The sequence below is a fragment of the Halichoeres trimaculatus genome, unplaced genomic scaffold (assembly GCF_033239565.1).
Source record: "Halichoeres trimaculatus isolate MK-OKI-2021-1 unplaced genomic scaffold, fHalTri1.1 fHalTri1_scaffold_15, whole genome shotgun sequence".
In the NCBI taxonomy this organism is placed as follows: Eukaryota; Metazoa; Chordata; class Actinopteri; order Labriformes; family Labridae; genus Halichoeres; species Halichoeres trimaculatus.
The window spans coordinates 18,258,517-18,384,963 of record NW_027437193.1 but is presented as its reverse complement, the minus strand read 5'-3'; the positions used below and the strand labels follow the sequence as shown (position 1 = coordinate 18,384,963).

Below are 126,447 nucleotides of genomic sequence, written 5' to 3'. Positions count from 1 at the left end.
ACACACAGTGGAGTGCAACCAGTGCCCCCCCTCCCTTAACTTATACCTGTTTAGCTGCTCGTTGACAAAAGTATCCATCAGCCAATCACATGGCAGCCAGTGCGTTTAGTCATGTAGGCAAGATGAAGATGACAGGCTAAAGTTCAATCTAACTTGTGGTTGTTAGCCTGAGTGTTTGACAAACTGTTGATCTCCTGAGATTTTCACACATAATCATGTCTAGGGTTTACACAGAACAGTCCGAAAAATAGAGAACATCAAGTGAGCAACATTTCCAAATGCCTTGATGATACCAGAGGTCAAAGGTCAGAGGAGAATGGATGGACTGGTTACAGCAAAGCAGTTGTGATCCAAATAGGGCATACTATTTTGACCAGAGCAGCTAATTTCAGTTCAGCATTAATGGGAGCTATGAAAGTTTGACCCTTTAAAGGATCCTGCCCCTGAATCTGAAAACCGCTGAGATGATTTTCAAAATAAAAGAAGGAAACACATAAAATAAAACACAGGGGCATTAAATAGCCTGGAGACACAATAACAAGTCAGTACTGAACAATTCAGCGATTACATTATGTGCCTAGATTTCTTTTCAGCTGCAATAACTATTTTCACAAAGGCATACAATAATTTCCCTTGACAATCCGGCTGCGGTTTAACCTGCAATAAAGCATCTTCCTTCAAGCTGAGAACACAACACTGATACAATTTCAACCATTTTGAGCTAAACACAAGGCACTTGTGCTCTGAAAAAGGATGAAAAAAGATGAGTGAGGAAGGCCCTACCTTGTCAATTGATAAGTTTAGTAGCCTACCATATAGCTCCTGGCGGGACAAGTAAGGACACCAACTGGCAAATAGTTCTCATAACGGTGATGCACCACCGAGTCTTGAAGAGGTCTCAGACCCTTTTTACCTCTCTAGAATGCTGCGCTCTACTCAGGGTGAGTTAGAAAATGATAAGACTCAAACATGGAAAGCATTTTTAGAGAACCTTTGTTGTGATTTTGTGGTATATAAGTTAGGATTAATGGATTAATATGTGGGCAGTGAGATCAAGCACACTACTGGAGTTATTAGATGGGCTCCCCCCGTCATTGGTGTTCCTTTAAGCTGCTACTCCTTGAGTGAGGCTAACAGTTAGCTCTGGTGTCCAATGGTAACTCCCCTCTGTGCCAGCTCTCACTGGCATTCATATATACAGGCAGAACACCTCAATATAGCAACTCAACACACCCAGAGTCTGTACATGCCAGCTCCAGTAGGTTAGAACACTGATACAACTTCCCTACCACACAACTCTGTGGTGGATTGCACCATCTTAAACACAGGGAAAAGATATGTAGCTAGGCGCCGCCCTGTTGGCTATTGCTGCCTTTTGCAGCAGCTCTCTCTTCTTTGTCCGTTTTTTGTCTCTTTTTCGTAATCTTTGTATTTGGAGTGGATCATTACTTTGTATGGCTCATTTGTTGGTCATGGACACCAAACTTTTTGTGGCTTCAGTGATATTTTTACTGCTTTTTCTCCTGTGTTTGTCTGGAGATCCTACGTGTAACCATGGCTGCATTTTTTACATGTGAACTCAGCTGTTAGCAGCCTGTAACACGTCAATGCTAACTGGTGCAAGGCCTGATGATTTCCCACAAGCTGAGGAGAAGGAGGTTAAGTCGAAGTGCTTGTTCTCAGGTGTGGGCTAAGAAGTGATGACATAGACCTGTCCTTCCACCCATCATTATTGGGAACATAAGATCAATCTCCAATAAGATGGACAGGCTAGCCATGCTAACCCAGCAAGGAGGGAATACCAGAGGGCAGTGTAGCATCATGCTATTCACAGACATGGCTAACGGAGCTAACATCACACACCAACACCACATTGGACGAGCTTCACCTGCTGCTTAGCAGACAGGATCCAGGAGACAGAGATGGAGCATGACTGAAGAAGCTCAGTCCTGGACCCTGTGGAGGTGGAGGCTGGCTAAACTGGAGAATGATGAACAAGCTGTCATCATCTATTTTCTTATGGACCTTTTTGAACTTTCTATACACTTTCTTACTTTTGTTTTCTTGATTGCTGCTGTGACTTCAATTTTGTTGTACTTGTTACAATGACAATAAAGTTCTTTTTCATTCTATTCTATTTTAAGAAGAAAACTAGGAAGGCAAGGCCAAGACAAGGAGTAACATCCCCCCAAAATGTTGTTAAAAAGATGTTGGAAAACATAAAATGTCAAAACTGGCCAAAAATGTGACAAGACGCTGAGCCCAAACGTGATAACTTTTTTGTCCAAAATGTAGCAACTTATTACATTTTGGGTTTTATTACATTTTCTTATTAAATTTCAGGCTGAGCATTTTTGTTACATTATTGACCAGTTATCAGGTTAGGTTCTATAACCTTTTCTTTTTTCTTTTTTTTTCTCGGTACATTTTAGGTCATTACAAATCAAGCTCTAACAGAGCTCGGCTCTATCTAAGCCCCACTCACTAATGCTTTATGAGTGAGACAGAAATTGAAGGAGGTTGCATGTTCTGTGTTATTTTTGTCAAGGCCCCCAACCCTTGCTTATACAGACATAATCTGCCTTTTTGGCAACCAGCAACATAATGATACTGTTTCTCACCACCTGACAGATAATAGTCCTATTAAAACTCTTTGCTCTGTTTGTGGCCTCTACCAGCAATTAAGTCGCATGTCAGACTGTTCGCTGATGCTCTGCTCTGTTCTCCCGCCTGTGGCAAACTGTATATCTACTACCAGAAATGAGAGAGACCCAAATCAATAAATTTGTGTGCTGGACAGCTTAATAATGAGCTGAAACTCAGCATTCAGCTCCATAAAACTGAGGGGAGCTGCAGATTAAGGTCATAACTCTCTGCAGGTTCAACACAGAGAGTGAGCCATTCACATTGTCACATGTTGCAGTAGTTTGCACATGTTGTCAACACTCAGAGGTAATGAAAAATCAGAGCTTTTATTCCCAGAGGTGAGCTAGGTGCAGAGCTAGATCAAAAGCAGCTTGTATAAGGTTTAATAATGAGGGTAGAGAAAAGGCATGGTTAAGACTGGAGTCTTCAAAACACTCAGTCAAAGGTAAAGATGATAATCTGCTAATGTAAGCACTCACAATGTCTTTGTTCTGCTGTTTTATCCATGACTAGGAAGCACACATATTCACATATTACTGTCCCTGCCCAGACTTAGCAGCGTTTTAGCATTATTCAGCTAATTGTTCTGCTTTTCTAATCTGCAACTCTGCTTTCATTGCTCAGAAAAATGCAAGTAGTTGCTAAAATGGAAAATTATTTCACATTCAGTTTCAAAGAGACTGTACAGGTGGCTCTGAAACTTCACACCCATGTAGCTCTGTGTCTGCCAGATGTGTAAGTTGGCAGAGCTCTGAGAAAAACAGCTTTAGAAATGCCATGAGGTGATCGCATGTCTGATGTTCTGGTTTGTAGTTTGTTGGCATTGATACTACTCTACTTTTTCATGGTCATGGGCTCCATAAACAGTGTGAGTGAGAAAATCGTTGTCTTGTGAAGTGAACTGATCGTTTAATGTTCTGTTTGTGCTTTTACTTCTCTATCCAGACACAGTCATGGACAAAGAGTGCAGACGCACACTCTTCCACACAGATAACAAGGTGCTAACAATCAGGGCAGAGGTGTCTCTCTCCTCCTGGATATCCCTTGATGCCTTTTCATCTGTGATTTCTCTGGAAGTCCATTACTATTGCAGACGGGTATCGTGCTTCTGCACCACAATCAATACTCCTCCATTAAGGTGATGAACGGTCCGTTTCCCCAACCTTCTGGAGTCAAGACAAATTCTCAGGAACCACTGATCCAAATCAGTCAATGTGAGCATGACAGCACAACACCCAGGCAGTGTGAAGGGTAAAGAGAGTTTCTGACCGGGAAAAGTCTGAACAACTCTTCACTCCTCTCTGCTGGACATCTCCTGTGTAATACATGCTGTCTTTTACCTGAACAAGCGTCAGCCCAGACACCGACATTCATTAATCAAACAAAAGGTGAAGGATGTGGACTACTCTTTTATCTCCCTGAGGGTGAAAACTATCTTCCACAATTTGTTCCAGGTAGCCAGGCAGTCATACTTTTTAGTCCTGTTCTTTTTATTTCTTAATGATGAATACAGTTAATAAGGCTTCCCCTCTGAATATTCACATATTAAAGTCTGTGAACAAATGCTGGTATCCAAAAGCAAGAAGATAATGTAAAATGGTTAAAAAAAAAAAGTTAATGTGTGGGGAACAAAAGTGCTGTTTTTAAATGTTGTCCCTTTCTAATACCAGAGATGTAGAGGTTCTTTATTTTCACTGGTTTTTAGATTCAAGGAAGATACACAGCCCCTGACAGAGAACATATCTCAGTAAACATTGTTATTCTTGGTTATAAGCTGACGAAAACACTCAGTGTTCCATCGATTTAATTCAAATAACAAATGCAGCATCACCGCTCAGGAAAAAAGGAATTAGCTCGCTAATTTTCATAGAGATGGACATGTTATAAAGCCAAAACAAAGACAGTCCATTTTAATACTATGAAGTTTGTGCTTTTAGATCACTCCAAAAACTATTTTCATTCAATTTTACAGCTGACATGTTGTACTATCCTGTGTGGTAGAAATAAAAATGCAGAGAGGCAAAACAATCCCAGGCTGTCTGAAAGGCTCACAGCTGAAGGTTTAACACAGCCAGAGTGTTGTGTGATGTTCATGCAAAGTTCAGATTTTCGTGACAGCTTCAACGCACAGCAACATTAAAAAAAGAAACATGTCCTCTCAAAGTTGCACCCTGTCAGAGTAACTGGGTGTATATTAATAAGGAAAGCACAGCTCCATCTCTTCCTGTACTGAGATGTGAAGCCCAAAGACCACTTTGTTGGGTTTTGACACATTGAGCAGAAGAGGGTCAGGCTGGTGCAGCAGCAGGGCTGACATCACAGCCCCTTACTTCACCAAAACACACATTTAACTCCCAGATAAATGTCAAAGATCACTGCAGTCAGTTGAATCTATGATTGCATTGTTGTGCAGCAGACACTTATGGTTGTGGAAAGTTTAAAGAGGGGTTATTATGCTTCCTATATTTCAAACATGGATACTGGTCACTATTTTAGATGTTCAGACTACATTTGTGCAGATTTTCAAACCTCTACATGTTCATATGTTGTAGAAATCTCTGAATTTGTCAGTGTATCAAAATGCTACGCTCTAAAAAACAACACAAGATTTTCAGACTTGCTGAGAATTATGTGCTCGTCACATAAGGATCTTTTAACTGGCTCATGACAAATTAGAGGGGTGGGTCTTAAAGGTCTGCATATAGAACCGCCCCTTGGCTGACCAATCAGAGGGAAGGGGACTTGTGGAGCAGTGGGTCTTAAAGACACAGCAGCTAAAGCAAAGTGTTTCTGAGGCTGAAATTAGGGCTTTCTACAACACCAGTGCACAAAAAATAGGGATTTTTATGAGCTGCAAATCATTTAAAGTTACAGGGACACCAAAAGGAAAGGGCATGAACACTAAAAAGCACGAAACCCCTTCTTTAATTAGTCTTGTATTTATTTTTTTTGTGATGCTTTTCTCATGTTCCTTCTCTGTGTGCTTTGTCAACAGATCTGTCAATCAATCATCCTTTTGCATCAAAAATCACTATTTTAAAAACAATTGTTGAAAAAATTCAGCACAACTTGGATTAATGCTGTAGATGCATTGTTGAGGATTCATAAGGCCTGAGAAGCCTGCAACTTGTGCAGAAGCCAGAGCAAGGGCTAACCTTTGCCCCTTTGACAACTTTAGCCTGACTGTCAACTTGGGAAGATAACTCCATTCTACCAGGACTGATAGATTTAGTGCTCTCAGCTGTTCTTGACCAATATCTGCTCACTCAGAGACCCGAAAATATACAGAAACTCAGGGACAGAAAGTCTGTTGTCCATAGAGGGACTGTATGCACACATTTAGAAACTCACCCGGGGGGATAAAAGGCAGGGACTGAACACTAGTTTTTGGGGTTTTGACCTTTGGACCTCATTGTGTCGACTCCTTATTCAAATTTGCTTGCTTTGAATAAAGTGTTGGACTGAAGCTGCCTGATCTCATCTCCTTCTTGAACTCTGTGTCGTCTTCAAGTCAGCGTTAGGACTATACACCACAAAGTTAGTAAGCAGTTAGTCAGGAGTGATCCGCCTTCAAGGAAAGATACGTCAGCGTATTTTGTTTGTTTAGTCGAGCCGCATTCTGTCTGTTACAATAAAAGAGATGAACTTCATGACCTACACTGTCACAGACATTATGGAGAGCTTTGGGAGTTCTAGCTTTGCTGCTATTCTTTCCATGTTCTGTATACCCTATAAACAGTAAAATGTATTTAAAGAGAGAAACGATTTTTTCTGGTAAAAACAGATGCATACCGTCTTCTTTCTAGTTATGCCATTCAAGTTTGGACTTTGTGAGTTCTTAATTGTAGAGAAGAAAAAGACAAAAATGTGTTTTTGAAACTGTTTTCAGTGTAAGAAAGGAAATTTTAGCTAAACACTAGGACAGATTGTAATCAGGGTTTTTTTGTGGCTTGGGGAGTTCACTGAAGCTTCAACAAAAGTTAATTATTTTGACTAATTGTTCATTAGTCTAACAAATGACAAAAAACACAACAAGAATTAAAAAGGACAGAGAGTTTTGCTAATTAGCTCTGTGAGGATGCTCAGCCAGGAACACTCACATTATAGATTTAATCTGACTGCTGCTCTTTAGGTTGATCCTGGACTGCATGCTGCAGTTTTTCCAGATAGCACAATGCAAACACCCCTCCTGGCAAACGCTCCAGAGTAAAAAGGAGGAAGCTGGGCCGAAGGAGTTAAAGCTTTGCCAGCAGCAGCAGCAGTGTCGTGTATGAAGTATTAGTTTAGCATGGATGACTGAGAAAAGGGTCACATTTAAATGGACTGCCTCATTGTGCTGTGATTGGTGTGTTACTGATTCACTGTGCAATGATGATTCACTCAGCAGGATGTCGACTGATTACATCTGTGTCCTTCATGAACTTCTGCAAAGTTTATGCTAGCATACATAGTCGATTGTGCTAGGCTTGCATCTGAACTAATTTGAATTCAACTGAATCTAAATTAAATGAAATGAAATTATTTATTAGTTATAAGAAGGCAACACAATTTTCTAAAGAGAGGTGTTAAGCTATCCCATATTTTAGACATGGATGTAAAGTAAAAATGCTGGATATTCATACTGACTGTGTACAAATTTTCAAACCTCTATATATTCATATGTTGCATAAATTTCCATATATGTTCAAGAACTGATTAAAATGTTTCATTCCAAAAATAGCACATGATCTTCAAGAGACTTGTTGATGAGGTCATTGCATAAGGATTTCCAGACTTGTTCATGACACATTGAATGAGTGGGCCTCAAACACTAAGGCCTGTCCCTAACAAGCTTTCAGATGGCTGGCCAATCAGAGGGAAGGGGTTTTTGGAGCTGGGAGCTTTAAAGAGACGTCAGCTAAAGCAAAATGTTTCAGACAGAGGCTAAATAAGGGCTTTCCAAAATACCAGTGTGAGAAAAATGGGGATTTCTTTAAACTTTATATCATGTAAAGCTACCATAGGGGTACCAGGGGAACATGAGAAAGCCTAAAAAGCATAATACCCCATCTTTAAGGCAAGATACCTCACTCTCTACATTCTTACTATTATTTGTAAAAGTAAACCAAGTTTTAACATATACAAGATAAAATGACACTAAAAAATAAAATGTAAAAAACATAGAAGCTAGGATATTACAGAACTACAGGCATGTTTGCTCTGTATGAGAAATCAGCATGATAAATAAACAAAACAAAACTAGAAAAGAACTCGGAGAGCACAGACCTCCACCAAGCATATTGTGATTGTCACCAACACTTTAGTCCTACTTTAATGTTATACTCCCTTTCAGCAGACTGTCTGCTACAATTTGGTGTTAGTTGCAGGTTTGTACGATAATTTGTGACCTGACAGTGTTGAAAATTATGATGCATATTTCATATTCTGGATCTTAGTATCCAGAAAATTGCCAGGGTCTGGATTGTACTTTTACATCTTTCAGAAATTATCGTGACCTTGTCTTTCATTGTTGTGCAAAGCAATACAACCATCTATCATGGAGTTATACACACATATGGTGAAAACGGCCCTATCTCACAATGATAAAGAATCCTTTGAAAAGAATATCCTGAATCGAGACGTTGATCCGTATCACCTCCAAAATTCAATCACTTTTTCCTTATCCCATTTTGAACATTACCTGAAAATTTCATTAAGATCTATTGGTTACTTTTTGAGTTATGTTGTTCACAGACAAACAAACCCTTCCAAAAACATAACCCTTTTGGTAGAGGTACAAAAAAAGTACTACAGTGATTTCCCATTTATGCTTAAGTGTCTACACGGCATTAACTTCTTCTTTGTTGATTAAAAACAAAGGGATTCCAATCTGCAGATGGTAAACACGTGCTATGGATCTGTAATGTCATATTCATCATCGTCTGTGCTTCCCTTAGCTCAGATATACCATCAGAAACTCAGCAGGGACACTCATGTGCATGCGTACCCTGTGAATCCATTAGTATGCTAACATTTGGTAATTAGCAAACCCAGAGGACAGTCTGGGCTCGTGGGAATGTGTGTCAATAGTGGTTTGTTCATTAGGATTCATCCTCTGGGTGCAGTGTAGGTCACTAGAAAAAAAAATCCAGGGCAATCCATGCAGTCCGGGTGTTTTTTGTGATATTTCATGCAGGACCAAAACCAACAGGCTGAAATATTGCGATCCCAAGGGCCGTGTGGCTTGAATGGTTCAATATGTTCATGGTCAGTTCCCAGAGCTCAGGGTCATGACTGTAAATATCTCGCTCAGTCAGAACAAAGTGAAAGATTAAAAACATTTACAGTGATTTAGCAAGGTGGATTCTTGGTGTGGAGAATATTGTGTGGAGTTTGCATACACACACAAATGAGGTGACAAGGACACAAAGCACAAATAATTGATTCTGGCATCAGTTTTACCCCTGACACGTCAAAAAGCCAGTGAGATTAAGGATTTTGGAGTGGGTGATCAGATTACAAGGGTATCCAGTGCCTCTCCAGCATTTCTTGCCCGCATGGATTTTGCTATAGATTTTTCTCCCTAAAACATTTTAAGCTATTGTTCAGAAACATAGATTTTAATCACTCGTGGCTCATTACATCCTCCCCCTGTGTCTTCCTGAAGCGATTATGTGTGTGTTCAAATGTCAGTGTTTCTCCTGTTTGTCTCATTTCACAAGATCCACCCACACAAACCTCTGCGTCTCCTTTCTGTTTTCACTACGAAGGAACCATAGAGATTAAAAGAAAAAAGATGGACAACGCAACTGGGTCCTAAATTTGAAGCAAAACTGTTTCCAGCTCTTTTACTGATTTGATGCAGTATGAGTCAACCAAGTTTACAGATGAAAAGTGAGTGAAACATAAAATTAACCAACACCTCTAATATTGATATAACTTGATTAATAAAACCATGACTGATGACACTGATGATGAACTGGGGGCTGCTGTAACTCTGTGTTACATTAGCAGTGTTTTGTCACAGCTGGTCTGTGATCTGTTTTGATCATCCCCAAAACTTCTGACCTCACCTGATTTGTGTATGCATTGACAATTTATCATTAACATGCAAAATAAAAAGATGTTATTCTTTCCTGAAGTACTTGATCTACTTGAAGCCAATATGAGATGCCCATCTGTCTGTGTTTGCCCCGCCCTGCATGCTCTGAGTTTGTGACTGAAGGGAGCAGAGCTGCAAGCGTCTGTGTTTGATGAACAAAACAAGTGAAAACAAGACAAAGAACTGCATTTTGCTGCACAAAGAGGGGTGATCATCTTCTGGGCTCTTCCATTTAACACCACTGGCAGCAATGTGATACCAGCCTGCATAAAAGCGTTTTCCTAATATCTCATTCATATGGATGAAGGAATGAGACACAGCTTCTCTATTTACTGATAGAAACACATTCTGCTCTGTGTTGGTCCTGTCTTCCCTTGCTGATTATACACAAAGCCTAACTCCACAAACACTGCAGCCCCAGTGAGAGAGGAAACAATGATTACAGTAAAAGTCTCGAAATGTGAGCTGAGCTGGATTATGAGGGCATATTTTAGTACAGGGACACCTCAAGATGTTAGAATATGTGGTGGTGTGTTTGTGTAAGGCTGTACAATGAGAGGAGCTGGAGGTGAGTCAGTGGTTTTGTCAGAGTTGATGAGAGGATGCTAGGATAGAAAACATGTTGAAAAAGGCACCCCCGCCCTCAGCCTTCAGGTTTCTGACGACTCCAGCTACCTTGACCCTTTTTGACCCTCTCTCCACCCATCCTACCACAATGACCCTCAAGCGTATTCCAAATGAAGTACACCTCAGCCTGAACAATAACATATTATTGTTATAGAAAGCTCAGTCAGAGGTTGGCTCTGCTGCCTAGAGGTGTGAATAGTTTCCTGTCTTTGTGTCTGAACCCTGTGATTGACTGTCAAACTGGTGCCCTGTCCCCCCATGTGTCAGCTGGGATTGGTTTGGACCCCTGTGTGACCTTCAGCGGTAGGCAGGTGTAGCTGATGATGGATGGATTTATGACACAGAATAGAAAATGAATTGTAGCAGCTGGAACCTTACGGTGTTCACTACCTTAGTTTGATAAATGACTTCAACAATTAATCTGTGTTTCCAATTAATTAATATGTCAATCAAAGTTTTGTTTTGGCCTGAGAGAACTACTTTAAAGTATTCCTGTCTCTTTCAGTTGCAGAGCTTTATTGAATTGCAATGCAGAAATGACTGCGTGCACCCTGAGCTCCCCCTGAAGTAACACTTGAGCTTAAACTTAAAATATTGACCTGCTCTAAAACAGTGTGTTAACACCACAGCTTGCCTTGTACTGCTTTGCATTTTGCATGGCCATATGGAGCGAACAGATTGATCAATGGCAGCCTGACGTCAGGATGAAGGATTGATTAGTTTAATCTCCAGCTAGTGTCAGATGATCTGAATAACAATAACAGCCGCTCTCACCCTCTCCACAGTTCTATTAATGAAGGAGTAAAACCGTATTTTTCACACTGTGGAGTTGTTGTATAATAACACTGGTAGAAGTGAAGGGCTGACATCTTGCAGGCTGTGACCCTGAGAGGAGCTTGTATTTCATATCAGGCATGGGTTTCACAGAACTGGGGTCACCTTTCAAACTAAATGCAACAATGGTCCTACAAGCAGGAAAATTGCTTCCTGTCAAAAAAGCAACTCTAGTTTAGGAGATGCCCTTCAGGCTCTCCTGACACAGACTGCACCACTCCACCACAGTGCTGCTTTAGGAGCACTATAGACTGTTTACTAGTATAACCATCAACAGTTATAGCCACACAGCTATCCTCCGTCTGCTACTGTTAGAGGAGCATGAAAATTCAGCAACTAATCAACTCAAGGGGCCGGTTTGTGTGTCTTGTTATTCCCTATCAGCTCAAAAGAGGACAGTCCTGCCTGATGTGATCCTTAAACTGATAGTAGACTTGTGTAAATGGAAAAACTTCAGCTTGACACCACTGAGTAACAAGAAGTTGGGTCTGAGTTTTTCAACAAGCCATAGACATATGGCCATGTCCTTCTGGGACCTATGATGGATTGTTGGCAGCGAGATACTGTGGCTCAGCAGGAATATGGACTGCAGGAACATGGACTTATCCAAAGGGATGTCTTTGTCTGCCTCTCTGATGAAGCATGTCAGGCATTTTGAGTGTAAAGTTATTAAAAAGGATGAAAATCTTCCTGGGGTTATTAATCAGTTCAAAGTAGAAGATTAACCCTATTTCAAAGTGCAAAGACCTGTCGTTCTTCAAGTGTCCACTAGAGGCTGGTTCAAAAGGCCAGGGTAACTCTTATAGAGCCCTTTACTGCTTGTAAACAGTTGCAGAAGTACTGCAGGGCACAGAGGTTTGTCAAGCTTTGCAAGCAGGTTCACCACCAAAAACTGACATTTTTACCTTAAAAAAAATACAAAACACTTTGGAGAGTAGTATTAAAAATGAAGTATAAGAATAACTGGTAGAACAAATTTTTACATCTTTTAAAGCCTAGAATAAAAAGTGTTCTGTAAAACAGGTAGTTGTTCATGTCTGCAGACTGAGTAAAATTAATACAGTGTGTGTGCACACACTCTACTGGCAACTTTAAAGAACTGCAAAAGTCAGCCTTGAGGATTTAACAACAGACGGTACAACGGTGTTCAGAAAACAGAGGCAGAACAGTTTGGGCTGAGCTACACATCAGAACAAAATCCAGAGAACAGTTGGATAAAGAAGAAATAATGCAGCGAAACAGCAAAATAGTTGTACAATGATGACCAGTCCTTTTTTAACACCCTCTGGTCAAGTAGTTTGGCATCTTCAGGTACCATCTCGGTCTGGAAGGACTTGGTGTGAGAAATGGCTGCACAGCTGCAAGGCACCGAACCACCGACTGCTCAGGTAGCTGCTCTGTGTGTCGCCACCTCCCTGAGATCTCTCCACCACTGTATGTTCAAAGGAACCTGTTTGTGGGGGTGTATTTCAAAAGTGTGTGTGTTGCATGTTTAATAACAAAGCAAGAAAAAATGGAGCAACGCCTGCAAGCTAGATGTGGCAATGTGGGCCACAATAAACATGCCCCATATTGCTGTATCTAGCTTGCACTAATGCACTTATATATCCTACGTGAGTAACCACTAGGCTTTACAAGCTTTTCAAGCTTTTCAAGCCCAACAACATGACAGTGTTGGCATGTTTTGTGCTGATGACAAGGTATTTGACATAATTCAGGTATACCCCATGTTAATTTTGAGTGCTCAAATAAAAATTATGTAAGGTTGGGCGTTGTTCTCACGGTCTTTTATCGACCACCAGCTTATCCCTTGCCTTTTTTTTAATCCTTTTTTTTTAAAGAGTATCTCAGCAAGTTTTTGGCTTCATCCACTGTGTAACATCATTTCTGTCATAGGAGATTTTAATGATGAAATCTGAAGTCATCATCAATCTATGTTTTTTATTTATTTATATATTGTATTTTTTCTTCTTCTTTTTTTTTATACTTAAAGGGGGTATATTCAGATCAAGACACAACCCACCACAGAGAGAGGAGCACTAATTGGCTGTGTATGTGAAAACAACACAGTATGAGGTGCAGTTATTGATGTAGCCAACTTGTTTTAGTGACCATGAAGACACTGTGTTGTTTTAAAAGCACGTCTCTTCAAAATGATCTTAACTCCCTGAGAGTGCAGGTTTTTTTTATGGAAATAAGAAGCTTTTTACACCCTCTTTCATTGTATTGTTTGCTCATATGTATGTCCTCATGAAACAGTCAGCTCAGTGGCATGCACAGACTGTTTGAAGGACAAGGGCAAAAACACTTTAGGGTGCATTTTGGATCCTAAGAGGCTGCTTTTGGGTGCATTCAGGGCGCCACCCTGTTGGTTATGGCTGCCTTTTGCAGCAGGTCTCTCTTCTTTTTCCGTTTCTTGTAATCTTTTAATCTCTTTTTCATAACCTTTGCATTTGGAGTGGGTCATTACTTTGTATGGTTAATTTGTTGGTCATGGACACCAAACTTTTTGTGGCTTCAGCGATATTTTTATACTTTTTCTCCTGTGTTTGTCTGGAGATCCTACATGTAACCATGGTTGCTTTGTTTACATGTGAACTCAGCTATTAGCAGCCTGTAATACGTCAATGCTAACTGGTGCAAGGCCTGATGATTTCCCACAAGCTGAGGAGAAGGAGGTGAGGACGATGTGCTGGTTCTCAGGTGTGAGCCAAGAAGTGACGACTTGGACCTGTCCTTCCATCCATCGCTATTGGAAATGTAACGATCTATCTTCAATAAGATGGACGAGCTAGCTGTGCTAACCCAGCAACAGAGGGAATACCAGTGGGCAGAGTAGCATCATGCTATTCACAGACATGGCTAACGGAGCTAACATCAGACACCAACGCCACATTGGAAGAGCTTCACCTGCTGTGAGCGGACACGATCCAGGAGACAGAGACTGAACAGACTGCTGAAGAAGCTCAGTCCTGGACCATGTGGAGGTGGAGGCTGGCTGAACAGGAGAATGATGGACAAGCTGTCATCATATGTTTTCTTATGGACCTTTTTGCACTTTCTATACTCTTTCTTACTTTTGTTTTCTTGATTGCTGCTGTGACTTTAATTTGGTTGTACTTGTTATAATGACAATATAGTTCTACTCTATTCTATTCTATTCTATTCTACTCTATTCTATTCCAACAGCTGATTGTTGGGGTTCGTACAGGGTCCTTGCTGACCCCAGGGTCAGACTGAGGCCCTAATAAAGGCTATTCACGTTCATGCTGCTGTTTGCAGATATCACTCGACTGTAAATCAGGATCTATACAGTCTATTTTTGCCACAAAATGCAGCATGAATATTCATCTCCCTCTGTCAGTGACTATCACCACAGTCAGACTGACATTTCTCCTTGACCACCACTTTGGTTTCTGACAAGGTGTCTGGAATACTGCTTCACCGAAAGCACAATTTTCAGGAAACATTGCATCTTAGAGAGAAAATGTTGATGTATTTGCTGAGATCTAGATGTTCTACAGAACACAGTGCAAAACGTACCACGAGTATAAACCCCATAATTCCTAAGCTCAGAGTAAATGTTCTTGTGTTGCAGTAAGGCTTTTTACACTGACAGCTTAAACTCAGATTCTGCACCTGTAAGTTGCATTTTTCCATTTTGTAGAAAAGAAGGTCCTTTAGATGTACCAGACACCGCAGGCTCTAAGAATAACCACAGTTTGCTTCCACCTACACTGTTCAACTGAAATCAACATTTTATCAACCAGATGCAACAAACAGAGCTTTAGACTCACAAAGTTTTCCTGCATGTTGTCTGGTTACTTAAGAGCTTTTTTGTCCTTAAAATTTTTTTTTCAAATAACCTTAGTTCCACATGATAATGACTACATCTTATTAACATTGAATTGCTCAGTAAGTTGATCGCTGCATGCTTGTTAAGCATCATTATGTATGCAGGACCTTTGGAAGACCTCATTCTGTATCTCATCTTACATTACCCATGCATGAAATGTACAATTATTGTTTTCCTGTATGTGTGTTTCGTGTTGCTGTTTCTTTACCCTGGAAACAAAATAAAATTTACATTAGTATCTAACCCTCTCCTGTTTTATTGCTGTCCCCTGTTCTATTTCATATTGTAATTGTGTGCATGTGTGCGTGTGTGTGTGTGTGTGTGTGTGCGTGCGTGCGCGCACCTGTGTATGTGTGTGTGTGTGTGTGTGTGTGTGTGTGTGTGTGTGTGTGTGTGTGTGTGTGTTTTTGTATGTGTGTGTGTGTGTGTGGTGCTAGAGCTACAATTCATTGTGCAATCCTGTATTACAATAAAGCTGAGCCATGAACCTTGAACTCTGAAAACAATTACAATATTGTCCTTCACACTGAGAGAAGCTCATAAATCTAACAGCCTATCATCCATTGTGATATAAGATTTAGTCGCTTTATCGTCGCCATGTTTGTACTTTAGGATATTCTTCATGCAAGCATTGCCTTGATTCAGTGCCATGATTCTAAAGCAGTTTTAAAAGCTGCAGCCATGCTGCCCTCTCCTGCTTCCACGCAGTAATGTGATTATTCCACTGGTGCTGTCTGATGCCAGACACTTACCACAGACAGCCACAAGGCTGCATGGTGGTGCATGGTTAGAGCTGCTGCCTTACAGCAAGAGGGTCATCATTTTGTATCCTGGTTGAGGCCTTTCTGTGTTGAGCTTGCACATTCTCCCCCGTGCATGTGTGGGATCTCTTCCTGCACTCCGGCTTCCTCCCACAGTCCAAAGACATGCTCATCAGGTTAATTGGTTTTTCTAAATTGCACATAGGTGTGAGTAAGCCCATAAAAGCAGAAGAAAATGGATAGGTGGATGGATGTGCATTGGTTTGAACTTCCCTGAATCAGTTGCGAGACAAATGACAAATAACACAATTCATACCAAAGCCTAGGGGCTGCACGGTGGCGCAACAGTTAGCACTGCAGCCTCACAGTAAGAAGGTCACCGGTTTGGCCAGTGGGCCTTTCTGTATGGAGTTTGCACGTTCTCCCCCGTGCATGCGTGGGTTCTCTCTGGGTCCTCTGGCTTCCTCCCACAGTCCAACAACGTGCTCATTAGGTTAATTGATCACTCTAAATTGAACGAAGGTTTAGAAAATCCTCCCCTTTATGGGCCTCACAGTGCCATAGGAAGAGGGGTGGAGGCTGTACAAAATGGAAGAGGTCAAAATATGCAGAACTGGTGGGAGAGTGTAGGGAAGGCGGATGGAGCGTTGAGCTCTATCTGATGGAGGTAGAGGCTAGAGGTTCTGTTGGAGCCACAATACAGATACTCAAAGACAAGGCGGCACAAGGCAACCAGGGAGCTGTCAGGGAAGGCAGAGAAAAAAAGTTTCTGGCTACGGCTGAGAAGACTTAATGAGACATGGAGAGTGAGAGACTGCCGAAGATGGTTAGCTGTTGGGAGTGTTAGTGAAATGTCCCTGTTTGATCCCCCTTCACCAGATGGTCTTCTGGGTTAAAGGGCGAAACATCTATGAGCAGTGGTCCCTTGCCAATGACCCTTCAGCTAACTGGAACATGCACCAGTGGAGGTGTGGCAGGCCCAGGGCCATGCAGTAAAAACTCTTGCAAACGAGAACATCACAGCTGTTTTTGGATAAAACGGTGTTAAAAAAAAAATCTCACTCATTTTGGAAATTACTTTCAAATTGACATTTATCTATATGCTAAACTTCTCTCTGAGATGTTCCTGCTCAGCTTTTACTCCTTTTAGATCATGAATGGTGGGAAAGGAAAGGCTACTCAAGATTGTCTCCAATCACTTCTGTCCCTGCAGCTCCATCTAGTGGAGAGTCAGAAGGGAAACAGTTTGAAGTCCACGGACAAACTCAGACTATTTATAGGTTACAGAGCCTGCACTACAGTAGAAGATGCATGTATATTTAACTGGTCTATAAATTGTCACTAGAAATCCCTCCTATGCAGCACAAAACACACAGTGTGTAATCACTGAAAAATCATGAATAACACACTTCTGACAATATCATATTAACTTGAACTGAATGTCTCATCATGTTATACAGTGGTTAAGTACACAGCTGTAAGAAATGAAAATTTCCTGTCCTGAGTCATTAGGAGTAGATTCCACTTCATAAATCCATTAGTTTGACTTTTTTTCATAGCTGAGCTACACAGAGAATGAGTCACTTTAAAATGTCCTCCCACCCATTCTTCTGATATAATTTTGAATGTAATTCTGTTGTTTAGTTGTTTTGTCTCTGTTGGTATAAATTTGAACATGTCTAGACAGTCTGCTCTGGCTCTGTCCTACAATGCTTCATATTACCATAAGCTTTTAACGTTGCTTAGTGAAGACAAAGACAGCCTTGGATATTAACTGCACTTTGAAGCCAGACTAGTACGTCTGAACAGTAGGTGCTGAGGCTGCAACAGGAAATTACTTTCAGTGACGCAGTTTTTATCCGTTTCCCTTGGATTCCTTAAGTTTAGTCAATGAAAGACATGTAAACAGCTGGTTGAATGAGGGGGAGCCTAAGGCAGATAGAACACACCCTTCCCTTTCATGAACGTACATGTAGTAGCGAGAGCAGCAGCAAAAATGCTTTTGGTTCAAGTACCTTATTTCTTGCCTGGCACACTCTGTTATCTCCCCATAACATGTCATTTTTTAATATCATGGCACTTGTAAGTTCTTCTGAATTAAGGGTATGGCTTACTTCACTGACAGGCAGGCGCATTGTAGCTGTCTGCAAAGAGGCTAGAGGCCCACCTGAACTTAAGCTCTTTAACACATTGTTTCTCAAACATACTGAAGTTGAAGCAGCTTTTTTAATACGGCAGCTTTTTTAATACGGCATCTGTTGACAATGGGCTTCAAAACTCTGCCTCAGAAACTGATGGGTGATGTCACAGAGACTAGTGACAGTCGTTGCAACAGACACGTCCAACAAGTTGCCTACACCGGTCAGTTAAATTATTGCTCATGCAAATATTATCCCTGTTTCCACACACAGTCTATCTGTCTCACCTCTGATAGGGAAAATAAGGTCACACTCAATAGTCAGGTGAACTTTAACAGCTCTAAGAAAAAAATCAGACTTTTTGATAATGATTCTTTTTGGATTTGCAAGTCATGAAGAGGCATTGATACCACTTTTGGTGATTTGTTATCCTGCACCGGTCAATTTTCCTGTTGCTTCATTTGGCTCAGCAGCAGGTTTGAAGTGGAAATGTTTAATGCCTTTGTTCGCATTAACATTTACCATTTACCATCTGCTGCTGAGAAAATCAAATGAAGCAATAGGGAAATGAACCAGAACAGTATGCTACCTTCTGAAATTTGGCTACAGTTAAGCACAGAAACTACAAGTGGTATAAAAAACAGCATTGTTTGAAACAGCAGCAGTGGCAGCAGTAGCTTAATCCGCAGGGTTTTGGCTTTGTAAATGAAGGGTTGCTGGTTCAAGTCCCACCAAGATTGGGAATGGGCTAATAGCTGGAAAGGTGTTTCCTGAGCATCCTCGAGAGGTGCCCAAAGGCAAGGCACCATAACCCCCAACTGCTCAGCATCTGGTAAGTGAAATTTGACATAGAAAATTTGTCCAAGACTTTTGTTGAAAGGACGTCCTTTGGACGACTTCTCTTTGTGCAGTAGGACAAAAACAAATCCTTAGTCATGCAATTACTAAAAAACACAGAATAAGTATGTTTTTTATACCAATTTGTAATCTTTTTTTTATATTTGAAAAAAAAGAAAACTTTTTTTTTTCATGCCGTAAGAACAAAAACAATGAAGGGAAAAGTCTTGACAGAGGCTTTCACAATTCATGCCACAGAGGGTTAAACACTGTACACTTTGTGTTGAGTACAAGACTGAAACTATTGAAACCATCATAAAAAAGGCCACTGCAACACTCTGATCTTTAAAATAGATTTTATTTACCATTTTGTAATTCAACAGTTTACGATATACAGCGGACAGGACTAAGACATTTCAATGGATTTTGGCCCTAGAGGTTGAAGAACAAGAACAGACATGGTTAGATAGATAGACAGATAGATATGAATACCAAAACAACTGTGTTTCTCTTTTCTTACTTGTGCTTTTCCTCCCCTCTTCTCCCATGATAACAGATTACATTGGCATAATAACAACACAGCATTTGTCCACTGACACTGGGACATTTATATATATTTATATATGTTTTTCTTTTTCAAAATTGAAGTGTGAATTATTACTTTCATAGTATATTTGTTTTCCTGTTTCCTGTAAAAATAAACAAATGATTTCTTTAAAGTGCTGAGACGTGAGATTATGCTTCTAGGAGCAGTAGTAAGAGAATGGAGAGGTAATGTTCTGCGATTTACGAAGAGCCACAGAAACACAATGAATCACAGTTTTTGTTTTTTAGTACAGTAGAGCAGTTTTGCTGTGAATTTTTGTAGGAAATGATCTGAGTCTTCATTTAGTTTTTCAACATTAATTACTTTTTGCAAAACGTTTTAGTATGCATTTGTAGCAAGCCTTAATTTTATCAGGTCCAACATTCTCTATGACTTTTTTTTTCAATTTTATGTAAAGGACCAACTTTCTCTGTTCATAGTCAAATTTTGTCGACAAACTTTATTAGTAATAAAATACTGACCTTGTCTGAATCATATATGACTCATTTGCTCAAAGCATCACAAAGTGATGTCATACTCAATGTTATGCATGAGAGCTGCATGAAACAGAAATGGTGAGATAGTGGATCCTGATGCTAACTCAGTGTTGGTTGCAGAAAATTTTGGTGTTTTTCCTTTCGCTTGTTTTTTGAACAGGTGGTATCAACGTGCTGACAGAAAATGCCAAACTGTTCAGGTAAAGGGCCACACGTATATTAAAGGTAAACAGCGATGTATGACTGCAATGTGTGAAAATAGAGCTTGAAGTCCATGAAATACTGTTTGATAAAAAGCATTGTTGTGTAGCCGCTATCTACACCAGAGCTCACAGTAAAAACTAACCATTCTTCTGTAGTTCAAGTTTTTGATCCAAAGCTTTTGTTTGGAAATGTTTATAATATTAGCTGACTTCATCATATTTTTTTTTTCCTAGGAATACATGCCCATAAACAAAGAAAGTAGTCATTGAACATGGATAAACAATGATTAAAATCTGAAGATAAAATATGTAGTTTTCTTTCTCTTCTTTTAGTAAAAAATGTTTCTTTTTTTCTTAAAAGATAGACTGTATATTATTAGCAGAATAGGACTTGGCTAGTTCTGAGAGATTAGAGGTACACTGACATCAATACTGACACTACTCCTGCGCTACATGCAGGCTCAGCAGTAAGACCTAATCCACTACACATAGAGTACACAATACACCTGACACTTGTCTACATTACACTACGAGAAAAATGACAAATCAAAAACAAAATGAAACAATACCCGCCCTCCCTCGACCCGCAAAAACACATGTACCCACCCCGAAAAATAAAAGCAAAGGTAAACACACACAAACACTCAGTCCAATTATATATTTTTACATAACTGTACAAAGGGAGGAAGAGCTGTTGGGCGAGCAGAGATGGTGAGGGTTGGGATGTACAGAGAGATAGCATGATGGCAGAGCTTTACCAACTACAGCATGAACACATGAGACAGGCATCACAAACAGAAAACAATCTGAGCTTTTCACTGAGAATAACACGCTGTTTTCAGGACATGAAACTGTACTTTTAAAACCCACCGACCCTTAGATTCAAAACTCTATGTTCAGGAAGCAATGCAATAACTTTAGATTAGTACATGATGTACAAAGTGTGATCATGAATCAATTCATAGAGCACCTGGTTTTGCAGTACCTTAATCACAAATAAATGCTACTACAGAAATGTATAATGATTGGTGTTAATATTGTGTTACTGAAAACAGGCCCAGCAAATCACGCCCTCCAGTCTCCACCTGTTTTAAAATCTAGCGTACTTTATCCAAAATCTGACCAAATATATCTTGTTTCAAACCTCTTTAGAAACGTGTGCTTTTTTCAAACTGCTCACTGTGCTTCTCATGACTACTTTACTCCATTTCAGCTGCTGTACGTAGCAGGAGCCTTTAGTCAGGTCAGTTTGTCAACATTAAACAATTGAAGCCACAGACCACCATGTTTCTGTCAGGCTTTTTGTAATTCACTTCACAGATACACCACCATTGTGCCTTTACTACCCTGAGTGTCAGCATCACTCCATTGTGTGGAAGAAAAGAGCAACTGCACCTTAAAGTTAAACTCACTGTGCTCTTCATTGAACACGACAGTGGGGAACAGAAGTTACAAAAGAAGAGCATATGTTAAAATTATTTCTAAAATTGTGCTTAAATATACAGATTTAAAAATAGTTATGTATTAAAAGCCTGACAGCGGGGAAACATCACGGTTTAAAAACTCACAACTTTGGGAAATAAGCTAGCTTGCCTTCAGATAACACTGAAAAGAGAAGATTGGCACCACACTTTTGTCTGTAGCTAACGTAAAGCAAGGCTAGCAGCTGGTTAGCTTCACATGTGGCGCAAAGAAACCAGCCGGGTTCTGCTAAACAGTTAATACATATAACCTGCAAGACCATTGCTAGCTTAGCTTAACTGAAAGCCTCAAAACAGATGACCGCATCAGTTAGCCTGACTCTGTCCCACTCCCACCAGAAGCTGCATAGCCTAGCTTAGCAAGGCATAAGGACTGGTATTCGGGAAAGTCAACCACTAGGGCTCTGTAATGCAGTGCTTAATCGGTTAATCTTGTATCAGTCGGTAAGCTTAGCTTAGCATAAAGTCAGGAAATGGTAAAACAGCTGGCCAAGGTATGGCAACAATAAAATCAGCCCACCTTCTGCCACCAAAGTTATCTAAGACTAGCCGAAAGGCTGCCGGCAGGTGATGTGTGCCAGGTACACAAAATTAAACCAGATCGGCCCCTTGGTTGTTTGTGAGCCTTGCAGGTGCTGGCATGTTTCACGTGAGAAGCATCAAACTTCTTTCTTGAGTTTATTGTGAAGTTAGCTAACCAGGCGCTGTCTCAGTCTTCTTATTCTCCCAACACAGCAATATCAGTCCTACACTCTCTGAGACGAACTAATACTGTAGCAAGAATACTACCTAAAATATTAGACGGCAATTTTGTCCTCGGATGAATTTACAGTCAGGTTTTATTGATTTCATGTATCCTGTGAATATGTTCTTTGCTCATACTGTTTCCATAGCCCTCTGGCTCTGTGTTTCATTGATGTTTGTCAGCTCAGAAACAAAGAAATACTGAAACTAAGAAGTAAGGAAACATCGCAGCCAAACCTGATGCAATCCCCCAAAAGTCCCCCCAGTCTGTGAAGCTAGCGGCATCTTTCTTCCACCTGAGCAGACAAAGTAACGTGATCACACACAGCTGTCTAGCTGACAAAAAAAACTCTCTTCATGTTTTTGTTCTGTATTTAGACTGCCAAAACACTGCTACAAATGTCCTGGATGTTCTCCAGTCAGACACTTGTGAGACACCCAACACTGCATGCTAAAAAGCCCCTCTCTGTCCTGTCACACCTCCCAACACAACAGCAACAAGTCAAGTCACAGATGAGGAATGGTAAACATGGTTAATCATGATTCTGTAGTTTTTATATTTTGTACAAAATAAACATATGCTGTCTTTATAATTATTTACTAAGTTACTTTACAATAATGAGAGGTAAAAAGGAGAATTATACTGAGAGAACAATACTATACAGCTACATTTAAACTACATAATTCACTTAGATCAATTCTTCTTCTGGAAACAAGCTGCATCTCTCTGCTTCCTGTTTCTCCACCAGTCACAGCACAGCTCAGCTCAGAGCTTGAAATATATGCCTGTAAATACATTAAAGGTTCCACTGACTGACTCCAAACCAGTCTGAGATAAACAGTATAAATGTTACCAAAAACATGTGCAGGACTCAGGTAACTCAGGTAATGTTTTTGGTAACATGCCTTTTTGGGGCAGATTGCTACGACCCACGGGAGACACGGACTACAAAAACACCCACGATCCTTTCACCTGATACTTCCCTCCTTCAACCATGTCCCTAGATGCATTTCACTCAAAAGAATGCCTGGAAGACTTAAGAAGAGATGGCACTTCTATGTGCAGAGATGCATCTGCCTGCTTTGTGTTGCTGCGTCTAGGTTTTTAGAGAAGGTTTGGTGGTTTCAGTCCCTACATTTGTAACAGGCCACCTGCTGAGACAAGGTTTCCACAGGCAAGGAACGACATCAAACCTCACAGTTTCACTTCTCTTGGACCCTGAGAAATGGGCACCGGGATCTCTTCTGTCACAAGACAGCAAACACATGCTTTGTGTGTATTGTGTGAATGCAGAGGAAGATGGTACAGTACATGTAACTGACATTTCTCTGTTTTTAAAATTTAAGCAGCTTCAGTGGAAAAAAAAGTTACAAATGTATGAGATTTCCACAGATGATCGGCCCCAAGTGTCAGACACCATCTCAGGTGTTTGTTAAATATTTGTGCTCTGTCGAACGATTTAAAGAAGGAAGCAGCATAAAAAAACAACAACAGGCTTAGTCTTAAGCTGAGATCAACTATGGTTGAGGTCACTGTGTGCTGTAAAATGTACAATAGTGTGAGTGTATGAGTGTGAATGAGTTTATCCGCCTCTTTCTCTGGCCTATTTCCACCTTACAGCATAATTGAACTGTAAACGGCCAGTGAAGGCGCAGTTTAACAGCACCATACATAATCACAAGTCTCCAGCTGTCAGTCACTGCTGCTAGAATTGTACCGATTTCAAACACACCCAGCCAACAGAATAAAGGAGAACAGTGTGTGTCTCTATGATGCTGCATGCACAAAACGAACACGTGCAGCGTCACAATCTACTGTACCTCTAACTGCATATGAAGATGACATGTACAAGTTTACAAAAAGGAAAGGAAAAACAAACTGCATTATTAAATTATGTGTAACAAATTAACAACCCACCCACACACACACACTGACACGCACACAAATCTTTTGGATGATGACCAATTTTTTTCTTCCTTTCGTATTTTTTTCTTCGTTTATCAAGAGACAACACACAGATAGACAGAAGAGGTTAGGATAGATATAATAAGCCCTTACAATATGTAAAGGTCTCCAGCGAATGGGATCTCCCCCACAGAGGACTGTGGGAAAGTGGGGAAAGGATGGAGGAGAAGGAAGGGGGAGAAAAGGAGATGGTGGCGCTGACAGAGCAGAGTGCCTGTGTCTATGCGCTGGGGTTGGGGTTGTTGTGTGTGTTGGTGGAGCCGTTGCTTCCCTGGATGGTGAGGCTGATCTCATCCTTCTTCTCCTTGTCTTTCTCCTTCTCCTTCTCTTCCTCCTTCTGCTCTTCCTTCAGCTCCTCCTTCTCCTTGAGAGGACGAGCCTCCACTGTGTCTTCAGAGGCCATTGGGGCGTAGCGGCCTGTTCGGTGCTCTTGCAGGGCAGGGCCCCACTTTGGATGCGACTTGCAGGCGTTCTTCAACCGCTGAGACGGAGAAAGACAGGATGACAAATTAGTCAGACAAATACACCAGTTTTATTTATCATTTCATGTTATAATTTCAGAAGCCATGAAACAAATGAGCACATTTTTATTTTTTTAACAGGGGACTGGGGAAGATTAAAGAGCAATAAAACATGCTTTCCAATTAATTGGGATTTTTTGTGTGTTCCTTTTCTTGCTAGACAGATAAAAATGAAGTTAACAGACAAGGCACCACAAAGATACACTCTGATATCACATAACTAGGTGATTTCAGCTCAGCTCAGCATGCCATTAAGAGGAACCTAGAACCCAGAAATATTTGGAGACTTGTCTGTGCTGCATGGAAGGTCAAAGTTTAGCTTCACAGCAAGAAGGTTCCAGTTTCTGGTTTAAATCCCTCGATAAGTGCTGGACTCTTACTCCAAAGTTTGCACGTTGTCCCTGGGTTCCTTTTCTGGTAATTCAGCTTTCCCCCCAAAGTCCAAAAACCTGCTCCTTTAGCCAGGTTTTCACCAAGCAGTTCAGTTTGGTTTGTCTCGGAACAGAGCACATTTTGTGGCGTTTCCAATGACTAAGGTCTTATGTTGATTAACTCCATAGGGATGAGAGGGAGTTTGTCTGGTTAGCCTGCTGAAATCATCTAATGTAAAATAGATTAATGTATATGTGCACTTATCTAACTTCACAATTCACTTTTTTTTAACAAAAGATGAGATTTTAGAATATTTGAATAGCTGTAAATGACAACTAACTAAATAATTTAAGTACTCTTATCTCATCTTAAAGAATGTATTTTTTTCCATTATTCAACAGGCATAACTACCAGATAGTTTCTGTGGGGCATCTGAAAGCTGTTTGCTTTTTGTAATCCAACAACAAAATAATAACATGACAAAGCATCAGTAGGTAAAACAGGTGTGGCACTGTGAGATTCAGAACTGGAGAGAAAAACACAGACTTCTCTAGCATCAAAGAGTTGAGGAGCTTCTACAAAGAAAAACAGGATAAAAAAAAAACGTGAAAACGTAAAACTAAAATAATTTTACGGATCATATCCAGTCGTATATTATATCTAACTACAAAAACTTTGAATGGCCATTAAATGGATCTCTATTTCCTTATGAATGCAGAGGGATTAGGGTATTTGAATAATAAATAATAGTTTAGTCAGGAACACTCTCGACATAAATTGAACCATTTATTGCCAAATGGATACAACTTACAGCTCTGCTTTTCAGAGTACTCCCTGGGTTAACTTGGCAGCCTGCTTGAGCTTTCCAGGGAGTGCATGGCGAAACCCCATACGTACATACAGATTAGAAGGATGCATACATATCAATAGGATACATACAGAGTCTTAATAGGAGGAGGCTGGGGTGGAGGAGGGATTTTTAAGACAGCAGCAGCTGGGTAGCAAAAAAGGTTGCAGGGATGAGACAGAGTGATGATGTGATTTAAATATGCCGCCTTGTTGTTAGACACACGCTGTGATTGGTTGAGAGGGGTTAGAGATTGAACATTAGCCTGTCAGCTGATCACAGCTGGGCGTATGACTTCCGTGTCCTGCATGAACTTACGCTAACTCCATTTATGGATTAGTTTCTGGAGGTTTGTGTATTTCTCTTTTCCACTATTGCTGGGTGTTTATGTATTGATTTTATGTACAGTATTGTAAGGAGAACTCTGACATACTCTCTATGTAAAGTGTCTTCCGATGTCATACAGTGATATAGTGCTACATGGACAGACTGATCTATAATAAGTTTATAAGCATTAAGGGGGTAGCTGTCATTTAAGCTAACAATGTACGATGAAGTAATTAAAAAAAAAAAAATTCAATGCAGAAACAGCAGTGTGTTACCTCTCTGAAAGTGGCTCCTGGGGATCTGGAAATCTTATACAGGGCATAGATGGGTATGCAGACCACTGAGGACAGAGCCATGGAAAAGCCAATAGCCAGAGACCAGCCAGGGTACACATAGTCGTTGTAGGTGATGGGCTTGTACTGGATCACTGTGAAGATCAGGATGAACTGCAATGACACAAAAAAGGTAATGAACGCACAAGGGGTTTACCGTCTACTGCTTCTATCTGCTGGGCCACAAAGAGAGGGACTTTTATTAAACACAGGGTGAAAAAATACTGTAATAAGAGTTCAAAAACACAAAAATCCATACCTGTGCGCCCAAAAAGCTTTTCTATAATAGGTGTCCCACAATACCATTCATAATAAATCACAAGTGTACACCATGAGAACTCACATCAAGTTAATATCAGCTCCCCAAACTGTACAATAACTGTACAGAAATGCACTAAACCAGTAACTGTGCAAGTGAACTCTCTGCAGACCGCAGCACACAGCAGTGTGTTTTATATTATAAATTGCTGGTAATTATGATTGTAAGTCATGAGTGTTCCTGCCAGTGAGCTGGGTCACAGTTCCAGCTGAGGTCCTGCAGAGTGAGGCATTAATCTGTGTCATGAAATGAACCAAGAACAAAAGTGTCTGAAATCTGACCAGTAATCCACAACAACACATTTCTTGGTTGGCCCAGCAGCTTAGTGTGCTAATGCTGCTGCCTGCTTGGGAAATACCATTGATAGCAGCTGCATGTGTCCATTTCCCAAACAGAAAGATTTGTTTTTAGAGTTTTGTGCTGGAAACTAACTGTAGCCAAAGAGATTAGATCTGATTGCTGCTCAAATGTAGGTCATGTTTCAAGCAATGTGTCAGAGGAAAGTTTAGAGCCTCGTCAATCAACGTGTGGTTTGTTTCCAGCAGCAATCAAATCTTAAAACATGTTAATTTATCCGCAGACAGGAGCAGCTCGGTAACATTTTGATTATGGGTTTAATAACTGTGACTGCTGTCCTACATAAGCAGCTGTGTGAGTGTGTGTTCACTTACAGAGATAATGACAGGGGAGATGAATCTCCAGCACACTTTGAAGAAGAGAGGAGGAGGGAAGCCCAGCATCATCTCAACGTCTTTGAAGTAGTTCCTGTGGCCTGCAATAAAAACAAAAGGTATTACTCAGGTACAAAACATTTAAAAAGTCACATGAAGGCAGATTATGAAAGTACAGTCAAACTTTGGACAGTCTACTTGCTTGACGTATAAAATTGTTGTTACCTGATTATTATTTGAATGATCATGAAGGCATCTAGTTGTCTTTCTCCTTTCTAATCTTTTAATAATAAATTTGGTGCCTCATATGTACAGGCCTCAATGGTTACCTTTAATATTTTAGGAACATTGCAACATGATGGACAGATATGAACTGTGCATCATTTCCCCACAATCTGCTCCTTCTTGGGGCTTAATGAACAAAACATAGCACTGTTGTGATCTACAAGACAAAGGATGCTCGTTGACTTTGTCAGATCTGTGCATTTTGCACTTGCTTTCACATTTCATTGTGCAGATGAGCTGTCAGTATCTCCATTCTCTGCTGTGCAGTGTTGTTTTTTCTTGTTTTAATGAAGTTGAACTGAACAGAAAAGGGACCTTTTGATTAATGAAGTGGTCAAAATCATTAGATGATTTAGCATATTTAAGTTTCATTCTATATTTCAGTTTTGTTGAATTTGCTGTTAAAATACTCATAAAATGATGAAATAGCTCAAGTCTGGAACTCAACCCCATCCAGCAAACATGGCTGAGTTTTAAAGTTTTAAAGACAGATATATAGTACATTCAAAGGAAAATCTTCGCTGGAGTTACAGCAGGCACAGAATAACATTTGTTTTGAAGTTCTAAGAAAATAAATTGACACTTTTCTGAAACACGTGATGCTGTAGTTACTGCAAAATGTGGACAAACCAAACACCAAAGATAAAAGTTGATCAAAACAGTGGGACTCACTCCATCTGATATTTGTTGTTAACAAAAGTTAGGATGATGTTAACCTCAAAAGCCAATTGTCAATCTGACAGTCCGCCTTCTCTCTCACTACAAGAAAAAAAATCCCACCAATTTATTTTTTTTAATTCCAGTAAAAAGATTGAACCCAAACACATTGTGTCCATGAAGATCCATGGATTATTCTCATCTACAAAGGCTGTTTGCTCTTGCTTAAATTGTCTGCAGTCAGTGATCTAATCACCTTAGAGCAGGGTTTGGATCCTTCTTTCTCAAGGAAATACACTGACGGTAAAAGCCCAGATCACCTTCACTGTCAGTCAGCGGTACACTGGTGCCACAAAGTCACAAGAGGTTTTAACGTCCTTCTCAAACTCTCCTTTTCACAGTTGGCATTGAATATTACACATTTTTCAGCAGTTTCATAATGTTATCAATTACCTTTAAAAAAAAAAAAAAAGGTCAGTGCTGAAAGTAAATATAAAAGAAAATCTGTTTTTATTTGGATCCAGTGTCTTTAATAAATAGATTGTTTACCATCTCAGATTAAATATTTACAAGTCTGTCTTCTGTCTATCCATGCTCCATTTTATCTCTTCTGCTGCTTGCACACATTTGCATTGTTTTGTGTTTCAACAGTGTTAAAATGTGTAGCCTCAAAAGCAAAACTGTTAATCCGGCCCTGTAGCTGCTTCAGTGTGCTGAGTTTGCACAAAAGTTTAACACAATCACATTCTGAAAAAAGTCTGCAGGCAGCACTGTGAGCAGAACTGCTTGTGGATACAACCCATCCTTCCACACTCCCTCAGATGATTTGTTTCTCTTACCGTAAATGTACATGATGCAGATGCACATGATGCAGGAGATGATAACCAGAGAGAAACTAGCAGCATAGTTGTCCATCAGCAGCAACCAGTAAATCCCAGCCTGCTCGTAGAAAACAGAGCCAGTTAACAAATCTGCATCCCACCTACAGGAAACAAGCTGCATTCAGAGACGTGTTCTTCATGTGTCTGAGGCTTACCTGTGTTGTTAGTGGGACTCCCAGTAAGAATCCTACTATAGCCACTGACAGTGTGACGACAGTTTTGTTCCTCATGATCCAGTCTGTGCCGATCTCATCGACAATGGCTGTCACCAGAGTCTCCAGCAGACAGAACTACGAGAGCAGGGGCAAAAGGATGGATTTTATTCAAAGAGAAAAAAATAATCCTCAGTGATGAAAATAAAAGGGAAAACAGAATGCATAACACAAATAAAGCACTACTGCATGTATAGGCTGATGCATTATGACAATAGCTATGGTACATTGCTGCTATTGGTTACTAGGCCCCGCCCTGTTGGCTATGGCTGCCTGTTGCAGCAGCTCTCTCTTCCCTGTCCGTTTCTTGTAATTTTTCATCTCTTTTTCATCATCTTTGTATTTGGAGTGGGTCATTACTTTGTTTGGTCATTTGTTGGTCATAGACATCAAACTGGTTGTGTCTTCAGTGATATTTTTACTATTTTTTCTCCTGTGTTTGTCTTAAGATCCTACATGTAACCATGGCCGCATTGTTTACATGTGAAATCAGCTGTTAGCGGCCTGTAGCATGTCAATGCTAACTGGTGCAAGGCCGGATGTTTCCCCACAAGGTGAGGAGAAGGGGGTGAGGATGACATGCTGCTTCTCAGGTGTGAGCTAAGAAGTGACGACACTGACCTGTACCTCCATTCATTCTTATTGGGAACGTAAGATCTATCTCCAATAAGATGGACAAGTTAGCCATGCTAACCCAGAAACAGAGGGAATGCCAGAACGCAAGATAGCATCATGCTATACACAGACATGGCTAACAGAGCTAACACCAGACACTAATGCCACATTGGAAGAGCTTCACTTGCTGTGAGCAGACAGAATATAGGATAGTGAGTCTGAACAGACTGCTGAAGCAGCTCAGTCCTGGACCATGTGGAGGTGGAGGCTCTCTCATTATCTCTCATTATCAAGAGAGATAATGTGTTCTCTGTTTAACTGAAGCACATTTGGTCGTGAGCCAGACTTACCAATATGAGGGAATCTTGTAGCATTAACACTGATTTATATTCTAGCTGATAAATGATCATTTTAATGTCAGCTTGGAGTGTTTAATTTGAAATCACACACATTGGGATGCCTGTTCATCCTCCTGCCTCTTTTCTGCATCACTTTACACTCTCACCCTGTTTCATGTGATACTTCATGGAATTTTGAAGTTGATCAGGTATCTTTTGCTGAACAAACATTTACAAAACTAAGACAAAACATCTGGTAGCCGTGGCGATAATCAATTAAACCTGGATAATTGGACTTTGTGTGATACTGGATTCAAGTTACAGAAACAGTGAAGAGTCAGTGGTAGTCCATTCAACAATGACTGATTAATATTTTGAATGAGGAACGGATACTTAACTCTCAGACTCATACCTTTATTGTGGGGCACAATCATCTAAAAGCACACTGATACACTGATGCAACTTAAATTCCAGTTTTGACATGCGTATAATGAGTTTGATTTGATTCTCCAGCCTCACCTGAGTCCCCAGGCCCAGCAGGATGAGCATGAAGAAGAAGAGCAGGGACCAGAGCGGTGAGATGGGGAGCAGGGTGAGGGCTTCTGGGTAAGCCACAAAGGCCAGGCCGGGGCCGTGGTCGGCCACCTCAGACACGGGGACGTTCAGGTTGTGTGCCATGAAGCCCAGGATGGAGAAAATGACAAAACCCGCATACACACTGGTCGCACAGTTGGTTATGCTGATGATGATGCTGTCTCTGTATGGTGGAGAGAAAGGAAAAACATTGTGTGGTTGAGTAAAAATTATCCAGCTCTACAAAAACAGAAAGAGACAGATGTGCAGCTTGAATGCACAGAATCAGGAGTTATTGTTGTTCAAATCACTCTATTTAAAAGTTCATGAAGTGATTCATAAAAAGACTAAGACCTAAATTATTGACCAAGGTTAAGTACACATCCAACAACGTTCTTAAAGTCAAATTTCTAATTCTGTTTTTGTGTTTTCTGCACATCACCCTCAAAGCAGTTACTGAGATAACACTTTGTTCTGATGTTTGTTTACTCATTTTGCCTCTTTGTGTCTTTTGGTTCAAGATGTACCTTCTTTATTCACACATCAGGCACAAATTTTAAGTAAACCGTTTAGTTTAAGATAACCCAGTACATAAATACTATTAATTATTATTGATACTAATTTTTAATACTAACATTTTTACATCACTGTTGTCAGGTTTTCCAAGACATTAAGCATCGTTGAAGAAAATATTTTTTTACAAGGAAAAAAAAAAAACCTGATTTAATAAAACTCTGAGTTCCATCCAAAAACCAAAGGTGATGGATATCTACATCAAATTATTAGACAATAATTTTTATAGCAATTGTTAATACAAAAAAAATGAGTCTGTATTTCTCTACTATGCACAACTCCTCTGGGCAGGTTTAGAAATATACTGACAGTTTGTGCTCTGAACAAGTGCACACCCTGTAATGAGCCATTTTAAAAAACAGAGAGTTGTTTATTCAGGACATGTATTCATGATTAAATTTATTTTCCAATTGAAAAAAGATCAGAGACAAATATTGTTTTAACTGGAAAGCTTTTAAAAACAGCAGATCTGAGCTGTCTTTACGTAAAGACGACTCATGAAGATGAAAAATCAAAATTTCAGTTTGCCCTCTTTAAGGATGCAAAGCAGAATGCTCAGATTCTTTCCCTTGAAGCTTGTTGTCCTTGTTCTGAGCAGCACCTATTTCAGCTGCGTGCTGCTAGAGATGGGAAAAAAAAAATCATTTTCATCTTTCCTCTCTCGGACTCAATCTTTGACTCAGATTCACCAGGGGAGTTGTGTGGTTGCATGAAGCTTTGTTTCCTCACATTTCCTGATTCCTGTGTTATCACAGAGGATGTCTTTGATGACTTTGATTTCAGTCTGTCTCTTATCTCCTCGCAGAAAAAAAAAAAAAAAAAACAGGCACCTGATCAGTCCTCCTCTCTCTGCACTTCTACATGTGCACCGATTGGTGGTGTTACAGGAGAGCAGAGTGCGGCTCCACGGGGACCAAGCTGCAGAACACAAGCTGATTAGGCCTCCGTGCAGCTGCGAGCGCAGATAGCAAAACCTCAAGCTCTTGGCAGAGGAACAAATTATATCTTCAACCTTCTTCCTCGCCCCCTCCACCTCTTCACCACCTCCCTCTGTCAGCATGTGTGGACAAGCTCGGGAGAGCAAATGACATCTTTTCCTATCCTTATCTCCTCTCCTGTCCCCTTTCCTTCATTGTAACCTTCTCCACAGCTTCTTCTCTGCCCCAACTTATTGTTACTTCTTCCCCCTGTCTGTGAACCTGAGGCCTCCTGACCATCTCCCCGCCTTATTTACCCATCAGCCTCTGAGCCCAACTTTTGAGGGGGGGACCTTGTAGTCTCGGCAATCTGAACCCACTACCTCTTACAGGTTGTCTAGTCATTGTTTTTGAAGAATCCTTTTCTTTTTGTCGCCTCCGCATCTCCTTGTTGGGTCACTAATTCTGCCTAGCAACTGCTCATCTCACACAGGCAGAAACAGGCTGTACATGCTGCAGCGCAGTGATAATTTTAGGTTACACTCAAAAACCTCCAACTGATGCAATCTTAATGCCATAACAACAGTTTAAAGAAGGGTCTGCTTCTCTTGAGATATTAGCAAAAAAAAATGTCAATACTGATGTATTGATTACTGGAAGACCAGAGGTTTAATCTAATCTTAATGTGTTTTTCAAGTTTTTAGTCATAAACCATTTTTGGCTTGACAAAATCTGAAGTCTGTAAACAGTTTTTCTCCTCCTTTCGAGTGTTTCTGCTGATTTCTCTGTGAAATAATACTTCATTTATTTAAGAAAAGCCTCAAGCACCTTGCAGAGTTAGATGCCTGATAATTATGACCTTTAGTCTGCAACCTTTTGGTGCAGTTTCACACAATTAGTGGAAGAAAAGTAGCATTAGAATGACAGGCTCTGGTTTATTTACTCTTCCTAAAGTTTCCACTAATTGCCTGGAAAACCCAAAAGTGACAGCAGGAGTCCTGGGAGACAGAATCAGCACATAACCCTAAATAAATGTGAATTAATATTTAAGAATTAAATACAAAACTGACACAACAGTTCAGCTAGGTACCATTATGGCAATAGATGAGTTTATGTTGATCTCCTCCTGCTACACATTTACTGCATAAATATGAGAGAGGCAATGAATTGTAAATATCTGCAAGAAAGACCATAAAACATACTCAAATCCCAGAATGCATAGCTCTGCCTTTCAAAGCCTTTAGTCTGGAGGACTAACCTGAAGCAGTTGTTGTGGAACTTGTTATATGAAGCCATCGTGATGAGTCCGCCCCAGGCACAGCCCAGAGAGTAAAAGATCTGCGATGCTGCATCTCCCCACACCTTAGAAACACACATGCATGCAGTCAGAAGCAGAAAAAAGAAGAAAGACAGAAAATATGCATTTCCTCTTAATGAAACAGCCTGTTTGTGTGACTGAATACCTTTGCATCCAGGACCTTCTGCCACTGTGGAGTCAGATAGTACTTGATGCCATTTATGGCTCCATCCAGGGTGATGCCGCGGATGAACAAGATGGTCAGAACCACGTACGGGAAGGTGGCTGTGAAATACACCACCTGAACACAAAGACATGAATGACAGATGAAAACTGGGTATTTGTTTGCTTCTGTGTGTGACATGTTGAAGTTTGACACATAGCAGTCTGAACATGATGTTTCTGCATGTGCTGTGTCAGTGTGTGTGTGTTTGTTTGTGTGTCTCTGTCTGCCGTCTGAAGCTGACCTTTCCAGAGGATTTAACGCCCCGGATGAGACAGAGGAAGACAACAACCCAGGACACAGCCAGGCAGCCCAGGATGGGGAGACGGACCTCTCCGAAGTTCCCGATATCGTCAGAGATGTTTAACACGTAGTGTCTGAAAAAGAGAGGCAGGCAGCATGAATTTTAGACTTATAATTTTCTTCTCGCAACAGAGACTGAAAAACTGACACTTCACTTTTCTTCATTACAGCTCTGCTTGGCAAACTATACTTTCTGTAGGGCCTCTTAATCATCTCTCTGTCAGCACTAAAGAAGTGTCTTAAACAGACTTGTGTAGTGTTTTTACCCCGGCTCATATTTCTCAATCACAGACTGAAGAGAAGAGTGTAGCATCAAAGAAATCAGATCCACAGAGATGAGAGACAATACCCAGGAAATTGCTGCATTGTTTGCTCTGATTTGCCATTTAAAGTTAATTTTGTTGTGGTAATTAAATGACATGATATCAAGGTTGTAAATATTATCGCCGTGTAGTTTTACAATCTGGAATCATCTCAGCTGCCTCAGGAGAGTTTCTCTTCAGATGATTAGAGAATTGTCAGGATGATGAGACAAAAGAGGATGAATGGATTCTTCAACAATGTGGCTTATTGTTGAAGCTCTGCTGGTTTTAAAGGGTCTGTTTTAATCAGGATTACAGGAGAAGCTATCTGAGCATCCTCTCTGGAATAAATACCTGAGGCTGTACAATAAGCTGCTGGCCTGAAGTAGAGACACAAACACCTGTCTGAGAATGGATACCCCCCCAGAGATAACAGATTTTAAATGAACAGATAGGAAATGGTTTTGAAGCAACAGCTCACATTGTGACAGTGTGCTCTTGTGATGGTTCCAGTTAGATCAGTACAATGACATCAATCACATCCTGACACTGAAAGAGGTTTTCCCATTCCTTCAAAGCTGGATGTGTGGGATTTTCTCCATTTTATTCATTTGTAACGCTGATATTTTCTGGATTTTATCTGGAGGTCACTCCATTATCAAGCTGATTATCAGTCTGCTCGGCTGCAGGTTTGTCTGTCGCTCACCACAGTCTCACATCTGTCCCAACAGCAACTGCACTGCTATTTAAACTGAGAAATCTGAGTACTTAAACAACTGATAAATGATGAGAGAAAGATTTTTGATTTTTACTGTAGATACATAATAGTTCCAGATATCAGTCTGATTAACTACTAATATCTGTTATCTGTATCTGCATTTGAATCAGTGTCTGACCTGAAAAAACAATATGAGAGGACCCCTAATACCATCAGTGGGCAAACTGACTATTTGACACAAATATGCTAACGCTCTGAATGTAAAACTGATGACAGAGTTTAATTAAGAACTCTCCATACACTAAACCCATTGAGATAATAAATACAAGTTTTATGCAAATGTTATTAGTAGAGCAGTTTGCACTGAGCTGTAGATTAATATTTAATCCAGAATAATAGCCACTGCTGCTTCACTGTATCCTATCCTTCATGTAGTTAATTAAACAGTGTAAACAGCAGAACTGATGCATGTTGCATATCTGAGTATAATGTTGCACTCTGACAAGAATTAGTCATGTATGACCTCCAACTTAAACAAGACCATGAAACTTCCGCCTGTGCTTCTGTGCTCTTCTGTATTAGTTTTGGTTAGCAGTGAGTGTTTTTAAAGTTAATTCTTATTTCTGTCTTCTGGTTTACTCTGCCATCCTTCACCCAGCTGATCATCTTTCATGCCAAGATGTGTAACTTAAAGGACAGGATAAGTAACATCTGTTCTCACCTGACAAAAAAATTCCAAGTGTGTAACGGCACTTACTTCAACACTGAAACTCATTGTATTTTCACCCTTATGCCACAAAAAACTTTGTCTAACACTTCCAAATATCATAGTCAGGTTACCTGCTGTGGCCACAAAGTTTGACCCAAATTCCGAAAGCCTTTATAAATACAATCTTAAAATTTGGCTAAAACGCCATCTCATGTTGTAGCGTCCTAGTATTATCTGGCTCTTGAACAGCTACAGCAGCAAGGGTGAGGTAAGGCAAGTTTAGAGAAACATTTTCTCAAGTTGATGCTGCAGGCTAATATTTTGTTAGTTTGTAACTGTTTCAGAGGTAACTGGAAAAAGCTCAAAAACTTTACACTATTGATTTCTACAATCAGCTCAGGCTATAGATATAGCTGAACCTAAATTTAAATATATATATATATATATATATATATATATATATATATATATATATATATATATATATATATATATATATATATATATATATATATATATATATATATATATATATACACATATCTTTCTCTCCTTACCAAAACTTAACTCTGAACCAATAAAAGGATATTTAACCACCTAGCTGAAAGACTTGACGGGTCTTGTGCGTAATGGTATTATAATCTCTTTGTAGCACATTCACCTGGGAACCTCCTAAGAGACTTCACATGGCTTTTTTTAAAGCTCAAAAATGTCACCATTAAGTTAACACCTCAGCCTTGTCTCTAATCAAACAGCAATGTGGGAATCATGTACATGCAATCACTGGTGATTTGACACAAGTGAATAATATACATTTCTGCATCCTGCAAACATACTCATGTAATTGTGGTTATTTGTGCTTCCTTTGAGAGAAAATAAAATGTCTGCCAGTGACTTACTTCCAGTACTCTTCACTAGGACTGGTCCTCTTGGTGCGGTTCACCACCTCAGCCACGCCTGCTACCAGGCTCGTCGTAGCATTAGCCAGGCTTGCGTTGAGCTTTGAGGTTTCCAGAACCCCGCTGCAGTCCGGTGTGTTCCACGGGTTGTTGCAGTATGTCCACGGCAGCAGGTTTGTCATGGACATGAAGAAGTAATAGAAGGCGATGCAGATGACTACGTTATAATAGATTCCAATGTAGGTGGACACTACCATCATGCCGTAGCCCACACCTGAGGAGAAGACAGAGGAGAGAAGATGAAGAACAAAAGACTTTTTAATTTTTTTTTGTTGTTAATTATTATTATTATTATTATTATTATTATTATTATTATTATTATTATTATTATCATTATTATTCTCCATTTAGGTAAATTTGCTCACTTGGTATTTTATTTTTTTTCTTTCCTTCCTTTTTCTTTTTTTTTTGTGCTGTTTGGATTCATGTATTTTGGTTGTTTGTTAAGGGATGATGACAGGTGGGTGGGTGGACGGGTGGGATCCCATGTTATTAATTATGTTCAGCTGCCTAAAGTGATGTCTGTCAGCATGTCCTGGTTATTCTTCTCCTTCCTTTTTTTTAATGTACCTGGCAACATTTGTGCTTCTCTGGCAACAAACCAGCATACCTGACATGAATTTACCTGAAAACTCCTACTTACAGCTGTATTAGAAAACATAATAAAAAGATTTGAAACAGAAAACAAGAGTGCTGCATCCTTTAGAACAGAGGTTAAGACAGATTTATGTTTGGACTCTTTAGGGCTGTTTGTGTTCAAAATTTGTTTGTTTCTGTGTTGTGCTACTTCTCTTGAGATCATTAATAAAAAGAAAATCACAAAAGCAAGAATAAAACCAAATCCTATCAAATCAGAGTCCCTGTAACGCAAGGAGTTTCCCTCATGAGAAAGCAATATCTGTACGTGATCTGTGCGAGCACATCAACTCACTAACACTGACCTTTGAACATGGGGCTGATCTTCCACACTCCCAGACAGCCCTGGCTGGCAAACTGACCAAAGGACAGCTCGAGGAAGAAGAGAGGGATGCCACAGAACACCAGCATGATGAAGTATGGTAACATGAAGGCACCTGGACGAGAGAAACAGCAGAACAGAAGTCATTACTTGATCTCTTTTTAGAGTGTATTCTACAGAAACACTGTGTTAAAATGAACAGCAAAGAAAGAAAATTAGGAACTTTTTCAGTTTGTTTGACTTTCTTTTTTTTTATCATAGCAGTCATTTAAAGTTACTCCCGTGTTACCCCAGCATCACAGAGAAACCTTAAAGGATTGTACAAAGATATTCTGCTGTCTGACAAAGATGATAAATGTGCTGCGCTTTAATGAGCAGAACTGCAACATAGAGTCATTTATTTACACTGCACTTGCTGACTTGACAGGCTGAGAATGAGGCAGCACTGTGCAAAGTTATGAACTCTGTGTAAAGCTATACGGGGTACTTCATTTGTAAGCATGAAAAATACATTTTACATTTCAAAGACAGGAAGTGCAATTATAAATGTTCACACAGAGCTACTGTATGATGCAAAATAAAAAAAACACAGAAAACAAAACACTATATCACAGGTATATTTGTTGTTGTATGAGTTGGATTAAATCCCTCACAGGATTTTAAAGCAGAAAAACACACACACACACACAAAAAAAAAAACAGAAACCACAAAGATAAACCTCATCTGCTCTGGTACCGTCCCCTGAGTGAGCAGAGAGGTCACTGCATGTGCAGCTGAGTCCGTTCAACAGAGCAGCAACTCTCAGGTGGTTCAGACTGGACCAGAAACCAGACAGAACTCTATGGGGAGCGTCTGTGTGTGTGTTAGCACTCATGTGTGTGTGTGTTATGCGAACTAGGTCTGTGCGACCAGCTGATACTGTACAATACCAAGACCTTATCACTGTGTGCGAGCTGCTGGTGAAGCTCAGCTCTCCTGTGTCTGAGGTAACATATGGTCCACATTTACAGAGCCCCTCTACAGAGATGTAGGTCCTCTACATGCTTAACACTAACACAAATATTTGCAATGTAAACGTACAAAGTAGGACACAAGCCTGGAAAAATGTAAGTCACTAAACCATCGGACCTTGACCAAACTAAGCCCATTCCTTCCTACTGTTCAAGCATTTTGAGTAAAACTACTGACGTAATATTAAACAAGAGAGCCTAGGGATTCAACATGTCAATGAGCTCTGAATACAGACGTTACACAGACACAACAGAGGCAGCAGCTGGATGTGTTTTGTGCTCCTGTGATGACAGCATTCACACTTTCATAGACAATGATGCAAAAAAAAGATCCTGACAAAGATGCTAATGAAGTGTGAGCTGTTCATTCAGAGCAACCCGAGGTGAACAGCTGTGGAGAGTAAAAACCTGTTTATTAGAAAAAAAAGCAAATACGTATAGCAAAAACTAAAGTTCAGGAGTTTGTGTAAGAAGTCAAAAGCAGGGTTAAATGATGGGAATAAAACAGAATACAGTAGAGATGGCTGAAACATTAATGAATGAGTGATACAATGGTTGGGGAGTGGTGAAAGTGAAAGCATGGGAAAACTAGTTGTTGGTTTTTGTTTCAAATAAATTATCTGCTCTTCTTCAGGAAATGGGTGAAGATTTTTAAACAATACACCAAGTAAATATCTATCCATGGTTGTGTGAAGTAAGGAAACAGAAGCTGTTAAAATTATTTCCATTGACAGTCCTGGAGAGAGCAAACCTGGAACCAAAGTGGAAAGTGTTGTTGATGCCTTCTGGATGCAATCATCATACACTAAGTTAAAAGGCAACACAAGGAAAAGAAGATGCTACATGTTTGTTTCTTGTATGGACTGACATGATCATGTGACCATTCAGACTTAATCATGTCTGAAATCAACTTTTTCTTTCATTTGAAAGTTTGACTCCCCTCATTTCACCTCACGCATGTGACATTTAAATTACTGCTTCTGTTCTGTTCTGAGCACTGATATAAATAAATAGAAAGCTTCATCTTTAACCGTGATCTCCAGTACACAGCTGTTGCCAAGCAACTGTTTCACTGATTAGTGGGGTCTTTTGTCGGCTGAGATGTTTCTTATATTTAAGAAGAGAAACAGAATTTAGAGGGTCACTGGTTTAAAATCAGCTTGGTATACATGACATGAAGTGCTTGGTAAACTTCCCTATATTCCATATGCTGTCACTACTACTGTCACTACAGCATTTGGAGGTAGTTTTGGCAGTTGGCAGGTGCCAGGTCCTGCTGGGAAATGATATCAGTAGCTCCACTAGGACTAAAACTGTACGATACAAAGTTAAAAAGCTGAAAGTAAAAGTGCAGTAAAAAAGAAGATAAATAATTAGGTTTAGACACATAAAAAGATGAATATATATTGAACTAAAAGTTAGGATTTAGAAAGATGAAGATCCAAACATAGTTAGATAAATAGATAGATAACTAAAAGTAAAACTCAGTAAAAGGCCACACTAAAAAGGTAAGTTTTAAGTTTGCTTTTAAAAATGTTAAATTGTTTGTGTTTCTTCTTAGCCCTGGTAGGACTCTTCACGATGTTGTCTCTGGTTCAGCGGTGGCTTAATATCAAGTGAGCCTCTCAAGATGTCCTCTGTGACTCTTGATGTTAACACCAACCACAGTCCATCCCATGTTAAATCAATCTTCCTTAACAATCATCTCGAGGCTGCAGTAATCCTTGTTGCTTGTGCACCTCTCTCCATTCAACTCCCCATTTAGATGCTTCTGTAAATATGAATGTACTAAGTTAGTCTGCACTCTGTGAACAGCCAGTCTTTTTAAGCAATGACCCTTCATGGCTTACTGTCTTTGTGGAGGATCTCAATGATTGTCTTCTGGCATAGGTAATTATCAAAATTAAAACAAGAAACACTCGACACATTCTACTTCATGCAAAGCTAATTTAGTTACAAATTCATTTCATTTCATTTTCCTGGATAATTGAAGGAAATTATTGAGTTTTTACAAAATGTTCCAGCTCTGAGCTGCATGTGTGTTAAATGCTGCTGTCGCTCATTGTTTCAGAGCTCATTCCTGCAGGCTGTGTTCTGTAGTTGGCTTTTGTGAGGCCTATTGGGACTTCATTTGCCAGTGAACCAATCTATGGATATGTCAGAAACATTGCTGTGAAATTCTTATCACCACATGTCTGTTTGAACCTTTTTGTATTTATGTGTGAGCTGCTCCTGAAGTGAGTACATGATTAAACTCTAATTTAAAGATACACTTTGTTCTTATCAGTTTTACACAAGACAAACATTCTAATGTGATACAGCATGAATCCTCTACCATAAAATCCAAAACACTGTAAAAGCACCTCAACATCTGGATGTCTGGTAGATGACTTGTAGGCTTCAGCTATGTTAGAGTTAGGTGTTTTATTTATATATAATAATTTCCAAAGATGCAAGAATTAACACATCACCTGCGGTACAATGTGTTTATAAATAGTGTATGAACAGACAAAGATTGTCTCTCAATGTCATCTCCCTTCAGTGCCATTGCCCAGTGCTAAAAATTAGGGATAGACCAATTATCAGCCAGGCCGATTATCAGGGCCAATATTCGGAATTTTGGGGCATATCGGCATCGGCCTTTGTTTTAATCCAAGGGCCGATAATGCTAATGTCAATGGAAAATTCCATTGACAGGTTAACGCAGTTAGCATCGGGACTATCTTACTCTCTATTGGCTTATTTTAACTCCCGCAGACACAAAAAGCAGTCCTCTCATAAATACCCACAGACATCCAGGAGCTGCTTGTTGATGTTTCTCTGCACAGAGTTTCCCCCTGTCTACATTATGGAAGCCCTAGATGGCCAGAACATTCAAAATCAGTCATGTAAAACCAAACAGAAGATGAGTTCAACTGCATTACATGCCTGTAAAAGGCAGCACAAACTCTATTCTGTCCAGTTTTATTGCAGTTACATTGACATTTTGGGAAACTTAATTTACTGTGGAAAACTTTAGCTATTTATTTTTTCAAGTTTTCATTTATCTTTATAAAACATGCTGCCAAGCCTGGGAGCAGTTTAATAAACATATGCTTGAAGGAATGCAGTTAGTGTTGGAGTTTGTATTGTTCAAAATTTTTACGCCAACATTTTCACTTTGACTGCAAATAAATATCGGCTTCAAATATCAGTTATCGGCCTCTAATAATCAGTATCGGTATCGGCCACCAAAAATCCATATCAGTCTATCTCTACTAAAAATGTCCAAAAGTGATTCAGTAGCCACGTATTCATGGACCCAAATATTCCGCTTGCATTCAGTTTATTTGCTCAAACAGAAAGAATTTAACCTTTGTATACACCTCATTCTAAAATAAAAGTGCCAATCCTGGACTTCAATCGGCTTCACAGGGGTGGAATATTCCTTTCCCCAAACCGATTGAGGTGACAACTATCCACTGAAATGGAAAGTTGTCAGGGTGCGTTCTTTCAGGCCATGCTCAGATATGACGTAAGATGCAACTGGAGACGTTCCTCAATTTGTTTACGTATGTTGACATTTGTTTGCGCATGCCCCATTGACTATCTGTCTGATTATAGCGGCGCATGTAGACCAGAGATTGGAATATTCCTTTCCATGTATACTATTGTTTTTGGAAAAGTCATCCAGAAAGATTCCATTCGGAAAGACGAAAAACTATTCATGTAACCATGGCTAGTGTAAAGGAACCTTGTCCCTTTGTTAGGATATTTACCTCCTCCATTTCTGTAGCAGAGGTAGGGAAACCTCCAGACGTTGCCCAGGCCCACAGCATAGCCCACGCTGGTGAGGACAAACTCAATCTGGTTGCCCCAGTTCCCTCTCCGGGAGTTTTCATCCTTCTTCACTGGCTCGCCTGGAACTGCTCCGTTCTACGACAGAGACAGAGGAAAGAGAGGGGGAGTGAGGTGAGTTCAGGTGACAGGAAAGCAAATGTGTCTTTGAGATAATGCTGCTGCAGCAGGTCCAACGACTGCACTTGGCACATTAAAACACACCCCTTTCAACCACACAAGTCAGGGATGCAGGCTTTAAAAGAGGAAAGCATCCTTGAAGGCTATATTTCTGCTATTTGGCCAAAACTGATTCTGAATCCTGGTGTTTATGAAGTATTCTACCCATTGTGACATAGCAGGGTGGTAAATAATGAAGAGGATTATAAATACACAACACTCACACTCACAGATATTGAATATCTTCTGCTAATTACAATCTCCTCTACCATCAAGTGCAGCATAAGGTGGGAGCGCTGGAGCAGACGGGATGTAAAGTGAAATCAGCGCCTTAAGTGCAGCCGATAAGCATTTGGTCTTGTCGTCCTGATTTGGAGCTTCTCCTCTCCTCTGCTCCCCTCCCTCCATCACTCCATCTGCTGGCATCAGATGGTCCCTCTCTCCTGACCTCCTCTGTAACCTCAGCTGGGCCTATCTCTCTGTCTGTCCGTGTTTTTATGGGCACACACGAACACACTCGTGATCTAGCAGAAACATAAAAACTGCTCATTCTGATCTTTGGACACTTTTTTGTAAACAGTATGTGGGGGGTAAATATTGACAACATGACTCATTGCTTTTTTTCTTTTTAAATAATAATTATAATAATAATAATTAACAAACTCTAATGGAGTATTGATCTCTGCTGTTTTCTTTATCCTGGCAGTTAAACAAGAAAAACATGAAAGCAAGGTTAGTACATTAGACAAATCCAAAGGTGTTTAGTGGGTAATCCTACAGCTCTTCAGCAGCAAAAGAGCTCAAACTTTTGTTGTAAAGTCTTTGGGAACTTACTGAGCGGCCTGATAACTTGAAAAATGAAAACCTAAAAGTAACAAGTAAATTTGCTTAAGATGAAGACACAATGAACCTGATGTCAGCAAAGTTGCATAAGAAAATAAAATGTGTTAATATAAGATTTGAAGGATTTTTTTTTTGATAAATAATAACACCCTGAACAGAAATGCTAGACACCAGGCTGATGATAATAAGAATGGTTGTAGCATTTGATAATATTTCAACATGGAGCTGAGCACAAAAGCTCTCAGAAGAAGCAGAAATGTGTCTGAAAGGGATAACTGAGTTATCTGGCTTCACTGGCAGGTAATGATGGGTATGTTATGCGTACCTATCAGATTAATGTGTTTCTTCATGATCTTATCCTCAGGAAGCATGAATATGAGGTGAAAAGGGCAAAGAACCTCAGCTAACTCCCTAATGACAAATCCAAACTGAGGTTAAGCAACCTGACTTATAGTTCTAAAACATTATAGTCTAGGGCTGGGTATTGCTAGGAACCTCGTGATTAAATTGAATTTTGATTAATAGATTGCAATTCGATTGGATTTGATATTGATTCAAATGCTTGGATTATCAATTTCTATACCACATGTGGACATATGTGGTATGTCACCTCACCTTTTGGAGCAATGGAACAACATGAAACAAACATCGGACTTTAAAGACAAAGGATCTGGCTTTATGCTTCTGCTACTGCTTTGGCTGCTGTTTTTTTTTTTTGTTATTTGGTCTCTCGTGGCCCTCGTCCACACAATGCAAATAACATGCACACTCCCTCCATTTGCCAGGAGATGAGTTGATTCAGAGGATTTGCTCAATCGATATTGAATTGGGCAAGGCAATATTTTGATGCATCGATTCATCAATATTTTTACCCACCCCTACTATAGTCAGAACTGCTGCTATAAAGGCATAAGTCCCCATCCAGTGATTGTCTAGAGAAACACAATACACAACATAATCAAAAAGAAACCAAAATATGAAAAGTGTCTTTTGTTTTTAAGTGCAGACAATTAAAAACATTGTTCAGACACTTTGACTAATTCATTACCCAGGGATGGGTAATGAATTAGGTACTTTTGAAGATACCAACCGTGCACTGATTCACAAAAAAAAAATCAAAAGGTACCATGTTAAGGTACCTAAATGCATCCATGTACCCATGAGGGAGTGAAAGTATAGTCAATTTTCCATGCTGGACATGAACACAGCACTATAAGATTATATATTGAATACTTAATATATTAAATTGAAAAAAAAAAAAAAAAGTAAACTGATATTTTTTACCACATAAACACAAAAAAATTGGTACTGTTGAGTATCGATAACGATTGTCAGGTACCAGGCACCTGTACCGTATCATTTCACATGTTAAATCTCTAGATGTAAGTAAAAGTGTGATTTGTAGGTTTTAGAGCCATGTATCATGAAAAAGTCATCAGTGATTGATGGTTTTCGTTGTGGAAAAACAAAAATCTGCTTTTTAATCTTTGGACTACTCCCTGTATGAATACGAAGACAGCACTCTGGTTCTGTCCTTTATGACTTCATGGTGTCTTGTAAACCTGTGCTCACTAAACACAGCTGAATGCATGGCACAGTAATGAAAAACTTCACTCATTCATTCATGCTGAGTGTGTTATCTGTGTGTTGCAGAGCCGGGTTTTCAGAGGCTCAATGATTAAATAGACTTGCGTTTTCAATTAGAGAAGCTTCCTGTTGGACAAAAATAACCAAAGTGGTCATGAAAACACTTTTTATGAGCAAAGAAATCTGTGCTCTACATACTCTTCACATTCAAAAAAACACTAACTGTCACTGCAGGGTGTTATTTATGCTTGTGCACAACTAAAAGTTCACAGCACGATATGCTTCGTCAACTCTTTGCAACTTTTTTGTGAACAACTTTTTGCAGCAGATTTTTATGTTGGGGCAGTAATATTTTGTTCTAATTTTCTGAGATGACAGCAGGACACTAGGTCCCTGGGAATGTGGCTTGTTCAGACTCAAGCACACGCACACACCCACACACAGAGCAGTATCCCTCCCAGATGAACATGCTCCTTCCGACACAGAGAGATCGCAATCTTGTTCATCAGCAAAAATATCCACAACAACTGAAAACAACGTCCACATTTTGGCCCCACAGTGCTGTAGTTCAGCTCTGAGGCAGCGCCAAGCGTGACTAATAAGAGAGAAAAATATTGAACAGCAAAACAGCAACAAACAGAAAACAAACAAACTATATTTCCCCAAAAGTTCCACTTTGTCTTGAGTCTGGCTGTGCTTACGTGTCAGGAGGGCAAAACAAAGAGCACTTCTCCGACAACCCTGACCTTTGTGAGGAGGAGTGGAGGCTGCTGGTGGGACACACAGGAAGATCAGAAAACATACACGTGTTGTTGGTGAGAAGATGCTCAGGGTGAAGCCCTGATCACAGCGGTGTGTGAGGAAAAACCCCCGGCAGAGAGCCCGCCAATCACAGCGGGTCCCCATAGCAGCCACTACGTCTGGAGTTGACTTTGGAAGGAATAGGGAGCGAAAGACACAGAGGCAGAGTGCAGCTGTGTGTGTGTCTGTGTGTGTCTGTGTGTCTGTGTTCTTGTTGTCTGTACATCTTGTACATCTGACTTCACTATCAGCAACCAGGTGTGTGCTTTTCTAAAGGTACACACACACACACACACACGCATGCATAGACACGCAGGCTGACAGCTCAGCTTGGGTCTATCACCTGACAAACAGAATGGAGAGAGAAAAGTGCGGAGGGCAACGACCCCTGAATCTCTGGTGTTCACTTTCCAAACCTCAGACTGACATGTTGGAGGCATGAATATACTGTCCACTCTGTGTTTGAGCTCAGTGGTGGAGTGAGAGAATGCAAAATAAAGAAGAAACAGAAGGACATTTAATGAATTTTAAAATTTAAAGAATTTTAGTGGTTAAGAATCACCTTTCAGTCTTTGCTGAATTTCCTCTGTCACTACTCATCATGAGTATTTGTGTAAAGACACGCAATCTGCATTTATAAAAAAAACATAATTTTTCATTAAAAACCTCAATTTCAACTACAAATTAAACATTTATCCTAGTTAATGTGAATACTTTCCTTATGTCTTTTGAGTTAATAAAATCGTCTAAACTGTTTAACAAACTCGTCAACAAACTTCACTGCAGAATGACCTTCTGCTTTTGATTGGGTGTTGGCCAGATGTGACATTTTTTATTGAAACTACAATCTGTCAAATCAGTAATTAGTTAACTAATGGCAATTTAATTGCCAGCTGTTTCAAGAATCAATCAATGAATGACCTCAACTTTAATAATTCTATGGGGGGCGTAGGTAGTGAAGCATTAGTTGTACAACTGATGGAACTGAATGATAAAATGAAAGAACAAGAGAAACGAGAAGTTCCTATTGCCTGATTTGAATCAGCAACATTACAGCTTATAGTTTGGGTACTGATTTGGTCAAAGCAAAGACTGTATGATATAAAGACCTTGTGTCCATGACGTCACCCATCTATTTTGGAAACGCTGACTAACCTTGCTTTGTTTAAGTCTGAATGGGGTAAAGAGCCTCTTTGCAGTGAGCTTCAGGGTGCCCATCTGACTGTGAGTCAAGTCAGCCATGCCCTTACATAGGCAGAACTCATTGGTCTATTATCTTTGAAATTACTATTCATGAAAAATTCACCTTCCATGTAGGGATGGGTATCAATAACCAGTTTAAGTAATAACCAGATAGAAGCAGCACAGATGGACTGGCGGTTTAGGTCTTGCCCCATTAGGTTTGCCCTCAAGTGGGTGGCCCTGGTACGAATCCAGTCTTTGACCTGTTCCCTGCATGTAGCTCTCCCCTCTACTCTATCCACTGTCCTATCCTCTCTAATCAAAGGCGTATGAATATTACATATTGTATATTATCAATACCTGTCCCTATTCCATACAGTATGTGCTGACAGAGAAATAAACTTTTAATACCCATCAGTTTTTTTAATCAGGCTACAAAAATATTTATTTTGGGTGTAAATATTGTTATTTTTTTGAATGGGTGTTTGTGGTTTCAGGTTTTTCTGCAGCCAGCCCCAAGTGGATGCTCAAAGAACTGCAGTTTTAAACGCTCCTGCATAGGCTTTATTTCTAACTGCCAGAGTTTTGCCCCTTGGGTCTAAGTTTGAAAATTCTTTTAAACTCTTTGGGTTGCAGTGGGTCCACTCCTAGTCAGAGGTTTTAGGATTTAGATCCTGGCTCCTGCAGACCACATGTGGAAGTGATCTTTGGCAAGACACTGCACCCAAGTTACCATGTTACAGCTTCATTAAGCAGTCGTTACTGTCCACAGAGCACAACACAAGTAGGGATCCAAAGAAGGGTGAACACAGGGAGCTGGGTCACGAACAGCTTCATTGTGACTGGACCAAGATGGTACTACTAAGGATGAGAGTGTCTTTACATAGGTCAAAAGTAACCTGTTTTCCACCTCCAAAAACTAAGTCAACAAATTATTAAGAAGCAGACAACAGTGCAAAATAGCAACTACAAACCGAAGCTTTTGCTGTTTAATAATACTTATCTATCATCCTATTGGAAGAGCGTGACCTGTAAGTTCAAATTTCCTGAAGATGTATGGGAAATAAGGTCAGAGAGAAGTAAACAAACAGAACTAGGTGTGCCTTAGACAAAAAATACAATCTATGCATCACTGTCAGCTGTTTAAATGAGACAGACATTAAAGCTGGATCAAACACTGTGTATCAGCTGGAGCCTCTGGGCTAAACTTCCCTCATACTTCAAGACTCTCATTCCTCTTTCCCTTGAAGGACCTCCATGTCTGCCTCTCTCCACCCAGGTGCTGTAGCCTGTGGTGCTGGCTCCCAGAAGCCCCCAAGTCAGGCAGGCAGACAGACAGACACTCCTCTCTCCATCCCTCCATCTCTCCATCATGTGCTTCTCTGGGACCATCTGGGCTTTACATAAGACCACACATGTACCCCCTCCTCCCATCATCCTCCTATCTCTCCTTCTGTCAAGTTAGCAACTTTGCTCTCTTCCCAAGGTCTCGCTCCAGTCACAGCTTTGACTTTGCTGTCACAGCTTTGAAAAATTACATCTGCTTTAAAAAAAAAAACAAGCTTTTAAGAGCAAGACATGTTCATTTTACTGACAAATCTCTGAGGAAAGGGAACTCTGTCATTCTGTAAGTTTCCCAGTATTTACAAGTGCTTCCTGCTTCAACACAAATGGTAACGCAACCATGCTGTTTAACAGGTTAATACCAACAAATCTGTGTTAACATGGCATCTGAAATACAGAGAAAGTGTTGCATTTGTAATATTGGTTGTCTTTATATGAAATGTCATGATGACACATGACACGAACAGGAAGAAGTTAGCTAATATTGCATATCACTGTGCCCCATATAAAAAAAAAAAACAAAAACAACAAAAAAACACCCTGAGCTAAATAAAGCTTTGCAGAAAAATATCATGAACCGAATACGGAGGAGAGATTTTCTGAAAAGTTGATGATGGGTGGATATTTTATCCATCACAGACTCTCTAGAGAAACCAGTCCTAAGGGGGAAAACAATACAACAAGAAAAAACAAAGTGTGGTTAAAAAGCAATGGAACTTTAATATGTCTGGTGGTGATCAATCACAATAGACAGCTAAATTGGTTCTGACCATAGACTGTGAAAAAAATGGTCAGAGATCAGCACACAAACTGCTCCCCCTGGTGGCTGGCTGCGGTATAGGTAAAAAAAATATGGCTCTCCAGCTATTCCAGATGGGCTGTGGTCAAACTTTAAAAATTAACACACCTCATAGAAATGTTTCTCACATTCAATTGTTGTGGTGATTTGAAGATAATATTTGGCTGCATTGTATATAAGTCCTGTTTTTTCAGAAAAGTTTTGTTTTCATTCGTTATAAGAGGTTAAAAATGAGGCTTTACGTAAGATTTAAGAATGATTGACTGCTGCCGTTCTTGTGTATTTTTTCGGGGATTTTAAAATATGCCGAGAGGGAGAGCCAAGAAGAGATTAGACAATCGAAAGAAAAAAAACAATTTTTGTCACCTGGCTCCACTCAGATTCTCTCTGAGTCCGTCATAGCCTCTACTGCGCAGACCCTGGCTGCCAATAGTGGCGCCTGTGACGGGGTAATTTTGGCTTCAAAACTGAACAATGGTAAATGGCGGAGCCGCACTGTCCACTCTAGATACAGTCTGTGGTTCCGACCATCCAAACTGTCTGGCCCCTGGCAAATGTGTGTATGAATGTAGAAATCAAGGGCCCAACAAAGTAAGGAGACTACCCCTGTAGGCAGTCCATGCTAGGGGTGGGAGTAAAAATCGAGAATCGATATACCGGGATTTTTTGTTTGACAATATCAAAATTGTGATTCTTTGTCAAAAAAGTCTTGTTTTTTCTTTTTTTAATTTCATTTCAATTTTTGGGAAAATATGGCTCATGATTTAGTCTGTAGACATAATCATTATCACTTATTTTTTCACATGGTCTGGTGTTAAAAAAGCAAACTAAAAATTGCAAAAAAAAAACAAAAAAAAGTAAATATTGAAGAACCACAGTTTAAATTGATTTGGCACCCAAAAAATCATAATAGAATTGAATTGTGAGAAGAGCCCTAGTCCACGCTGTGTAGTTGACATCCCAGATATGACAAAGTACGACTAAGGAGAGCAGACCTCAGCCTCTGTAAAAACCTTTTCAGTTATAGAATAGCTGTTCAAGACTTATAAGAGAAGTGACAGCGTAATATGTTATCTCAACAATAAATTATGGTCTAAAAATTAGAAAGCCATGCAGAACTACAAAGAAATAGTTTTTTGAGTGCCTGCTTGAGGCTGGCTGCAGATACACCAGAATCTACATACTTACTGCCTGGTTAAAAAAAAAAAAGACTTTAGTCTTAATAGCTAATTTCTTTAACGGCAAACACAATCTGTACAACATCCATTTATTTTCTGGTCTCTTTTCTTTGTATCATCTATTCTTCGTATCATTTCCCACTCTCTGCTCTATCCATCATCATATCTTCATAAATAATATGTTAGATCTGTTTTTGTTTTTTTTTGGGTGTAACCATCAATTGGCTCAATAGAGAATACAGTTCATAAACAGGTTTTTACATTGAATAAACATGTAACTCTTTTTGAAGATATGAATCATGTTTCTCTAACAAGTTGCATCACTCAGCGCTACGCAATCTGACTGCTTCATGTGGAAATGTGACACAAACTTAGCGCTCTGATCAACCACCAAAATCCAAAAAGGTTGACTGTTAATGTTGTTCATTTAGATCCCAGTAGTTCACACAGGAATGCTGTTTAATTCAATAAGATCTGTTTCTGCCACAGATCTAAAACCTCACATTCCAGCGAACAGAAGTAAAGTGAAGAAGAGATCCAGTCTTCAGCAATGATCACCTCACAGGTTTGAAACCAACAGCTTGTCAAGCAGCAGCTGACAGGTTGCTAACTCACCTCTGTGCTAAGCTGACTTTTTAAAGACTTCCAGAGCAGAGTATAATAAATGTTAAAGGAGATGTTGATCAGTGTTGAACAGACTCGGGCTGGAGGTGACATCAGGTGGGATCAGTGAGGGTTATCTCTGCAGGTGTAATGTGAGGAGGATACACATTTAATAAGGGCTGTAATATTTCACTACAGCTGTGCTCTCTGACACTCTACACAGAGACTATCGCTGAACCTGTCATAGCTGCATGAAAATGCATGACTCTTTAGTATATCATGGCTGGAAGAAAACAAGAACAGATAGAAAAGATAAAAGTCTACATAACAATGATTCAGTAATTCCAGTGGGTTTAGAGAAGTGGAACCAACGGTACATCTAGTCAGGAAGAGACAAAGTTATTGCATTAGCAAGAGGGTCAGCATGAAAGCGCTCATACGGTATTTACTGCCTGACTAGAAACATATCTGTCCATCAGAAGGATGAAAAAGGAAGAAGGTGAGGGTGTTCTCAGTAGCTTTATGACTAAGTTTGCTCTTCTCTGCTACCTTCACTCTGTTCTCTCTCTAATCATTGTAACTTTAATTTCAGATGAAATATTTAAGTTATTGACGTTCACTGGTAACAAGGCAGCACAAGCATTAATCAATAATGACTCCATTGGTATTTTCTCAAATGAAAAATATATTTTCTAAGCAAAGGAAATTCTTACTGCCAACTCCCATCATTTGTGAAGGATCCTTACAGCACACTATTATCAAAAATGTGTTTTTCTTCTTACTCAGATTTCTCCTTTTTTTGGTTATAAACACCTGAACTGATCTGCAAATGCTGTAAATAAAGACTGAAATTGTGTAAAGAATGAAGGACAAAGCCACTTCAGTTGTCATATATGAGAAACTTAAGTGTAGCAATAACCTAAAGGACAAATACTCACTGACTGTTCAGCTCTTATATAACAGATGATTCAATTACAGCAGCAATCAGCTGATTTGCAGAGGACTGCCAGCTCCAAATGTCCAACTAATAGGATACTATTACTTACCATTAATAATTTGAACATATTTATGTTTCTTTTTAAAAATACTTTCATTATGTAAATTAAAACATGGACAAGAGCAGATTTAAGCCAAGAAAAATAAGATGGAAGTTTTTCTTAAGGTTGATTTTTAACAGTTATTTGATTTCTCCTCGGACAGCTTTCCTGCTGCTGCTTCTCATCCTCCCTCATCTCACTGACCAAGAGAGCACTTCAGTTTCACGGACAGGGTCATTCAAACACATACACACACCAGGCCACATTGATGGACAGCAGCAAAAATCTTTCAAACCGACAGCTCCTGACAGCTGCAGACATGTCTGTAAGAGACACCGTCCACTGCAGGGCAGCAAGAAGAAAAAACTTTCCATCCTCTCACAGTAACAAAGACACACACTTCATGTGCTTTTCCTTAGATGATGGTTTTCAAACCCTAGTCTGTAATAAATGTGGTTTAACTGTATATAAAAAAAAGAGCATCTGTGATACCAGTGTCCCACACATATTTTATTCGTTTGTCCTCTGAACTTTTCTGGATGTGTTTAGACTCTTAATAGAGCACCAGATCTGCATACAATAACCGTGATAACCTTGTCTGCTAACAGGATTGGTTGACTACATGCTTACTACATGTGACTTTTGTCACCTGAATGAATCTTATTTGCCTCCTGCAGAGACATGACATCAAACACACAGCTCACTGCTCTCTCCAAAAATGTACACTTTAAAAGCTTGTACACGTAAAAAAAATATAACGTCGTACACATCTGTGTGTACACATAGGGTTGAATGTGTCAGAAGTGTAAGTTGAAACGTGGTTGCTGGATGATTTTTGCAACATCCTGAAATAATTCCGCAGAGGAAATGATCTTATACAGGATGAGAGTGTGATATTTTTAAACCATAGATTTATGCACCCTCACAGCTGATTTACACAGTTAATTACACTGCTGTCATTGGAAACGTCTATGACGGAGCACAGTTCCTCTCCTACTGTATTGGAACATGAACGCAGGCACACACATTCGTACTTCTGCACCTATAGATTTAATTACACGCACAAACAAAAGCCCTAATGACTGTGATTTCTGTGGATCACTGTGTTATTATTTTCTTTGTGAAGAACTTTATGCTGCATGAGTGTGTTTATAATAGTGCTGTATGAATCCATACTGTGTGAACAAAGTTGGTTTTATAAACTGTAAAAGAATCAAAAGGGTCCAGTAATACTTTTACAAGGGTTTGAGGGTTAACTGCTTTAACACTGCGACAGGTTTTCTGTCACTCACATTTAGTGTGAATAACTATACTTTTGATGCAGATTGTGGATTCTGTGAAAATGTTTTATTACTGCAACTATGGACTTTTTTGGTAAAACTCGGCCTTCATCACACCTTTTACATTTCCATTTCCTACTTTCACACACAGCTGTTCTACCATGCCTGGTCCTGTCATGCCACTGCTGCTACTTCAACACACAATACCTCACTGACATTTATATCATAGGCAAAAACTTTACAGGAGCATAACTGTCACACCTTGAACCAGCATTACAGAAAGTGCTGACAGTCAGTGGAGGTGGTGGCTGATGATTTATCTACTTGTTGGTGTTTGGGTTAAGAAAACAAAATATCAATGTAATTTTTTCACAAGACAAATAAAAATTATCATGGGTAGCAAGTGTTTGTCCAGGAATAATTTTCCCATGAGCACCATCTCCCACCATCGTGAGGATGTGACTCTTACCAAGGCATGTGTTTGTTTTTAACCCAAAAAATGCTGAGCAGATCTTCAATTTAACTCTACTTTTTTTTATTCAAGAGAACTTTTTGCAGGATACAATTAGATTGTTTGAAGTGTGACAAGAAACATTCATAAACATGAGTCCAAGAAACAGTTTTTTCAAATAGAAAGACAGATCTTTCTTCTCACAGCTAAACTTTATTGGCCAGCAAAGTTTCTTCACAGGGACTTTTGGTCTACTTGCTGTGTATGTATTGGTTGGGTAAACCATGAGCACTGAGAACTAAAATTTAGAAGTACGCCAACATGTGTGAACGCAGGCAGATGTAGGGATGGTGGGACTGCAGAGTAAAGGTCTTGCTTCCTCTTGTTGAGTGTGAAGACTTGGTGTAGGCAGGCTGTACTGGGAGCATGAATGATACTATAAAGCATCATTTGAGTGATGAAATAATAACTGCAACAGTGCAAGTGTCTCTTTAAAAATAAGACGATAAATGGTTTAATGAACAGGCACCTGTCACACTTCTTGACATATGCAATACTTGCAATCTGCTAATGTTCAGTCCTTTAAGGATGCCTCAAAGTACCTCTGGCAAAAAAATAAAAAATAAATCCATATGATTCAAGACATTTTGTCTACAACTATATTTGAATTGTAATTTAAACACAATCAAACAACCTAATCTGATGCAGTTTTTTGAGTTTCTTTTTAGATTTGGAGTTGGATGAGAGACAACATGAGCTGAAAATCACACCTGATCCAAGCCTTTCTGAACGTGTACCCTTTACACAAACCGTGTTATGCAATGTTCTACCATGTGGCTCCATTTACTGAGTAAGTGTGCCATGATCACATGGAAAAACCCCTGCCAAAAATGTGACAAATACTCCTGATTTTTGGCAACAGATACACTGATAAAAGTCGTAGAGCAGGAGCAGGGCTGGATGTCATGGGCAGAAGAGGGGGATGAAAAAAAGGTGAGGACAAACGTAAGAAACATCATGCCAGGGTGCACTGGAGACATCAGTAAACAAGAGGAAGGGTCACTGTGTGTAAATAAGGGTTTATATTATCTCACAGTGTTGTGTACAGGCTGTGTCGTGGTTTAATTGCAGTTCAAATCAGGCAGAACTGATCTGATTGAAGATATCAAATGCTCTGCTTTGAGGAGGAAAACCCAAAGTTGTTAATCCTAATTTGATTGGAAATGATAAATGTGTGTACAGTAGAAGGCTCCTCTGCTGAAGTATAGATATTTGTTTGTTACACTACACCTGTGCACTAAAAGTTGACCTTTCATGCTGTCAGGGACTCATTTACATTCACACAAGCGGTTCCAAATGCAACCTGATCCCAACACAGACGATTGCATTTTAGGCAGAGCCCTGCTGAAGGTGAAAAGGACCACAGTTTGATTCATGTGCTTCTGTTGCATCAGACAGAGCCATGGGAGCTTCTTCGGCTTAAAAAAAAAACAAAGTGTGCACAGAGGAAGAACTTCTTCAGACATGTCAGGGTGAGATTGAACTGCAAAGAGAAAAAAAAGACAGATACATCCTAAGAGTTACATGGTGTGTGTTTTTTTTTTTCCCATCAGTTCCATTGTACTCCAGATATAGTCTGAGGGACAGCTAAAGAGCTGACTTCAACTCTGAATCTAATTTTTTGACTTTACCAAATTAAAAAAGGGCAAACTGGCAACATCTGTGCCTGCAGCCTCTTTCACACATTCTCCATCCCTGACATTTTCCTAGGATCCTTGTTTACAAGTTCTTCCAGGTTCACATCGTCACATGATCCAAGCATCACCAGTCCTTCTTGTTTGCTCACTCATAGTAAATTTTATACTGATTTCGCATAGGAAGTCTTCTAGGGAGGCAGCAAAAGTAGTGTCCAATTGCAACTTTTACCTGTTGCGTTCACACATTCGGCTCACCCTCAAAAAAACAAGGTTAGTTTTCAGGAATTTTAGACATTTTTGTGTCTCTATCTTCAAGATTCCTCTTAAACTTAAGAACTGAATATATCCACCCAGCTAGAGGTAGGAGATATTTTGAATATACTCATAATGTCGTGGGTTGTTGCACATGAGAAGTATGAAATTACTATATCACTGCCATTGAGTACAAATTGTCACATAAACGGTTGAAAAAGTTGGTATGTAATTCACTTCTTTCACTTTCTGCTAGTGCTCCTGTCACAGCAAGCAGCACATTCCCCGGCCCACCCAGGAAACTCTCCTGTGCATGCATATTTTTGTATTTGGAGAGGAGGGAAAAAAGTTGTTTGCATATTTAGTCTGTTGCAGAAGTTGGGTTTGCAAATGTAAGTTTTAAAAATCCAACTTAAGGGTCTGTTTGAATGGATTTACTGGTGTCATTTTATACATCAAAGGGTTGAATTTAAAGTTTATATAGTAATATAGTTATCTCAGCTCCAAATATAACCCAATCAAAGAGATCCTTCCAACTGGACAAGATGAAAAACAAAAAAATAGCAGTTTTGAAAGACTTCCTCCTTTTTATAATCAGACCTCAGTTTTCCAAAGTGGCACACGTAATCTCCCTCACTCCACCTATGCAGAGTTTAGTAAACATGTCTGTCTGCAGAGACTGAATCCACTCGGCTATTATGGGACAAAAAGCCCACCGGATCCCCCCAAAAACAGGCCGCTCAAAGCTCTCTTTATGAGCGGGCTGTGAGGTGAGAGTAATAGGCCTAAAGACAGTGTCAACCGTGCCTTCTCAACCTGCTACCATTGGGGCCACATACCAAAGGATCCCATTGGGCAGGGACTGAATAAACCCCCCTCCACGGCTGATTAATTGAAACCAATGGATGGGGTGTCAGGAGGAGGAGAGGGGAGGAGGAGGAGGAGGGGAGAAAGTCGGGTCCTGTGAGATGAAGGGTGGGATAGATGGCTGCCCAGAAGCCAGGGGTCACTTACAGGTTATATCAGTCCATACATTAACCAAGTTGTCAACAGGTCAAGAACCTTGAGTTCACCTGAAGGAAATGTTGGTGTTCTGAGGATCTAATTTTCTGACTCACACACTCTCACATTTAATCATCAGAGTGCATGTGCTCATCCTTTGAGGTTACATGAACACAAGGCGCAAGTAACCACATGAAGTCTAAGAGCTGTAACTCTGGGTGTCATCTGAGGTCAGCGGCAGACTATGAAAGAAGAAAAAGCTCTGAGGAGAAACCAACAAGACTTCAGTGCATTTACCTACAACTATATGCTCTCTCTCTGCACCTCTGCTGAAATAATGACAGCAATAATCAAAATATCTTGACATGCAAAATGAAAAGACCTTAAAAGAGGATATACTTTCAGAGGCTGAGGGGGATACGTCCTGATCCATTCCCTAGAGGATGTCGCCTTAAGTGCTCCAGTTTTCCACAGAGTCTCGAGCCAAGTGTGTGAAAAGTGAAGCCCATGTTGCAGCTGTTAGAGTGTATTTATTGGACAGGAGGACGTTACGCTTAGACTTCAGGCGATAAAATGTGAAGTGGGGCGTTGTAAACACAGGTGTGCTCTTAACCAAGTTACACCAAATATACCATCAGGTCACAGTACTTAAACTTTATGTTTCTAAAGGAACCTGATCAGTATTTGATGGGAGTGAAAGCATGGCCTCTTCAAATAGCCTTTCCTTTACAAGCTGAGCTGATTCTCTCAACAATCTTAATGTGAGAATTGATTGGATCACATCGTACAAAGATGCAGGGCTTTGTCTGACAAACTCTAACAGACATACTAGACAGGTCCAGTGGTAATTTCCCTTCAAGTAGCAACTAGCCAGGCGTGCAGACAGGAAAGGTCTAAAGTGTTTGAACTTCATTCCAGGCTCCTTTCAGCGTTCACACAACTACTTCCATCCCCTTTTTTCTGTGTGCAATCAAGTGCAACACCAAGAATCTGAGAGATGTTTAAAAAGTGTCATTTCCTGGCTTCTCCACGACACAGCTTTTAAGTTCAGTCATTGGGAGCAGGTATAAATACATCTGCTTTTCTGCCAGGTGACACTTTGGACAAAGATATTTATTTTCTTCTTGTTTCGAATGAATTGGAAAATGTTCAGTTAGTCATGATCACAAATCTGCCAAGAAAGGTATGTTGAACCTTAAGTTTAATCAAACACACAATGACTTGTGATTACAAAAGCCACATTCAGGACATCATCTAAACCTCCTTCAGACGGTCAATATCCTGAGGGATTTGACATCCTCTCTTTCTCTCTCTTGCCTTTCAACATTTTGCTCTTCTGTTGAGTTTTACTTGGTAGTTTTATCCAGTATGCAAATAACCTCCAGGGTTCTCTTGTCTAGCTGTCTGGCCAAGGTCCCATTCAATTTGTCTCTGTTTAGCAGCATTTCCCACAAGTGGAAGTGTAAACTAATCACAAACAGTCACTCAAGAGGCATCTGAGGTCAGGTTTTATACCAGGTCTACACTGCAATCCATTAAAGGAGGATTAAAAAATACATATATCTGCCTGGGTTCAAGATGCAGTTCATTTGTCAAAACAGGATTTACTGGCAGCAAGCTCACCAGTTACATTTGTCCTTGTTTACTGAACTGATAAGATAGCATCAAAAACATGGTGGAGCCAAACTGTTTTACAAACAGACCTGCAGGCCAGTCAGGTCAACAGTTGGGGTCAGTTTGTTGAGAGTGCAAAACACGATTTACTCAGTCAAACCAAAACCTGGAGAGATTTTGTGTTTACTCACAGCTTTTACCAGAAAAACAAAACGAGCTTACAGGAACTATGTGTACCTGAAAACTCCAATATTGCAAGCGTAGAAAATCTAAAATGCATAGATTAAACAACCAGCTGTAGGATAAGTGCAAACTAAACTCATTTCAACACCTGAGCCTGTCTCATACTTTCATTCATCAGCTTCTTACCTTGCCACAATTCTCCATGCTGAGGAACTTGATGCAAAAGCAGCATCAGCCTCTCAAATAGTCCTAACAGCCCGATGACTGACCACCCTCTCACCTTTGCAGCACTTATAGCACAAAACTTACCACTCTGGAATCCTCAAATGCCTTCCCCCGGGGAGGAGATGGGCTTGTTGTGTGGATGTCTTTGTGAAAGAAAGGAGGGGGGTGGGGTTAAAGAAGGCCAAGAAAGGCCACCAAAGCTGGGTGCGGCTGGGGCAGAAGGAGGGGGTGTGCGTTTAATGTCTTAAACCAACTGGGATTTAGGGGCCACTTACACAACAATGGTCCAAAATAAAACGCAAAAAGTATCGTTGCATTTCGGCCTATGGTTTACACAGTGTGTTTTAGTCAAGCGAAAACGCAAACTCTAGAAAACGGCCTCCAGGGTGGATTTTTCTGGAATGCTGCCACCACCATTGCCGTGTAAACAGTAGACCGTCGTTTTCCTCTTCGCACATGCACATCCAACAGTACAGTTTTGATGATGTCGCGGACTATCACCTTGTACCTGTGCTGCTCAATCTTCTGTATCTGCTGACTGTCGCCAATAAACTGGATGATCACCCCAACTCTACTTTGATGTAGACCTACCAAAAGCTGCTTCTGGACAAGACAGTTATAGCGCCAACTACACGCCTGATCTGCTTACTACGGTGTTTTCAGTCCCTCACCATTTCTGTGTAAATGTAGATTTTTTTTTCACCACATTGTAGCATTTTCAGACAAGACGTTGATGTGTAAACAGGGCATTAAAGTTTCCTGCACAACTTCTGCACCTGGTGGAGTACATATGTTTGACATGCAAGGACTCTTGCTGTGTCCTGTGGACATTTTTACATGCACCTCTTACAATTGATTCAAAACAGATAACCACCGACACCAGATTTGGTGTAGGATTTTCCCTCCTGTTTCAGTATGTCAGCATCATCTAGGATGCATGAAACACAGTGGATCTATTATTATGGTTTGGTAACCACTTCAACTCTACGTAGAGGCTCAATCTGCTTTGACACTCTTTCGCTTACTGTCTATTGTCTTTGAGCGCAGGATGACAGCTCCCTGTCACAGTGAAGATAATCTCCCACTGTAATTCAGAAATAGGCCTTTCTCAAGTAAAACAATGGGATTGCATGAGCGGGAGTGAACGAAGGAGATGGGGAGAGACAGACTGAAATAGAGATGGTTACTGAGGGCTCTCTGACAGAGAAACGGAGTGACAGGAAAGTGGATAAAGAAAGAAAGAGTTAGAGAGATGAGGAGAGATGGATGATGTATGCAGACAGGCAGGCAGGTCCAGAGCAGGAGCTGCTGCAGCCGTGTGCACCATCCTCAGCCCTCCACCCCTCCACCCTCCCTTGCTTGTTCACTCATTTGCTTAACAAGTTCATTTGTGCGTAGGCTTTCATTGGGTATGGCTGTCAAGTGATGCGCGAGACTGGCCTGCGGAACTATTGGCCCTCGCAAGCTGTTCACCTGCATCCCTCTCCCTCCACCCGAACACACTCCATTTCATCCACACACACAGAAAACACACATGCACATATGTTTCAGTGGACGCAAGAGCATAGACAAAGTGCTGACATCCAATATGGCCAGTAGCACGAGCTAATGATATGTGAATACAGAGTTCAAGCTGCAATATTTCCACGACATCAGCTGTGGAAAGTAATTCAAAATGTCTTTATGGCTTTGTTATGTCGGTAGAGCTGGAAGGGGCTGCTTGGATTGGACAGAGATGATGTCATATGACTTCTTTCCTCACAAAACCTTTAACCAGATCCTTCTCCTCTGCTTCCTGACAGGAAAAAGGGTTATGATGGTTTTTCAGTTGGAATCATGTTGCTTTCTTTCACAAAGGTAACACTTGCAGCTCAAAATGCACTAAGTTAAGCCCCATTTCCACCAAGTGGTTCAGTTCGGCTGTTCTTGGTATGGCACGTATTTTGGGGTGTTCACTTTGAGTAAACCTGGGGCAGGTTCCCAAATTACCAACCCCTTCTGTCCCACCTTTTGGTACCTTTCTGTTGGGGTGACAGACATACCGCTCAGACCCCAGAAGGTGGAGCTAGAAACACTGCAGTCTGTTGATTGGTCTGTTTGGCTGAAACAAAGCTTGACTGCGCTTAGTGACAAGGAGCCACACACCAATATCAAAGATGAACTGCTGGATGTCTTTCATCTTTGCTCTTTTTTTACTGCGTCACATTTTTCTTCTGCCTTGAATTTCTTAGTGGAGTACACTGTGTTGCGCTGCTTTGTCATCACACTATTACGTAGCTGACGTGGCTATCAGCTTACACGTCGCCTACCAAGAAAAGCACGGTTGGCTATGGAAACTCTAACCGGATCAAGCTTTACTGATCTGACCCAAAGCAAGCTGTACTGATCCATACCAGACCGCTTGCTTGAAACGGGGCTTTACATGACTGTTTACCTGAAACCAGTTCAAGGGGCCTATGCAATGGCAGATGTCCTCACCTAAGTAGTGTTTTAGGCTGTACTGATGGTGTTGATTCAGGTATTGATCTCAGAGCAAGTTGATAACTTGCAATTAGGGATATTCAGCCACAGAGTTACTTTCCACCTAAAAATATGATTAACCTCCTAGTCTAAAGGTGAGACAATGCACAGATAACACCCAAAATTGTACACAATTTAGATGCATTAAAAGTTTGGTGATTACTGTTCGGATGTTGCTGAATTTGGATCACAAATGATGGAGATGTGGGCCTATTTCAGGCTATAATTAGATTTTATCTGGTTAAGAAAAACAAGGAAGAAAATGAATAATTTTGCTTTAGTCTTAAGGAAAAAAGTCCTTCTCTATGGATATTTATGAATTTGAGGCAGCCATGAGTTTCTTTTTCCCTGCTTTTAAGACATTCAGGTGAAACTGCACTTCAGGACCAGCTTTCTTGTATTTATGCTGCAGCATAATAACAAACACACATCAGCCTCCATTGTCCATCATTCCCCGCCTGTCTTCTTTGTCCTCATTGTTTCAACCCTCTTCACCTGAGGCAGCATTAACAATCATCATCTCTGCGGATTTACCCTCAATCCTCCTCGCAAGTATGCTGCTTCAACAAGACTGTACAAACACACAGGCACACATGGCACACATGCAGCCTCGACAAGCAGTATAAAAACCCTCCTGCCCCCCTACCCCCCGCGTGTTTTTCCTGCTAACAGGGTGAGCATGCTTCCACAACGAGCCTCATCATCAGCTCTTTTCTCCCCTGCTTCTTGCTTCATACAAATCCATGACAAAGCTGATGAATAAGCCACATCAGCCTTTTCTCCGCACCTCGTTTTTCAGTTTTGCTTAAACTTCCACTTCTTTCATAAAAGTTGCATCACTGCACTGTAGATGTGTGCAGGTCAGGGGAATAAAGCACATCTGAAGCCCTGTCAAAGGGTGATTGTTCTAACAACTAACAATGCTTTGATTTAGAAACAGCAAGTTCTGCTCTCAACATCAGTCATGACACTTTAGCTGTGATCTATTTGTATCCTTACATATTTAGAAACGTGCATTCATAGATAAATAAATTCAACAGCTCAGAGAGTATGCAGTTTTATTTTTTATCCCTTAATTGAACTTTTTTTCCTCAGTTTGCAGCAAGGTCAGGATGATTATTTCATGCATTATTTTATTTTAATTATCATTGAATAAAACAAAAGTGTATAGACCCTCCTGCCTGCAACAATCTATAACTACCCAAGGTTATACAGGCTAAGAAATGCTTGTTCATTTCAAAAATTCATTTGGAGTTATTGTGGTTGGACTTTTTTGTAATGTTAATGTTTTGGATGCACGCACATAAAAATACACAATATCCAATGTTCAAAAACCTGGACAAATTTTTGGGGAGTTCAAAGCCCATGTTTTTGTTCCTGATTGCTGTCACCCTTAAGAGCACATGTGCCCTTATGTAAAGCCGTACATCATTAAGGTTTTTGGAGGACAAACTTAACTGTACAGACAAATTTGACAGAGTGGTAGCTTTGTGTAACAAACTTAGTGATTCCAATAATGACAAATCTACACAATGTAGATGCTGGTTCTTACCTATGATTATATCAAAAGGAAAGAATTGGAGGATACTGTTGTTCTTTAATTTAGATTTTTTTGTACCTTGGATTAGAAATCAGATCGAGGCGCTTCAGAAGAAGACGATGAGGGCCTTTATATCTAAGGATCAGGAGGAGCTCAGAGTGGTCCGAAAGGAGCTGAAAAAGAAACTCGGGGAGGCTAAAAACACCTACAGGGGGAAGATTTAGGCCAAGTCGGGGAAAACAGGTGTAGAATGGGATGAAACTGACAACAGGCTTCAAAAAGTCAGCACAAAGATCTAAAGTTGACCCAGAGTTTGCTAATGAGCCGAACCTCAACAGGTTTGACCCAACCCCCACGGTGTGCTCAGTCGGTGACTCTGGATTGCCAACCAGCACTTCAGCCCCCATCCACACCTCAGCTGATGACTGCTGACAGCTGACAGCCCTTCACCAGCCCCTGGCTCTCTCCCATCAAGCTCTAACATCCCAATGGACAACTCCCTGTGGCTCAGTCCCCCCCCCCTTCACCTCCAGCCAGGTGCAGAAGGAGCTCTCCAAACTCTGCATGAATAAGGGCGTGGTAACACTGGTTGTTTATACCGTGCAAGACTCATGCACGATAGGCCCACACAACACTGTTCCCCCACTGGCCAGTTTAGCCGACTGTCACACTATTCAAATATGTACCAGACTTAAGGCACACACATGGCCTGCTTACATCATCATGAAGCGTCTGTTTACAGGATGCACGGTCTCATCAGAGTCAGCACTAAGGACAACATAGAGAACATGGCTACAACTATAGCAGCTGTCTAACACCCCCACAATTGTTTAAAATGACCGTCAAGAGGAGAAGTTGCAGTGATCATTTGCCATTGAAGCATGCTTGGATGAAGTACCGATTAGAGCCTGACCGATTAATCAGGCCGATTATGCCTGTCACCGATTAATCAACATCGGCCAAAATGTAGCTGATTATAAAAAATTTTGCTCCGCAGAGATTCTGTCACTCCTGTTCCTGTGTGTTGGGCTGCACACTACCAGAGTGCCCGCCCCCTCCGTCCACCATTATGTAATGTAAGACTATATAACAGCGCTTAAACGTTGTATTAGTTGCTTTTTTGAGAGATAAACAGAGATAAATGGTACCGTTATTTCACACATCCACCATAATCTAATGTAAGGCTATAATAGGGCGTTTTAACGTCGTGTAAGTTGCTCATTGTGCGTTTACAGTTTGACTTTTTTTCTACTTACTGTGTTTAAAGTTTGACTTCATTGGTTAACACTACAGTTCTTATGTTTACAGTTTTATAATTAAAGTTCCTTGTTTTAATTTAATAGTGTTCTGTCTCTGTCTTGAATCATACAAGTATTATTATAATTTGTGTTCATATACAGTATATATCCTGTGTATATCAATGAATTTATAATATATATCTGCCGATATATCGGATATCGGCCGATATATTGATTGTCAGCTTTTTTTTGCCCCCAGTATCTGTATCGGCATCGGCCCCAAAAATCCCATATCGGTCCGGCTCTAGTACCGATGGCCTGTGTAACCATACCCTAAAGCCACTGGACCAGACAACATCAGCCCCAGGGTTCTCAGGGACACCTGCAACGTGCCAGAACCAGAGCCAGGATGTCTCTGCACTCTCAATAGCCACATATACATGGACCCAAATATTCCGCTTGTATTCGGTTTATTTGCTCAAATGGAAAAAAAATTAACCTTTGTATACACCTCATTCCGAAAGAAAAGTGCCAATCTGAATAGACATTTAACCGGTTTCACAGGGGTGGAATATTCCTTCCCCCAAACTGATTGAGGTATCATGTATCCACTCAAATGGAAAGTTGTCAGGGTGCATGCCCCATTGACTATTCTGTTTGATTATAGTAGCGCATGTAGACCAGAGATTTGAATATTCCTTTCCATATACACTATTGTTTTCAGAAAAGTCATTCAGAAAGATTCCATTCGGAAAGACGAAAAACTCCTCATGTAACTGTGGCTAATGACTACAGACTGGTGGCACTCACACCACATGTCATTAAGACATTTGAGAGGTTGGTTCTTCATCACCTGAAGACACTGCTGACAGCTTTCCTGGACCTGAGGCAGTTAACTTATTGGCCACATTCCAGTCTGATCATTACTCCTCAACAACAAAAATGACAACAAGGAACACTTGGTCACAGAGTTCTCAAATCAATCCATAAAAAGGACTTGCAGCACATTTCTCCTCTCCTTGTTGACACTGTGGCAGATATGTTAGAGTCCTACTCAGGGTGGTTTTTAAATTCAGTTTTTAATGACTGTTATTGTGCACAGACGTGAGAGCATCCTGGGGAGCTGCTGGACTCCAGCCATCTCTGATAGTGAAAGGGGGGCAACAACAGCAGAGCTGATGTGAGCCTTTCTTAATTCTGATTTCTATGAAGAAAAATAAACAAATGAGAAAATAATCACTTGATTTCTACACATTGGTCTTTACTTTGTAAGCTTGAATGTTATGGTTTGCCGGGAACCAGATTGGTAAGATCAACATTCTTTCACATCTTTGACAAATATGCGCCGTAGTGAGGAAACACCCTACATCCACCAACAGTTCCACATCTCAGGACTAACAGGACCTTCATTTTTCTCTTTTTGCCATCAATGGAAATTCTGGCTGCACTCACTGAGTAAATAAAGCTCAATTAAAAAATCTCCTAGATGTAAAGCCTCCATTCATTCATAAGCACTTGTAATGCAGTTTAGTCAAACTGTTAGTAACTGTTAATCATCAGCAGCAGAGTGAGAGTTAATGCAATTTAACAGTGTGCATGTTAAATATCTGAAAATAAGGCCAAATATTAAGTCAGTCAGTCAGTCTCCTTAACGTGGGCTGACTCAGTGAATGTGTCGTGTTGGAACATAAGCATCTCCCACACAATCCGGGACCAAAAAAAAGGCCTAACACAGTGGAGATGCTTAAAAGCAAACAAATGAATATGTGCATTTTAACAATGAAGAGTAGGTCAGTAAGTCAGCCAGTTAGTGAAGACAATTTTCTGTTACTTTGCAGAGAAAACTTGTTTGTAACAAGGGAGGCTTTTAAATGAATATGCCCTTTCAGACAAAGAGGCTGTTAAGTGAAGAAAATGCAACACTTATGTTCATAAATATTCATAACCCTGGATAAGCACACATTATTTCCAAAATATACCTTTATCTTGTATTTAAGGAGAGTGACGTTTTGGGAAGGACAATTTGTTGGTGCATTTTTGCCATTTGCAGATTTAAAACAGGTTTCTTTTCCACAGCTTTATGCCTCTACTCTGGGTACAGTTTTGTCTGTTTTATATACAATGTATAGTGGCTATGAGAGTCTATTAATCCCCTGAGAATCAAACACAACCTAACTTACCTTTAAAGATGATTCTCATTATTTCAGAACAGCATTCCTGCATCCAGTAACTCACCCGCCTGAGTCTGACGTGGCTTACAGCCATTTCCCAGAGGAAGGCAGGTCTGAGCGCCCTACAATACCCTGGTTAGTTCTGGTCCATAATAAAGAGTTCCAGGAACTCAGATAAATGAATAACTACACTGTTGCACGGTACACTCAAAGTTCAAGGACTTTGAAAGCAACAACATCGTCATTATTTGTGTGCAAATACAACCATGGCTAGCTTTTGGGAAACTACACAAGTCACCTGGAAATTAAATAAAGCAACTCTGGTTTTGGTTTCTTCCTTGCATCCATTAGTCTTAACAGTTTTTTGGAATGGCAACAGGGTGATACTATACTGCTCATACTTCCTACTTTAATGGAACTTCTACTCATGTCAATCCTGGTGGCCCAAGGTTTCAAGTTGGAAAAAGTTGCCCTGTGTGGCTAAAGGCCTTGAGCAGGTCAGCCCTGTCTCGACCCTGACATTCTTGAGTAGGTTGTTTTTGCCCGAGGAGGGTAACTTTAGCTCCTGACCACTATGTCACCTCCCAACATGCACGTTTTACTTTCAACCTCTGATTACATGTTGCCAACTCTGATGTAAGGATTAGGCATACCTTATTCCATACTCCTAAACCTTAGGGCTGCTTTTTGTTTCACAGAAAGATCACCTCTTTTTAGATGTTGCATGAACCATGCCTAGCCAGGTGCCTCTTTAAGCAGCAATGAATGAGCAGTTGGAGCTGTTTCTGCTCAGTGTTGTGAAATAGGGCATGGTATTAAAGTAATCCGTGACAAACCTATATTTGTTTATTACGAATGTTTTGACTGCTCCGTCAATCCGGACATCCTCTTTATGTTTACTCTCCAGCCAAACAGAAACGGGACAGAACTAGCTCAATAGTCATAATAAGTTAATATAAGGTACTACAAGCTACAATAAATCACTGATCATTAGACCACACCAAGGTTTGCCCTCTTTAACTCTCAGTCATTCTCTCATTCCCTCTGGCCTTCAGCAGCTGTCTGAAACCTTCAGCCTTAGCATCCTTGTGTTAAAAAGCATCTTGTGATGGGTATACCACCACAATTTCACTAAAAAGTAACACAAGTAAGAAGGAGAAAACCTAAAACCTGAGGAACATCTAAAGAGGCTGTGGTAAACCATTTGATCAAGGAAGAAGTTTGTCACTTTTATTTATTTCCAAAGTCTAGTTTATACTTTAGCATTAAATCTTCATTCAACAGCAGACACATGTAGCCCTAATGTGCACCCCTAAAATGGAGCTATGTTCCAACACAACACAGACCACTATCCCAGTGATTCACCCACCAGATATCAAAACAATTTTCTGCTTTTGCAATATTTCTGGTGCTGCTGTCTTCACTAGTTCTGTGGATGTTTCCTCTCTGTTTCTCCTTTGAAATGACTGTGGCACGATATATTTTTATATTTTTTTAAAGCAGAGCATGTAGAAGAAAAGGAAACATGGGGAATGGTGAGCATAGAAATCACATTGCTAACAAGCCTTGAGTAGAGCACAATGGACAGTTCAGTGCAGGAGTAGCTGCATAGTGTTCATGACAGCATTATACCATTACAGCATCGCTACGATATATAGCCTTATAAACACAGAAGTAGCTTCAAGTCTGATTAAAAACACAGAACTACTAAACTCAATCAGTCGAAAGCTAAAAAATTAGCCACAAGTGTGAAAAATTATGGCTTTGATTGTTTACTCCTCAGTCCTCTCCTCCCCATGTGATCACCTCTGGCTACATAAAACTAGCATAGCGGTGGCTCAAGTCAAGACAGAGGCTTCATTTACACTGTCAGTCCTCTCTGTCTGTTACCTCAGTGTGTGATTTTTTCTCGCTTGGTCTCAATCATTCATACTGAAACAGTCCTCAAAAAAAATTGAGTAGCAGAGTGATCTTATATTTGGTCCATTAGTAAAGAGTCAAAGATCTAACCTGTGTATTTAGAGAAGAAATGAACACATGGATATTTAAAAAAAAAGAAAAAAACACAAAGTATTTGGCGTAAGTTAAGAGTTAGCAGACAGCACCTTTTAGCTTAGCTTAGCTTGAGAAAGCAGGTAAACACTGGTCTAAGTAACCCTCTCATCAGTCTTGAAGTGAGCTTTGGAGTAATTTGAGGTTTTCCTTTTCTTGTTGTCGTATCTACTGAGGCTAAAAGCTTAAAGGTATCCACTCTTTACCCTCAGGTAGGTTAACTCTGTTTAGCTTGCTAATTTTCCAATGACATTCTAAGCAATGAATAATATGAACACATCATCAAGTTATTATAAACCTGAAAATTCAAAATTAAGGCAGCAAAAAAAAACTGTTTCAGCAAGGCTTATTCAGTTATATGACTGGAACTTCTGGAACCAATAACATTCAGCATCTGAAACATATCAACACTTATTCTTTGGTGTCTTTAGTCGTCTTTATTAGTCTGATTCAAAATCCTGAGACAGTTTCAGATTTTTTTGGGTGGGCATGGGGTCAAAACTTTTCAATTTTCAAGAGCCTAGAGTTCTGTGTTTACCATACCATCCCCTCTGTTCTCACTTTGACACATGGGTGATATATCCTGAGTGCTATGCCATGCCAAACTGACTACAAGACAGCTAAATAAGGTCAGACTTGATCAAAAGCACAGTCTATCACAGTAATTTAACATAATATTAAGTCATCTGGGGGAATGTTTTTTTTTTTCAAATGAGGCGCAAAACTATAAGAAAAAAGTGTCAATTCTGAATTTTTCAGCTTAAACAATGTTATTAATCTATTCCTGAGTGAATTTAAAGGCTTCACACAGGTCAGTCAGATTTTAACGCACCAATGATCTCGTCTTGGGTTGATGCACACAGGAGGCGCCTTATGTTTCTCTGAACTCAATTAGTCCTCTTCTCAGTTACTGCTCTCTTTTCAGCAAACCGCTCAGCTGGTCAGCTCTTATTTACTTCCATGGATGGCTGTTATCCTTCATTAAATCGTGTCACTTATCAGTCAACCTTGCCATTCTTTCTCTATCCAACCGCACATGTAAAGTTGGTTTGCTATGATGTATTATGTTACAGAGAGCTTCTGCAAGGCAGCTGTGAGCCCGCAAGCTTGACTTAGTGAAGTCAGAGAGAGACTGATTGTTAGAGCCAACGTGGGGAGATGGACACACACACACACACACACACACACACACACACACACACACACACACACACACACACACACACACACACACACACGTTTCTTCTCTGTATCTATTTCTGTCTCCCTCTTCCACATGTGTCTTTTCTCCTGCTTGCTAAGCTTTGGTGCAGTGAGTAAACACAACTACTTTGCACTTCCGCTCCACAAACTGCAACACCTGCACCAGGGTAGATGAGTTTGAGTGCAAGTGTGTGTGTGTGTGTGTGTGTGTGTGTGTGTGTGTGTGTGTGTGTGTGTGTGTGTGTGTGTGTCTGTGTGTGTGTGTGTGTGTGTGTCTGTGTGTGTCTGTGTGTGTGCCCCTGCTGGGTTCCTATATTAGATACAGAGTAAATAGTTTTTTAGCAGCCGTAACATTGTTCATGTCATCTTTGGTTGTTTCGCGGTCACTTTAATTTAAAAACATCTTCTCAAATACTCCTCTGATATCATGAAACAGCACATGCTCTGTTCATCATGTTCCTACTAATGAGGGGTATTTTAGGAGAACATAGCATCACCGTGCTAAAGGGATACTTAAGCTGTGACAGCCTGCAGGGCAGACAGGCTAAATATGTCTCCATATGCTTTAAAGAAGACGGAAAAGGAAAAGGTAGGTGTTGGATGAATGCCTCTACAGCGGAAGAATTTGTACTTTTTTCGCACAACAGGCCCCATTAGCTCCCTGGCACGGCACTCTGTGATCCAGAAAATCTGCTTATATACAAAGAAATAATTTGGGTCATTCTGTTGAAGACATTCAGTTATTCAAGATTCAAAAATTACATAAATGTTCACTATCAAGTCTGGCGTTTTTATCGTACACGGGGATTGAAATATTGAATACTTTTTCACCACAAAAAGTCAAAGCAATGATAGCATTTCTTGATCGGATAGGACAATCTTATGTGACCTGATCTCTTCTTTCAGTGAAACCATGTCAGAGCTAATAACCAGCACTCACTTCGCAATTAGCAGACCCATCTGAACTTCTTATTACTCCAATTATTAGTGAAGCATGCCTTTAAATCACACATGACCTCAGACTATTGTCCCAACACGGGGAGGTCAATCTACCGCTGAGAAGAAAGATGTGACCCATGTAATGACAGAGGAAATGAAGGAGCAGGGCTGAGATTGGAGTGAGGTTTTCTTCAGTTATAAAGTGGTGAGGAGAGAGGATAAGGGGTTGTTTTTAAACAGAAGTATCCAGAAAGAGTGTACCAGATCGCAAGTATGTTTGCGGAGGAGTTCGATGCGAGACACCACGAGTTCCGAAACTTTCTGATAACCCGCTTGGCGTAAGAATACACTAATCAACCAATCCAAAATCATAATCAACAAAATCAAACAAAATAAAGGCCCAAGTCTGAAAAATTAGGCTACATATGGGTAAATAGTGCACTTCGGGGTCTTGTGGCAGAGAAATGTGGAAAACATCCAATATTTTCTGTTTGTGTGGTTTCAAACAAAGTTTAACTTTTTTTTTTTTTTTTTATTCTTACACTGAAGGTTGAAATAGTAAATTGCAAACTGATTTTGATTATGAAAGGCATTATGCAATCCCCAATCTGTGTTTTGCGACCCCTACTTTGGGAATCAATATGATACAGTAAGAGTACATTTGTGCAAGAAACAGAGGAAAATATATATATATATATATATATATATATATATATATATATGTATATATATTTCATTTATTATTTGGGACCAAAGTAAGCCATCATTTTTTATAGTAATTGGATTTGATCAAAACGTTTGAACTGTAGAGTTGTATACACTAATAAAATTAGGATCAAGTCATAACTAGGGTTTGCCCATCAGTTGATCTGCACAGGCTAAATCTGACGCTACAGCCTTTTTATTCTGTGCACCTGACAATTTTTTTTCCAAACCACAGCCTGACTGTCCACGCTAAAGTACATGTATGGGTTAAATGGTATTTTGATCAGCTGTTATTGAGATGACACACATTTTTCTTTTTATAGCCACTTAATTTTACTGTATTCTGTTTTTAAATCTTGCTTAAGTGCATCCATGTGTCCTGTGGGTTCTGCCAAGTTATAATGAAGCAGTTTGCCCAAAGTGAAAAAGAGGTTCTCCTGTCGGGCAAATTTGAGCGCATAAACATCCAAAAGGCTTAGGTGAGAGTTAGCACTGTATTATTCAATTTTTTCTTTTTTTTTTTAATTATTATTATTTTCAGCGCTGTTATTAATGTTCTTCAAAACTCAAATCATTAAAAAGTAAACACACTAAAATAGACTTTCTCTGTTTGATTTTGTATACACAGATAAAATAATAATTTAATATTTTTCAATTAATTAAAAGAGGACAGTACTCCATCAGTGGAGTGCTGTTTTAAAAAAGTGCCTAATGGCTTAGAACAAAGATAATTAATCTGCTTTTTTGTCATCTTTAAAAGTGACAAAAGCAATGACACATTAATAAATAAATAACCAACCTGACTCTCTTCCCAACAGGTTTCAATCCAACAAAGTTTGTAGTATCTTAAAAGTGACAAAATGTTCTGTATAAACTCTGTTTCTTTCTTCTTTTCTGCTTAGTGTCTTCTGAGGAAAATAAAGGAGCTACATGGAGTGAAACATGCAGGATAGGATTTTACTGCAGAATAATGTCTCAGTTTTGACATTTAGAATAAAACACTCCTCCAGAAGACTGCTGTGAAAAGGTACAGAACACATTTCAGTAAAGTTTACCAGAACGCCTGCTAACACGTCGCTGTCAATTTCTGACAACAACCATCAAATCCTACGACATGAAATTATAATTACGACAAAATGTCTACAAAAGAACAAATTCAGTTTGTCGCTGCTGTGCTGCCTTTGAGGGGGGGATTACATTAAAATTCATCAGAGATTTCTTTGATTGTAGACAATAATTAAGGACAAAATTTGCACCCTCATGCAGCCACAGTGTGTAATTATGCCTCCACACAGTCCTGTCAGTCAAAGCTTTGGATGAATACGTTGTGCATTTGTTAACAAATCTAAACAGACCAGAATCTGAGGATTAGCATGTGGACTGTGGCAGAGCTGTCTGTTGTGGATGATGCTTTGGGGATTGTTCTCTGTCTACACACATACCTGCATGTGTGGCCACATCAACCCACACTAAGCAAACACGCACACACAGCACCTGTGTTTCTAGTGCTGACACATGCGCACACACACACACTACACGCCTGTAAATATCTTCCACCTTTTCAACCTTCCACCCACAATCCATCCCCAAATTTTGCATTTTGAGCAGCTGTTGTGTTGGCGTGTGTGCTGTGTGCATATGCTACCTTATGTGTGTGTGTGTGTTTGCCTACAGAACTATAGCGAGCTGACTCAGCCTTGACAGTAGCAATCGGAAACAGGAGACAAGGACTTGGCTAACAACATAAGCCGGCAGCAAGGTCGGATGCACACACACACACAAAAACAAAGAAGCACACACACTTTTTGTCTTTACCTGCCATATTGGAATTAACAGTATATCTTATCTTGAACAGATCAGAGGATTTAATTGTTTCAAAGTGTTTCAAAGTCAGTCAACAGTTGAAGTTAGAAAGCAGAGCGGGATGTATGTGCCAAAGTGTGCGTTTAAAGCTGCTTGTTGGGGGGCTGGAGTGGGGAGGGGGCATAAATATCAGCCTTTTCTGGACACTTCTGCTTTTCCACTCTGTCACTCTCTTTCACACACACGGCGGACCGGCCCACTTCCTTACCAACCCCATCTCTCACAGTGCTGCCCGGACTTCCCACTGCAATTACTTATAAAAACTTTTCAGGGCCGCCACACGTGGTCTGGTTTTTAAAGAGCTGCGTCCCCCTCCTCACGTGGTGCGGGGGGTATTGAGTCGTCACAGACCCCCTGAATGATCACCGAAAAATAAGGCGGCGTAGACAATAGCTCGTCTTGATGAATTCAATTCTTTCAGGACCCTGTACCGTTGTCCAGGCAGCTCCGGGCAAAACAATCGTTGCTTTGATAGTCCAAGAAACACACACAGTTGCTCCTAGAAACTTCCTCTAACTACTTCCGAATCACGATCTAAAGATAATATACATCTCACCGGAACTTGGGATGCATGCACTTTTCTTTTTCTTGCAACTCTCCTCTCCAACTCTTCCAACAAGATGCTGCTGTTTTGTTAAGATGGTGTGAAGGTGCAGCTAATAAGACCAGAGACATCAGCAGCACACTGGTCCCCCCAAAAAAGCAAAAAAAATGACAGCATGAACTGACCTGGTCTGCGGTGGAAGCAGCAATGGTGTTCGAATCGGACATGGTTTGACGCTGTGACCCAGTGGTGCTTCTCTGCTGGCCACTGTAGGCTCCTTCATTCACACCTTGCCTTTCAGTTCCGCAGCGAAAGAGGGGGGAGAAAACACAGTATACCCTCCCTTTTGCCCTGGCTTGATTAATGCCTGAATTACTTTCACCTCATTTCATCTGATGGAGCTCTGCTTCCTCTCCGCCTCTCTTGCTCATTCGGCATGGTAGCCCACTCTCTCTCCCCCTATCTCTCTCCCTGACTCCCCCCCTCCCTTCCTTCCTTCTGTGATTCCAGCTCTGCCTTCCCTCCATCCATCCCTCCCTCCCTCTCTCCGGTGCTCTTACTTTTTACTCACCCCTCCCTCCTTTTCTCCTCTCACTCTTTCACTTTCTCCTTCTGTCCTCTTTTTCTGCCGTATTTCACCATTTCAGGAATATGCACCCTCCCTCCTTCCTTCCTTCCTTCCTTCTTCTCCGCTGTCCACCCCCCACTTCCAAACTCCCACCACCTCCCCAAAAAAGACACAGGAGAGATCCACAGTCTTTCCCCCTACCTCCACAATGAATGGCTCGTTGTCACTCCAGCACCTAGGCTGAATACAGAGCAAGTAAGCAGGAGAGAGGAGGGCTGATGGTGGGGGAGGAGGTGGTGTTTTGTGGGGGGGCACTGAACTTCTAGTTTAGCTGGCCTGAGTAAAGTGGGGGAGGTCTGGAGCACCCATGGGCTACAGCCAAGCTTTCCCTCTCTCCCTCACTCTTTCTCCCAACAGATTAAAGCTAAGAGACAAAAAAAGTGAGGAGCCCACAAGTGAGGAGCCCGCACGCCTTCCACCGGACCCCCAACCCCAGCCCCCCCACCCACCCCTTCTTTCTCTCTGTCTCTCTTATTTCTTCCGTTTGTTTTCATGGGCAGCTGCTGCAACTCTGCAGACCACCAACAAGTTCTCTTTCAGTGGCACTTGACTCTTCCAAATCCTCGTCCGTCTCTACACCCTGACATTGCCAATGTGCCCCCAATCCCTCAAACCCCCACAAACCCCCTACCAACCCTCTGCAGCGACACACCGAGAGGACAGCCGAGCCAAAGCCCTCCTACTCTGCCACGTCCACGACATGTTCACTGAGTTACACCCTTTCAAATTCAAGCGCTTCCCTCCTGAGCCTCTGTTTTGTTGTGCACATTGTTGTGCTTGTTTGCCACCATATGGCTAATGGCTAGCCCCAACAAAAAGAGTGAGGAGAAAGCTAGGAAGTGCATGTATGAAGGTGAAAGTACTTTCACAATGGGAGGTGCAATTGAGACATCAACAAAAACATCACTCATGCAGCATAAGGAGATGCTGTCTTTCACCGTGTCACTCAGTGTCAACCCTCTGACGGGATGTTGTGCGACTAATGTCAAAAGTTGACAAGCAACTGGCGTCCGGCCTAATGGGTGTTTGATAGCCGCAGACAATGACTGCTGCCGCTTGAGTGGAGGCCCTCCAGTTATGTTCAACATCAGAAGAGCAACGCAGACAGGATGCTATTCATTTGTCTATCAATTCAGAGGATTAGAATCTCACAGGGGATCCAATAAAGGAATCATTACCATATACCCGCCCTATTGAGAGCGCTGAGAGGAAGCACTGAGGGCAGTGAAAACGAGTGCTGCTGACAAACAGTCACACATGTTGACACATTTATTACAGACAAACCATTGTTTGAGATCTACTACTGCCTCTCTTCCTGGGGTGTTGGGTTTCTTCTTTACAGGCTTCTTTTTTTCTCTATAGTTGTTTATCTCTCCAAAAAATCTAACAAATTTGAGTCTAAGTTTGTTTAACTATACATTTGAGTAGTTACATTTAAAGAGGGTTACAAGCAAAGTGTACTCAGGCAAGGCCAATTAGTGTTGTTTTTAGCTCATGGCCATACCTTTATCTATATACGTGCGTAAACAAATCTCCAGAAAAGGTATAAAAATGGTACAAAATGAACAAACTAACTTTAGGGTCATTATGAAAGAAACATTGACACTAACCCAGAGCTCATTTGAAGCAGATTCTCAAACATTAAAATTACCTCTTCCATGTGTCTAACTATCAAATGTAAAATTAAAATATCTGAATATTTTTTGTTGATTTCTAACCCCCAAACACCACATTTAGTAAAGATCAAGAGGATTTATTGGATATAAACAACACCGTAATAGAGCCAGCATACAAACTTAAAAAAAAAACTGTAGTTCTGACACCAATCAGTGTGAGAAAGCCCTAAGTTGTGCTTCTTTTTTGACAGTTTCTTATTTTGAAGGACCAAACCTGTTTCTGGAGAAGGTGGGAACCCCAAACTGAATGAGACACTCACTTTCTTACAGACGGTTGGAAAAGAAAATAAGGAGGAATACTTTGCGTTATGTGGCTATGACTTTAAAAGTATGATCAGTTTAAGGGATTATAAAAACTGCCCAGTTGTTATTCTGTGTGACAAAGTGCTATTCAGTGCTCACCATACAGTTACTTCAGATAAATTCATGTGAGAATAAATGGAGGAACACGACTTGACTTGAAAAGAGATGAAAAGACATGAGAAGAGATTAAATGAGACTGTATGAGATGAACTGTACTAACGCTAAAATGTGTCTTGGGTAAAAAGACACACAACTCAGCGCGACTAAAGACAGTATAAGCACTGAAAATTCACGAGACAGCAAATGTAAAAACAATCAAGAAGAAGAACTTATTATTCTTTAAACTTTTTACTTTTTTGTGTCCCCAAAGCTGATCATTCTTTTTTTTTTTACTCTCGTTACAAATGTCTATTAACATCAGATGGCCTTCCGACAAAACCATCCTCTTTTATTCAGCATTCATGAAAACACTGCAATTTAGGGATCAGTATCTTGCTCAGAAGCTGGGATTGAACCCTCACTTTCTAATTATGAGAGACTCTTCCACTACTCTACAGCAGCCCAAATAAAAGTATGGATCAAATACTCAAATTAATATACAAAACCCCAAAAAATTTTAACCTAAAACCTCAAAAAGTAAAACTGGGTTCATGTTGGACGGATTGATCTGGGATGGGGTCGACTGGGGGTTTAACTCACAGTTTAATTGAGGTTAGAGGGAAGAACAGCTTATATCTGCTGCTATTACACTTATAGACTCTGTAATGTCAGCCTAAAAGTTCATGGGTACACTCAGTATCATTAACAACAACAAAAGAAAGCTTCTATAAAAGGCTTCTTAATGGGTGTTTATACCACTAGAGGAATGTGGAACTAGTTACACATCATTACTTTGACAACCCATCCTAAGCCTACAAGTTGTGTTTTCTCTGTTGACATCCACTTTGTTTGTGGACAGTTTTTCTGACACAAATTTTCCTATAATTTTCAGAACAAGGGATATTTTTGCAGTGATGTCTTTAAAAATCTGTTGTTACTTCTTAAAGGTAGTGTTTCAGCGCTAAGAAAAAAAAGCTTCTTAAATTCACATTTCAAATGCATGCATGCGTGTGTGTCAGTGTGTGTGTGTGTGTGTGTGTGTGTTTTGCATCAGTTACCAAAAACTCATTATGAAGTTTGTGAGGACAAACACATCCTAAAATGAATGCCTGTTGTGGCTGCAGCTGGCTGTTAGTAGAGGGGGATGGACTTATTTGGTTAACTAATCGCTCTATTACGTGAGGTCATTTAACTCTAATTAGGAAAGTTTGGATGCTACAGCTGATAATAACTCCAACTTGTTTTAACCTCTTTTTTTGTCCTGTGCTTGCTACATTGATAAAATGTCATGCATACAGGAGATTACCGCTGCACTGTGAAGGCACTGCAGCTCAACAGTGTTACTGACACCAAGAGCTTGAACTGTTCTCACACCTCACTCCCAAAGTACACCTCCACATCCACCCACTGTGTACAAGCAGGTCTTTATTTCTCTCACAGAGATGCTTATTAAGTGCTGGAGGACTTAAATGAATCATACTCTGATGTCGGTGAGGTGAGATTGGTTCACTTTGGGTCTACACGGCTAAATAGAATGACTGCTTGAGGATTAATAAAGATCACCTGGAGCAAAGCTCGTACAGTCTCTCGTCATAACTTACACAGAGCCACTTTAAAAAACCTTTATCAAGATGAATATTTATGCCTTTATTCTGCCTCTGTATGAAAAGGTCAAAAGAACACACATTATATCCCATCAGGAGAAATGTGTAAGGTATGGGGTGTAAAGCCTGCTTTATGTCAGTGATCATCCAGCAGACACATGTTTTCTCAAAGAATCCAACTTTGGCAGCATACAGTAGTACTGTCTAGTCTTGAAGCTCCAAGGAGGTCAAAGGTCCTAAGGAGCTTTATTATATTTCCCCCAGGGATTAGCAAGTATTTCTGATTCTGACTATTGTACAAAAAGATCTCAAAGTGCCTAAAGTCTCCATTTACATAACATGCATTCTACAGCATCTACAGCTGACAGAAAAAGTTAATATGGAAATGCATTAAAAAAAGGCAGTTCCTTGAGTGACCACTTGGGGCTGGCTCTGAAAGTTAGTCAATCCTTGTTAAGCCTCAAATACAAATTTCAAACATTACAGCAGAGTTAAACATGTTTACTGCCTGGTAGGGCTGGATATGACTAAAACAATTTACCTGAAGCAATACTAATGCTCTCACATTGGTACTGGCTCCTGAACAAAATTTTGTATACCAATGTTATAACACCATTTTTTTTTTTTTTTAAAGAAAACTAGATTACACATTATGCTACAAATCCTGAGTTTTATTTTTCAGCTTTAGTATTTTTCCACTCTGAGCAGATTTCTTGCATAAAAAAGTAAACAGAAAATAATTGACAGTGCAAAAGAACAGGTCAGTGTACACTGAGTACACCGTAAATGTGTTTATAACAATAAATGAACTTTCTTCTATCAGCCATTTTTTTTTTCTTTTTGAATTGACAAAATAACAACCCCTCTCCTTTATCCAGGCTTATGACCCAAAAGAGACCCAAAAGAGGCAAGTATAAGCACGATTCATTTGTACGCAGCTTCGAGAGACTGTCATGAGGAGGAGGATAGGGTACCTTTTACATTTCAAATGATACGTTACCAACGTCCGGTACCTGACAACTAGTATGGGTACTCAGAGACACCAATTGGTGGTAGTAAATGATATTGTTCAATAATAAAATATCAAGGTTTTTTTTTAATTTAACATATTTATTTCTCAATATATAAACTTGCAATGCTGTTATTGTGTCCAGAATGGAAAATCGCCTACTCTTCCACTTCCTTACAATCACAAGGATGTGTTTAGGTACAGAAATATGGTACAGCTTGATTTGACGTGAATCGGTACTCAGTACTACAGATGAATTTCGGTCGGTACCAATTAAAGTATCTAACTCAGTACCCATCTCTCAAGGAGGGCTTGTCTGCTTCTGTGGGTTTTGGGTAGGGCTCAGTACTCGCCGCTCACTGAGAAGCAGAGGGTGCTGGAGATCAATACATGCTTTCACATCAGTCTCCAAACTCCAGAAAAGTTGCTAGATTTGTTGTGATTTGCTTTTTAGAAAAAAAGGCACTGGAGGGCTCTGAAAAGTCGCTAAATATAGCATCATGTAATGCTACAGCCATCAGATCTTGATCACGTGATTAACTCTTTGGGGACCAAAATTTGCCACAGAAAATTAGGCCAAAGCATTTCAGTTGGTACTTAAGTTCAGTACCCAGGCCTACTTTCTGGTAAAAACATATTTTTGGCCAACAAACCAAATCCACCAGCAAAAGTATTCTTTTTGAATGTAAACTGTGTGGCTTTACAAAATGAAGAGCTACATCCACACTCTCAGTTTTTTTCTAAATGGACCTGAAATTAAATGGATCAAACAAAATCCTTATTAACAACAGACTTCTTTATGTTTTACTTCAGAGACCTGATCCCTCAAGAGCTCAGGATATGTACAGTCATCAACAGAAGGTACTATAGAATGCACTGTCTTCAAAGCCATTTAGATGGGAATATGGATAAAAAAAATAGAAAGTAGAAAATTACAGTTGTCAAACTAAAAAAAAAGAACTAATCCTTAAATCATGCGTATGATTGCAATATGCACAGCGTGGGCTGCAAGTATTCCAATTGGGGGGAAAATTTCTTGACTTTTAACACAACGAATATTTTAAGTCAGTAGAAGACTTATTAAAGAAAACAAAGTAGCAGTAACTCCATCTAGCATTAACACCCAACGTCTTCAAGTTCAGTGGAGCCAATTTGGGAACTGAAGTAACTTTAACAAAACAAAGCACAGTGACGGCAGTTAACAACAAAATACAACACTTCATGACCCACTCCTTCCAAGGTACAAAACAAAGGATTCTTAACAAGTATGAATAAGTATTTAGACTGACAGCTACTTTCTTTCCCTATATGATGTGATGTCTCCATACAACCACAGTAGGCGTAACATCAATAGCATTAGTTTTTCCACAGACACATGGACTCCTGACGATAGTTGATGACAGTGTCTGGATGAAGACTTGAACGGGGATTTAATTTTGTTATGAAGAATGCCCCTCACTTTTGAATCTTTTTTTTTTTTTTTCAAAAAAGACAGATGTTCATACTGGGATAAATTAACATCAAGGCAATACATTTGGCCAATGTCTGAAGGCAGGGCATGTTAATATATGAAGTCACTTAGACTGTTTCATTTGGTTGTATATCAAAACTAAGAAATGCAAACAATTTATTATCAGTCCATATGCTGAAGTATCTGCTCAATTTTCAAGAATTCACTTTGCAAAGTTGGCTACAACAATAACCTTATGAGAAACTGGCCTCTAATTCGCCATCTAAAAGTCAACTTCATGTTGCAGCTTAAGACCCTCAGCTCTCTCTCCAATCCCTATTTCAAAAAGGTGTGACCCGAAGTTAAATAGTTTGTGAGCTAGCAGCTTTGCATGCTAACAAGGCCACAGCAACAGAAAAGAGCAGAGAGACAAACAATCGCTGGGCCACGAAGCAAAAAGCTGATAAGGTCAGAATGGATTACCCAAGACTTTCCTGTCAACTTCCCAAGCACATGCCAACATCTATTACAGCTAAACCTGAGGCCAAACACACCTATTGATCCAACAGTCCATCGCTTTACTTTAACATACAACAACAACAGCAGAGCAACAGATGTAGGCTCATAACAGCACAGAGAAAGAGAGCATATAAAAATCCCACCTGTGAGCCTTTTTTGTCTGACTCCCTCTAAAGCTGCAGCTCTGACAAACCAACATCCTCACTGATGACCGTGACAAATTAGCAGTAATTTGGAGATTAATGCAGCCTGGTTCCTTAAATTTCTGTCCTGGGCTCTCTCTAACCGTAGCTTTTAATCAAGCACGTAATAGAGTTTGCAGCAGGTACACCCGGTTGTTACTGAGGCAGGTTGAAGTTAAGTAAATGCTAAAAATGTAACTAATACCCCAGAAACTCAGGTTGAACAGCTTTTAGAGAAACTGAAATCATGTCCTTATTTCACTTTTAGGGTCCACTTTGCTCAGTTCACACATGACTTGATTCATTATATGTTGGCAGAAGTCAAACTTTGGGCTCAGCAGGGTATCAGAGTGTAACTGTCCACATGGCTTCTGAGTGTGGATGCCAGAGGTTGTTTTTGTATTGATGTAGTTGGAGCAAAGTGCATTACATCAGGTGTTGATGTGGGGGTGTAATGCATGAGCACACTGATGCTTAGACTGGAAGCTTGTTGAAATAACTGTCTTTGCTGTGAGGTTGACACAGCATACAGTACATCATAATTACAGCAGTGTTCCTTGTATTCATGACAAAAGCATTTAACTGGTTTGCCAATGGAAACGATGTGTGATGTAGCCAGGATCATTCAGTTTGCAGGTACCTGAAATGGAGCGGTTAAAGCTGAAGTCAAGTGATGAGCACATCAATAATTCTGGCATGTGAAGCCTTGTTAAAAAGTTGTTTTAATCATTTATCATTTTATTAAATCGAAATAATAAATCATGTGTTCCAGGTTTCTAACACCTTGATCCTAAATGATAACTTTCAGATCAGAGCCATCAAAAGTTTAAATTCCCCATATGACATTAGGAGTACGGGCCAAAGTTGAACTGGTACAAAGGTGTTTTGAGAAGAGATGTCCTTTGAGGTAGGGGTGGGAACAGGGCCAGCAGAGGAAACAGAAAAACAGTGACAGAAACGTGAAGAAACTAATCTTCTTTACTTTGAATTCCCATTTCATGTGATTCTCTCCATTTTCAAAGAACTCTTATCTGTGTGGACAAATAAACTCATATCGCTGAACATGAAAGCTCTGTCTCTCACAGTCTTTTCTTTTATGAGTTCAGAAAGTTTTGTGTCCAAAAGGCCAAACAAACATGATTAATATTCACAGAGGAATCAAAAACCAAGCACACTGCTGTTTCAAATATAACTCTCAGTTTTATACTCAGTGTTTCTTTCTTTGCGTCTCTGTACACAGTTTGAAGGTGATGCCTTAGGGACGAGTGGGCCTGTCCATCTGTCCTGGGCCTGCAAGGGCTGTTTTTTTATTGTCCTTAACCAGAAAAAACTGGAACAAACTCCATCTGACAAAACCATTTTTTTGTGGTTTGAATAAATTTGAAGAAACTCTTTTAAAATATGTAAACATCACATCATGTGACAAACATTAACTATTTTCAAGATAAGTTTTTGACATCTGTCCAAACCAGTTCAGACTTCAAAACAGTTTTCAAACAAACAAGAGGGTTACACAACTTACAGTCCACTTTGGGGTTGAGCACACACACACATGGACTTGAATACGACCACAAATAGACAGTTAGAAAAAAAAAAAAAAAGGAACAAACTCCAAATTCACTGAGGTCAAGCAAACACAGATCTCAGCCAGGACATCTGACTGCTGTTCACGGGCTGAGAAAGAGTGGAAAACACCATTACAAGTCTCTCTGATAGGTATGACAGATGATTTGAGAGTATTCAAGTAAGTTTTAGTTCCTAAATATGTATTAGTTTCATTTTTTTTACCAGCCCTTGGTTGTAATGTGATATAACCGCCATTGGTGGTGATGGAGCATCTGAAAGCTGTGGCAGCATAGTTAGCAACTACCGAACATTTGTTTTGCTGGAAATGCCCATCCCCACTTTATAGTACAAAAGTCAACCTAAATGGGGGACTTCTTGTCTTTTCTTAGAAAAGAAGAAATCTTTGAGTACAGTGAGGCACACACCCATGCCTTCACCCTGATAGTAGGGAGATAGAGAGTAGTGCTGCATGATAAATGGAATATATGCAGTGTGCGAGAACACTGATCAGTAATTTTGTTATAAAATAAAGTCCCAAGCTTTAGATCCAACCCTTTCCTCGGATTGAACTCACCCGCTTATTTTTTGAGTGCTTCTTCACCCTTTAGATTTTAGGGGGAAGTCCTGAGATCTTCCCCTACAAACCGGCACAACCCGTCGGACACTAATATGTCATCAGCAGTCGTTGACAGCACTTACATAAACAGATACAAACTGAGCCAGATGCCCAATTATACTGGAACAACAGCATTCTACGAGGGAGAGACGTATGCTCAAGAAGAAAGTGCCATATTACATTAAATCAACACCGAACTGAGATATTACAATCATAACTGTCATTTTCAAAACTTTTCATAAGAAGATTCTATTTGTTTATTTCTTTTACATCTAGGGGAGCCACCCAGCCAATGGTTTGCAGGGCATTCTAGTTGATTATACTCGACAGCGTGTCTCTCATAAATCCTCTATGGAGTCCAAACACTTAGTCCTACACCTCATCCTCACAAGAATCAAGAGAGCTTACCCCAAGTCATGAACGTCCAAAACGTCGTAAGGTGTGTGCTGGATACAAATGCAATCCAAACAGCAGAAGTTTATTGACAACTACTTTTTCAACCACACAGACTGTGAAAGGTGGACCTGGGCTCTGGTTTCAAAAAGTGACACCAATAGAGAAGTGTCTTGATTTTTGTCACCCTTCATTATTTGCAACTAGAGTTAGTTCTCAGTTACACAAATTATTAAGATTTTATTTTTCAAATCAAGTAAACATATAACTCTTCATTAATGAGTATAAGCCAGGGCTTGTATGCACGTCCAGTCATTACACAAAACAGGACCATTAATTTTTAAGTCCTGTTATGGAACGGCGCATAAGGCTGTAGTGTTAGCCGCATGTATGACGGCAAATAACTGGCCATTTAACTAATTGCACTATGAAAGCGAGTCAGGTGCATATCATCATATGTCACGGGGACATCCTGGAAAACCACATCCAACACATTTGAATTGCACATGCCTACTACACATAAACAGTGATAAACCTGGCTTGTGGTAACTGAGAGAAGATCAAGAAAAAACAATTTTCATCTGAACGAATTGACATCTTTTTAACAAGAATAAAGGATGAAAAAACAGTTATTATTAGATAGTCAGTCTTCAGAGATAAAAAAAAAAGAGAGACAGGGAATAAATTAGCTGTTTTGCTCCACACGGTCATGCTTTTCCAAAATATTTATTTGATCCCTAAATATCCGCTGACAGCTGCTTTTGAAATAGCCTAACAGGTGCGTCAACCCTGCTGTCAGCGCCTGTAATGGTGGGGTCCACCGCCATTACATTTAATGCTCTGTTGGGGTGTTAACCTGGCTCATTCATACCACTAATGCATATTGGCCAAGGCCTTTAGTGGAAAAAGGATACATTCCTTTTTTTTTTAATATGATCACATCTGGTCCCAAAAATTACTGGATGGTACCTGAAAAGAAAAACCTAAAGCTGCCAAAAAAGGGGCTTTTAAACCAACAGATGACTTCAACACTTCACGGTTCATTTCCTCCATACAGAAGACACACAAAAGTGAGGAGTTTTTAAATTACCATTCAGAATTTAAGAACCTAAACAATGAATTTTCTTTGACATCAAAAAATTACAAATACATACAAATTTTCTCAGCAATGTCCTGTGCTTCAACATCTTTGGACTGAGCTGCTCTGCACCGAGAGGCTTATCTCACAGGGAGCCGCAGTCACGTCAGGGCTCATTACATCCTCCCAGATCTATATTTCTGTCCTTTACTGCAATTAGGCTAATTTCTGTTCACCTTTTGTTAGCGCAGCATGCCTGTGATGGGGCATCTGACTGCGAGAGGGGCCTCGAACTGAAGGAAGTATTGACAGTCCTGACTCTCTCTTCCTTTCTGAGCGGTTCACGTGAGGGAAAGCTGAGAGCAGAGGGCAGAACAGCTGAGAGGAGATATTATACGAGAAGTGAAGTGAAGACAGGATGACATAACTGAAGGGAGGAGCAGTGAGGAGAGAACTTCACTGGATTAAGGTTCAGAGTGTCGGACGAGCACCACGGGAGCCACAGAGCAGAAGAAAAGAGGAGAAACACAAAAAGCTCAGTTTTGCAACAGCAGGTCGGCTTTGTCTGTTGCAACAAAAGGACAAAAATGTTTTGAGGCGCAGTTGGAGGGAAAATCAACCTTTCTTGTCCAGGCTGAGAGAGTCCACTCTTTAATTGGAAGTGGAGAAAGAAAGTGTTTCAGGGAGGAAAAGAAGAGGAAAAACATCAGTTGCAATGTGATAAAAGAGAAGAGACAGACTGATGAAATAGAGGATTTTAAATCTGATAATAAACAAGATACAAAGCACATGAGTGATGTTTGTCCTGCTGTCCAGCTGACCTGAGCTGAACACGACCCGACATGGCCACTGAGGGCACCCAAGGGAGAAAGACAAATGACGGAGAGGAAGACAGGAGTGTAAAAAAAAAAAAAAAAAAAGGAACAGAGAGGAATTTCAAACGCTTGGTTAAACCTGAAGTTTCCATGATAATTTCTCTACCCATCCCTCACTGCTTTGGCTGGGAGGGCCCCAGCTGTTCGGTCTGTATAAATAGCGTGAGGCTTGGGCTCAGACCCCCGGGGATAGCAGGGCTCATCGGAGGGAAGGCATGGGAACAAATCGGGCTGGAAAAAGCACACAACATACACATTTTGACAAACATATGGGACCATTGCTGAGGATAAAAGTGAGGAACATGTGACTCAAGTTGGCCTCACGTGGCAAAAGTCACTGTCGCACTAGAAATGTGACAGTGGTAGAGCAGAGAGCAAAACCAGAGAGGCAGAGATACAAAGTGTCTTCTCTGTTTATTTGAGTAGTTAAATACATCCAAGAAACAAATCATATATATTGCTTTCCCATCTTTGTATAGCCACACACTGGTCCATCAGTTTGAGTAAGACTGATAATGAAGAAAAAGATATCAAGGTTGTTTGAGAGTCCCTTCACTGCTGCAACCAAAGTCAGGACCTCTCCAGCAACATTATCAAAGAGTCCTTCAAGTGCGGCAAAAAAAAGAACCCTGAATGTTTATGTCTCCATGATGATTATGCAAACTCCATCTGCTGATGAAAACCATGTGATATGATCCACTGCAGCGACTAAATGGACCTTGCAATGACTTCTTTCAAAAAGTTGTTTTAGGGTCAGACACAGCCGGGCAGAAACTGATGAGCTCCACTCCCTGGTAGAGGGAGCACTTTGAGAATGTTGAGTAGTGTTTGAAAAGTGATCTTTTTTTTTTTTCGATAAAAGGAAGGCAGAAACTGATTGATACAATCTGCATTAAATTTTAGAGTCTCAATCTAATCTCTTGCTTTGTGTTTACCATTTTTTTAAAATGAATTTGTTAGTACATAAATTTGGTCATATGACACAAACAAGCCTTCTGATTGGATAAAGATGACCCATGGCAGGGGTCCCCAAACTTTTTCCCATCAGGGCCAAACAACTTTTCCCTTGTCTGATGCGGGGCCAGGGTCAGTTTGTAAAAAAAAGTGTGACGATCACAGAGGTGTCCAAACATAAATATTTATTATTTCCCAGAAAGCCACACATAACCAAGTATTAATAATCCTTTCTGGGGTCTTGACAGGAAAAAAGTCAGAAAATAAATAACACTATTTATGAAATATATAAAACTATTTATGAAATAAATAATAACTAAATAACCAACAGGCTAAGTAACCAAACTAAGTGATACAAAACCTACCAGCACAACAGTATGGTTGTATAACAGGATTAATTTATTATTATTATTATTTTAATAGTGGGGTTCAGGTAGGGCACAAACTGCAGAAGGATGGAATAGAAAGTTATGTTCTATGCATGTGTAAGTCTCGATCACGTGGCCAGACTGAAAAAATAAAAATCATAATGCGCCCCTGGTATTGTTCAGGGGGCCGGGCAAAATGTGGAGGCAGGCTGTATCCAGCCCCCGGGCAATAGTTTGGGGACCACTGACCTATGGGCTCTTAGAAAAACATTACTATACTATTATAAAATTAATTAAAACTGTTTTTTGTTTTTTTGTATTTTTTTGGGGGGGGGGGGCTTTGTGGAAGGGGGGGACATGACCCCTGTGTCCCCCCCGGGATTTGCGCCTATGCTTTTTAGTAATGGTGGACACAGGAGCTGAACTGTCAAAGATAAAGGCATCAGAGCAGAAGAAAGCTAAACGGGAGTAATAAAGCGCTGGCTAAAACATGGGTTGATCTCCTTGTGATAATGTCCATTCAAACCCACATGCAGCAGTTATTTTGCAGTAGTCTGTTAAAACTTGAGAGTCTATTAATAAAAAGACAAGTGAGGTCCCATTAGAGACTGAACGTGACCTAAGACGTAAAAATACACACCACACTGCTGCGTCACAGAGACACAAGAACCAAGCTTGTCGCACTGTGGTTCTATACTGGTTTTCCAATTGAAATATATTAAAGCACACAGTCTCTGCTGTTGTTTTTGAAACAGGCTTTTAAAAACTGGAGGCCATTCAGCGGCTTACTGGTAGAATAAGAACAGACTGGATAAATTCATGCCTCAAAATAGTGAAAATGTCAAGATTAATTAATAGGCAAATTGTTCTCACAGGCTTTTCAGTGCTGTTTACTCTTACTTCTACTGCTTCATGTGAAAAATAATCCCACAGCAACCTTCCAGTAATGTTTTCCTTTTTTCTGTAGGAAAAGGTAAAGGGCATAAAATCTAATCACGAGTCAGGCGCTTTTCATCCAACATCGATGTGAAGTTCTTAGAAAAGGAAATTCAGAAAACTGTTTCCCTTCAAATCAACATCCAGGGAGGGAAATGAGTGACTTGTAGGGTCTCACAGAAATGCCTCAGAGCTGTTCTGCCAAACAGCAGAATGTTTTCCGATAAAAATCATGAAAAAAAAAAAAAAGAATCTTATCCTGTGAAAACTACCAGGGGGTTATTTTGGAAGACATGGTCAGATATCCAGCTGTGAGGATAAGCACCAACATCAGAAAGTTTTACATTTCCTCACTCAGGCAGTCTGTGTGATTGCTCTTCTTCCTTTATGACATTATTTTCCAAATAACAGCTGCTCTCCAGCAGTGATGCACCTGGATCTGAAGCAGCCCACTCACATTTGACCGCATCAACATGGAACTTTTCCAACAGATTTTGAGGTCAAAAAGCGGCTATTTTATCAGATGGATAAACGCAGCAATGTCACAGATCCCAAGAGTGAGAGAGGGGAAAAAGAGGGGCAGAAACAGAGCGAGAGTGCAAAAGAGAGGAGGAAAAGTGATAAATAACACAGGGGAGGTGTGTAAGCAGGCAGGAGAGAGCTGTCCAGCCCTGAGAAAAGCAGGCCCCCCCTCATCCCAGGCTTATAGCTGCCATTCAACTCTCACTCACACACATGCACACACAGTGCCAGGGAGCAGGTTGGGTTCAAGCGCAACAAATTACCTAAATATGGTTCTGAAAAGGCCTTTGAAAAGAGTTCAATTGGAAACCGTTGAAAATGATCATAATACTAAAGGAAACGGGGGGAGATTTAGGAGCCCTGTTGTGTGGACACAATGTTGCAGCCCTGTCCATAATTTCTCTGACTTCAGAGAGAGGAAGAGTGGGAAGTCTCCTTTTTTCTGACTTGCTTGTATTTTCCGTGGAGTCAGAGGTGGGGGGTAGCCATTAAACCAGGAAAAGAAGGGGAGAGGAAGAAAATCAGAAAACAGAATTTTCAGCTTGAGTGCTCTTTCTAAATGAAATCTAAAGGTCCAGAGACAATGGACTCTTTTTTTCTTTGCTGTGTGTGGGTGTATGTGTGTGTGTGAGCGCACATGGGGGGTTGGTTAGCCGTGGGTTACCTTTTAAAGGGTGCCCAGCAGTGGACGTGTTTGGCATCCGTGGCCCTTGTCACTTGATTGTATGTTCGCTGCAGTGGCTGTAGTTAAGTTGACATTGGACACCACCCGTACCTCCTACGAGCGCTTGTAATTTTTTCTTTCTTTATTCTGCAGGTCAGACGGTCAGTGAGGGGGGCTGAAATCCGAAATCATGTCTGACTCCTTTAGGCCCACCTGCACTTGCATCTCTCCCTCTCTAACTCCCTCTCAGTTCACATCTGTTTGTTGGCCTCTTGCCCCTGAGGCAGTCAACACGGTTGCTGAGCACTGCTAACTAAACTGGCTGACTGGCAACTCAATATGGTTCTTACATAAGGGGAAAAAAGAGATGAAAACTAGACAGAGATGGTCTAGTTTTACCTGTGATAGGTGTAATCTAGTCATGTGACGGCAGAGTTATAGAAAAAACAAGGCAACTTTCAAAAATGCGATGCCAAAGAAATCATGACAGGAAGATAAAAACATCTTTTTAAATCAGCCCAACATCCCCACAGAGACCAAAATTGACCCCTGAGCCACAGTTTGCTCCACACAGTTTTGTCACAGCTTAGGAGCAAAAGTCAGAGCCCTGAGTTACTGAACAGATTGTGTATTTCTTACATGATCTAATCTAAACTAAAATGAAGAGAGAGTCAAAAGGATACATTTGATCCTGTGTGTCATTGTTAAGTTTGTGTGATTGTGTCGTGTGCATGTTCATGTACCTTCACGTATCTGTGCCGAAATCTAAAATATGTTTATGTGCTTGTGGTATGTGTGGATCTAATGTAAAAGTGTGTCATCAGTCTGTGTGTGTGTGACCTAAGGGAGGTTATGGCTGTGGGTTCCACTATTTCTTTCCATTTAATTTCCACTTCACAGCCTACAGCACACATTAGCCACACAACCCCCGGGAAATGGCGTATACACACACACACACACACACTCACACACACACACACACACACACACACACATCAGAGTGCACACGCTCAGTGACACACTCAAGCCCTCAGACATCCAATCCACCCACCCACGCACGCACACACACGCACACACACACACCACACACCACACACAAAGCTCCCCACTCAGGGGGTGTACAGAACTGTGGGGTAATCACAAAAACACATTCCTGTGTTGGAACAAGTGACTGCTGCAATGTGTCACCTTCATCAAACAGCCTCCACATGATTCAAGTACAAGAAATGATTAATACAAACACAGGAGGCACATCTACACTATGCTCCATTTGAAGTTTGTAGCTTACCCACAATCACTTGGGGCAACAAGGCTCTTAAAGTCACCATCAGTTTGAAGCTAAGTTACCTGAAACTGGTCAAATATTCTCCCAAATTCAACTTATCGTATTATTCTGTACTTGACAGAACAAGTGTTGAAAATGAGGCGCTAGAGTTACGGCTTCCTTCCCTCCATGACAGCTAGAGTCCACTGAACTGAGTATTCAAGCAAAAACACCAAACATTTGTCACCGCTATTTATTCATTGATGATTCAAACAGATCATTGCCCTCTCTGCAGATGTAGGGAGATCAAGATCCATTTCATAGCTGTGCAAAGTTGTTCTACACTTGTTAGATATGACATTTGAATGGCTATAAAGCATGTAAATTGTAATCTTACCATGGAAAGTTTGCTTCTGATCTCAATTTGTGTTAATATTTGTATAATTTCTTCCAAGAACTCTTCATTTTCTCCAGTTCTGAATCTCAGTCTCTCATCTGGTTTACTGGCAACTGGAACTTGGGGCCCTTCAAACACTGCCTGGCAGCTTTATCATATTACAACTAGGGATGCACGATATTATCGGCACAATATCGGTATCGGCTGATAAGAGCTTAAAAACACGTTTATCGGTATCGGCAGATATGAAAATTTCTGCCGATAGTCACAGGTGATAAGGTGCTATTCAGTTAGGATTATTATTATTTTCCATCTGAAAAATAGGCTCCTTAAATAAAATGTAGAACTTCATTTATTTGCACTGCAGAGCTCTGTGTCTGTCACCAGGTTGTAACAGTAGCTCTAAAATAATCAAATGCAACTTGGTTATGTTTAAAAATGCACTGTACATTTAAAGTTCATGTGATCTAAAGAAATTATTTTTCTGTATTTCAATACTGAATGTCTTGAGTTTGAATAATAATAATACATTTCTTATTCATGGTAAAATCAAATGTTTTTTGTCTTGTTTTATGTGTGATTCTTAAACAAATAAGACCGTCACAATTAGGGATGGGAACCGAGTTAGGTACTTTTATAGGTATCGACCAAATTCTGTTAAAAGTACCGGGTACCGATTCACATAAAATCAAAAGGTACCATGTTTAGGTACCTAAATGCATCCTTGTGACTGTGAGGGAGTGGAAGAGTAGGCGGTTTTCCATGCTCGACATCTCGCAACAAGTCGGTTTGAGGAGATGATTTCACGATCAGGATGAAAACTGGAATGGAGAACTTATTGCAACAACTCAGACATTTTTCGTAAGTTGTTCCGAGTTACTTTAATTCTCTTATATTGTTCTTTGTGCATGTGAATGTGAATTTTGTGTCTGTTGTAACTCTGCTCTGGACGGTGTGCGAGTGTTTTCTTTGAAACATGCTGGACATGAACACAGCATTTCAAGGTTATATATTGAAGAATGAATATGATAAATTGAAAAAAAAAATTATTCTTATATAAATTGATATTTTTTTTACCACAATAACACAGAAAGTACCGAAAATTGGTACCGTTGAGTACCGGTACCGATTGACAGGTACCGAGTATTGGTACCATATCGTTTCAAATGTGAAAGGTACCCATCCCTAGTCACAATAAGAGTAACACATAAATTCCAGTACAGGATAAACTTAGCTTTCTTTACAGTGAAAAAAACAAACAAACTTGTGATTATTGGTATCGGTATCGGCCAAAAGGGGTTTCGATATATCGGCATATCAGATATTGGCAAAAATCCAATATCGTGCATCCCTAATTACAACCAGGGGCCAGTGAACAATTTTTTTTTTTTTTAAGCTGAGATAAAATTCACATAAAGTAACTGATTTTTAATGCTTAACCAATTTTTTCAAAAAATCACAACACGTCTCTACTGAGTATGTGAGTGCAAAATAATATTTGTGGATTTGAAAATTGCGGATTTTTCAGCACAGATTCTCCTTTCTGACATCTCTATGCCAGGGAGATTCAGCAAGCATTGATATTTTGCCAATGTCTTTCCTCACCTACTACATGTTTATATTTCCTATGTATTAAAGGCAAAAAAGACTCAAAAAAGACCAAATTGATTACTATTTCTCCTGGAATATTACTTCATCAAACGTCTTGTACTATTGTATTTTTAGTTGTATAAAACATGCTCTGCTTCTCCTTTATGCAAGGTTTTGAATTCAAATCTCTTCGTGTGTTGAACAGTCTGCGCAGAGCTGTGAAAAAGTTATGCGTAGCAGGAAGTTTCGAGTATCATCACCACTCTTAAATCTTTCCAATTTGTGGATGCAAATGATCAGACAAACACTAAATCGTCTGCCAAAGTGAAGCTTTGATCAGGAGCCAGAGCTAGCTGACCTCTTCCCCTGTTCAACCTTCCCGGTGATGGAGGACCAGCGATGGTCTGCACAGCTCGACATATGAATGCAGCACTCAGGAGACAAATAAGCAAAACCTTCGTCCAACTCCTCCTTCGCCTCCTCCTCCTGCCACAGCCCCATGCATACACCCAAACAGCAGACGTTATAAAGACGATCAGGAAAGAGGTAACTAAGGGGTAAAAACAAAGAGAGAGCTCATGGTCCGGTTAAAGCCAGTGCCAGAGCACCATCTGCTCATCCGTCCAGTGGAATTGGGCTTGCAGGGCGGTCAAAGACAGCGCAGGAAGATTGAGGAGAGGGGGCTTCCTTTGAACCAGCAAAGGAATGAAGTTTGGACAGAAAGAGTCCCGGCAGAAGGCGACCGGCTGAGCCAAGCGGTAGCAGGAAGCGAGTGCCTTGTGTTATGGTGAGATTTACGTGACGGGTCCATCCACTGACCATCTGGGCCCACATAAATAAATGTGACCAGAGAGTAAAAAGAGGGCAGGGACTTACACACAGAGGGGCCCTATGTCCAAACAGGATAAAAACATTTTCAACCTCCACAAGGAGCTAAAGATGGTTGTGACTTAGAATCAGATATTTGCGCTGTAACATGCGGCTCTGGTCTCTCTTTCTTTCTCTTTCCTGCCTCTTTGGTTTCCTTCCTCTCTCTGGCTGCTGCACACCAGAGAAGCAGAGAGGGCTGGGACTCAACAATTTGGTATATCATACTTCACAGGATGCATGGGTCATCATACAATACTTTTATCAGTAACTTCATAATATCTATGTCAATACAAGGGTCACTCTAAGATGCAGACAATTATAACTGGCCACAACACAAAATGTGTCGTACACATGTGGGTACTATCATGGGTCATGATGCAACATTTTTCGTTAGGTCATCCAACCATACATGGGTCACATTTCAACATCTGTAAGGATACTTTACAAAGCTTATGTTATTTACTAAAAAAGTAAAACTGGGGCTGAGAAGACAACCTCCTGTGGAGTTAAGACGGAGCAACTTACTTCGCAATGTCCATTCTCATTTATTGGAATTTCACACGTCAAATCAACAATAACAATATCAACACCCGTTTGGATATCAGAGTAAGAACATAAGAGCAGATAAAGGACTAAATCTTGTATTTTTCTTTTTTATTGGAAATAGCGTTAGGAGAGACGGTTTGTGTAACTCACTGAGATGCTAAATTACCTTTATGAAACATTAGTAATGGCATATATGTGAATTTTAACAGCCTGTCTGTGTGAGAGCTACAGGTCTGCCATAGAGAGGAGCAAAAACACAGTGACACTATAAACTGTAGTTACATACAAACCAAGTTTTGCTTTCCTTTGGCAAAATTAAGCAGAACTGTCTCTGAGTTCTTTGGAATACATCCCCTGTGAAAAAATTCAAGAAGTAATGTCTTGTTTCTTTGAACATCACTGCTAGCTCCCTCTTGCTGAAGGCAGCCTGAGGTAAAAGTTGTCAGCTTGTTGGCTAAGAGGCCATTTACACAACTGTTTTAGGGTGAAACAGAAAAGTACTGTTGCGTTTCAACCTTGCGGTTACACGGAAACAGCGTTTTAGCAGACCTAAAATGCAAACTTTTGAAAACAGCCTCCTGAGAGTAATTTTTCTGAAATGCTACTGCGGCCAATTCCGTGTAAACAGTATGCGCTATCACTCTCACCTTTACCTGTCCTCTTTTCTTCTGTCCTTTTTCTGTCTGACAGTTAGGCCCATGTGTCCACCATTACTACAAAACTAATCCAAGAAATTGTTTCCAGCAGAGAAAAACACAGATTTCTCTTCTCGCTACTAAACTTTGTCAGCCAGCGTGGTGTTGTCATGGAGACTTAGACATGCCGTAAGTCAAACTAGTCTTGCTTAACCCAATTAGAAAGCTATGAAGTATCATTTCAAACTCTTGATAATTTTATTTTAAAGTTTAAATAACGATTAGGCATATCATATTATCTCTAGAAGGGAGACTTTGTCAAAAAACACTTTCAAACTCCTCACAGCCACTTTAAAAAGCAGAAATAAAAAACTCTAATTGATTTATTGTATCCACATAGGGGGTGAGGACATTAATATACAGTAAACAGTAATTAAAACCAGTCATTACATTAAATAAAGCAGATTCATTTTTGGATCAAGCATTAACTACCTTCCATGTGAACAGAAGCAAAAGACAGATAATGTCAAACCTTTCTCCTATTCAAACGTCAGTGTACCAATGTTCTCTGTAATTATGAATATAAAACTACAGAATTAAAAACAGATCTTATAAAATTAAAAGATGATAGCAAAAATATCAAATCTATGCAGGGTTAACCCTCTGCTCAGACTCTGGTGTCAGAGCGGTGCCCTCAAGAAGCTGTTTAGCATGAAAGGTTATCAGAACAGCTCGACACAGGGATTAAAAGATTTTTATGAATTCAGTAACTTTGGTTTTATGTAAAATAATTGGATGAGGAAGAGGTCAGAGAAAAAAGATGCTATACAAGTAAAAGAAACAGTTGGCAGAGGGAGGTCAGGGGTTAAAACTGTTTCTCTCCCTTTCTCTCCCTGTCTCTCTCTTACAAACAAACACACTTTCTTTTATTCTTTGGTGACGTCTTTGAGCCATGACTGACACCACTGTGCACTGCTGCTGAAGACATCTGTCCCAGTCGTTAAGGGACAGTTTTGTGCAAATGTGCTGCTGCAGTTTTGTCCAATCGCCCTGTGTCTCAGTGCCATGTTTACTTTCATAGATAACACATGTATATCTTTAAGTCTCTAAACTCTGACCCAGTTTTTTCAAAGGGGAAAGAGTAACTGATGAAAACTTGGTCTAATTTTTAACTTTTTGTCCCCAAAAAGTTGTTAAAAACAAGATAACACTCCAGACGCTGTGTCCCAATTGTAATACCTATAGATCAAAATAGATTATGCTGGCTTCTAGAGCTAATTTATATCAGTTTATAATCCCTGACTTTCTTTAGAATTTGAACAAGATATGGGCTCATGTTTCAACCCAGTGTTTGATGTTGAATTCTCTGCCAATTCTAGTACATTGACCTTGAGCCAAGAGTAACCTCATGATGGCTTTGGTAGAAAACTTTCCAACATCGTGAGCAAACAGAGTCACCTGCTGTAGCTTGAGCCAGATTAAATAATCAGTCATTTATACAAAAGATTAGAGACCTTAGCCTGAAGAGAGATACTGCATGTGCACAAATATTAGAAGAGATAGACCAAACTTTGAATTTTGTTCGTCATCTTCAATACATCCTGTAACTTCCAGTATTTCTTCCTTTGTTCATTTTTTTTTGTTTTTATTTCTATTTTTTTGTTCTATTTTAAGTTTAGTTTAAGACAAAAACCCCACACCTGAGTCTTGAGTATTTCCAGGTGAGGTCAGGTCTTTCAGGTTGAAAACATAAAGACTGATAAGCACAGAAGGAGTCTTGATCTGTTATCAGCCTGAGCATTTACAAAGAAGTTCACTGTTGCTCAACTTGCAGCTGCTCTTAACATCCCCTGCCAACTCGAGAAGTGTGTGAGAGAAATGCTTCATTTATTAAAAACATCAACAGAAAATGAGTCTAAATATCTGTGTTAGTAATCCAAGATTTCTGCGGCTAATTTCCTGCAGCTAAGGATATATAGTGTGAAAAGTTTCTTACAAACGTCAAGTTATCTGACCCTTGAACGTTAAATTGCATGTCCAATTCCAACACTGGGGGGATTTAGGAGGCTGGATATAGTGTCAAAAGACAAGCTGTCTCAGATATTTTACTAAAAAGTGAGTTGTTATTCCACATGGCTGTTTGCCTTTGCACATTCAGCTTACCTGGAGAACTTTGGAGACATTTCAAGAGCTCACCATTGTGTCTCTCTTACATATTATTCATCACTCATGCAAGACTTAAGTGATATTTTATTGCAAATTTACAGTTTAAAATAAAATTTAAAGTCTACTGCTTCAATTCTTTTAATGTATTGATCATAAATTTGAATCAGCAACATCAATTATAAGTGAGCGAAAAGTGTGTTTCTTGAGGCTAAATGATTTAACTTTGTGACAAATTACTAAAGCTTTTACTTTGGTGACTTTGGATGTTTATATGCTTATAAAGATGCTGTCAGATGAAGTGAAGTCATTAGCAACTTTGCAGATGGGTGTGGTCTTAGGTTATAGGTTATTGGCCTTGAGGAGTCACTGCAGTCTCTACAGGTACACGGCTGCTGCGTCCTGGGGGATAATTCTTGTGAGTTTGCCAGGGCAGAAAAACTGAAAACTCTGGAAAAAAACGTATCTACGACAACCTTTCTTCTTACAATACAAGTCATCCTTGTTACTTCCAGTGAATGACATTTGAAACCCACAGATTGCCAAGTCCAAACTTATCTCAACCCACAGAACTATTCCAGAAACTCTCTAGCACTGATTGCCAGTGATTGGCAATGAGTCACTGAGCTAAAACACAGACAAACCCTCCAAACAAAGTTCTTTAGAACAAGAAACAGCTCTACAGCCACCTTCAAATGTTGCCTGAGAGAGAGGAGGGAGCAGGCGAGGCTGATAACACCCCCTTCTTAACTGCAGACTGTGCATACTCATTTTAATGCAGATATGCATCTCAAAAGGACACAGAAGAGGAAAAAAAATGCCATCATGGGAGGAAAGCCTGGCTTCAAATGAGCGAGAATGTCAGGGGAGAGCCGGAGCTCTGAGTTTGTGTTTATCGCCGTCTCAAGACGGACTGAAGAAGTTGGACTGAAGGGAGCAGGAGAGAGGGTGAGGGAGGGAGAGGTGACCTGACTGCCAATGATGCCAAATCTCTATTTAAAGCTTCACCAACAGCACAGGCCACAGACACTGACACATTTACCTCTTAGCCTCATCTCCTATCAGCAGCCAAAGAATGCTGAAAACAAGTCTGTTGTTTTTTTAAAGGTGCAAACAGATTAACAGGCGTCTGAAGGAGCAGTGATGATCGGAGGAGAGACACAGAGAGAAATTTGTCTGGCTGAGAGTAGTTTTTAGGTCCTTTTTTGGACAGTGCATTTCTGCTAATGTGTGTTTACTGCTGCCATGGCGAACAGCAGGTGATGACAGCTCTGTCTGCTGCACTGAAACAACAACACAGTGATCATCACTCAGAAGGAAACTGCAGGTTATCAGTGCCGTCTTTGGAGTGCCACAGATAAACACGTTTGAATTGTGCAATTTAAGGTGAGCTGGAGGTTTGATCAAAAGATTAAAAAAAAGAGTTTCCTGTTTATTATGGAAAATTGGAAAAGAAAATTGTGAGCACAACCCTTTGCTTTGGAGTGTTTGTAGGAGAAACAGAATAAGGAAGTGAATGAGGAGGAAAGGGAGGCAGAGAGTGACTCAGCTAGTGTGTGGTACCTGTGTGTTTAAGAAGTGTTTGTGTGCAGTAACGCCCCTGTGAGGAGTTTTTAGCTCGTAATGAAACAGAATGAAAGGAGTAATGAAGCTTTTATGTGACCATCAAAAGAAAATGAGAGCATAAACATGAAAACTTTTCTGAGAAAGTTGTTTTAAATATCTGAGACTACTCAAAGGTGCTCATGGAAGTGAAGAAGAAACACTTCTTTCACATGTGCAGGCTAAAATCATCAAAGTTATAAAAGGTATGGTTTTGTCCACAGGGGGCAGCAAAATCAGCACAAACTAAAAGTTTGTCCCAGGAGCTTAAAGTGAACTAAAGTCAAACTCACCAGGATCCCGGAAAACTGCTTCTCTTCCATCCTTCAGGACCTTGTCGGCAAAGATCCTCTGCCTCTCTGCTGCCGTCTCTCTCTGCCTCGCGCTCTCTCTCAGGATGGACTCGTTCGCCTCTCGCTGTCACAGTCTGAAGTTTTCAGTGGTGGCGTTCGCTCGAGTGTCTCGGTCCCCCCTCGTGCTGCTCCTCCTGTGTTGTTTTGCGAGTGTAGCTGGAGTGGCGTCGCTGCTTTGTGTTAATTCTGCCCTAATCCAGAAACTTTTCTATGCTGTGAAAAGGACATGTGACAGGCAGAGAAGGGGTGGAGGGAGGAGAGGAGAGGGAGAGTGGAAGGAGGGGAGGCAAGGCAACACTTTTTTAGTTACTTGTCCCCTTGGCCGGATTCAAAACAATTCCTCTGTCTCTGTACGTGACCTTCATCAAGGTAAAAAATGAAAGCGCTAAATTAACATCTGGCCCTCTAAAAGTTCATCAGGGGCTCTTGAAGAGAAATAAAAACCTGTAAGAGACGCTATCCCGATGATGCAGAGAAAAAGTCTAGAAAAACATGTAGTAACAGATTTGCATGTTGTAGCAAAGCAGCTGCCATAACAAAGTGGCCTTTTGTGCAAAGAGATTAACTGTTAGGGGAACGTTTAGACCGCCTGGTGACTACTGCTGTGTGAGGGCCAAGCTGGGACCCAAGACTCAACAACAGCCTGGATTTTGAAGAAAGGGGAAGAAAACCCTTCGCACTGAGTGACACACATCAAGAAAGTTTGCCAGTTTCTTTCTAATGTCAGAGTTTTTACTCAGTTTTCCTTTCTCCAAACTTTCCTTTTTCCATTTTTTTCATTATCTCTTTGTGTTTCTTTCCCATTCGTTCAATAAGACTGAGACAAATCACTTCTATGTTGGCTAAAAGGTAGAAATTAAATCTTTCACTTAAATGATTGAGAAACTGTTTTTTTTTTATGGATGGCTCCTGAACACTTTAAAACCCTTTCAGAACATGCTATTTTTTCCCTTCGGATTTACCTTTCAATACCCATCAACATTTCGTGTTTAATGGATGAATATGGCACAGATTTAAAAACATATTTATCCAAATTAAAAACACATTTACTTTACAAAGTTGGAAAAGGGGGGAATGAAGTAAATCTTCACTCTGGAGAAGACAGGGACGAACACTCTTGGTGTTTTTGATTTTAAAGATTTAATCCAAGTTTCTGGCTCATTTCTTCTGAAAACTGAGCAACTAATCACTTAGTTGTTTTATCTCTAGCAGAAAACTTTAAACATTACTTTGATTACATAACTTCTTTGGTGCTGATATGCTGCAGAAAGCAAACAGAGCGACTCTGCTGATGCAGCAGCAGCAGCAGAACGGAGGCTCAGGAGGTGAAGCAGCTTGGAAAAACGTTTTGATCGAGGACGATTCAGGCGTGTGTAATGGAGCTGCACTTTTGACAATTCAAAGCACTTTTCTTCAGCAGAGAGGGGGAGAGATTGCAGAGGGAGCACAAAGAGACATCCTGGGCCTACATTTACTGTCCAGGATGACAGAAAGAGGACTCAAAAAACTGTACTTGCAAAGCATTCGTACGAAAATTTCCTAAAATTGATCTGACAATGGTCGCAGTAACCTGTTACACAGTCCAGGGCCAGCATAAGGAAAGGAAACAATTAGACAGAACAGTCTTTTAAAGCCTTCTGGCTCCTGTTTGTTGTTCTTATAAGTAACTGTTTTATTAACCAGCCAGGGAAATTGGAAGCTTTACCAAGTTTAAAATCTAGTTTAGTGAAGTATCCATCTAAATTAGGATTTGACTCCCTTCATTCTTCCTGAAGTCATTTCCAAAAGGTGAAGTCTGGTCCCTGTTTTTTTACAACCAGATTTTTGTGTTGTATTGTAACAAATACACAAATTGAATATTATTGAATGATTCGATCTCTTTACTACCAACTCTACCCTCACAACATGAACTATGATGCTTCTCGGGGTTTTCCTGAGTATCTTAACTCTTCAACATTTTGACAGGCATAGCTTAAAGCTCTTGAGTGGAGTTTTAACTGATCATAAACTCACATCAAGTCAGAAAGAACACATTTTTATGAGCTGTAAAAGCAAATGAGACCATAGGAACTGAACTTATTATTTTTGTACAGTAATCCTAAAAGAAGTAAATGCTGCAGTGCTAAAAAAAAATTCCCGACAAAGAAAACCTCCAAGAGTCAATTTGTGACTGGTAGAAGAGAGTCAGTTTTGATTTGTTTGTTGAAAACACATCTTACTACTGTACAGGACAAAAATCAGCAAAGATATGAGGTGCTGCTCTGTCCACAGAGGGCACCAAAACTAACAAAAACAAAAAGGAAGCAGTCGCAGTCTGTCTAATCACACTGTTGCTGATTGATGTTGTGTTGACATGATTAATAATTTGAAATTCTACCTCACTGCTTGGAAACAAACAACTCTTTATGTAATGATGAAGAAAATAGAATTTCAGTGAAACCAGCAGATATTACTTCAGAGACTAGTATGCAAACCAAGGAGGACTTTGTGCAAGTTTTGAAACAAACTCTACATTAATTTTTTATAGAGTGAAAAACATAACGACACTTAGGGAAAGCCAAACTTATGTTAGTAAGTTTCAGTACCTCTGTTAAGCCATGAGCGAGTAACGTGATTGTTTTGGCTTATGTCCAGTCCTAGAAAGTACACCAGTTGCCCAATGGTCCAAAACCATACAGTGTCTAATCTTCACCTATATACAAAAAAATATAAAGCAGTAAATTCTCACATTTGTACCAAAACAACTTTAGGTTTTTGGGTGAAATGTAATACTTTGAGTTTTCTCTGTTGTAAAAATAGTTACTGATTAATTTTCTGTGGATAAACTTTTGGACAAATCGATTGTCTGTTCCTGTTTCTGTAATAGTGTGACCGATCATCACCTGGTTACGTAACTTTTTGGGCATGTTCAGTTCCAGTTATACCAGAAAGTTTCAGATGTACACACAGTGAATCCTTCAGTTTGTCTTGTTGATATTGTACAGGCAGTGTTCTATGTGCCTTCCTTCTTCTGACTCCATGAACAAAAACTCCAGACTGAACTAAAAGCATCCCAGCACAGGCAGAGAAAAAGTGGCCAAATATAGCTCCCATTCAGTGTAAGTAACATATAAACACACACATGAACACTGGCTCTCACATGTTCTGGAGCCTGCAGGGACTCAAGATCGCCTCAGGGACATCCATCACATACAGCACGCTGCACACTGATGAAAAGAATGATGGAAAACTAGGTTAAAAACTGGACCTTACCATCCACGTTATGATGTCTGAAGAAAATAAAGGGAAACTTGGACATCAGCAGAAAGAGGCAGCTCAGCTGGGAGAGAGTCACTGGCGTGCAGGCTGAAGTCTCAGATCAAGTCATACCGCTCTGGCTCCGTCCCACCGGTTGACTCTACCAATGTACACAAAGCGAGGGTAGAGCCGAGCCTATTGGGCCGCGGCAGGAGGAGTGGCAGTGAGGTTACATTAAACTCACTGTGAGGCCTGACGTGTCTGTTTGCTCTCAGGACGCCTGTTCCAGGACCTCAACAATCAGCTTCAAGCACAAGAGTTCAAAAAGTTCTGTGACCAAACACAGGGACGATAAATCATAAGTTGAAATGAATAATATGTTTGAATAAAGATGATTTCAGCCTGCTGGGTTGTCTGCTTTTGTCCATGCTGAGGAAAACAGGAGTGTTTGCACAGGGAGGTCTATAGCTGTGTCATTATGGACTGATTTTAAACTTCTTTTTGTTAAGTTTTTATATGACATTACTTCACCCAACATTAGACATTTCTAATTTAATGATCCAGCAATAGGTGTCCAATGTTGTCCTTTCAGTGTCACCTAACTGTATCTGTGAGAGGGTCTCCTATTTTTATGCCTCTAAGAATCTCTCTGTGGATAATCACTGTGGCATGCACCCTCTGTTCTCTCAAGGATGATTGAGGAAATTATTATTATTAATCTTTATATCTATCATTGGAGTGAGCAGTTTGCATCTTAATCCTAGTTATATTATTGCTTGAATGACATTTTTACAAGACAAAGTTATCTTGGTTTCTGGATTTTTTTTATGTTTTCCTTCCTAAATTATTTCTTGTCTTGTCTTTTGTTCTCATTCTTGTCTGTGTCATTTTCATTTTGCAAAAGGAAGTGAAGAGGGCTAAAGGCTGTTGGTGCTAGCTCTGCTGCAAAAACAACAGCTCACAAATCCACCGTTTGGTTCTTATCACCATTTTGTGGTCATGATTTTAGTTTAGTTTGGTGTACATTGTTGTTGTTTTTAACACCCCAGAAGACCATATATCCAAATAATCCACTGCTAACAGATTATTTTCTAATCAACCCTGTCATGTATAGTCATGTAAAATGTGATAGAGTGAAGCAGTTTGCCATTTGAAACATCATTAAAGCTGTGACACTACAATGTGACACTACTTGTTTCAACATGCGAACTCCTTTACAAGGAAAGTCTCAACAGGCTGTCAGAAGTCGCCAAAAGTTGCGAAATGATGCCATTGCCTCATTTGCATAATGATGATGAATAATGTGGAAGAGACAGAAAGCAGGTAAAAAAAAATCCACCGTAAATATGTTTAGAACTACCAATTTCTGCTGTGGATTCTTGTTTTTCAACGTAAAAATATCAACCCTCCTCCTTTACCCGGGCTTGGGACTGACAGAAGTGACCCAAATGAGACACTCATTTGCTCATTTGCATCCAGTGGTCTGCTCCATCTGCAGCAGAAAGACTGCTGCAAGTGAGGAAGACTTGTCTGTCTGTGTTTTGGATAAGGGAGGGGCTCACGGCAGCATCTGCTGCTCACTGAGGAAAGTTAGATCAAATCATGCTTGAAACTCCAGAAAAGTTGCTAAATTTATCCCTAGTTGCTTTTTATGAAAAAAAAATGCTAGAGGGGTCTGAAAAGTTGCTAAATACAGAAGCAAAGTTGCAGAGTTGGCAACACTCAGTCACAGTTTTATCCATCACTTTCTTACCATCGTCATAGCTCACACTTAATCTAAAGTGGTCTCGTACAGCAGAATAACACAATGCTGCAGGCACATCCTCCGACTGACTGTTCACCATGCCCCATGTACACAACACACACGCCTCCCTCCACAACTGTCCTGCTGGACTCCTCCACCTCGCATTGCGCATGTGAATGATCGGAACTACACACACACTCTAAACTGAGTGGTAAATCAAAAATTAAAGAAAAAAGTAAAAAAAAACAAAAAAAAAAAAAAACAAATGGTGCATGCGCCCCAAACCGAGTCAGTTTATCTCAACAGTTTGGATCTTTCCCATAAATTGTTCCATTTCAAGTCTTAACATCCCACGACTTAGCCCACCCCCCACTATCCAAGAGAAACCTTATGACAGTAGCACCTTAGTGTCTTTGTTCTCAACATCTGAATCATAAAATCTTACAGTTTGTGGCTGACTGAAGACCTTCCCAAAACACAGCTTGAATGATTTATCAAGAAAACAGTGAAACCCAGACTTTTCAACAGTTAAACCATAAACAAACTTTGCCAATGGGAAGATGAAGCTGAAATAAAAAAAAAATACCCATTGTGTTAAAAAGACTGTAGGTAGGGAAGAGGCACAAAAATGGTTTTGCTTGTGGAAGATTCAGGTATGTGACTGTGAAGACAACTCAAAGGAGCTTCCCTTGGTGCAGAGTCAGACTACACATAAACACAAATAGCTGCCCTGAGCCTGACCCAATCAGCTGAAGTTGACAAGAAGTGGCTTCAGAGTCGTCTAAATTTGCAAAGCTTTAAGTTTCAACCATATCCCAAATCCTCAAACTGTGCAAACTTATCCAAAAATAAAGCTAATGACCATTATTTAATCCCTGTTCCTCACTCTACCAGAGAAATTTCTGTAACACCTCTCTCTCTGCAGAGCTCAAGGCTTAATCATGTGATATCCCATTTGACACAGGACATATGCTAAAAGGCAGACTGTGTCTGGGCTAATTAGAGTAACCTAATCAACAGTCTAATAAGATTTTTATGGGGCTACTTTTCAAGTGTAATTGAGTTTTTGAAAATCATGTGAGCAGAATGTAGTGAAAGCAATAATGAAACTATGAATGAGGAGAGCTGTCTTAATAATTAAAACACAAATAACTGAGTCAATAAATGAATGGTTTGAATTCTTATTCTGGATTAATTGGTCAAAATTAACTCCACTGTTGGTCATTAATTTGGACCTGTCTCCAGAGCTGTTCATGCTCATTGCTTCCAGTTTGTCTCCCTGTGGCCAACAGTAGTACTGCACCAAATGCCCACAGAGGACGATGGATCAGTCATGACTTTTGCGGCATGTCTTACCCCACTTTCTACACCTACACTTCCTGTCTGTCTCTATCTGTTCTTTCAGTCAAAACCTAAAATCATTTTTCTCCTCAAATTGTACTGACTTTCTCTTATTATAAGCAACTTCAGTATACTTTGTAGTAATTGTCCAATTTTGGTTTTATACACTGTTTGTATAGTGTTATATTAAACTGAGTCTTCTTTTTTTTTTTTTCTCGTTGCAAAAATGGATGATTAGTTGGTTCGTGATTTTTGTTTGTATTTTGGAACAGAAAAATATGGTATGTGTTTGTTTTACAGGTGTTTCCCTCAGTCTATAAACGGTACATTATGTATGGGGCAATGACTGAGTAATGGAGTGTGTACAGAGGTTTCTACAGCTTTGTACAGAACTGCAATGGATCCAGACATTATGGCTGAGACATTTTATAGGAGATTTCCAATTTAGTTAATTGCCAGTCATAACATCTAAAATGTATTTCCACACACCATGTTAATTTTACCCTCATGTATTCTAATTTTGTAGCTAAGGTCTGATGGTTGGTTTTAAAAAAATAATGCATTTTGTTTTACTAAGGTCAAGTGATAATTAGTCAGCATCAAACATTTTTTTCAAGTATCTGAAGTTCCCTCCCCACTGAATTCAGACATGTTTAAAAAAAACTGTTCCATTGTCAGCCAATAGTGTTTGGTAAGTAAATCCCCAACACTAAAAGGAATTACTGTTAACTGTAAACCTCAGCAGTGGATAAGTGAAGACTTGAATCTGCATAAATCACAAGTTGCCTTCAAAACTGTTGGTGAAACAAGTGTAAAATACCTCCAAACCGCTGAGTCACTGCAGTTATCTTTTTTCATTCATCCTATTAAAAATACACAGACAAACCAGTGTTGATGACGTAGTAAATAAACACTGTTGTAAACATGAAAGAGCACAGAACTGAGTTGAGTAGTTGAGTAGTGTCCTACGGATCTGCCTTGGATTTGATATCTGACCTCACCTTTTGAATCTGTATCAAGCCGATACTCGATACCAGGACTAGTCTGGTGCATTTCTACAACAAACATTTCAACCTGATTTTAAAAAACGTAAGTTTCAATCTAAAGAACACAGAAGAGCATCTTTAATTTCTCTTGAAAGAGAAGAAAGAGCACCACGAACCTCAAATTAAAATTGCATGAACACTGCAATTTTTGATGTTCTTTGGGGCCTCCTATTTGCTCTCTGTCTTTCTAAAGAAAGCAGGTCCCATTAGACAAGACACAAGGTATAAAGAACCACTCAGTGTAAGTGTGCATGTGCTGATGAAACAAAGATAATTTGCTTACTCTGTTTGACAAAAAAAAACTTTTACTCTGACCACAGAAAACAGAGAAGTATTTTTAGGGTCAGCCAAACTTGCCCTTAAATATCTCCAGAGCCAAAAGAGAATGTCCAATGGTTACACATTAACCAACTTTACTTGTCTTTGTCAGAACTCCCTTCTCTGAGGAGAGGTAATGACTTTTCAAAAAACTCAAGAGGCAAACAGCACAAGGCTGTTAAGCCCTCTTCTGTCTATCTGTGAAACAAGAAGAAGACAAGTGAGGTCAAAGCAAACCAGACAACTTCATCATGTACTTTGCTTGATCTTAGATATTGTCTTATAAATGCAACACTCGCTTCCAGTTTTCACATCATGATAAAAACCTGTTGGGCATGGGCACACTACATCCGGCCTGTAGCAGTGAGTAACACACACACAAAGGTTCAATATTAATAAAATAAGATTATTTACGATGCCGCATGTTGTTGCAGCTGGGTCTATTATCAAAAATGTCCATATGCAGCAGTGTGATTAGGACAACACCAGCTCTGTATGGACATGATAGAGAGCCCCTCCCTTACACTAAGAACACAAAACTGAAAGTGACTTCTCTTCATTAGGAGCTAGGCCAGGGGTCTCAAACTCACAGCCCAAACAATTTCATATGGCCTGCCACCAGATATCCATTTAGAGTGATGATGGCGTAAACTGATTTTTCTCCATCTATGACAGAATTTTTTGAGCAATTACAGAAAAATCTGAAGGTTGCCCATCAATTTGATGGATCAGAAAACCCCAGAGCAATCCAGTCCATCGCTTTCATTGTCACACAACCAATCAATCACAGCAGTTGCCCACCTCCAGTTGGTGGCGAGAGTGCTTCATAAATATGGTATTGTATTGTCATGTTGTTGCCACAGGCTGCTGCTGACAGCATGCTTGAGGTCTATGGAGTTGATGCGTTGGGGTGCATCTGTTACCACAGCGACTCTGAGACCACCTATCTAGTACATTGGGATCTCATGCTTCAGGATTTCCTCCCAGTGAAGCGGATTCTGGCGGGATTGGTAAACCAGTCTTTCTAAGACTCATGCCAACTTTTCATGACTTCACTGGATAAAATGTCTCCAGACTTTAAAACACTTACTGAAGTAGCACTGATCATAACAGTATGTAGTGTAGCAGCAGAACAAGGCCTCAGCCTCCATAAAACCAAAACAGACGTGAGAAGTTGGCTGTCTGAGGCAAAGACACAACCTGATGCTGATCTCCTCTGCTGCTTTCCCGCTTCATGATGCTAATTACGCCAAAATGAGCATCCACTTTAAATCCATAGACCCCATGAGAGTTTGAGCTTGGGAAAACCAGAATGCAAAAACAAAAGAAAAAAAAGATGGCAAAAAACTTGACTTAGTATCATTATTCTGATTCGCGATTATTTATCTATTTTTTATCAATATTTTCTCTTTCTGCCCAATAAGCAGTATAATTGCCCTGCATAATTAATTTTACAAGTTGTATTTGAGTCACTTTTGTGAAGGCAAGCTAAACTATATAATTAATATCTAACAGGTCTCATCATTGATTTCTTTGATTAAGGGATCATTATTGGTTATGACAGATTTTTCATGACCCTATCTGTCAAAATGACTAACAAGAAAAATATCCAGCGCAACGTCTGCACATGACAGCCAAAGATGATGTGGGTGCGACATGTGGACTGATTCAGACGTGTGCGATGCTGTAAAGGGAGTGACTGAACTTTAGACCGACCCAGAAAAAATTCTGGCTGAAATGAAAGACTTAAGACAAAGCTATCTAAAAGGACAAGAGGTAGAGAGAGAATTCAGAGAGGTTTTATGAATAGAATGGGTCCACGTCTGCTGAAACTGGAACCAGAATGACAATGGGGGTCTATGCTTAACCTGAGACACCGCCGAACCAACTGCTAGATTGACACACTTAGGTGACAGAATCACATATACAAAAAGAAACCGGACTGGACTGAAATAAATAGGACAAGCCAGAGAGAGCAGGAGCTAGTTGAGGATTACTTTGGGAGAGTGAAGCAGGTTTCAAAAATAATAGCAGACTCAGACAAGACTATACTGACGAGAACGGATCCTATCAGCAACAATTAAAATATGCATTGCAGAGTAGTTCTCACCCTGGCATAAATAACTTTGTGACAACACACCCCTCTGCTACCCCATTAGACTACTTGGATTACGCCAAACACACAGAAAATGTGACAAATTCAAAGAAAAAGCACAGAGGTACAGTTTTTAGTTCTCAACATCTGTCAAGAACAACACCATTAATTGGTCAAGGCTGCTGCTAAGTAAAAACCCTCCCATCTACGCAGACTGGGTGTGAAATTTTGTTTGTTATTCAATCCTGAGTGAGAGGAAGTTGCCGATAGAGTTAACTGCTCACTCCTTGCAAGTAAAAGGTACAAAGACAAAAACTGCACTCTCTGTGATTCTTTCTCACTGACTACAAGTCAGATGCAGGGTATTTTCTCTAACACGTCTGCATCATTACTGTCAGGCTGGCTGTTGGACAAAGTTACACTAAGTGCTGTTACAATGGAAATCTGTGCATCTGTCTTTACAAAGCCTCCTATATGGTTTGTCTTGTTTGGAGTTCTTGGTCTCTTAGGCCCAGAGCTGGTCAGTTAGCTTGAATATGTAGCCTAGAGTTTTTTATTCAATTTACTTAATCCCTGATAAGAGAAGTGTTCTGAGTTTATGACACAAGTTAAGCTTGTTTTCAAGCTGTGGAGTTTTTCTTTTTTTTTTTTTTTTTGAACAAGCTACATCCAACACCCCTGCTGTTGGGAATAATTTCTATTTAAACGTATACCAGTCAATGTAAAAGTCAATAAAAAACTTGCCCTGGCAGCCTACTTTTTTTTGCATACTCTATTGTTCTCGAAAAGTCCGTGTTAAGAATTTATGGTAAGAACAGGCAGCCAATAATGGTGCTCAGGTTTGCTCTTTACCGGTACGATGAAAGTAATGTGACTGTTTACAGGAACACATAAGACAATATAAAATACAGACAGAAAAACCAAACATCCAGCTAAAATCAGAAGTGAAACTCCAGCACAATATGATCTGGGGATTTGCATACAGCATGGTGATGTGATGATAGCAGCAATGCGTGCTAAATGTTGGGAACGAAACCCTCAGACTGTGTCGAGACAACTGAAAACTGCAACTCAAAGTTACTCGCCTACAAACCTTACATGTGTCAGAAAAATTTGTTTTGGCTCACGGAAACCATTTAATCACCAAAAACAAATACATGTTTTTTGGACTTTCATTTAAATATGTTTATTATCATTATTATTATTATTTTTATTATATTGCTTTTATTTATTTAGATAATTTTTATTAATATACTTTTTTTTTTTTATGAGAGGTACAGGCCAGAATATACACAGTGTTATAAACTGGCCTTGGCTGAAGTATATTTAGGGGCTAAATCTAACCTGGGCTACTTTAACCCTGGGTATAGTCCGGACCGGAGGTATATTTCAGCCTGTTGCACCTGGACATCCCTGTCTGACGTGTTTTTAGAGAAAAAATGCCCTTTTTGAGAACTCACACATTCCTGCAGTAATCAGATAATTCAAATTTTGACTTAAAGGTTTTATTTTCTCCTTTATTTCAAAGCCTCTTCTTTCGTCAAGCACCAAGAGAATGATTTTTTGATGTAGTCTAAAGAAGTTCACCACAACTTCATCACACAAATAGTTACATCTCAGGTTAAATGAACATTAAATTTGTTCTGAGAACTGTACTTAGTGCTGCAGATGTGCAGGTGTTACTAATTACATAATGGATTATTTGATTATTTGATTATTTGATAATTAAATGTACCAAAAAGCTAGTGAGTCAGCAAGCACTACATAAGGATGCCACTGATGAATTTTTCCTACTGCGGCACAACAAATATCTCATCTGTGAAAAGCTTAAAGCAAGCAGAGTGTTTCAGTCTACCAGAATTAAAACTGCTAATGGTGGCGTATTGTTTTTAAGTGAGTCCAAACAGACCACCTTCACCTAAAACTCACCAGATGTTTAATTACTGAGATATTTGTGAGATTTTGATAATGAAATGCTGCACTCTTCATCAGATACTATACAATGATTAACCTATCTATCCTACAGGGCCCCCAAGTGGTTGTAACATGATTAGATATTTCCAGTTCAGTCCAACTCTGATACAGAGCTTTGATATGCTGATCAACAACCATCTGTGAGAGCAGAGAGATCTTTAGTATTTCATATTATTTGCTGCCGTTATTGTGTCATATAACAGAGGATGTGAACATGATATCACTTCTTCTCTCCACTTATTTGTCCTCAAACCTTTAAATGTGTCCCTCTTATAATCAGTTACTCTGGAAAAAACAAAAAAAAACAATACAAGCCCCTGGAGAGCGCCAATATTATATAACATCACTGAAAAGTCTATATGTGAAGACAACAGGATCATCCGTAACTTAACTTTTACTTCCTTATGTGAACATATCAGTTCCATCTTCCATACACAGTCTTTGGGGTAAAAATTATATATAAAAAAATAATATGCTCAGCCTAGTCCTTCTGAAATTGTTGTCCGATGAAACAAATATCCCTTCACAGAACAACTAAGCCCAACCCACCATTCGTATTTGGACACCCCTAATTTTTTATAAGCAGTTGTAATCATGAACTTTGATCCTGATCTGTAAATACTACACTGATTTTTATCACCTTATAATAAGTGCTGCAGTTAATCAGTAAGCAAACAGTGGCTTGTGAATTAATTGTTCCCTATTTACCAGAAAAATGCATGCCTACTGTTCATCCTGTCAGTAGCTTTATCTTTGTTTGCTTCAGCAAAAGAGTACATAAAATCTACAGCCGCTTCACACTGCTACGCCAGAGACTGAAAGATATTTTCATCAAAACATCATGGAAGAAAGCCTGAGGTACATTAAATAAGAGGAAACATCTCTGTATAAGTGTCATTAACTCCCACTCAGCTCTTAACCACTGACCTACATTTGTCGTGATCAGACGGAACCTTCACCTGGGGGGTATTCCACGAAGCTGGCTTAGCTCAAAGCCTGGCTTATTTGGGTTAGCCGCGCTAACTTTAGCGAGAGTTGGGTTCCACAAACGAGGCTTAGGGCTAGCGTAGCTTGGTAACCATGGTAAATTAGCCAGTGCGACTAGCCTGGTCCCGGTCAGGCTAAACGTCAGGCTTACCTTAGCTGCGTCTCAGAGAAGGTCAGACCGGCTTCTAAAAGACGCCTTGTGAACTGCAGGTGTCACATTAAATTAATCTATACCTGTAATAGATGATGTTCTTGTTCAGAAACATTAACTGAGACCTTTTGGTAACTTTTCTGACACCTGCTAAAAACCAAAAAGTCAGAAGGATCGTGAGGCTCCGCTTTCACGGTCCGTATTCATACTGAAAATCAAGATCAAGCGAGCTTTTGCCCTTCAGCTCCACAAGAGGTTCCCGTCCTCCCTGAGCTCGCTTTAGGACACCTGCGTGATCCTTTGACAGGTGAACCGCCCCAGTTATACTAGACTGGAATAACCGTGAGTCAAGACATGTCAGATACTAGACTGTCTAACTATACGGTAGGAAAGTTGGTGGCTGAGAGGTTAGCGAGTAGGGCACTGACGCACGGTGATCCATTCTTTGTTTGTGGCGTGGGTTCGATCCCACTTGTGGTAACTATTTGAAATAACGATTTTCTTTCTTCTGTCACCCTCAAAGTACAGTCAACATATAACAGAATAAAAGCACAAATTGTCTTATGATATAAAAGGTGACAACAGCCACAATTTTCCATAGAAATACCTTCCTTTACCGGCGGTCCGTTCTGATCATGATGATAATGTAAAGGTGATTCCACATGGTGACATAACTTTGTGTCTTCCTCCTTATTTAAATATAGGGCACTGTATCACTGACACATCTCATCTGACAGCTGAATCATCTCTAATAAGAAAAAAAAAAGACATCTCATCTACATGTCTTTTTCTGCTGTTTTAGTCAGTGTTTGATGAAACATCACCCCATGAAGTATATAGGCCTATATATATGAACAGCTTTAATTTAATCAAGAAGAATCTCCTCTGGGCCACAGCAGTGTGAGGAGCTTCAGGGTGAGAAGAAAAAAAGGTCATCAAACTCAGCAGAAACAGTCAGTGTTGATTTGACACATAAGCATGATATTCTTGACCCAGCAGCGTCTCTGGCTTCAATTATTGCCACCGTGTCACCCTTTTATGTGATTTTCATTTTGTAGTCATCATAAGACTCCATGTAGGAGTGTTTTCTCCGCTGAGGGAAACATCTCCGCTCTCGGTTTTGACATGATTTGGTCATTTCGACAATCGACACGTCGGGGCTTTTTATCTACCGCGGACACGCGCTTAGCCGCAGCTTAGATCAGCCTGGCTTGAATAAGCGTCTCTGAAAATCAGCTGAGCCTCGTTAGTGGAACGACTTGCAGCTAAGATTAAAGTGGCCGCTTATTCAAGCCACGCTTACCGGCGATAGCCCAGCCTTCTTTAGCCAGCTTCGTGGAATACCCCCCTGGTCTCAGGTTAAATGTTATCAATGTGATGACTGTAGCAGATAGCCCACAGAGAAAGGAGATGTTAGTTAGAGACTCTTTAAAATCTATTACAAGTCAAATCTGAACACAGTATTGAACAATGTTAATGCACATCATAGGTTTTCACTTTGGTCCAAAACAGCTCAATTTTTGTCCATGAAGCACTTCATGTTTTGGTCTCGAAGAACAACAAAAGTTGTGATTCCGTCAAAACAATGGACTTGATTAAGCTGCATTTTCAGCTAACAGAAATATATTTAGTTGGTGCTCTTTGAGCATGTGTCTCAGCTACTAAAAATATTTCTTAAATGATTTAAAGCTTTGCAGGTGTTACCTGCCTTGTCTCTGCTTTCCCCAATAATAACTTTAACCCTATCTTTGGCTAAAACATGGGTTACCATAGTCCAAAAATGTAAAACCCTTGTAAAAGAAGGAAAAACAGTTTGGGCTCTAATTTCGTAGACCAGGCACAAGCGCAGGCGCACCTGCCCTGTGCCGGCCTTTGCTGCGCGAACAGGGTGTGACTGATGCATTTTGCAAGTTTCCTGCAGTGCCAAGAGAGGCGCAGTCAAGGTGCAAAGGAGCGCGTCCACGCCTCCCTCCGCGCAAATGGCAGAGGGAGGAGAAAAGCCGTGAGTGGGTTTAACACAGCCGAGCGCTGTGTTCACCAATCAAATGAGCGCCTCTCCTCACCTTTAAATGCGCTGCGGACGAGGCGCAGAGTCTGAGTGGTCTGACTGATCCCCAACACTGCGGAAAGTGTGCTGGAAAGACTCTGTAGCGGAGACGGTCAGAGCCGCTGTCTCTGCAGCAGGAGAATGGACAGCGGGGTGCATCGGACACGAAGCGTGTCACCGTGTGAGCCAGCTCCTGGGACAGATTTAATCTGTTCCTTTGTCATTAATAGGAGTAAAAAATTAAGAGACAGTTACACAGCTGGCTTATCCATTCTTAATACTTTTGATCCACCTGCACTCCTAGTTTGTCATCTCCAAATAGCAGAACCTTTGGTGATATACTGTATACTCTCCCGGTGTCTCCGCCTCATCCTCCTCACAATAATGTACTCCATCTTTTTAGATCATGTTAAAAATAAAGACTAAAACAGAGAAATATGGGAAATCACAGGTAAATCCTGAGTGACATACATTTGTTTTGTCTCTTTTTTCTTCGTCTTTTCTCTCCCTCTTTTCTTTGAAGTAAATGAAATGAGAGAAGCCAGATATATACTCAGTATCAGTTGTTAAGGCTGTTTATTGTTTAATTGTAAGATGTGCATCAAACTTCCAGCTGCCGTCAGGTTAAATTTCCATTATGACAAACGGCTTTAATCTGACATCAGATGTGACGGGACAGTTAATATAGATATAAATGTATATGCTGGTTCAGATGGTTACATTAAATAGTGACTGCTGTGATTGTTTATTGCATTAAAATTAGGGCTGCATGATTATCGCAATCGCAATGTCAGCACATGCAATTATGTAATTGCAAAAGAGGATATCGCAATCGCAATGTCAGCACATGCAATTCAGATTTTTCTCCACGATAACCAAGCAAGTCTGTAGACTCATCATGACACAACTTTTTTTATTAAATCGCAAGCACAATCGCAATCGCAATATTGTCCACCTAATCGCAAATCGCACCTTTTCCCCAAATCGTGCAGCACTAATTAAAATGTGCCTGCCACTCTGGAAACCTGCCTCTGAGGCTTTGTTGACATGTGCGCATTTGTGCGCCTGTCACCAAATTACAGCTGCCGAGGGTGCGCTTTGTTTGCGCCAAGAATAGATCAGGTTGGAGCTGGCAAGCTTTCAGCGCACTTTCTGCACTGTTTTTGGCACGAAATTGTCACTGCCCCAACATGAATCTGCCGACACCTCCCCCTGGTGCGCTGTCAACTCCCCCTGGCGTGCCGTCACACCCATCTCTGCGCAAATGGTCTACCAAATTGGCAGCGCACAAACAGATAGTAGATAGCAAAAACAGATAAGATAGATTATGATTATGGGGTCAGGTCTTGAAAGCTGTCTTGAAAGATGGGTTCTGAGCTGATTTTTTGAATAAGAAGAGTGAATCTGATGGGCTGTTTACAAGACAACAGTTTTAGGGTAAAACGCAAAAGTACACAGAAATGGCATTTAGCCAATCTAAGATGCAAAGTTTTGAAAAAAGCCTCCCAAGTCGATTTTTTTCTGAAACGCTGCCACCAACGTTGCCTTGTAAACAGTAAGCCAGTACTTTGTTTTCATAGCATTTTAGAGCTTTCAGATGAAAAGTTGTTGTATATACCGTGGATGATTGGTGGGAAGAAGTTCCAGGGGGTTGGGGCAGCAGCTCCATGATTGTAGGAATTTTAAATGTGACACCAAATGTTTTAAGAATTTTAAGAATGGATGTGCTCTTTAATGTGATTGAACCTTCACTAGTCACCAATAGAATTGTAGGTTACTTTTATAAATTCTCATATTTTTACATTACTGAAGACCTGAAATACTGATCACATGTTGACTAACCCGTAGCAATAGTCAGGTTGTAACCCTGGGAAGTTGCTTCTGCTGTACTACTGTTATGGTGTAATACCCGGGTTTGACTAAGAACAAATGACTGATGACAGATGGCGGTGCAGTGGTATTATGATCTAAAAATGTAGATAAATTTACAAAAGGCTGTGTCTCGTTAAACTAGAAAAAACAGCCAACTACAACAATGTGTGACTTGCACATAAATATTAACCAAAGACTGGTGGGCTAGCTCTGCTATCTGCTAATGTTAGCCACATTCAGCAAAGCAAGTTAACATGGTTTACCCACAGACACAGTGAAGTTTCAAAAAGTATGCTCTATTTTGACTTTTTTTTCTGTTGAACAAGTTGGATGGTCAGCATTTGTTGGTTTATTCTGACACCTGGTAAACACTGTCACTTTGGAACATCTTCTAATTTTGAGAGCTTTTAATGTTTGTTAGGGATTTTTCAAGGGTACCATGCTTTTGTGATGAGGATGTTGTAACTTTCAAAGTTGACATTTACAGGTTGTAAAAGCATGATTTTATAAGCTTTTGAGGCACATTGGGATACTCTGGCAGCTGTGATCTGAGTCTTTTTGGGCATACTCAGAGTTGTGTTACTTTCAGAGCACAGCATAAGGAGAGTAAACAGAAACCTCTGGGCCTGACAGAAGAAAGGCACTCCTGTGTGGATAAGGACATGGTGGGTGGAATGTGTGTGTGTGTGTGTGTGTGTGTGTGTGTGTGTGTGTGTGTGTGTGTGTGTGTGTGTGTGTGTGTGTGTGTGTGTGTGTGTGCATGCATTGGGGGCTGGGATGACTGCACAACTTCTGTTGACATACCCTAATTCTAACATTGTATTTAAACCAATCTGGTTATGATATAGAGTTAGTACTTACTTAATATTAGTATGTCAGTTCATTTCTGCATTTGTGTGTGTTGAAAAAAAAGGGACAGTGAATAAAACTGATAAGTTTAAAATTACTCACAGTATATCTGGTATATACCTTTTGATATCCCTACACATCAGAGTACTTTTAAATGATAAAACATCAAAGATGTGTCCAAAGTTTTCAGAAGAATTAGATGTATTTAGTTGAGCCATGAGCAGCTACATCCCATTTGAAATGAAAATTCATGACGTATTTTGAAATCCTGGATGGGAAGCTGCCTTTGCGTTTCAACTTTATGACATAATATAAAATTTAGTGTTCAGCGTAATGTTTTAATTTATTTTTTCATTTAAAAAATGTCATGAAGTATAGCATTTTGTGAAGCTGTTGCCTGTACTTCATGTTTTTCCTCAATATCCTAAAACTTTCCTCTATCTTAACACTTTGATGAACTGATAAGTCTTTGATGGGGCTGCAAACCCCTGTTTGCTTCATCCAGAATATCCGAACTTAATGGTCTAATATTAAGCTGATTGTAAAACTCTCTTTAAAACTTTTAAAACTTTTAAAATCAGCAATTAAATTGGCAAGTCAAAAGTTCCCCTTCCCAGCTTCTTTAAACAATAAAACAAAGCTACAGTAGAATTTTGTTGCTGGGTTACTCATCAGCAGACTATAGCCCAAGGCCAGGCATCTCACCTAATAATGTCCTCTACAAATCTGACATACAGTACTTTGAGTTCACGGAAATAATAAGCCACCCCCACACCCACTCTGTTTCCTCCTCGAGTGGAGCCACAACAAGGGGGGACCCCAAACCGTGCCACGTGGTTCACCCTGCAGGCATTAAGTAACAGCTTAGTAATAGTCTGCATCTCAGCATGCCTTACTCTGATAGGGAGCATCTAATGTCCACTTCACGTACACGTGGTGACGGGTTTTTTTTTTTTTTTTAATTCGGCTAACAGCGGCAAGATGCACATCCTAACACACTGTGAAGCCTCAACATTACACAGAGTAGCTTCTTCACAGAAAGTACTTATATTTTCGTCTCTCCTTCTGAGTGTTTGCCCAAGCTTTTAATCCAGAGAGGGGAAAAGAAAAGAGAACAGAGACGCATCATATACGTGAGGGCGCTGTCTTACCGTGCAGGTGTGCTCTCTTCTGTTTCCTTGAGTGTGCTCTACATGTGTGAGTATTTTCCGCCAATATTGTCTAAACAGAAGTTGCATCACCTTGGTCTGCCGTCCCCTCTTCAGTCACAGCTCCGCCAACTGCTTCTCTTTAAGCCCCTCCTTAAGTCCTTAAAAGGCGGAGGGTCAGCAACATGTGAGAGCTCCTTGTGTGAGCGCCCACAACCTGTCAGACACACATGGCGCTACGCTGCCTACTTCCTGCTGGGTGAAACTGCTTATCTGACGTTAAAACGTGCTCAGTTGCCGTTTAATTGTATACAAAATGTAATCAAGAGTCATTTTTTAATAATTGCAAAATATTTTTTTTAAATACTGACTTAAAATGTGCCAATATGCACACTTGTGCCATTCCAATACGCGTTATTGAAGAGATACTGCGATGACAGTGATGCCTTTAACCCGCCCATTCTCGTCACAAAGCATTGTGTTGTTCCCGGTAAGGTGCACATGTTCACGGGAGAGGGAAATGCAGGTGTTTCTCAGTCTTTTGTTGTGAGAGCATGCCGCACCGATCCCCCACAGAGAGAGAGAGGTGCCGTGGCTTTTCTTTTATGATGTGCCGTGTCTTTGCAGGTTTGCTGCTTTCTGAGCAATATCACCAGAAACCATCAGCCAATCAATGCAATGTGCTTTGACGACAATGCCAATTCAAATCTCAGCTCAGTGGAGGCAGGGGTAATGAGGGGATGCGATGATCCAGACAGGTGTGGTAGCCCGGGATGCAGTGTGTGGCAGATGGAAGGTCCCCGTGTGATATAACAGAGGATATGTGAATGATGGCAGAAACAGCAGAGTGATGGGTGATGACACTCCAGAGATTTCTCATTTTTATTTGCATGCAGATGCAGGCTATTACCTTGTTTCAGGAGCGAGCAGGTTGGAGGGCTGCTTGGAGCGCGGAGTTGGGGGAGGAGGTAGGGGGAGGTGGGGAAGGAGGAGGGGGAGGAGGTACGCATGCCGGCGCGGTCAGAGTCGGGGGCTTTCTGAGGTGAGAGGAGGGGGGTGAGGACTTCAGGCGTTCAAAATGTTCTTACAGGTGCTCACGGAGTAGTGCGATCTTCAAGACGCTGGAGACGTGCGGGCAGAGCAGTAGTCATAGATATTACCGGTATGGGAGTAGATGACAGGACTATTACAGTGGTTATAATGATATGTTAAGCCAACAGTCAGCTCAGTATGAATAGAGTCTGATATCGTCCTTTTGCAGTGGTGGATATTTATGTTGGGTCAATATTATCTTGAAACTTAATTTTAATACATTTTAAATCATACCCCAATTCTTCTAAATTTTCCCACTGCAGTGTGGTAACTGGTGTCTCAAATGACTTACAGTAATATGTATTCATACATCTGTGCAGAGAACCAATCAGGTCATAGCCTCAAACAAGGGCATTTATTTAAGTTTTTTTCTTCTGCCATGAAAGTAATACACCACGATATCTGGGTCACATCAAAAATGGATCTTAAGGTTAGAGCTGTACAGTACTTGTACAGGTATGAGTTTTAGCGTTGTGAAAATAAAATAAAGTTGTATCAATTCAAGTAATTCAATTTATTGAATTGAACCTTTAAAGGCACTGTAAAAAGTTTTAACTGATAATGAAGTCAGCAAAAAATTTGCTTATTCCTTCATACTGCCCACGTTTAAGGTGGTTAAAATATGTCACTCACCCTAAAACGTCTCTGTTCAGAGCACTGTTGATAAAAGATTGGCAGAGAGAAGTGATTAAATGCAGACTGAGTGTGAGGACTTTATAACTGATCTTGAAATAATCTCAGTTTTATTACCTACGAATTAAACTAAAATCATCATCACCACAATTGTTCTGTTCTAAATGCTCTTTTCAGTATTTTCCTGGGAGAACACAAATCTATTTACAGCACATGAAAAGAAAGCCTCTAAATACATTACTCCATCGCTATGCATGCATTAAAAAGTTAACTTGAATAACGAACAGTAGTTTTTAAAAATATCTGCCCTCCATTTGCTTTCAAAACGAATGGACTTCTTGGCATGAGCTTCATTTACAACAGCGGGTGGTCATGGGAAACTGGGTCTTTATCCCAGAAAACACTACTGATTCTGGCCACAGGTGTCACTGCAACAACGCCAAAAGAAGACTCATCAGAGGACTTTTAACCAATCACTTCTTACGAGACATTCTAAACACACAAGAGCAACCACACATGCAAACATACAAGACAGTCTAAACATGTGTTTGCCTCTAAACTGTTCAAAATCACTTTAACTCACTTAATGAGACCAAGGCTGTGTCTAAAATCACTTACTTCATTAGTTACCTATGATTTTGAGTGCCCAAGTGCGTTCACACTGACAATAATGAAAAACAAAGAGCACTTTGTTTTCTCAGCTGGCATACTCAAAACAGTCAAAAAGTTAAGTGTGGAACGCTGGACACTTCTCGCCCTTTATGACCGCCATCCTGGCTACATAGCGGAAAGGAAGCGAACAAACTTTGGGTGAATAGCAGAAGAATACTGGGAAAAAGATAACCATTTTCTCAGTAAGTGGGAAGCAGTTGACTCGAGACAATTGTCAAGACTTGTGCACTGCCCTAATCAGTACAGAGTGATTCATATTCTACATATACCAAAGATTGTATCAGATCCACTATGTCTTGATGTATTGGTCAGGGGATGAACTTCTTATGTCTTTACACATAATATAACTTAGTGATAACTGCCGTGTACTGTACTCAAATTTACAATATCCACTTATTTTAACATCTGTAAGAATGCAAAAATACACAAAACCAGTGTATTTTTATAATTGTTGATTAATTCAGGCAGTAAGGGGTTAAGATAGACTTTAATCGCCAGTGTTATAGTCTATGTACAGATAAAGAGGACCCACCAAAACATTCATATAAAGCTAAAAGTGATGTTCTAAAGTTAGTGATAAACCTCTGTGTTCCATGTTGCAAAGTGTCCAGGTGCTGGGGAGAGGTGTACAAGTACAAGTCATCACCTTAACCCCATAAAAGTTGCAGAGACCAGTCTCACTTTTGAACTTGATGGAAAGGCAGGATCTGTTTCTGAAATAAAATAAAAATTACACTCCTGCTAACCATTACTGAAATTACAACTTCTCTTCAAAATTATGAATATCCAAACTTTTTTGGAGGAAACTTCATTCTTATGATTATAGGGCTTTATTCCTTACATTTTATCATATCTCAACTTCTTTGAATCTCTGAGAGCTGAAAGCTTAAAATCTTACATTGTTGCTGTTCTTGTCCTGAATATGGTGAGGAAGTTTCATCTAACCAAAACCTCAACCTGTTTCTTTCTAACAGAAAAAAGTTTAACTCATTGTGTGGGGGTGTTTCTACATTGTACTGTTTTACTTGTACTTTCTTGCAACAGTTTCAGATACAAAAACTTTGATACAGAAGAATCTGTCAGTCTTGTAGCTAATGGTCCTGCTGGCTGTTTGAGTTCACAGTGGTGTCAGTATTACAGTTTTTCTCAGTTGCTTTGGTTCATTTCTCAGAACAGAATTGAAATTCTCAAAACCACTTGTTCAATCTTCACATCATTGTGTCACTTGTGTACATCAAAAAAGCAGTTTTTCTTCTTTTTTTTGAACAAGTTGCAAATGCTTTGGGACATCCATGCAAGTGATTGTGTACGATTCTCTGCGATTTTCTACATTATCAGTTGCTTTTGTCATGTTGTTTAAAATGGATTATCATGTGTCTGTGTTGAATAGTCTCACGCCCCACAACATTTAGTCATAAGTTCATCACATTAGTCTTTACATGCAAAAAGGTTGAACAAGTTATCATAATGTCAGGCATCTCTCCATTAGACTTTTTTTCTAAATCTTGGTTTGGTAAATTGCCTCCTGGTCAGTCTGGACTTTCTCTAACAAATAGAAATGTGTGAAGCATCAGATCAACCAATGATCAACCAGTTTTCTGACACAGCTCAAAGGTGCATCTCATGAACCATCAACTGGTAAGTTTGTCTATGTACTTTCTTCTGTAGAGACGGTGGCAACACATTTCCTGTAAAGGACAGTAAGATCCGTCACACCTGTGGACCATGTTCTCAATCATAAGCTTACAATGGCCGAGGTTGGTTGAAGGATACAGCCAAAAGCTTGGAGAACAACTGAGTGCTCAATCATTTAGACTTTTTGTGGACAGAGAAGATCTTGTGATGTGGATGAGGCTTTGTGGCCCAGCATACAGGAACATAAGGAGGTGTAGGAAGACTGCACTACACTGTAATTCCCACAGCACTGCATGAACAGTTTTCCCTTAAGACACTGTTCTATGTTCATCACAATGATGGAGAAGGTCAACAAATTACAGCACAAACAGTGAAAGGGAAAATATGAATGTTGGGAATATTGTCCAGTCTCTTGCAATCAATCCCCCACATACACTAAGATATAACTTACTTTTTACAATAACTGTCATCAAAACCTTAGGTATAGTTCACATCAGAACGTCCTTCCAGAGTTTACTGTTACACTGACAACATGGCTAAGCTCTTTGACTGTCTTGTCCATACACACTGAAATGAGGACTCGCCATTCTGATGCACTCACACGTTCACTGACACTGAATTTTACTTTTGAGGAAAGAATAAAGGACTTTGAGGAGGAGACTGGCTTTTGCGGGTAATCAATGGCATTTTGCCATCTGTACAAACTGTTCTGAGAAATGCACCTACTGTTTTACAAATGGCAAGGATGATTCGGGAAATTTACCAAAGCAACTGAGAAAAACTGTAATGTCATTTTGTTTCACCTCCCAAAACTCTTCGGAGAGTTAAATTAGGACGTTGAGTTCAAAAATTGATTTTAAAGAAGTGTTACTTAAAGGATCTTAAAACACCTCTGGTAGATTATGTGAATTTAACAAGTCACAGGCAGAAAAACTATCTTAACTAAAGCAATGTGGTGGCTTTTAACACCTTATCTAAGGGCTAAAATACAAGTTGCTGCAAGTTGAAAAGTAATTATATCCAAATGCAAAAGAGTAATTGGTTGGAAACGATGAAATGTATCAAAAAATTTCAACTACAAGATCGTCATGCGAAGATGAGAAGGAAATGTTTTGAAGTTTGGAGCACAGAAAAGATTAACTCATTTCCTGTTAAGAATTGAGGTCACGAGGTTAATTCTGTTTGGTTTTACTTCCCTGAACTCTTCGACTGCACAGAGGTGTGTTGTCCTCATGGTGCTCTCTCTGTCCTGGTGTAACTTCTCTGTCATAAAACCATAAACAGTCACACTTTGATGGAAACATTTGTGTTACCTTAAATACACTAGGAAATATATTTGTGCCATAGCTGATGTAAGTAAACTGAGCAGATGGTATTTTCACAGACAAGAGTGATATAAAAGAGGTCATGGTTCAGGGAGAGTTATATCATCAAGTGCATAGAAAGCAAACATGAACGGATGGGTGAAGTGCAGGATAACTAAATGATGATGTTTTATGCATTTATATCAATGCTCCTGTGCTTGTCTCTTCCACCTTTAAAGGCTTTGAACCATTCTGTTAGGTGTCCCTCTCTTTGGCTTTAAAATATTGCCATATGTGCCATTCACATTTTAGGCTTTTAGATTTCTGGATTTTTCCGGATTTTTGTGCATGTGTAAATACAGCTTGATTGTTAATTCCATTGGACTACATTTTAGGGCTATTTGGGGTTGGTATCCAACTTATTACAGGCATATACTTGAAGCAGGAGGAGGTGCTTCACACACTGGCAAACAATTAAGGATAATGTGTTGAAATCATGGGTCTCAGTAATGTATTGTGTAGTGTTTGTGAAAACTATATCAAAGAGAAAAGTGGTGGGAGAGGGTATGTCTTCTTGTATGCAGAGACAAAGACTGAATGAGGAAACTGGAGCTTTTGAAGTGTAGGTGGAGCACACTGTTGGGCAATCAAGGGAGAAACATGGGCTTTTTTTTTTCAAAACGGTCTACTACACACTACTGAAAAAAGTAGTATTTACAGCCCACACTTCTGCTTTATTTTCAAGTATGACAGGTGTATTGGAACTGTTTTGTGGTGTCGCTGGATTTTGGTTTTGGAAATAAGTGAGGCTGACTAAAAAAAAGCTTCTATATCATCAATATCATATTCTATATCATATTTCAGTTCGGAAAAAAAATAAACAAGTTCTTCATATGAACTTTAATCATTTTTTATATCAATGAACAGTTATCTGTTATCCTGTTGACTAGATAACAAGATTTGCATTACTTTACTTTAATATTATTGAACGTTAGCGTTGTAGCTGGTGTGTGAAATACCCAGCCGCAATCAGGAGGTCCACCCTAACCAGTGCTTTAGTATCAGGCTTACACAGCATGCAGTATACAAGGCCACAAGTAATGCATACGCACTTAAAACACACCAGTCTAGCATCAGTATCAATGAGGCTGCACATGATTGATTTGATTGCTTTCAGGGGGGTCTCTTATGTCATTTAAGAAGTCTCAAATCCACTAAAGGACACCCCCCCCCCCCCCCCCCCCTTATTTTGCACACCATTTTTAATGGTAACTTGTCACATTAGGTGGTAGTAATGCACCAAAACTGAGCGCCAACTGCCATAGACAAAGACAGAAGAACATTAATGCTGTGCATTGTGGGAAACGGTTTGGTCATTGCACACAGGATTTTTTTTCATCAGAGGGCATGAAGGTATTTCTGGCATTCTGCAGATTTTGCTCATTTTCATGCTCACCATATTTTGGTCAAGTAAGTACTACCAGCATACTGGGGTATTTCAAAAACAGCCATCTACAGGCCTGCCACACACTTGTTGCACCCATCCAGTCACAGTTGATGGCTGTTTGCATCTGAGTCTGATTCTGCTTGTTAAAAAGTTTCCCACACCACTGTTGCCAAGTGCTTGATTATGTTTGCTCAACAAATAAAGATTATGCCCTGGTTTTCTTTTTTAATTGTAAAGCGCCCTGACGTATAATCAATTCATTCCAACCTTCTCTCTGTCTCCGAGCCCCTGACTGACAACACATTCCTCCATCCTTTGCTCCCCTTCATAATTCTCACACACTTACTACATCTTCAGAGCGCTGTTTCGTTCCTTTGAGGCTTGGAGTTTGAGAGGATGAAACAGGGTGTGCAGAGTGAGTTTTTACAGCTGACAGATACAACATGAAGCCTTTGAAGGACATGGATGCCTGAACATGTGTCAGATCATGACTGCCAACCTTTGAGTTGTAAGTCATTGTGTGTACACAGTATCTGTCACGATGGGTCCCATACTTCAACTGCAGTGTTGTTGTGCTGCAGTGACTGAGAAGTTTTAAAATGTAAATCTTTATAGCAATAATCAACATGGTGGATGATGTAGACACATTTTACTGGGTTAAAGGTTTTTGGTGTCATTATGAGAGCTTAAAACCATTTTAGGGTCTCTTGTCTAAGATCTATAGGAGAGTTATATAACATAGAGGCCTCTAGTATCTGCTAAACTAACAAAGAGTTTTCCCCTGCCCTCTCTTTGACCTGCTTTACTATTTGAGGAGTGATATGTAAGAGAAAGCCCTCTCAACATAATCATGTTTGTCAGTCCGTCAGACACATACTTAAAGTTGGACTTTTATCTAAATCCAGCTGATGTCATAACCAGAGACGTGTTTTGATTTTTTAGCGCAGTAATTAGAGGAGATTAGAGGATTTTTGGAGATTGCCTTGGTTTCTGAGTGTGTACTTTGACTTGTGACCCAGTGACAGTTGACAAAACCCAGAATCCTTTGGGTTAGGTAAACAAGGATAAAGGGGCACACATAGCTTTGCCTCCTTGACAACACTAATACACACACACACACACACACACACACACACACACACACACACACACACACACACACACACACACACACACACACACACACACACACACACACACACACACACACAGACTACTAATCTATCAGGCTCATTTAAGTAACCCAGTAAAGAGGTCATGTTACAAAACGGTTTCATTATCGAAATACATTCATCATACATATCACTAAGTTTACTCTATAACTCTGGCGGTAGAAACAAATCATGGGAATCAATTATCTTTGACTCTTTATAGAAAGACATCTAACTCTTTAACACATGCTTGATCATCATTGATTGTTTTGGAGATGCGTCCACATCCTTGAAATCAAGCCACAAGACAAATACTCATTTTAATTTCCATAATAGTTTATTCAGTGGGGTCCAAGTGTTCTTTATTAAAGAGAGCCACATTGACATTGCGAAAAATTACCAAGACCAGCAGCTCTTGCAGAAATATTTATTTACTGTAAAAGTAACACATGAATACTCTGTTAACTATTTCTTTTAGTGATTTCTGTAAAAAATCAGTCACTAACTTTGGTCAAACATATGAGTGTTGTCATTACAGACTCACTAAATCAAACCTCACCTGTCCCTCAATTATCTCTTGATAAAAGATGTTGAGAGGTCAGTTTTCTGCAGCATGGCATGGTGTGTAAAAATTAGCAAACTGCTTCTGACCAAGGAAAATGTTCTCCATTAGGGGGCGATGTGGGGTAAATATGTAAGATTTTTTTTTTATTATTATTGTCAGGATCAAAATCTGGATTCTATCAGGAATCTTTTTCATGATATTTTAAGACTGTTTTGTAAATAACATTTTAGCCCAAATAATACAATTTATCC

The 126,447-nt window shown here is 40.0% G+C and overlaps 1 protein-coding gene across 4 annotated transcripts; it reads right to left on the bottom strand.

Moving 5' to 3' along the window:
• Positions 1 to 19,122: 19,122 nt before the first annotated feature.
• On the bottom strand, positions 19,123 to 118,649 carry slc6a9 (solute carrier family 6 member 9). 4 transcript variants are annotated; one of them, XM_074687990.1, is made up of 14 exons: positions 118,608 to 118,649; positions 98,829 to 99,101; positions 42,936 to 43,092; positions 38,150 to 38,281; positions 37,149 to 37,422; positions 34,462 to 34,594; positions 34,161 to 34,295; positions 33,956 to 34,059; positions 31,154 to 31,391; positions 29,625 to 29,759; positions 29,428 to 29,527; positions 27,647 to 27,747; positions 26,600 to 26,770; positions 19,123 to 24,738 (listed from the first exon to the last, which is right to left on the bottom strand). In XM_074687990.1, exons 2-14 carry the CDS (start codon positions 98,856 to 98,858, stop codon positions 24,478 to 24,480), a joined length of 1,971 nt encoding a protein of 656 aa, XP_074544091.1. In that variant the 5' UTR covers positions 98,859 to 99,101; positions 118,608 to 118,649; the 3' UTR covers positions 19,123 to 24,477. The 4 variants fall into 4 exon arrangements, with proteins under 4 accessions (XP_074544091.1, XP_074544088.1, XP_074544090.1 ...); XM_074687987.1 differs by lacking the exon at positions 118,608 to 118,649 and adding an exon at positions 117,701 to 117,846; XM_074687989.1 differs by lacking the exon at positions 118,608 to 118,649 and adding an exon at positions 102,141 to 102,263.
• Positions 118,650 to 126,447: the final 7,798 nt, after the last annotated feature.

Bases quoted from the DNA above. Each gene is read 5' to 3' on its own strand.
- slc6a9 (XM_074687986.1), bottom strand. From the start codon at position 74,253: ATGTCCGATTCGAACACCATTGCTGCTTCCACCGCAGACCAG. The intron at 34,060-34,160 runs GTATTCAGTCAC...TGTGTTTCTAAG, and splicing joins AGAAGGTCCTGGATGCAAAG to GTGTGGGGAGATGCAGCATC. The intron at 27,748-29,427 runs GTAAGAGAAACA...TTTTTATTGCAG, and splicing joins CTGCATCATGTACATTTACG to GCCACAGGAACTACTTCAAA.